Source organism: Hyla sarda, chromosome 9 (genome assembly GCF_029499605.1).
Source record: "Hyla sarda isolate aHylSar1 chromosome 9, aHylSar1.hap1, whole genome shotgun sequence".
In the NCBI taxonomy this organism is placed as follows: domain Eukaryota; kingdom Metazoa; phylum Chordata; class Amphibia; order Anura; family Hylidae; genus Hyla; species Hyla sarda.
Genome location: NC_079197.1, coordinates 21,573,685 through 21,716,192, shown reverse-complemented (window position 1 = coordinate 21,716,192; position 142,508 = coordinate 21,573,685). Strand labels below are relative to the sequence as shown.

The window sequence follows — 142,508 nt, the reverse complement described above, 5'->3', positions numbered from 1 at the left end:
TGTAACACCCCTCCCTATTAGTAATTACCCCATTAACATGACTCCAAAACTAAACATGAACAAAAAAAAGGAAAAAAGACCAAAGAGTCACTTGTACAAAATAAAAATAAATACATTTTATTGATATGCACTAAAATTAGATAGACACATATAGAGGAAAACAATGTATCACAAAAAGCGGAAAAGCTGGATACCCTGCAGCGAGGATGGCAGTATAAGGGTATAGTACATAAACCAGTAATCAAACAGCATATATAAATACAGACACCAATCTACATAACAGCAGCATAGTAATTATAAAGTGTAGAAAGTGCAACGTACAGATTAAATAAGGTGCTGTATACAGGTGTATATAGAGCTATACGCCAGCAATAAGGTGCATGATGTGGAAAAATAGATAATACATGATACCCACAACAGGATTCAAAAATCACAAGACAGCTGCAGGGACCGGGATGCCGCCACTCCAACGCGCATTTCGGCATGCTGACCTTCATCCGGACGAAACGTGCGGAGGGCTTACCTTTCTTCATTTGATTGAGTCTGGCTGAAGCAGGCTCAACCAAATGAGCACAGATCACACAGATCAATGGAGTTCTACAGTTCAATGGAGTTCAACGGAACTCCATTGATCTGTATGAGAAATCTAATGATTCCTCCTAAAAGTCCCCTCCTAAAATTTCCGCTGTAGTAGTCAGCAGCTAATAAGTACAGGAAGGATTAAAACATTTTAATAGAAGTAATTTACAAATCTCATAAACAAAGACAAGGAAGTGGGGAGAGCACACAAGGGGCTATATCACCTAGCAATATGCGCAGCAAGGTTCTCGGTGACCTCCGGTCAAAGTCTCCTGCGGGGTGCACGTACATAGATATGAAGCATCGAAATGAACCAAGCAAAAATCACGTAGGTGCACTCACCGCAAGGCATAGACAGTCTGGTCCAGGAGTCCGGTGACGGGTAGCCCGGTCACGGCATAGGCGCTGGTGAAGTGTGGCGCTCGGAGGCTCAGAGCGCCACACTTCACCAGCGCCTATGCCGTGACCCGGCTACCCGTCACCGGACTCCTGGACCCGACTGTCTATGCCTTGCGGTGAGTGCACCTACTTGTTTTTTGCTTGTTTAATTTACAAATCTGTTTAACTTTCTGGCACCAGTTGATTTAAAAGTTTTTCACCGGAGTACCCCTTTAATGCAGCGGTAATGGATTTATCATTAGCAAAGCCCAACAATTTGTCCCAAATCTACACCAGCCCAGACCTGCCTTACGAAACTGGCTGTGGAGGCTCCATACAAGGTGAAATAAAAAGTGTGCACCAACCCCATTATCACATGCGCTGCCCCATTGGGTGCCTAGGGTGAAAGAACCTGACCGGCCGCACAGAGCCCAAACCTGAACCCCATCAAACACCTCCGGGATGATCTAGAATGGAGATTGGGAGTCAGACACCCTTCAATATCAGTGTCTGATCTCACAAATGCTTCTGGATGAATGGACAGAAATTCCCACAGACAATGGAAGAATCATGAAGAAAGTCTTCCCAGAAGAATGGACGCTGTTAGACATGAATAATTCCTGTGCCTGTACTTCAATGTAGGACAAGGAGCACCTTCTGGAGTTTAAAGGGGTACTCCCATGGAAAAAGTTTTTTTTATTTTTAAATCAACTGGTGCCATAAAGTTAAAGGGGTACTCCGCCCCTAGACATCTTATCCCCTATCCAAAGGATAGGGGATAAGATGTCAGATCGCCGGGGTCCCGCTGCTGCAGCACCCCGCTATCATTACTGCGCAGAGCGAGATCGCTCTGCACGTAATGACGGGCAATACAGGGGCCGGAGCATCGTGACGTCACGGCTCCGCCCCTCGTGACATCACGGCCCGCCCCCGTCAATGCAAGTCTATGGCAGGGGGCGTGACGACCGCCACGCCCCCTGCCATAGACTTGCATTAAGGGAACGGGCCGTGATGTCATGAGGGGCGGAGCCATGACGTCACGCTGCTCCGGCCCCTGTATCGCCCGTCATTACGCACAGAGCGAACTTGCTCTGTGCAGTAATGATGGCGGGGTGCTGCAGCGGCGATCCCCGGGGTCCCCAGCAGCGGGGTTGGGGATAGGGGATAAGATGCCAGGGGCAGAGTACCCCTTTAAACAAATTACTTCTATTAAAAAAATCTTAATCCTTCCAGTACTTTTTAGGGGCTGTATACTACAGAGGAAATGCTTTACTTTTTAGATTTCTCTGATGTCATGACCACAGTGCTCTCTGCTGACCTCTGCTGTCCATTTTAGGAACTGTCCAGAGCAGGAGAAAATCCCCATAGCAAACATATGCTGCTCTGGACAGTTCCTAAAATGGACAGCAGAGGTCAGCAGAGAGCACTGTGGTCACAACATCATAGAAATCTAAAAAGTAAAGCCTTTGCTCTGTAGTATACAGCCCCTAAAAAGTACTGGAAGGATTAAGATTTTTTAATAGGAGTGATTTACAAATCTGTTTAACTTTCTGGCACCAGTTGATATTAAAAAAAAAAAAAAAAAGTTTTCCACAGGAGTACCCCTTTAACCTGCAATGTTTTTATACACAATGCTTTTTTGCACTGATGCCAAACATTTCCAACAGCTCGGGGCAGGTTTCCCGCTACGAGGAACGCCATTGACGGCGAGGCGCTGGACAATGAAGCCAGGTTCTCCTGCAACAGCTGCAGAGACTGCATCCCCGATACCACCTGGAATAAGGAGAGGGAGATCACATTAAAGGATTTAGCTATTGTTGTACATGAAGAACGCAACACGTGTGAATTACCAATGACCTCCTACAACATTCATTGCTTAGGATGTAAACATGCAAGGTGGGCCAGAGGACTGACAGCATAGAACAGTGGTCTTCAACCTGCGGACCTCCAGATGTTGCAAAACAACAACTCCCAGCATGCCCGGACAGCCAACGGCTGTCCGGGCATGCTGGGAGTTGTAGTTTTGCAACATCTGGAGGTCCGCAGGTTGAAGACCACTGGTAGAGAGGAGCGAACTTACAGTAAATTCGATTCGTCACAAACTTCTCGGCTCGGCAGTTGATTACTTATCCTGCGTAAATTAGTTCAGCTTTCCGGTGCTCCTGTGGGCTGGAAAAGGTGGATACATTCCTAGGAAAGAGTCTCCTAGGACTGTATCCACCTTTTCCAGCCCACCGGAGCACCTGAAAGCTGAACAAATTTATGCAGGAAAAGTCATCAACTGCCGAGCCGAGAAGTTCGTGACGAACCGAATTTACTGTAAGTTCGCTCATCTCTAACCACTGGCATAGAACATAAACGCCATAATTGGAAAAACAATTAACTAGATTTTGAAAGCTATGGCAATAGCGCCACCTACAGGCTGCAACTGTGAAGACCTTACAAGTTTTCTGGGAAGTGAATAGTCATAATAATAAGCCATCTGAAACTGCCATCTAAAGTGCTTCTTAAGTGTGATATCAAGAACTATACCAGAATTGAGCCAGAAGGGAACAAAAGGGAACTAACTCAACATTATAACTACAAAAGTAAGTCACTCTTTTCAGAAAAAACAAAAACCAAACATGCACACGCTTATTACTTACATCATTGCGATACATTTTCTCTTCTATCCCCCACCGATATACATCTGTCCATGCCTCCTTCCCTCACCTATGTATTGCTCGCATGCACTGCTCATCATCATAAACCATAGTCATGGCATATAGAACTTCTAAATTATATTAGTGGGGGCACCAATTTTATAAAGATGTGTTTCTTAACCAGTGTGCCTCCAGCTGTTGCAAAACTGCAACTCCTAGCATGCTTGGACACAGACCCAGGCATGCTGGAAATTGCAGTTTTGCAACAGCTGGAGGCACACTGGTTGGGAACCACTGTTAGAGATGTACTTATTTTTTTTTTTTTAATCAACTGGTGCCAGAAAGTTAAACTGATTTGTAAATTACTTCTATTAAAAAATCTTAATCCTTCCAGTACTTATTAGCTGCTGAATACAACAGAGGAAATTATTTTCCTTTTGGAACACAGAGCTCTCTGCTGACATCATGACCACAGTGCTCTCTGCTGACATCTCTGTCTATTTTAGGAACTGTCCAGAGCAGCATAGGTTTGCTATGGGGATTTTCTCCTACTCTGGACAGTTCTTAAAATGGACAGAGATGTCAGCAGAGAGCTCTGTGTTCCAAAAAGAAAAGAATTTCCTCTGTAGTTTATTCAGCAGCTAATAAGTACTGGAAGGATTAAGATTTTTTTTTTAATAGAAGTAATTTACAAATCTGTTTAACTTTCTGGCACCAGTTGATAAAAAAAAAAAAAAAAGGTTTCCACCGGAGTACCCCTTTAATTGAGCACTCAGCTCCCAGCCATTTCTTAACATCATGCCATCCATGGGTCCACCGCATACTACATGTGCAGGGTAAACGTTGGGCAGAGAGATTAGAACCTTAGCTGAGCATCTGCACTGGCTATTACCTTCTTTGTAGTGGTCCTCCACCGTGATGAATGGTCGCGGCATCCAGGGGTTTAATGGTAAATGGATCGACCACACAGATATTAATGCCTAAAGAAAAAAATTGAACAGGGCCAGTCAACAAAAAATAAATAAAATAAAAAAAACACACAACAACATCCAACAAAGACTACACAAGCGGCCCTCCAGCCATCCAGCTTTTTGAGGCTCTCATCGGCACATTAGGCTTCCTTTTAGACCAGATGTCACATGACCACCAATCAGCTGCCTCCAAGCACCGAATGTGACCGTATGACACATGACTGATTGAGCAAATTTCATGTGACAACTGCAACCAAAAGGATGACCGGAAAACTAACATGAGCCTGAACTTGGGATAATGCCCAGTTTGGATCTGGAGCAGTTGCTTTCTTTGCTTTAAATAAAACACTTTAAAGGGGTACTCCGGTGAAAACCTTTTTTCTTTTAAATCAACTGGTGGCAGAAAGTTAAACATATTTGTAAATTACTTCTATTAAAAAATCTTAATCCTTCCAGTACTTATTAGCTGCTGAACGCTACAGAGGGAATTCCTTTATTTTTGGAACACTGATGACATCACGACCACAGTGCTCTCTGCTGACATCTGTCCATTTTAGCAACTGTGCATAGCAGATGTATGCTAAGGGCAGCATGGAGGCTCAGTGGTTTGCAGTGCTGGGGACTTGGGTTCAAATCCCAGTAAGGACAACAATAAATAAAGCGTTATTATTATTATTATAATAACGTCAGCAGAGAGAACTGTGCTTGTGATGTCATCAGAGAACATTCCAAAAAGAAAAGAATTTCCTCTGTAGTATTCAGCAGCTTATAAGTACAGGAAGGATTAAGATTTTTTTAATAGAAGTAATTTACAAATATGTTTAACTTTCTGCCACCAGTTGATTTAAAAGAAAAAAGGTTTTCACCGGAGTACCCCTTTAAAACTCTTTTAGGGTCTTTAGGATGTATCATTACTGATCAGAACTCCTTGATAGGATTGTCTTACATATCCTGGAATAACAGGGACATTACAGATAAATTAGCTTTAGAATTAACACTGCTGTCTGGAGCAGATCAGACCCTAAACAGAATGGAGGAGGGGTAAAATTATTTATATATACATATATATATATATATTTATTATATTCATATACACACTATACGGCATGTGGTCCTTTTCTCAACACGTCCTTTAGACAGGTTGAGCGATGACCCCTTAGCAGAGTGTTAGTGTGAACCTATCCTTATTACTGAAGCAGACGTGTCAGGAGATCGTGCACGTCTGCCAAGTATCCTTACGACCAGTTACTTGCTCCAAGTAGTGAAATCTATACCGGATCTTACTAGAAGTCTCACAGCCTCACGTCAGTATAAAGTTCTAAGCAGTTTCACCTTGTTTTGCGAGTTCATCTGCTGCCGCCAGAGCCTCATGTAAAGTGACACCAGCACCAATAACCGTGACCCTGTCTGTATCACTTTGGCGTACGACCTGTATAGGAGAGGAAGAAGTTATTAAAGCTTCCAAACCAGATCGTGACCATGGAAGACGACACAAGGACTCGGGATTTTACCTTGGCTTGACCAATTTCAAACTTTTCTTCCGGAGAGTAGATTATTGCAGTGTCCGGCCGGCTGGTACGGATGAAGCAGATGCCCTACAATGTAAAGGGGTAAGAAGAGGTTAGCACAGTGGTCAATGTCCATGCATGATGGGAGTTAGTCTTTCCACAGCTGGAGAGCCACATGTGGGGGGGGGGGGGGGGCAAATAGCAGATTGATCTGCTCTTGAATATGGCACTGTCTGTACATGGTATGAAATTGGGAACAGAACAATATAGATTATATGGGATTCATCTAGAAGGTGTGGATGTGTAACACTTACTGGAGTATTAGCGGCTAGAGCGACTGCATATTCTGTGGATACACCATCACTGGGGTAGAAGATTGTACAAGATGGAATGGCACGGAACATGGCGAGATCTTCCAATGCCATCTGAGAGGGACCGTCCTCTCCTGAAACACAGAAAACAATGTAGAGGAGGTTAAAAAAACAAACAAAAAAAAACACTTTGAACCCCAAAATATAGGCTAAGGACACCACTACATTATTCAGAAAGGACTTTACTGAAATACTGAAGACAGATATAGAACAGACAATAAATTGCCTAGCAGTATAGAAATTGTATTCTTCATATCTGTAGCCTACCACTATTATTCATCTTAATGAATGAACTCACATATTCCCATAAAGTGTTAGGTCAGAATTATTCAGGCCCATGGACTATTTTAACATTGTCCACAATTTGATGTCTTATAAGATGGTGTGTGCTTTCTACTTATGGCCTGTATCACTACATGACTTAACCCATTAACCTCTCCAGACTATTGGAACTGGAGACATTTGTACAACTAACAATATACACTGCTCAAAAAAATAAAGGGAACACTAAGATAACACATCCTAGATCTGAATGAATGAACTAATCGTATGAAATACTTTCCTCTTTACATAGCTGAATGTGCTGACAACAAAATCACAAAAAAATTATCAATGTAAATCAAATTTATCAACCCATGGAGGTCTGGATATGGAGTCACACTCAAAATCAAAGTGGAAAACCCCACTACAGGCTGATCCAACTTTATGTAATGTCCTTAAAACAAGTCACAATGAGGCTCAGTAGTGTGTGTGGCCTCCACGTGCCCGTATGACCTCCCTACAACGACTGGGCATGCTCCTGATGAGGTGGGGGATGGTCTCCTGAGGGATGTCCTCCCAGACCTGGACTAAAGCATCCGCCAACTCCTGGACAGTCTGTAGTGCAACGTGGTGTTGGTGGATGGAGCGAGACATGATGTCCCAGATGTGCTCAATCAGATTCAAGTCTGGGGAACGGGCGGGCCAGTCCATAGCATCAATGCCTTCCTCTTGCAGGAACTGCTGACACACTCCAGCCACATGAGGTCTAGTATTGTCTTGCATTAGGAGGAACCCAGGGCCAACCGCACCAGCATATGGTCTCACAAGGGGTCTGAGGATCTCATCTCGGTACCTAATGACAGTCAGGCTACCTCTGGCAAGCATATGGAGGGCTGTGCGGCCCCCCAAAGAAATGCCACCCCACAACTTTACTGACCCACCACCAAACTAGTCGTGCTGGAGGATGTTGCAGGCAGCAGAACGTTCTCCATGGCATCTCCAGACTCTGTCACATCTGTCACATGTACTCAGTGTGAACCTGCTTTCATCTGTGAAGAGCATCGGGAGCCAGTGGCAAATTTGCCAATCTCGGTGTTCTCTGGCAAATGCCAAACGTCCTGCACGGTGTTTGGCTGAAAGCACAACCCCCACCTGTGGACGTCAGGCCCTCATACCACCCTCATGGAGTCTGTTTCTGATCGTTTGAGTGGACACATGCACATTTGTGACCTGCTGGAGGTCATTTTGCAGGGCTCTGGCAGTGCTCCTACTGCTCCTTCTTGCACAAAGGCGGAGGTAGCGGTCCTGCTGCTGGGTTGTTGCCCTCCTACGGCCTCCTCCACGTCTCCTGATGTCGGCTACGCCGACGCCCCTCATTACGGCCATGCCCCCTCAATGCAAGTCTAATGGAGGGGGTGTGATGTCTGTCATGACCCCTCCCTTAAACTTGCATTGAGGGGGCATGGCCATGATGTCACTAGGGGTGTGGCCGACCCCCACAGTGTAAACGCAACGTTCGGAGCATTTCGTTCCCAATGCTGGCCAGTGGAGTACCCCTTTAAGAGCATGAATACCCATAGGTGGAAATAGAGACAGTTTGTCCGTGCAGCACATGTTGAGGTTCACTTACCCATGGTGGCTCTAAGTCAAGTTCCCCTATAGGCTTATGCAGCTTTACCCAACCTGTTGCAATATTACAACTCCCCTCATGCCTGTCACAGGTTGGGAGACACTGGTCTAACGATTAAGTTCCCCCTAGGATTATGGTGCCCCCTAGAGACATGCTGACTATTATGGTGGTTGAATACAATAGACAGACGAGAGATCAAGGATAGAGTAAAACTGCACAATGCTTTAAGAGCAGGTGTCAGAACTAGCGATTAAAATGGATCATAGTCAGACCCGACTGATCAGGCATTGATAACCTATCCTAAGATACATTAAGACATTGATCAAGGGGCCTTACCATGTTCTGTTCCGCAATAAAGCATTCAATGAAGCGGTCAGGGTGCTCATTCTTAAAGATCACAGAGAAAGTAGAGTTTTTAGTATCACCATCTAGGGCGACAACTCTGTTACTCGCGTGGCCAAGTTTAGCGAGAGCCAGTCCGTATGCTTTACGTGTTGCTATCTGCAAGAAGAATAAAAGTCAAATGGCTGTTCTGTAAAAGAAAACTCAACTTATTTATGCTGCCTGAACCACAGTGAATATTGCTCCCCTTTTCTCTATAGCTCACCCTCAGAAGCAGCAGCAGCATGGAGGACATTATAGCGCAATACTGAAGAGTGTAAGCTGTGAAACCGGCACTGAGACGAGAACAAGCACTACATGCTGCAGCCCCTGGATCTGTTGTCGCTCCCCATCAACATATTTGCTATATTCCATCACTTATGATTAGTGGGAGTGCGATCTCTTGGACCCCCTATAATCAGCACTGCAGTGAATGGGGGACAGAAACAGTTGGCTAAGTTCATTGTGTAGTGGTGGACCGCAGCTCAGCTGTCGTAACCAGGCTCAGCCACTATGCAGAGAAAGAAGCGTGTATTGTGGGTGCTGTGGCTGTACGGGGCAGCTACAAGGTGGGGGCATATGCAGTCACTGCGCCCATTTCTAGCTTACACTACATCAGTGCGCTACATGTACGGGTATTTTAATACCCAAGCTTAAATGTTTTCCCACCCATAAGATTGTCTCCATCAGGAAGAACAGGATCCAGAGTCCTCTCCTATAGGACTGGTGGAGGGGGCACACAGACAAATCCCTTCCAATGGGAGAAATAAGACCCCCAGCATCGTACACACATCCATTATCCACTGAATGTAGGAGAAGTCTTATTGGGAGAAAAAATCATTCTAAAAAGTGGACCCGTTTCAGACCAGTGTTTCAAAACTACAATTCCCAGCATGCCTGGACAGGCTTTGGCCATCCACGCATGCTGGGAGTTGTAGTTTTGCAACAGCTGGAGGCACCCTTGTTGGGAAAAACTGTTATAGCAACTTTTTCTTGATGTCGTAGCCCGTCAGTCAGTAATATTCACCCAAGCTTAGCCTATGAGTCTCAATGAAAAAGATTATTTAAAATCCTAAGGTATAAAATTCGATCTGATGAAAGCTGTAATGGAAGCCAATCGGCAAAGCTGCTTAACTTTTAAGCCATTTTCTCCATTAATTTGCATAAAATGTATAGAGGCAGCGCTAAGGCATTTCAAAATGAGTATTATAACTTACAGTAATATCTGCAGCTTTCCTTGCGGAAAACCATAGGTTGGAATACTCACAGATTGTATATGAAGACAGTAAAGTGTAAGGGTCCATTCACACTGCGGATAGTTAGCCAACAGAATTCCACCTGCTAAATGCTTGCAGCGGGTCCCACCGAGGTCATTGGCGGTAGGACTGGGCTGTGGTGTATTGTCTCAGACGGCAATGCAGTCCGGGTCTATTCACACGGCAGAATTTCCACCTCAAATGAAAGCCCATAGACGTCTATGGGATTCCGCACTTCCATTCACACTTCTGAATTTCCGCTAGCGGAATTCCCCAAGTGAAAATTCAGAAGTGTGAATGGGAATGCGGAATCCCATAGAAGTCTATGGGCTTTAACCCCTTAAGGACGCAGCCCTTTTTCACCTTAAGGACTGAGCCCTTTTTCGCAATTCTGACCACCGTCGCTTTACGAATTAATAACTCGAAAACGCTTTTACCGAATATTCTGATTCTGAGATTGTTTTTTCGTGACATATTCTACTTTATTTTGGTGGTAAATTTTCGGCGTTACTTGCATCCTTTTTTGGGGAAAAATCCCAAAATTTCATGAAAATTTTTAAAATTTAGCATTTTTCTAACTTTGAAGCTGGATATTTCCAATAACTTTTATTTTTCTTCACAAATACAATATGTCCACTTTATGTTGGCATCATAAAATGGACATACTTTTGCTTCTTGAAAAAATTTGAGGGCTTCAAAGTAGAGCAGCAATTTTCAAAAATTTCATGAAAATTGCTAAATCTGAAGGGACAGATGTTACAGAACTACAACTCCCAGCATGCCTGGGCAGTCTAAGCATGCTGAGAGTTGTAGTTTGGCAACATCTGGAGGGCTACCGTTTGGGCACCACTGTAACAGTGGTCTCCAAACTGTGACCCTCCAGATGCTGGGAGTTGCAGTTTGGCCTTCCTAGTGGTTGCCACAGTAAAGATCACATTACTTTCACTTTCATTTAAGTTTGTTTAAAATGTAATAAAAAAACGGCCACTAGGTGAGTTTGGTCTCCTCCCGGCCTGACAGGAGTCCGAACTCAGGAACTGTTTCTCTGCACTGAGCTTAATTGACAGCTGCACAGAAAGTGAAAGCTCCAGAGATTCTCACAGAAAGCTGCACAGACTGAAAGCTACAGGAGAGCCTTACTGATAGCAACACAGACTGAAACATGCACAGAGCCTGAGGTCTTCTATTCATCCCAGCTCTGCGATCATGTGAGGGCGGAAGTGGTCCCCAAGCAGGCTTCAGTGATGTCATGCCTGCTGGGAAACAACCACTTTCTCCTGCGGGGAAATTGCCCTATGTGAGCAAGAAGAAAGATAAGATACAGAGCCTTTTAAAGCTCTGAATTATTTTTTTAAGGGATATAGGGGTGTTAGGAGTAGCTAGGGAACATAGCCTGAGTTAGTTTAGAACATTTTATTTGGTGACAGGTACTTTTTCATTTGAAACAGAAATTCCGCCATGTGAAGAGACCCTTAGGCAGAATTCTGCCCAAAGAATGAACATGTTTCAACGGCAAAATTCCAGTGTGAACAGAGTAATATAATCCTATTAAAAACAATAAGACTCTGCTGCAAACAGAATTCCGACATCTGCAGTGTGAACAAGCCCTTAGAGGACATGTCCAGTCTACAGGCAACTTTAGTTTTATGTGCCTGCTGCACTCGGGTAATATGTAATTCAACCAGCATCAGCAACATGACGATGGCAGCAGACAAGTATAGTCACAATTCTGAGTGCAGCATACCCCCATCCTAGGATAGTAGAATATATAAATCCAGATACATACGGGTGTAGGATGTCCTTCTAGGTCACAGTCTATCTTCCTTAAGTTGAGCAGCTCAGATTCCTTGATGTGACCGGCTTCTGCTCATGCAGCATACAAAGTGGGCGCAGCGTGACCCTGTTAATAGGGAAAACCACAAGTTTTTTTAAACAAAAGTCCATCAGATCACTGCAGGCACTTGTGCCACCTTCATTGTTTATGCAGGCACTGCAGCCAATCCATATGGGCCGCTGTACTTAAAGGGGTATTCTGGCCAAATACATCTTATCCCCTATCCTTTGGATAAGATGTCTGATAGCGGGGGGGGGGGGGGGGGGTCACAGCCCCATGATCTCTGCACAGCACCCGCATTCTATGTGGGGCTGCTTCTCCAGTCTCAGAAACCATTTCTTCATCACAGCCCACTGGCCCACTTGCATCCACCTTCCCTGATTGGCTGGACTTTCCATGATGGGGGAACGCCCCCTGGGCACATGAGCCTGTTTGTTGTTATGCAAATATCTTGGCACTGGAAAGGACTATAGAGATAAAGTTATGCCTGGAATCATGACTACTAGCCCCATCTAACCATGGGATTATTTACACCAGTTTTCCCCACTGAAGGGAGATTCCAAAAACTGGTAGCTGGGCCTTTGATCCCACACCTTTCCTTGTAACCAGACACGGCCGTCCTCACCTTTGACAGAACAAAACGGTCGTTGTTATAGTTGCCAGGGTCAGCCGCATCATATTTCATGGTGTTGAAGAAGAGAACAGACAATATTTCGGCGGCGCTGCAGCAGGATGTAGGATGCCTGTCACATGGAGCAGAACATTACACAGTTAATACGTGGACTATAGACTGTGCCCTATAACACAAAGCATATGATGGCAGAACATGGAAGAAATAGGAAGGAGAAAAGAATCTTCTGATGGTCGTGTATGGTGGGGTCACATTGGCACTACACAAAGGGTAGGGTGGGCACTAATGACCATGAAACTGTGAGGGGAGATGGGGAGGGGGACTCATTACCGAGACAAAGAGGAGATGAGGGGGGCACACTATTGACAGTGACAAGATGAGGGGGGCCACTTATGACATGGTGAGGAGATGAGATAGGGACACTTATGACCGTTACACAGTGTGTAGATGAGGGGAGGGGGACACTTATTACAGAGACATAGGGTGGAGATGGGGGGAGCCCCACATATGACCATGACAGTAAGGAGATGGGGGGGGGACACTTGACCGTGACAAGATGAGGGGGCCACTTATGAAAAGGTGGGAGATGAGGTGGGGACATGAATGACCATGACAACGTTATTAGATGAGGGAGGACACTATTGACTGACACAGTAAGATGATGAGGGGGCTCTATTGATCGTGACACTGTAAGGATATGAGGGAGGACAGATGAAGGACCCTCTTATGGATTTCACATGTTAGCGCTCATCCACCCTCCATGTCATAAGCCACATACCCCCAGACAATTATTTGGACAGACTGACATTTTGATGCCGCCTATAACCCACGAGCCAAGGCCAGAGGATAATATGTAACTCCATCCTGACCAGTGTACAACACACAATGCCTGCATGTACTTGTTAGTCTAACCTTGTAAACTACCCCCAATGGGAAGCCATCAGTGTTACAGACCCCTTTTTTGGGGTAGTCATGAAAATAGTGGGATCATCTTTCTCCAGTCTATTATATCTGACCAGTAGTAAGATTAGGATGATGGACAGCAGGCGGGGGAAGACACACGTGACTGGATTGGATGTATCTGAAGCCAAGCACATGGGGGCAGCATGCCACAAAGAGAGCACAGGTCAGTCTCCTCAGCCCTGCCCTTTGTCTGCATAGATCTAATCACTGACTGTTGCAATTCAGAGTACAGCAACTTTATATCTGGACTGGTTTTGATAAATCTCCTCATAGTGTGTGAGACTGACTGTTTACAACACAGCATGCACACAGCTAGTGAGAGTGAAAGCAATTGTCTGGCAGCCATTACAGAGCTGCACTGACTTCTGGGAGTTGTAGTCTGTGCAGCAAGCAAGGAGCGTCCAAAACCACATGGATAACTACGGGAGACACAGAACAGGTATTGTGGTGGCTTTGGGACATTTTCCTTTTTCTTAACTTCCCCGGAGTACCCCTTTAACCCAGTGTTCCCCAAGCTGTTGCAACACTACAACTCCCAGCATGCCCAGAGTGCTACAACTTGATCTATACATAATAGTCAATTATATACAGCCCTGTTTGATGTATATATAATACTGGTCAATTATATACAGCCCTGTTTGATCTATATATAATACTGGTCAATTATATACAGCCCTGTGTGTTGTATACAATATAACGGTAAATAATGGTGAATTATATAGAACTTAGAGAGATTTATCAAAACCTGTCCATAGGAAAAGTAGTGACATTTCTCATAGCAACCAATCAGATTCTATTTTCCAGAAGTCTTTTTGGAATCTGATTTGTTACTATGGGCAACTGCACCACTTTTCCTTTGCACCGGTTTCAGTAAATCTCCCTGGTGTAGACTTTGTGATGCCACTTCTTGCAGACACATTGTACATATTCCAAATCTTCCGTATTCTGGAATCTGATTAGTTGTCATTGGTCTCCGCACTAGTGATTGTACACCCACTTGTGATGTATATAGTATAGGTTTAGTATATGTTCCTGTATAGTATATGTATAGTATATGTTTAGTATATGTTTCTGTATAGTATATGTTTGGTATATGTTTCTGTATAGTATATGTATAGTATATGTTCCTGTATAGTATATGTATAGTATATGTTTCTGTATAGTATATGTATAGTATATGTTTCTGTATAGTATATGTATAGTATATGTTTGGTATATGTTTCTGTATAGTATATGTATAGTATATGTTTCTGTATAGTATATGTTTAGTATATGTTTCTGTATAGTATATGTATAGTATATGTTTCTGTATAGTATATGTATAGTTTATGTTTCTGTATAGTATATGTATAGTATATGTTTTTGTATAGTATATGTATAGTTTATGTTTCTGTATAGTATATGTATAGTATATGTTTCTGTATAGTATATGTATAGTATATGTTCCTGTATGGTATATGTTTAGTATATGTTTCTGTATAGTATATGTATAGTATATGTCTCTGTATAGTATATGTTTGGTATATGTTTCTGTATAGTATATGTTTGGTATATGTTTCTGTATAGTATATGTATAGTATATGTTTGGTATATGTTTCTGTATAGTATATGTTTCTGTATAGTATATGTTTAGTATGTTTCTGTATAGTATATGTATAGTATATGTTTCTGTTTAGTATATGTATAGTATATGTCTCTGTATAGTATATGTTTGGTATATGTTTCTGTATAGTATATGTTTGGTATATGTTTCTGTATAGTATAAGTATAGTATATGTTTGGTATATGTTTCTGTATAGTATATGTTTCTGTATAGTATATGTTTAGTATATGTTTCTGTATAGTATATGTTTAGTATATGTCTCTGTATAGTATATGTTTGGTATATGTTTCTGTATAGTATATGTTTGGTATATGTTTCTGTATAGTATATGTATAGTATATGTTTGGTATATGTTTCTGTATAGTATATGTTTCTGTATAGTATATGTTTAGTATATGTTTCTGTATAGTATATGTTTAGTATATGTTTCTGTATAGTATATGTATAGTATATGTTTCTGTATAGTATAGGTTTAGTATATTTTCTGTATAGTATATGTATAGTATATGTTTCTGTATAGTATATGTATAGTATATGTATAGTATATGTTTCTGTATAGTATAGGTTTAGTATATTTTCTGTATAGTATATGTATAGTATATGTTTCTGTATAGTATATGTATAGTATATGTTTCTGTATAGTATATGTATAGTATATGTATCTTTATAGTATATGTATAGTATATGTTTCTGTATAGTATATGTATAGTATATGTTTCTGTATAGTATATGTATAGTATATGTATAGTAAATGTTTCTGTATAGTATATGTATAGTATATGTTTCTGTATAGTATATGTTTGGTATATGTTTCTGTATAGTATATGTATAGTATATGTTTCTGTATAGTATATGTTTTTGTATAGTATAGTATATGTTTCTGTATAGTATATGTTTAGTATATGTTTCTGTATAGTATATGTTTAGTATAAGGTTTCTGTGTAGCATATGTTTTGGTATAATATATGCTTGGTATATGTTTCTATATAGTATATATTTGGTATATATTTCTGTATAGTGTATATTTGGTACATGCTTCTGTATAGTATGTGGGAAATTTATCTTACCTGAAATTTCCATTTCCTGGAGTCCGTAAGCAGCACACATATGGGATACATATCTCTGTAGACCCGAACGTAGAAGAGATTTGACTAGCAATAAACAGAAACATTGTTTTAAAGTACTAGAGGAAGATCCCAGGAAGGAATAGAGTGGTGAAAAAAAGGTCTGATTTTTCGAATAAGTTTAAAGAATCTGGATACCAAGGCTGAACCTGTGAAGATTCCATTCAGATGTGCAATAACTGCCTTGACTTGAACTTTCAGGGTGTTCAGCTTTAGACCCTTGTTAAATCCTTCCTGCAAGAATTGTAGAAGAGATGCCACTTCTTCAGGAATCACAAAATTCTTGGTGCACCAAGAAGCCTAAAGGTTCCATACACTAGCATAGACTTTTAGAGTTGCCGGCTTTCTTGAAGCAAGTAAAGTATTGACCAGTTCATTCGAAAGGCCTTGAGATATTAGCGTGGAGCTTTCAAGTTCCAGGCAGACAGGCGTAACCTGCTGAGATCGTGATGGAACAGCCCCGCTTGACATAGGAGGTCTTCGCGAAGAGGCAGCTCGCAAACTTCTACCTTCAAAAGACTCATCGTGAGAGGAAACCAGGCCCTCCGTGGCCAAAACGGGAGAATGGCAATGGCTCTTACCTGTTCATCCCTGATCTTTTTAAGGACTGCTGAAATCAACCGAACTGGAGGAAAGATGTATATGAAAAACTTCTTCCATCTGATCGACAGACCGTCCTATGCTACTGGTCGATCCCCTCTTGTGAGAGAGCAAAATTCTAGGAGCTTCGAATTTTTACAAGTCGCAATAACATCCAAAGCTGGGTTTCCCCACTTCATGGTCAGTTGCTGGAAAACTTCTGGGTTGAGTTTCCATTTGCCCAGAGAAACTTCGTTTCTGCTCAACCAGTCCGCCCTGGTATTGGATGTGCCCTTTATGTGAACTTCTGTCAAGGAAAGTAGGTGATTTTCTGCCCAATGCATTAACTGTGCACACTCCCTCTGAAGTGTTCTGCTTCTCGTACCCCCTTGTTTGTTCACATAAAATACCGATGGGAGGTTGTCAGAACTAATACCGGGTGCTACAGAAGTTTGTCCTGAAAAGGAATAAGAGCCTTCCTTATGGCCCTAAGCTCCTTCATATTAAAGGAGAAGGTTAGCTCTTTCTGTGTCCATTTGTTCTGTACCCATGAGGACCCTAAATGGGCACCCCAACCAGAGCCTGAGGCAACTGTTGTGAGAACTGTAGGAAGATGAGAAATAAGGGACTTGCCTTTCCAAAGACAGTCCTCTTTCAGCCAACACTTGAGATCCTGTTTCACTAAGACTGGAACTTGAATTTTGGAATCCAGAGTCTCTGGACATCTTTCGCAGTTCCCCAGAATGTGATCTTGTAGAACTCTGATATGAACTTTGGCCCATGGAATCGCCTGGATTGCCGAAGTCAGGAGCCCTAGAACCTTCATGGCAAATCTTATTGAACAGTGGTTTAGAGACTTGAGAAGCTGGATCTATTCTTTTATGTTTGAAGATTTTGCCTCTGAAAGATAAAGCTTAATTTCCTGAGTGTCTATCTTGAATCCCAGATAATTGATCCTCTGTGTAGGAGACAAGTGAGACTTTTTGAAGTTTACCAGGAAACCATGCTGATGGAGAAATTTGATCACTAACTTCCAATGTTTCTCGAGGAGGACTCTAGATTGAGCTTTCACCGGCCAGTCGTCCAGGTATGGCATGACACAGATGCCTTGGAGTTTGAGAGCTGCCGTCAGGACTATGATGACACTTGTAAAAACTCGAGGAGCAGACGTTATCCCGAAGGGAAGGCCGGTAAACTGAAGACGTTGAACTCATTCTGGATTCTCCACTGCTATCCTCAAAAACTACCTGTGGCTTTTCAAGATCGGGATGTGAAGGTAAGCATCTTGTAGGTCGATGGACCCCATGAAATCTCCTTTCTGGAGATTGAGAAAAGCTGATTGAATTGACTCCATTTTGAAGCTTTTCTTGTGACAGAACAGATTTAGGAAGGAGAGGTCGATGATGAGCCTCCAGTCTCCCCCGGGTTTGGGGACAGCAACCACCCTGGAATAATGACCTTTCTTCCTCTCCTGAAGAGGAACTTGTTCCAGAACATCCTTCTGGATAAATTGATACACCAAATTGGAGACTATAGGGCCGCTGTTTTTGCTGACGAGATACCTTTCCGGTGTTGTCTTTTTCCTAACTCTAGAGAATAACCTCTTCTTACGATGTCCCGAACCCAGGTGTCCGATGAAGTCCTGTACCATATGCTCTTAAAGAAACGTAATCTGGCACCTACTAGTGCATCTGGAATTGTAGTGTCATAACTCTGAGTTCTTTGAAGAATCTGGCTTCTTTTTCTGGTTACCCCTGAAGTTTTTTCTCCTGTTAGATTGATGAAAGGACACTTGCCTTTTAGGTGATCTCTTATAACTCCGAAATGGTCTCACCAGTTTCTTCTTTTGATAAGGAAAATGAATAACCATAAGGATATCTTTCATATAAGATAGGGCCAGGGAATATTGATAGGATTCAGATTATTGGGCAGACTAGATGGGCCAAATGGTTCTTATCTGCCGACACATTATATGTTTCTATGTTAAAAGACTCCCCTTTATCCTCATTCAGGTCCTTCAAAATGCCTTTAAAGTTGGGGACCAAACATTGATGATGGATCAAATAGTAGACACAAAGTGGCTTTTGGACAGGGTGTCACCTGACCATTGTTTGATCCATAAGGCTCTTCTGGTTGCATTGGATAGAGCCATGGACCTGGATGAGAATTTCAACATATCCAGAGGAGCGTCACACAAAAAATCTGCTGCAATTTTAATTCCCGAGATGTCTTTAAAGGGTTACTCTGGCGCTAAACATCTTATCCCCTATCAAAAGGATAGGAGATAAGATGTTAGATCGTGGGGATCCCGCCACTGGGGACCACCCACGATCTCTCCTGCAGCACCCCCATTTTTCAGTTGCACAGAGCGAGGATCACTCTGTGGCTGATGACGGGCAGTGCAGGGGACAGAGTATCGTGACATCACAGCTCCACCCCCTCGTGACTTCATGCACCGCCCGCTCAATGCAAGTCTGTGGGAGGAGGCATGACAGAGTTTAGCGCCAAAGTACCCTTTTAGCTCGATCCTCTCTAGAAACCCCATCCTTGATGTCCTGGGCCAAATGGCTTAACCAATAACCGCAAGGCCCTGACCACCGGAAGATGTAGCAATCTTTGCAGAGGCAGAAAAGAAAGATTTTTGATAGTACTGCCTATTATTCAGGGGTTTATATAGGATACGCCCTCTGGAGGGGGGCTTATTAATCTTTGTACTTGTTTAATTGCTAATCAAATCTCTTCTACGTATAGAATATGTTTCTTTCTGTTCAGGAGACAGGTGCTTTGGCAGAACATTACACACGGAGCCCATTAGGTGCCTATAAGACAAGAGGAGCACATTCTGGCACAGGAGGCTTGGCGTATGCCCAGCCTTCATAGTATCTCTCACCCCTTCATGTTAAAAAGTGCCAAGCGGGAACATGCTGCTGCTGCCTCCAATATTATATTTCATTTATGGCGTGCCAAAGCTGTCACTATGCGTTGGGAGTGCCTGGCATAGTTGGCAGAACGGTTGCTGAGCATTCCTGTGGGTACAACTACTGAGACCTTTGGCTGGTGTTCATTGGTGTCTTCCATGACACATACTACGCTGATAGAGCTGTCAGTCATGCTGGGCTACTAAGGGACTGTGTAAGAACAAAACTATGCAATTACACACATAGCTGGGGACATATTCTAAGTAAATGGCCACCTGATATTTGTTCTATGAATAAATAACAGCTCAGGGCCCGCCTCTATTCTCAAAGAAGAAAACCAGCTCTGGTGGCCTTAAAGGGCCACTGTCGGCACACCTCCTCGCTGGTCCTCACCTCTCAGCCTCTCCTTGACTGTCCTGTACATCAGTCATGAAGGCAAGGGCACCCCATAGTTGCAGACCACAGCGCTGCTTGGAGAGAGGGGGTCCTGCCCTAGTTCCTCACTCCAGAGAACTGCATGGTCAGAAACTAAATAAATGGTATTAACCAATGGGTCATGGAAAGCAAAATCTTAATCCTTCCAGTACTTAGCTGCGGTATACTAGAGGAAGTTGTATAGTTCTTTTCAGTATGATCACAGTGCTCTCTGCTGTCACCATATCAGGAACTGTCCAGAGCAGGATCAAATCCCCATAGCAAACCTCTCCTGCTCTGGACAGTTCCTGACATGGACAGATGTATTCCAGGAAAAAAACTTTATCAACTGGCTCTGGAAAATTCTTAATCCTTCCAGTAGCTATCTTCTGAAGTGGAGTTTTTTTTCTTTCCGACAACAGTGCTCGCTGCCGACACCTTTGTCTCAGGAACTGTCCGAAGCATTAGAGGTTTGCTATGGGGATTTGCTCCTACTCTGGACAGAGGTGTCAGCAGAGAGCACTGTTGTCAGACAGAAAAGGACAACTCAACTTCAGCAGCTAATACGTACTGGAAGGATTTTTTTTTTTTTTTAAAGTAATTTACAAATCATTTTAACTTTCTGGATCAAGTTGATATTATAAAAAATAAAGTTTTCCCTGTAATACCCCTTTAAAGGGAAGGATGTCCCCTCAACATAATGTCTGGCCTCACACCATGACACCACTGCCTCCATAATGGTACCATTCATGCACCTCCAAGGAAGGAGGGGAAAAAAAAAAAAAAAAAAAACACATTACCCCAGTTCCCCAACTGTGATTGGTTACAGGCCACCACAGAGGTGAATGCTTTATGATATGGCCAACATCTGTGCACTGGTGGAACAGGCTGCTCTGGAGGAGAAAGTAATATTAGGAAGATCTAAACATCTCCATCTCCCCACAGGATAGAGGGAACGCAAACTGATGGGGGTACAATTGCTGGGACACCCATCAGTCACGAGAACGGTCAGTTGTCCCCCAAGTGAATGGAGCTCAGTCCTTGGCAATGTTCAGATGCCCCATATAGTGCGATTGCTCTCTGTTCATTTAGGGTGACAATGTAGTCTTAGTGATTGGTTTGAATCCCGTTAATCACCTTCAGTCGCTCTGATAAAGCCCTTCTGTGCCAATCTTCCTGCTTCTGTGTGCACAGATCGTCAAACTATGATCAGCGTATCGTCAGCCGCAGCGATATCCCACCTCGGCCGGTGATAGGCTGAGCAAAGGAGCAGAGGCCCCGCCTTCTCCCTGCTGTCCAGGCCTGTTACATGCCACAGCACTCAACCTATCACAGCCAAGGTGGGAGGGAAATCACAATACACTGATCGCAGTGTGATGATCCATGCACATGGAAACAGGATGGGAAGAGTTTTTTTTTTTTTTTTTTAACACGGGAACATAAAAGTAACACTCCTCCTTTAATACAACGGAAAGAGATTTATCATTAGCAATTGTTGCAATGCCCAAGAATTTGGGCCAAATGAACAACAGCCCCGACTGATCTTACGGATGAGTGATGTTGGCACATGCTGTGTACAATTTAATTTGGAGACTTAAATTATTTTTTGTCCACTGGAGCCAACTAACACCCCAGGCACTGCCGAACAGTACCCCGGTTGGGAATCACTGCAATCAACTAAGACAATGCAATATTAGAAAGTCAAAAGCTCCTAGTAGTACAGCTGCTAAAAGCTTAGATGTTCTAATACTTAGAATTTAGATAGAAAATCATAAGATATAAAGCTTCTGGTTTCACATACTATGGTGATTGCTATACTGGCAAACCATGGAAACAGAAGAGGCATCATTTCCAATACTATGAATTTCTTTATGTAAAAAGTGGGAAATCTTCTACAAGCATCTCTATGCTGGAGGTTAAACTGGAAAGTCAAAAATTAAGCATCCACCTTTAGTGTGTATGGAACCCCTGGGCTTTACTGGGTAATCCGAGTATGGCCTGGGGATTATTAAAATCTAGCATTACAATGTATATTATATTGGAGGATCATATGTCATTACTACTATTGGTGATACATAGAGAACTACACATCTTATATGATATTGGCCTTTGTGTTTTTCCTACTGCCACAAAGCCTTCCAAATTGCCTAAATGGGCATTGTGATACCCCAAAACATAATGATGTTACTGATGAAAATTAAAGACCTTCTGTAACATGGTTGTTTAACATATATTTCACTTTTAAATGACTTACTGGGACATTAACCAGTCCTGCAGCAGTATCAGGTTTGTCCACGAGTCATGGACAATTCTGCATGAGCAGACACACTAATCACCTCCCACCACAAGAGAGGGACACACCCTGATATCTAACACTGAGTTAAAGAATTTTTTTTTTACTAAATATGGATGTTAAAACCATGAAAATTATATGTACATGGTTAGGATTAGGTACTGAGTACTTTTTTGGGGAGGAATCTGACCAGTATGCTTTAATATTCTAGCAACATAAAGACTGAAGTAGTACACTGCAGAATAAACTGAATTTAACTAGTAAAAAATAAAAATTACAAAAAAAACTAAAAAATAAGAGACTCCAGACACTTAATTTTAAAGAAAAAAATAATAGTGTCTGGGGCCTCTAAACAGTAATATGACAAGATTTTGATCGGTCTCCTCTTTATTAAGTGCTTGGCAGTGGAAAACAGGACAATGACAAATGGAATTACAGGCGAACTCTAGAAACCAGCTAGTGTCACATGACGGTATGGAAATGTCAGAATTGTTAAACATGTTCACACTGAGGTAGCAGACGCATTAAGGAGCTACACGCTAGTATCAGATGGCTGGACAGTGCTTTACACAGAAGGATGAGCTGCTCTATGGCAGACAGTTTGGTCTCCGATTAGTTGGCAAATGTAGACTTTACAGCTCCCACAATGCTTTTTGCACTGATGCCAAACAATTCCAGTAGCTCGGCAGGTTTCCCGCTACGAGGAACGCCATTGACGGCGAGGCGCTGGACAATGAAACCAGGTTCTCCTGCAACAGCTGCAGAGACTGCATCCCCGATACCACCTGGAATAAGGAGAGGGAGATCACATTAAAGGATTTAGCTATTGTTGTACATGAAGAACGCAACGTATGAATTACCAGTGGCCTCCTACAACATTCATTGCTTAGGATGTAAACATGCAAGGTGGGCCAGAGGACTGACAGCATAGAACAGTGGTCTTCAACCTGCGGACCTGCAGATGTTGCAAAACTACAACTCTCAGCATGCCCGGACAGCCAATGGCTGTCCGGGCATGCTGGGAGTTGTAGTTTTGAAACATCTGGAGATCCGAAGGTTGAAGACCACTGGCAGAACATAAATGCCATAATAAGCTTTCAAAATCTAGTTAATTTATTTTTTCTATGGCAATAGTGCCACCTACAGGCTGCAACTGTGAAGCCTAGAGATGAGCGAACTTACAGTAAATTCGATTCGTCACGAACTTCTCGGCTCGGCAGTTGCTGACTTTTCCTGCATAAATTAGTTCAGCTTTCAGGTGCTCCGGTGGGCTGGAAAAGGTGGATACAGACCTAGGAGACTTTCCTAGGACTGTAGCCACCTTTTCCAGCCGGCCGGAGCACCTGAAAGCTGAATTTATGCAGGATAAGTCATCAACTGCCGAGCAGTTCGCTCCTCTCTAGTGAAGCCCTTACAATTCTTCTGGGAAGTGACTAGTCATGGCATACCCCAAGTATAGAACTTCAAAATTCTATTAGTGGGGGCACTAATTTTATAAATATGTGTTTCTTAACCAGTGTGCCTCCAGCTGTTGCAAAACTGCAACTCCTAGCATGCTTGGACACAGACCCAGGCATGCTGGAAATTGCAGTTTTGCAACAGCTGGAGGCACCCTGGTTGGGAAACACTGTTAGAGAAGTACTTAACCAAACTCAGCTTCCAGCCATTTCTTATGCCATTCATGGGTCCACCGCATACTACATGTGCAGGGTTAACTTTGGGCAGTGAGATTAGGAACTTAGCTGAGCATCGGCACTGGTTGTTACCTTCTTTGTAGTGGTCCTCCACCGTGATGATATGTCCGCCAGTAGCTCTGGCACTTGATAGAATGGTCGCAGCATCCAGAGGTTTAATGGTAAATGGATCGACCACACGGATATTAATGCCTTAAGAAATGAACAGGGTCAGTCAGTCAACAGTAACACAACCACAACTACACGAGCAGCTCTCAAGGAGGGGAAAAAAAAATTATATAAAACAAATTAAAAAAATATATATATCCACTGCCACACAAGTGGCTCTCCAGTGAGTTTATTGAGGCTCCCATCGGCACATTAGGCTTCCTTATGGACCAGATGTCACATGACCACCAATCAGCTGCCTCCAAGCACCGAATGTGACCGTATGACACATGACTGATTTGGAGCAGATTTCATGTGCTGAATGCAACCAAGGAATTACCAGAAAGCTAACATGAGCCTGAATTTGGGATAATGCCCAGGGTTTGGATCTGGAGCAGTTTATTTTACTGAAATGTTTATATTTAAGTCAGGTCAAAACACAAATAATCACCATCCAAAGGGCCAAAACAGGGTAAACAACAAATTAGAATAGGGAGTAACCATCATATAAGGGTACAACGATAGCATAAGAAAGAGCAAAATATAAAACCAAGTGAGGTCAGGAAGGCACGAGTGGATCATTCCCCTGGTCTTTAGGATGTATCCTTACTGATCAGAACTCCATGCTAGTATTGTCTTACATCTCTTGGAACATTACAACTAAACATTGGCTGAGAAAAGCTGGGCAGGCACCACTGCTAAACTCTTGGGGGTTAATGAGAACACATAACATGTGGAATGGAGGGGGGGGGGGGGGGGGGGAGAAGAGATGTATGAATTAATGAACTCCTGGGGGTGCCAATCAATATCCAAAGATATCATATGCAGTGAAGCAGTAGAAGTAGATTGCACTCACCCGATGGAGATTAAAATGTCCTCTTTATTGGGTAATCACTTTAAAACATTCTGAAGTTAAGGTAGAGATGCGGTCAGCATAAGCTGACTGACCAGGTGGGGCAGCGCTCCTTTTCTCGGCTCAGCCCGCTTTCTCAAGCCTTATGCCAACCACATCTCTCTACCTTAACTTCAGAATGTTTTAAAGAGATTACTGAAAGGGGATGTTTTAATCTCCATCGGGTGAGTGCAATCTACTTTCTTCTACTACTGCACAACATTACAACTAAATTTGCTTCAGAATCAATATTCTATGGGATTAAAGGCTCCTTCACACTGTTTGGTGCAGAACAGACCCTAAACAGGTTGGAGTCAAACACATATATACGGCATGTGGTCCTTTTCTCAACACGTCCTTTAGACAGGTTGAGCGATGACCCTTTAGCAGAGTGTTAGTGTGAACCTATCCTTATTACTGAAGCAGACGTGTCAGGAGATCGTGCACGTCTGCCAAGTATCCTTACAGCCAGTTACTTGCTCCAAGTAGTGAAATCTATACCGGATCTTACTAGAAGTCTCACAGCCTCACGTCAGTATAAAGTTCTAAGCAGTTTCACCTTGTTTTGCGAGTTCATCTGCTGCCGCCAGAGCCTCATGTAAAGTGACACCAGCACCAATAACCGTGACCCTGTCTGTATCACTTTGGCGTACGACCTGTATAGGAGAGGAAGAAGTTATTAAAGCTTCCAAACCAGATCGTGACCATGGAAGACGACACAAGGACTCGGGATTTTACCTTGGCTTGACCAATTTCAAACTTTTCTTCCGGAGAGTAGATTATTGCAGTGTCCGGCCGGCTGGTACGGATGAAGCAGATGCCCTACAATGTAAAGGGGTAAGAAGAGGTTAGCACAGTGTTCAATGTCCATGCATGATGGGAGTTAGTCTTTCCACAGCTGGAGAGCCACATGTGGGGGGGAGACAAATAGCAGATTGATCTGCTCTTGAATATGGCACTGTCTGTACATGGTATGAAATTGGGAACAGAACAATATAGATTATATGGGATTCATCTAGAAGGTGTGGGTGTGTAACACTTACTGGAGTATTAGCGGCTAGAGCGACTGCATATTCTGTGGATACACCATCACTGGGGTAGAAGATTGTACAAGATGGAATGGCACGGAACATGGCGAGATCTTCCAATGCCATCTGAGAGGGACCGTCCTCTCCTGAAACACAGAAAACAATGTACAGGAGGTAAAAAAATAAAAAATAAAATTTTTAAATAAACTGCCCGATTTACAGGCTCTAGTAAAGAAAGACCGGTTCAAAAAAAAAAAAAAAAAAAAAAAGAAAAAAGCCACCAAATAGATGCCAAGGACACCATGACAGTTAGATAAGGACTAAACCGAAATACTGAAGAGATGTAGAACCACCAATTGCCTAGGAGTATAGAAATTATATTCTTGGCATCTGTAGCCTACCACTATTATTCATCTTAATTTCTAGAACAAACTCATACTCCCATTGCTATAAAGTGTTAGGTCAGAATTCAGGCCCATGGAAGCCTGTATCACTATATGCCTTAGCCCATTAACCCCTCCAGACTATTGGAACTGGAGACATTTGTACATCTAAAAATCACACTGGGGGAGCTCAAAAACCGGCCACAGGAAAAAGTTGCCCATAGCAAACAAACAGATCTTTCATTTCTGAAAAATGAAAGAAGCGATCTGATTGGTTGATATGGGCAACTTCACAACTTTCCCTCTGGACAGGTTTTTATAAATCTCCCTATAAACGTCTCCAGTCAAAAAATAAAAAAAAGAACACAGCCACTCACCGATAGAAACTCCACAGTGGGAGCCACAGAGGTTCACATTGGATTGAGAAATGGCCCCCATGCGAATCTGATCATAAGCTCTACTGAAGAAAGCTGCAAAAGTGCTGGCAAAAGCCACGGTGCGGTTGCGGGTGGCACAGCCCATAGCTACACTGACCTGTAACATTAAACACAAGATGGAATAAACCAATAGACAGACTAGGTATTTACAGCTATTGGGATCCCGACTGAGATCCATGTGTAATGAGACAATGCTTGATGGGAAAGTATGCAAATGAGCTCTACCGCCACCTATAGGGAGTTACTTAAACACCGCCTTGTCACTGGAGGAGAGCAGATCTGCATACATTAGCGTTCCAGATGAGCGAACTTACGGTAAATTCGATTCGTCACGAACTTCTCGGCTCAGCAGTTGATGACTTTTCCTGCATAAATTAGTTCAGCTTTCCGGTGCTCCCGTGGGCTGGAAAAGGTGGATACAGTCCTAGGAGACTCTTTCCTGGGACTGTCTCCACCTTTTCCAGCCCACCGGAGCACTGGAAAGCTGAACTAATTTATGCTGGAAAAGTCATCAACTGCCGAGCCGAGAAGTTTGTGACGAATCGAATTTACCGCAAGTTCGCTCATCTCTAATTAACCTCACTCAAGACTCTATACACCAGCTAGGTCTTCTAAATATGAGCCAGTATTCCTTGGAGCTTTCAACCGCCCCCCAATAAGTGGGAATAGAGACTGTCTGTGCAGCACATGTTGAGGTTCACTTACCCATGTGGATGTAAGTCAAGTTCCCCTATAGCAGTGGTCTCCAGATGATGCAAAACTACAACTCCCAGCATGCCCGGACAGCCATTGGCTGTCCGGGCATGCTAGGAGTTGTAGTTTTTGCAACATCTGGAGGTCCGCAGGCTGGAGACCACTGCCCTATAGGCTTATGCAGCTTTACCCAACCTGTTGCAATATTACAACTCCCATCATGCCCTGAAAGCTAGAGGCTGGTAAGTCACGGGTTGGGAGGCACTGGTCTAACGATTAAGTTCCCCCTAGGATTATGGTGCCCCCTAGAGACATGCCGACTATCATTAGGGTTGTTGAATACAATAGACAGACGAGAGGTCACGGATAGAGTAAAACTGAAGGGGCACAATGCTTTAAGAGCAGGTGTCAGAACTACCGATTAAAATGGATCATAGTCAGACCCGACTGATCAGGCATAGATAACCAATGTCTTAAAGTATCTTAGGATAGGTTAAGGGCCTTACCATGTTCTGTTCCGCAATAAAGCATTCAATGAAGCGGTCAGGGTGCTCATTCTTAAAGATCTCAGAGAAAGTAGAGTTTTTAGTATCACCATCTAGGGCGACAACTCTGTTGTTCGCGTGGCCAAGTTTAGCGAGAGCCAGTCCGTATGCTTTACGTGTTGCTATCTGCAAGAATAAATATAAGTAGTAATACATCAAATTTGATATAATGGTACAGAATTTGCATCCATTATAAACACCGGTTTCTCTTACCTTGTCACCCACTTTGTAGCTTGGTGGGGTCGGCATCTTTATATCAGCAATGCTGACTTCTGGGGCGTCTCTTACAGGAGCTGCAGGGGTCAGGGTCTTGTTGGCCTTGATTTGGCCCTGAATCTCACTAATGATGGACTCCACCTTATCCTTAGGCATTGGCTTTCCATGCCAGTTATCTTGATTTTCAACACCTTCAAAATAGAGATATTTTCCAGTTAGCCAAGGCTTACACAGTCCACACGGTAATGTCTACGCGCAAAGAAATAAATTCTGAACCCAACAGTGATCTTCAACCTGCGGACCCCCAGATGTTGCTAAACTACAACTCCCAGCATGTCCGGGCATGCTGGGAGTAGTAGTTTTGCAACATCTGGAGGTCCGCAGGTTGAAGACAACTGGTCTAGGAGGTAGTACCCACGTGTCCCCGCTGCTCCGGTCCAGTCACCGCTGCCCTGGATGTCGCTCCATCACTGTTGCTGCGTCTCTGTGGTGTCCCCGACACCTTCTTCCCCGGGATCCACGCTCTGTCGCTCTCATCTCGTCGCTACGCGCACCGCTCATATTGGATGATGGGACAGCGTGCGCGACAACGTCGGAGAGCGCCAGAGAGTGGGATCCCGGTACGGAGCAGACACTGAGGAGGCGGGTTAGGTCCCTCCTGGTGTCCTGTAAGCTGTTCGGGACGCTGCGATTTCACAGCGGCGGTCCCGAACAGCCCGACTGAGCTCGGGTTAGTGTCACTTTCCCTTCAGACGCAGCAGTCAGCTTTGATCACCGCATCTGAAGGGTTAATACAGGGCATCCCCGTGATCGGTGATGTCCTGTATTAGCCGCGGGTCTCGGCCGTTGATCTCCGCAGGGACCACTGCGACAGGTGTGTGTATTCGCTGTATAAGACACACCAACTCCCCCCCCCCCCCCCCAGTTTTGGGGAAGAAAAAGTGAGTCTTATACGGTAAATAGCCTCTGTACTGCCACCTAATGGAGGCCGCAGGAGCAACTGGTCCTTACCTGAAATGCCTTTTCCCTTGTATGTTTTTGCGATAATTGCGGTGGGTTTATCCTTTACGTTGGCAGCCTGCCATAGGGCACAGCACAACTCCTCCACATCATGACCATCTACAATATAAGTGTTCCACCTGTGGATGAATTACAGATTATAGAGAGGCCTGAAGCCATGATACTCAAACACCTTCCTGTACACTATATCGTAACTTACCCGAAGGCTTCACATCTCTTCCGGTAGATATCTGTCTGATGCTGAAGAGGAGCCGCCTCGCTCTGCCCCAGGCGATTGACATCAAATATGGCTACCAGATTATCCAGCTTGTAATAAGACCCAAAAGCCAAGGCTTCCCATACAGCTCCTTCAGAGGATTCTCCGTCACCCAGCAGACAGTACACCCGGTAACTGAGGGGGAAACATTCACAACAACAATAAGAGATCAGACTGGGATTTCCTTAGGCCAACATGTTCTCCTTCACACAATTCTTACCTGGCTTTGTCAAAGTACTTCCCGGTATAAGCCATGCCACAAGATGCCCCCAGGCCTTGTCCCAGGGAGCCGGTGGCCACATCCACAAAAGGCAGTTTCTGATAAAAGAACGTTTGAGGGTCAGTTTATAAATTAAAAAAAAAAAAAAAAAAAAAAAAAAATTCTGACTGCTGGGACCCCCCTTCCCCCCCCAAAGGGGGCATGTTGACCAATGCACAAATCAGGTGACATCATGTGATGGGGAGTGTCGGCCTCCACATGCTATCTGGCCGGAGAGCCGGTGTTTTGCCGTACAACGTGTTACATTGTGGGGGGGGAGCCCCCCCGCAGTCGGACCCCGTGATCTGAAACTTATCCCCTATCCTCAGGACTACTCCTTTAAAGGGGTACTCGGCTCCTAGACATCTCATCCCCTATCCGAAGGATAGGGGATAAGTTGACAGATCACCAGGGTCCCGCTGCTGGAGCCCCCCTGGATCTACCATGCAGCACCCACCTGTAACGGCTTCCGGAAGCGCTGGAGGTCCTCAGGCTGAGTCCATCTCGACCACCGGGACGGAAGATCGTGACGTCACGACTCCGCCCACATGTGACGTCACACCCCACTCCTCAATGCAAGTCTATGGCAGGGGGCATCACAGCTGTCACGCCCCCTCCCATAGACTTGCATTGATGGGCGGGGTGTGACTTCACACAGGGGCGGAGTACCCCTTTAAAGGCTAATGACACAGATTTGGATTTCATTCATCCAAATGTGCTGACAATTACTTTTACATACTTCAGAACCACCATTCACAAATGGGAAGGCTTTTCAGTCACAGAACGAGTGACCCTAAGGTTATGTTCCTCCAGCAGAATTTCACATGGAAATTTAACTGCAGCAGAGTACCATTGGATTTCCCTGCACACTGCAGATTGGAATTTCCGCACCACAAAAGCCATCGTGTGAACACTTTGTTATCGGCTAGAGACAGGCAGCTATGTTAAAGTTTGTCTTCTGAAGTCCCTAGCCATCCTCTATTTAGAGGGAAAGTTGTGGCAGCAAAATGGCTGTTCTGAAAAGAAAACCTCAACTCGTTTAGGAATTTTGCTCCCCTTTTCTCTATAACCCACCCTCAGAAGCAGCATGGAGGACATAGCGCAATACTGAAGAGTTTAAGCTGTGAAACCAGCACCGAGGCGAGAACACGCTCCACAAGACTTCTGCCATTACTTACGATTAGTGGGAGTGTGACCTCTTGGACCCCCTACAATCAGCAATGCAGTAAATAGGGGGGGCTCTAGAAGGAGTTGGCTCTGTTCATCGTGTAGTGGTGGACCACAGCTCAGCTGCTGTAACCAGGCTCAGCCACTATGCAGTGAGAAGAACCAACGGCTTGCGGCCCTGGTTACTCTGTACTGTGGCTGTACCGGGCTGCTACAAGGTGGAGGTGTCAAGTGTAAGCACCCTGCCAATCACCAATTTATGATCACTAACATTTAATACCTGTAGCATTAAACCAGGTCAGATTCCCGATTATAACGTGATAAGAAACCTCTAAGCATTTGGGACTAAGTTTGGTGAAATGCATCAAAACCTGTGTAGAAGAAAATTGGAGCAGTTGCTACATTCACGTCTGAATTTCTGCTTGCGGAATTCCACAAAGAAGTGATTCAGAAGTGTGAAATCCCATAGGAGTCCATTGGGCTTTAATCTGAAGCAGAATTCCGCCATGTGAATAGACCCTTAGGCAGAATACTGTCCAGAGAATGAACATGTTCCAAAGGCAAAATTCCAGTGTGCACAGAGCAGTATATTCCTATTAAAAACAATAAGACTCTGCTGCAAACAGAATTCCAACATCTGCAGAGTTAACAAGCCCTTAGAGGACATGTCCAGTCTACAGGCAACTTTAGTTTATGTGCCTGCTGCGCCCGGGTAATATGTAATACAACCAGCGTCAGCAACATTACAATGTCAGTAAGGGCCGCAGCCAGCAGACAAATAGTCACAATCCTGAGTGCAGCATACCCCCATCCTAGGATAGTAGAATATATAAATCCAGATACATACGGGTGTAGGATGTCCTTCTAGGTCACAGTCTATCTTCCTTAAGTTGAGCAGCTCAGATTCCTTGATGTGACCGGCTTCTGCCCATGCAGCATACAATATGGGCGCAGCGTGACCCTGTTAATAGGCAAAACCACAAGTTTTTATGAATAAGAGTCCATCAGATCACTGCAGGCGCTTGTGACACCTAAAGCATAAAAGTCACCTTCATTGTTTATACAGACCCTGCAGCTTATCCATATGGGCCGCTGTACTTAAATGGACACTATTATGTTTTTTTATGGTTTCTTTGTGTTTAAAAAAGCTGCCACAAGGTGTCTTCCTACATGTCCAGAGCACAGTCTCTCTCTCCTAAGACTTGGACTCCTGCTGGCCTGGCAGAAGTCCAAAATCAGGAAATGCAGTTTGGCGTACCGACGGTGATGTGTGCAGCCTTATCCAATCATAGCTCATCTAACACTGAACTGCTCTGGGCCGTTTCCCTGTATGACTTCTCATGATGTCACGCCTGCCGGGGGGGGGGGGGGGAACAGACTGAGCAATATCAAGGTAGAAAACTAAAAAAAAAATAAAGGCAGGGGGTGGTTTCTCATGATGGGGGCAGGGAACTGGGAGAATTATAAAATGTAACACGATCTATGCCTGTGCCATACAAGTAAATTGGGCCAAGCTGCAGTACCAGGCACCACCACCACACTACAGAGCCCTATGACCCAATTTCATTCTGCTGAATGTTCAATCTGCTGATAAAAATCCCTATAGTAAGGTAATTGCTAAAGTTGCTGTTAGTTACCATTTTCTTAAGGGACAAGCACGACCCAGGAGGTCAATATTTCCGCTCAACCCTGCCCCCAGACTGAATGGAGCACCAATGGGTATGCAAAGCCGAAACTCTTCACCCTCTATGGGACTTCTAAACTGAGTGGAAATATTTGTGAGTCCTATAGACCGTGACTAGAGTTGTGGCAAAGCATGCGTTCTGCTGCACAATTCCATTAAGGTGGCAACTGACCTCAGGGCCAGCAGTCAGACCCCCATTAAAGTAGAAAAACAGGGGTGTAAGTAAGAACATGGGTAAAGACTAGGATTTATTTTTTTTTTATCTCGAGTGCTGAGGTGTTAGCCTCTTATTCAAATAAATCCCAGGGGCGTTCCCTAGCATTGCAAGAGCACAGACCATTTCTTCATCACAGCCCACTGGCCCGCTTGCATCCACCTTCCCTGATTGGCTGGACTTTCCATGATGGGGGAACGCCCCCTGGGCACATGAGCCCGTTTGTTGTTATGCAAATATCTTGGCACTGGAAAGGACTATAGAGATAAAGTTATGCCTGGAATCATGACTACTAGCCCAATCTAACCATGGGATTATTTACACCAGTTTTCCCCACTGAAGGGACATTCCAAAAACTGGTAGCTGGGCCTTTGATCCCACACCTTTCCTTGTAACCAGACACGGCCGTCCTCACCTTTGACAGAACAAAACGGTCGTTGTTATAGTTGCCAGGGTCAGCCGCATCATATTTCATGGTGTTGAAGAAGAGAACAGACAATATTTCGGCGGCGCTGCAGCAGGATGTAGGATGCCTGTCACATGGAGCAGAACATTACACAGTTAATACGTGGACTATAGACTGTGCCCTATAATACAAAGCATATGATGGCAGAACATGGAAGAAATAGGAAGGAGAAAAGAATCTTCTGATGGTCGTGTATGGTGGGGTCACATTGGCACTACACAAAGATTGAGGGTGGGGGCCACACTAATGACCATGACAGTGAGATGAGGGGGGCATCTAATGACCATGAAGAGATGGGGAGGGGGCACTTCGTGCTGGGCAATATACCGGTTCATGCCAAATACCGGTGTGTTCTGTACAGTATGAATTTTTCCATATACCGCAATACCAGTCGGGCCCCTCAAGTTATCAGCTGCAGTGCACTGGGGGAACTAATCTATACAACCCATGGGCGCTGTCCTGCTTTCCCTATGCCCCCCACACCGGTGAATGAATCAGCCGCAGCGTTGTACTCTTCCTGTGAGCCACGGCACTGGAAATGAGTGAGTTGTGAGCCGCGGGCGCAGGACAGAGAACGAAAGCCGTCACCTCCCCCTGCAAGCGCTGAAAGCCAGTGGGTGCTGCAGAACTTCTGATCAGTACGGTGATATGGGGGGGTGAATAAAAAAAATTTAAAAAAATGTCAGATACTGTAGAACCGGCATAAGTTTGAAAAATACCTTGACACACATTTTGGGTCAATCCTGCCCAGCACAAGGCACTAATGACTGACCATAAGGAGATATTTGGGGGGCCACACTAATGACCAAGACATTACTGAGACAGAAAGGAGATGATGGGGGCCCACTTATGACCAAGACTTAGGAGATGGGGACACTAATGACCGTTACACAGTGAGGAGATGAGTGAGAACACTTGATCGTGAGTAGTTTGGGGGGGGGGGGGGCACAACACTAATGACCATGAAATCATGAGGAGATGGGGGGGGGGGGAACAATACACAGGCCCAGATTTATAAAAAAAAAAAAGGGAGGGATTTTCCCACAACAACCAATCACAGTTCAGCTTTCACTTTACCAGAGCTCATTAGCTGCGCTGTGATTGGTTGCTGTGGTAAAATCCCATTAATGTTCTCACAAATTATGTTAAATCTGGAACATAGGGAGGAGATGAGGGGCCCCACAAATGACCATGATAGTGATGAGATTGGGGGGGGGGGGGTGGGATTGGCAACAGTTGACTGACAAGATGGAGGGTGCCCCCACTTATGAAATGGTGAGAAGATAAGGGAGGGCACAATTAACCCTGACTATGAGGGGGGCAGAGAACCGGACACTAGTGACCACGACAGTTAGGAGATGAGGGGGGCACTATTAACCCTGACTATGATGGGGGCGGAGGACTGGACACTAGTGACCACAACAGTTCGGCGATGAGGGGGGCACTATTAACCGTGACACAGTAAGGATATGAGGGAGGACAGCTGAGGGACCCTCTTACGGATTTCCCATGTTAGCGCTCATCCACCCTCCATGTCATAAGCCACATACCCCCAGACAATTATTTGGACAGACTGACATTCCGATGCCGCCTATAACCCGCAAGCCAAGGCCAGAGGATAATATTTAACTCCATCCTGACCAGGGTACACCACACACCATGCCTGCATGTACTTGTTAGTAACCTTGTAATCTACCCCCAATGGGCGGCCATCAGCGTTACAGCCACCCCCCCCCCCCCCTTTCTGGGGCAGTCATGCAGATAGTGGGATCATCTTTCTCCAGCCTATTATATGTGACCCATAGTAAGATTAGGGTGATGGACAGCAGGCGGGGAAGACACCCGTGACTGGATTGGATGTATCTGAAGCACATGGGGGCAGCATGCCACAAAGAGTGCAGCATTAATGGAGCTCATTTAAGCAATTTACTATAGCATTGCTTCCCAACCAGTAAAAATAAAAATTAAATTTAAAAAAATAAATAAACAAAAAACACAGCCAGGAGTTCTGCTTTTGCAACATCTGGAACTATACTAATTGGAAACCACTGATTTAAAGTAACAAGTGGTGCACCAAGTTCATTGCCGCAGCATGCTCTCCACTGGCAGAATCAATGACAGGGTAAAATTGTGGACTTGCCCTTTAAGAAGGAGTAGCAGAGCTGTAGAGCCTGCGCCATCCTCCTCTCACTACTTCCTACAGACATCACAATGGACAAATCTCACATATTAACCCAGTGCGCCCCCAGCTGTTGCAACACTACAACTCCCAGCATGCCCAGACAGCCAAAGGCTGTCTGGGCATGCTGGGAGTTGTAGTGTTGCAACAGCTGGAGGCACAATTTGGAGGGGGGGGGGGGGGGGGGGAGGCACACTACGTTAACGCTTCTAGAAATACAGGGAGGCTACAAAAAAAAATTATTATTATTATCAGGGTCGCTTAACCCTTGTGTATCCTGCCACAGCCAAGGTGCAGGAAGAACGGGACCACCACGTGCTGAGTAGGCAGGTCACATGGTGCAGGGGGGCTTTAACCGCCCCACGTGGTGCAGCCATCGATGCAGGGTGGGCTATGCCAGGGAACACGTGTGGGGATAGGGGGAATACGGAGTGAGAACATAGAAGACCCCCCCACCCTCCCCCTAAAAAATAAAGGGGGCGCTCACCCGGAGTTGGAGGCACATGTTGCCCGGATGGAGTGGATCCTGAGGCGGTTGGCGGCGTCTCTGAGGGCCTGCAGGTCCTTGTCCTCGGGTTTCTGATAGGTGTCCATGCTAATGCGGCTTCTCCTACAACCTGTGCAGTGCTCGAGGAAAAGACCACGGGGCCGGGCTTATAAGGGGAGGTGGGTGATGGGGTGAGGACACGCCCCCCATGGAGGAAATGAGCTCAGCCAAAGGGAAAGGGGGCAGGGGGCGTGTCCTCACCCCATCAGCTCACACACTGGCCAGGCCTCTGTATATGTGATCATCCACTATAATGGTTACTTATATACAGCCCTGTGTGATGTATACATAATAATGGTCACTTATATACAGCCCTGTGTGATGTATACATAATAATGGTCAGTAATATACAGCCCTGTGTGATGTATACATAATAATGGTCACTTATCTACAGCCCTGTGTGATGTATACATAATAATGGTCACTTATCTACAGCCCTGTGTGATGTATACATAATAATGGTCAGTTATACAGCCCTGTGTGATGTATACATAATAATGGTCAGTTATATACAGCCCTGTGTGATGTATACATAATAATGGTCAATTATATACAGCCCTGTGTGATGTATACATAATAGTCAGTTATATACAGCCCTGTGTGATGTATACATAATAATGGTCAGTAATATACAGCCCTGTGTGATGTATACATAATAGTCAGTAATATACAGCCCTGTGTGATGTATACATAATAAAGGTCAGTTATATACAGCCCTGTGTGATGTATACATAATAATGGTCAGTAATATACAGCCCTGTGGGATGTATACATAATAATGGTCAGTTATATACAGCCCTGTGGGATGTATACATAATAGTCAGTTATATACAGCCCTGTGTGATGTATACATAATAATGGTCAGTTATATACAGTCCTGTGTGATGTATACATAATAATGGTCAGTTATATACAGCCCTGTGTGATGTATACATAATAATGGTCAGTTATATACAGCCCCCTGTGATGTATACATAATAATGGTCACTTATCTACAGTCCTGTGTGATGTATACATAATAATGGTCAGTTATATACAGCCCTGTGTGATGTATACATAATACTGGTCAATTATATACAGCCCTGTGTGATGTATACATAATAATGGTCACTTATCTACAGCCCTGTGTGATGTATACATAATAATGGTCAGTTATATACAGCCCTGTGGGATGTATACATAATAATGGTCAGTTATATACAGCCCTGTGTGATGCATACATAATAATGGTCAATTATATACAGCCCTCTGGAATGTATACATAATAATGGTCAGTTATATACAGCCCTGTGGGATGTATACATAATAATGGTCAGTAATATACAGCCCTGTGTGATGTATACATAATAGTCAGTAATATACAGCCCTGTGTGATGTATACATAATAAAGGTCAGTTATATACAGCCCTGTGTGATGTATACATAATAATGGTCAGTAATATACAGCCCTGTGGGATGTATACATAATAATGGTCAATTATATACAGCCCTGTGGGATGTATACATAATAGTCAGTTATATACAGCCCTGTGTGATGTATGCATAATAATGGTCAGTAATATACAGCCCTGTGTAATGTATACATAATAGTCAGTAATATACAGCCCTGTGTGATGTATACATAATAAAGGTCAGTTATATACAGCCCTGTGTGATGTATACATAATAATGGTCAGTAATATACAGCCCTGTGGGATGTATACATAATAATGGTCAGTTATATACAGCCCTGTGGGATGTATACATAATAGTCAGTTATATACAGCCCTGTGTGATGTATACATAATAATGGTCAGTTATATACAGTCCTGTGTGATGTATACATAATAATGGTCAGTTATATACAGCCCTGTGTGATGTATACATAATAATGGTCAGTTATATACAGCCCCCTGTGATGTATACATAATAATGGTCACTTATCTACAGTCCTGTGTGATGTATACATAATAATGGTCAGTTATATACAGCCCTGTGTGATGTATACATAATACTGGTCAATTATATACAGCCCTGTGTGATGTATACATAATAATGGTCAATTATATACAGCCCTGTGTGATGTATACATAATAATGGTCAGTAATATACAGCCCTGTGTGATGTATACATAATAATGGTCAATTATATACAGCCCTGTGTGATGTATACATAATAATGGTCAATTATATACAGCCCTGTGTGATGTATACATAATAATGGTCAGTAATATACAGCCCTGTGTGATGTATACATAATAATGGTCACTTATCTACAGCCCTGTGTGATGTATACATAATAATGGTCAGTTATATACAGCCCTGTGTGATGTATACATAATACTGGTCAATTATATACAGCCCTGTGTGATGTATACATAATAATGGTCAATTATATACAGCCCTGTGTGATGTATACATAATAATGGTCAGTAATATACAGCCCTGTGTGATGTATACATAATAATGGTCAGTAATATACAGCCCTGTGTGATGTATACATAATAATGGTCAGTTATATACAGTCCTGTGTGATGTATACATAATAATGGTCAGTTATATACAGCCCTGTGGGATGTATACATAATAATGGTCACTTATCTACAGTCCTGTGTGATGTATACATAATAATGGTCAGTTATATACAGTCCTGTGTGATGTATACATAATAATGGTCAGTTATATACAGCCCTGTGTGATGTATACATAATAATGGTCAGTTATATACAGCCCCCTGTGATGTATACATAATAATGGTCACTTATCTACAGTCCTGTGTGATGTATACATAATAATGGTCAGTTATATACAGCCCTGTGTGATGTATACATAATACTGGTCAATTATATACAGCCCTGTGTGATGTATACATAATAATGGTCACTTATCTACAGCCCTGTGTGATGTATACATAATAATGGTCAGTTATATACAGCCCTGTGGGATGTATACATAATAATGGTCAGTTATATACAGCCCTGTGTGATGCATACATAATAATGGTCAATTATATACAGCCCTCTGGGATGTATACATAATAATGGTCAGTTATACACAGCCCTGTGTGATATATACATAATAATGGTCAGTTATATACAGCCCTGTGTGATGTATACATAATAATGGTCAGTTATATACAGCCACGTGTGATATATACATAATAATGGTCACTTATATACAGTTCTGTGTCAGGTATACATAATAATAATAGAAGATTATGTACAGCCCTGTGAGATGCATACATAATAATGATCACTTATATACAGTACTGTGCCATGCATACATAATAATGATCACTTATATACAGTACTGTGCCATGTATACATAATAATGGCTAATTATATATAGCCCTGTGTGATGTATACATAATAGTCAATTATATACGGCCCTGTGTGATGTATACATAATGGTCAAATGTTTCTGTATAGTATATGTATAGTATATGTTTCTGTATAGTATATGTATAGTATATGTTTCTGTATAGTATATGTATAGTATATGTATCTTTATAGTATATGTATAGTATATGTTTCTGTGTAGTATATGTATAGTATATGTTTCTGTATAGTATATGTATAGTATATGTTTCTGTATAGTATATGTTTAGTACATTATATGTTTCTGTATAGTATATGTTTAGTACATTATATGTTTCTGTATAGTATATGTATAGTATATGTTTAGTACATTATATGTTTCTGTATAGTATATGTATAGTATATGTTTCTGTATAGTATATGTATAGTATATGTTTCTGTGTAGTATATGTATAGTATATGTTTCTGTATAGTATATGTTTAGTATATTTTCTGTATAGTATATGTTTAGTATATGTTTCTGTATAGTATATGTATAGTATATGTTTCTGTATAGTATATGTATAGTATATGTTTCTGTGTAGTATATGTATAGTATATGTATCTGTATAGTATATGTATAGTATATGTTTCTGTATAGTATATGTTTAGTATATGTATCTTTATAGTATATGTATAGTATATGTTTCTGTATAGTATATGTATAGTATATGTTTCTGTATAGTATATGTATAGTATATGTTTCTGTATAGTATATGTTTAGTATATTTTCTGTATAGTATATGTTTAGTATATATTTCTGTGTAGTATATGTTTAGTATATGTTTCTGTATAGTATATGTTTGGTATATGTTTCTGTATAGTATATGTATAGTATATGTTTCTGTATAGTATATGTATAGTATATGTTTCTGTATAGTATATGTATAGTATATGTTTCTGTATAGTATATGTATAGTATATGTTTCTGTATAGTATATGTATAGTATATGTTTCTGTATAGTATATGTTTCTGTGTAGTATATGTATAGTATATGTTTCTGTATAGTATATGTATAGTATATGTTTCTGTATAGTATATGTTTCTATATAGTATATGTTTGGTATATGTTTCTGTATAGTATATGTTTGGTATATGTTTCTGTATAGTATATGTTTGATATATGTTTCTGTATAGTATATGTTTAGTATATGTTTCTGTATAGTATATGTTTGGTACATGTTTCTGTATAGTATATGTTTCTGTATAGAATATGTTTAGTATATGTTTCTGTATAGTATATGTTTAGTATATGTTTCTGTATAGTATATGTATAGTATTTGTTTCTGAATAGTATATGTTTTTGTATAGTATAGTATATGTCTCTGTATAGTATATGTATAGTATATGTTTCTGTATTGAATATGTTTAGTATATGTTTCTGTATAGTATGTTTATGTATAGTATATGTATAGTATATGTTTCTGTATAGTATATGTATAGTATATGTTTCTGTATAGTATATGTATAGTATTTGTTTCTGAATAGTATATGTTTTTGTATAGTATAGTATATGTTTCTGTATAGTATATGTTTAGTATATGTTTCTGTATAGTATATGTATAGTATTTGTTTCTGTATAGTATATGTTTTTGTATAGTATAGTATATGTTTCTGTATAGTATATGTTTCTGTATAGAATATGTTTGGTATATGTTTCTGTATAGAATATGTATAGTATATGTTTCTGTATAGTATATGTATAGTATATGTTTCTGTATAGTATATGTATATTATATGTTTCTGTATAGAATGTTTAGTATATGTTTCTGTATAGTATATGTATAGTATATGTTTCTGTATAGTATATGTATAGTATATGTTTCTGTATAGTATATGTATAGTATATGTTTTTGTATAGTATATGTATAGTATATGTATATTATAAGTTTCTGTATAGAATATGTTTAGTATATGTTTCTGTATAGTATAGTATATGTTTAGTATATGTTTCTGTATAGTATAGTATATGTTTAGTATATGTTTCTGTATAGTATATGTTTCTGTATAGTATATGTATAGGATATGTTTCTGTATAGTATATGTATAGTATATGTTTCTGTATAGTATATGTATAGTATATGTTTCTGTATAGTATATGTATAGTATATGTATAGTATATGTTTCTGTATAGTATATGTATAGTATATGTTTCTGTATAGTATATGTATAGTATATGTTTCTGTATAGTATATGTATAGTATATGTTTCTGTATAGAATATGTTTAGTATATGTTTCTGTATAGTATATGTATAGTATATGTTTCTGTATAGTATATGTATAGTATATGTTTCTGTATAGTATATGTTTGGTATATGTTTCTGTATAGTATAGTATATGTATGGTATATGTTTCTGTATAGTATATGTATAGTATATGTTTCTGTATAGTATATGTATAGTATATGTTTCTGTATAGTATATGTATAGTATTTGTTTCTGAATAGTATATGTTTTTGTATAGTATAGTATATGTCTGTATAGTATATGTATAGTATATGTTTCTGTATTGAATATGTTTAGTATATGTTTCTGTATAGTATGTTTATGTATAGTATATGTATAGTATATGTTTCTGTATAGTATATGTATAGTATATGTTTCTGTATAGTATATGTATAGTATTTGTTTCTGAATAGTATATGTTTTTGTATAGTATAGTATATGTTTCTGTATAGTATATGTTTAGTATATGTTTCTGTATAGTATATGTATAGTATTTGTTTCTGTATAGTATATGTTTTTGTATAGTATAGTATATGTTTCTGTATAGTATATGTTTCTGTATAGAATATGTTTGGTATATGTTTCTGTATAGAATATGTATAGTATATGTTTCTGTATAGTATATGTATAGTATATGTTTCTGTATAGTATATGTATATTATATGTTTCTGTATAGAATGTTTAGTATATGTTTCTGTATAGTATATGTATAGTATATGTTTCTGTATAGTATATGTATAGTATATGTTTCTGTATAGTATATGTATAGTATATGTTTTTGTATAGTATATGTATAGTATATGTATATTATAAGTTTCTGTATAGAATATGTTTAGTATATGTTTCTGTATAGTATAGTATATGTTTAGTATATGTTTCTGTATAGTATAGTATATGTTTAGTATATGTTTCTGTATAGTATATGTTTCTGTATAGTATATGTATAGGATATGTTTCTGTATAGTATATGTATAGTATATGTTTCTGTATAGTATATGTATAGTATATGTTTCTGTATAGTATATGTATAGTATATGTATAGTATATGTTTCTGTATAGTATATGTATAGTATATGTTTCTGTATAGTATATGTATAGTATATGTTTCTGTATAGTATATGTATAGTATATGTTTCTGTATAGAATATGTTTAGTATATGTTTCTGTATAGTATATGTATAGTATATGTTTCTGTATAGTATATGTATAGTATATGTTTCTGTATAGTATATGTTTGGTATATGTTTCTGTATAGTATAGTATATGTATGGTATATGTTTCTGTATAGTATATGTATAGTATATGTTTCTGTATAGTATATGTATAGTATATGTTTCTGTATAGTATATGTTTCTGTATAGTATAGTATATGTATGGTATATGTTTCTGTATAGTATATGTATAGTATATGTTTCTGTATAGAATATGTTTCTTTCTGTTCAGAAGACAGGTGCTTTGGCAGAACATTACACACGGAGCCCATTAGGTGCCTATAACACAAGAGGAGCACATGCTGGCACAGGAGGCTTGGCGTATGCCCAGCCTTCATAGTATCTCTCACCCCTTCATGTTAAAAAGTGCCAAGCGGGAACGTGCTGCTGCTGCCTCCAATATTATATTTCATTTATGGCGTGCCAAAGCTGTCACTATGCGTTGGGAGTGCCTGGCATAGTTGGCAGAACGGTTGCTGAGCATTCCTGTGGGTACAACTGAGACCTTTGGCTGGTGTTCATTGGTGTCTTCCATGACACATACTATGCTGATAGAGCTGTCAGTCATGCTGGGCTACTAAGGGACTGTGTAACAAAACTATGCAATTACACATGTGGTGTCCCGGTACCGTATTGCATACCGTACCTAGTTTGGTGGTCCCCAAAGTCAGAGTAACTACGCTTAGGTAGGGTCCCCCAGGTGGGACAGCCCCTAGTCGCCTCTTCTCTACTATAATTCTATAATGTTAGTACATGTATATAATTCGTAATAATGTATATTTAATATAATGTATAATACTTACCTTGTTTAGCGTTGCAGGACCTTCGGTCATGTGACCATGTTAATATCCTCTATCATATGTTAACATGATCCTTTGTTATAGTGATTTGTAATGGTGATTGACACAAGTATTGGACCAATTAGCTCTAGTCCAGCCCCTGCCCATATAAGGGAGCTGTAGCCAATTATCGCTCTCTTGGGTTGCTTCTCTCGTGGATGCCGGACTAGCAGGACGGATCTGCGCAACTTTCAAAGACATGTTAGGCCTGAAAACCTGCCGGCCTCAGCCTAAACTAAACCGTGAGTTCTAAACTACCCCGCTAAAGCTAGCGTGACTACTGGACCACAACTAAATCCCCTAAATCCAATGGAACAGTGCATATTACCTTAAAGACTCTAAATTGCTAAAGTCCCAACCTTTGTCCATCTCCAAGAAAACTTGCATGTATAGCAACTGTTCCGGTTATGAAGCTTGCATAAAATCTACAGTAAAAGTTACAACTGTTTCAGTAAACTCTCCGGTTGTAGACATTCCATTATTATTTATCTACCTCCCTATCGCTCTTGGGAAGGGTGGCGGTAGGACAAGCATTACTGAGGAGCCCTCACCCTGGCGTCACGAATAGCAAGGGTTAAAGGGGTACTCCGGTGAAAAACTTTTTTTTTTTTTTAAATCAACTGGTGCCAGAAAGTTAATGTCCCTGCTCCTCCCCGGAGCGCTCGCGGCATTCACCTCCATGCAGCGCCCCGGTCAGACCTGCTGTCCGGGAGCGCTGCATTAGTCTCACCGGCGGGGATGCGACCTGCGTAGCGGGACGCGCCCGATCGCGGCTCGCATCCCAATCCCCTCACCTGTCCCATCCTCCGTCGGCTCAGTCCCTAGGGTGTGCGCCCACCGGCTCTCTGAGATTTAAAGGGCCAGTGCGCCATTGATTGGCGCCTGGCCCAATCAGTACTCACACCTGTGCCCTCATTATAAAAACCTACTTCCCCTTCCTAGCATTGCCGGATCTTGTTGCCTTGTGCCAGTGAAAGCGTTTCTTGTGTATGTTTCAAGCCAGTGTTCCAGACCTCCTGCCGTTGCCCCTGACTACGATCCTTGCTGCCTGCCCTGACCTTCTGCTACGTCCGACCTTGCTCTTGCCTAATCCCTTGTACCGCGCCTGTCTCAGCCGTCAGTTGGGGTTGAGTCGCTATCGGGTGGAACGACCTGGGGGTTACCTGCCGCTGCAAGTCCATCCCGCTTTGCGGCGGGCTCTGGTGAAAACCAATAACCCCTTAGACTCCGTTCCCCTGGTACGGCCCACGCCATCACCTCACTGACACAGAGGATCCACCTCCAGTATCCTCACAGTATACCCATCCGGATCCTGACAGTTAAACAGATTTGTAAATTACTTCTAATAAAAAATCTTAATCCTTACTGTACTTATTAGCTGCTGAATACTACAGTGGAAATTCTTTTCCGGTTGAAACACAGAGCTGTCTGCTGACATCATGAGCACAGTGCTCTCTGCTGACATCTCTGTCCATTTTAGGAACTGTCCAGGGTAAAAGGAAATCCCCATAGCAAACATATGCTGTTCTGGACAGTTCCTAAAATGGACAAAGATGTCAGTAGAGAGCACTGTGCTCGTGATGTCAGCAGAGAGCACTGTGTTTCAAAAATAAAAGAATTTCCTCTGTAGTATTCAGCAGCTAATAAGTACAGGAAGGATTAAGATTTTTTAATAGAAGTAATTTACAAATCTGTTTAACTTTCTGGCACCAGTTGGTTAAAAAAAAAAAGCTTTTCAACAGAGTATCCCTTTAACAAGCACCCTTTAGTCACCGCACAGCTACACTCCCCATACCCTACTCACCCAGGCTATCACACACATATAGCTGGGGACATATTTTAAGTAAATGGCCACCTGATATTTGTTCCATGAATAAATAACAGCTCAGGGCTAGGGTCGCCACCTTTCTTGTAAAATTTCATGTAAAAAAAATATATCGGGCATGCTAATTTGCATAATTAATTATATATGCGTGACATCACAGGATACACATATGTGCGGGAAATTTTGTTTTATCTTGACCCCTATAACTTTTTTATTTCTCCTTATACGGGGATGTATAAGGCTCATTTTTTTTGCACCCAGTCTGTAGTTTTTGACAGAACCATTTTTGTTTTGATGTGATTTTTTGATCGCTTTTCTTATTAAATTCGGGAGTTGCAGTTAGTTACTAACTACAACTCCCAGCATGCCCTGATATAGCCTGTGGCTCATCAGCTGCCCCAAACGAAAACTACAATGCCCAGCATGTTGGAATATATAGTAGTATATAGTATAGGTCAAGGTTTCCCAACCAGGGGTGCCTCCAGCTGTTGCAAAACTACAAGAGGGAAACCGAAGCATTAGAGGTTTGCTATGGGGATTTGCTCCTACTCTGGACAGTTCCTGAGACAGCCAGAGGTGTCAGCAGAGAGCACTGTTGTCAGACAGAAAAGAACAACTCAACTTCAGCAGCTGATAACTACTGGAAGGATTAAGATTCTTTAATAGAAGTAATTTACAAATCTGTTTAACTTTCCGGAGCCAGTTGATATATAAAAATGTTTTTTTTTCCCCTGGAATACCTGCTCTGGACAGTTCCTGACATGAACAGAGGTGTCACAAAGATAATTTAAGGGAAGGATGACCCCAACATAATGTCTGGCCCCACACCATGACACCACTAGTGATGAGCGGCAGGGGTTTTATTCAAATTCACAATATTTCGTGAATATATAGACGATATTTGTCCTATGTTCACAAGGTTCGCATATTCGCTATATTCTTTCTCTTTTTTTTTTTTCATGCAACAATTCGGAACGAAATTTGCATAGTGCGCAATTATATCACCTATAAGAAGGTAGGGATCAGTGTCCAGTCTGGAAGTGCCGATATTCGCGTTAATATTTGCATAAATATTTGCATAAATTTGCATAAAAAATATATCACTATATTGTAAATATTCTCAAAATCGCGAAGTGTCGGTAAAAATTGGCATTTTGAATATTCGCTCTCAACACGAGACACCACTGACTCCATAATGGTACCGTTCATGGACCTCCAGATCTGGTAACCTCCAAGAAGAAAAACAGATTACCCCTGTTCCACAACGGTGATTGGTTACAGACCACCACAGAGCTGAATCCTTTATGATACGGCCAACATCTGGGCACTGGTGGAACAGGATGCTCGGGAGGAGAAAGGGTTATATTAGGAAGAAATACTTATATATATCTCCATCTCCCCACAGGATAGGGGAAAACAGACTGGGGTGGGGGTACAATTGCTGGGACCCCCATCAGTCACGAGAATGGAGGTGAGTTGTCCCCCAAATGAATGGAGTCCTCGGTTCTTGGCAATGTTCAGATGCCCCATATACAGTTATCCCTCAACTTACAATGGCCTCAACATACAATAGTTTCAACATACAATGGTCTTTTCTGGACTATTGTAACTTGAAACCAGACTCAACATACAATGTACAGACAGTCCAGATCTGTGAAACGTGTCACAACTGGAGTAACTGACCCATCAGAATGGGCATTCACTGGTAAATCACCTGTATTACTGAAGTGCATGCACTGACTGGCTATCTGGTAGCGCCCCCTACAGTACAGGGAGGAACTACATGTTCTGTACTACTCCTTACCTGTGCCAGTTAGCTGCTCGTTTTGGACGCCAAATAAGGGCGGCTCCATTTGGGACACTGTGTACTGTATAGGACCCTGAAGAAGCTCCTGTCCTCTACATAAACCATTGTTTCCCAACCAGGGTGCCTCCAGCTGTTGCAAAACTACAACTCCCAGCATGCCCGGACAGCCAACGGCTGTCCGGGCATGCTGGGAGTTGTAGTTTTGCAACAGCTGGAGGCACCCTGGTGTGGAAACACTGACATAGACAGTGATTACCGCTCCCAGCAGCTCTTTCTTACTTTCATATGTAAGGATTTGCTTTATCTATATTAGTTATCTACTTATTTTTCTTTAATCCTCACTTTTTTTCTTCCTATTTTTGGACGCTTTATGCAGCAGGGAAATTCAGGGGCCTGTTCTGGAGACCGCGGGGTGTTTCAGAGGTGAGATTACCCATGGTCAGACACCTATCCCCTATACCAGTGGTCTCCAACCTGCTGACCTCCAGATGTTTCAAAACTACGACTCCCAGCATGCCCGGACAGCCGTTGGCTGTCCGGGTATGCTGGGAGTTGTAGTTTTGCAACATCTGGAGGTCCACAGGTTGAAGACCACTGCCCTATACTGTGGTTAGGGGAAAATTTGTTAATGACTGGAGCACCCCTTTAAATGGGCACTGTCAGTATAAAAAACTTTTCATATGTTGTACATTTGGGCAAAACATTAACCTTTCTAATATACATGGGTTATTAAAAAAAAGACCACTAGGGGTCCTCATACCATCCAGAACATAATCCTGTCCGGATGCAGAATCATTTTTGTCCCAGCTGAAGCACAGGAAGGAACAAAGTCAGGGCGGGACTAGCATTCCTCTGTGCTCACTCCTGTCCTGTCTCTCAGACTTCTGTGTGCAAACAGAAAGGATGGGGGTTACAGAGCAGCCTGCAGGGATTGGATAAAGTGACCCAGCACAGCACAGTAGACTCAGGGAGGAAGTGAATGCATGGTGAGTGAGGGCGGGCTCAGTGAGTGCCTCAGACATGCCCCTTCCTGAGCAGTGGATCTCAGAATGTGTGAGCAACAGAACGGAGGGATTTGTTAGCCAAATACAGAAGCTAGATATGTAAAGCATCTGCATGACCTAGTGAGTAACATATAGAAGCTAATTATTTTTCTGTGATATGACAGGTACATTTTAAAGGGGTACTCCGGTGGAAAACTTTTTTTTTTTTTTTTAAATCGACTGGTGCCAGAAAGTTAAACAGATTGGTAAATTATTTCTATTAAAAAAATCTTAATCCTTCCAGTACTTATTAGCTGCTGAATACTACAGAGGAAATGATTTTCTTTTTGGAACACAGTGCTCTCTGCTGACATCACGAGCACAGTGCTCTCTAATCTCTGTCCATTTTAGGAACCGTCCAGAGCAGCATATGTTTGCTATGGGGATTTTCTCCTACTCTGGACAGTTCTTAAAATGGACAGGGGTGTCAGCAGAGAGCACTGTGGTCATGATGTCAGCTGAGAGCACTGTGGTCATGATGTCAGCAGAGAGCACTGTGGTCATGATGTCAGCAGAGAGCTCTGTGTTCCAAAAAGAAAATAATTTCCTCTGTAGTATTCAACAGCTAATAAGTACTGGAAGGATTAAGATTTTTTTTGATTTTTTTTTTTATAGAAGTAATGTACAAATCTGTTTATCTTTCTGGCACGAAATTATGTTTTCCTCCGGAGTACCCTTTTAAGGTCTATGCCACCAACGGACATGTGTAAACACTGCCGGTCGCTTCTGCCCACTTGTTTTTCCCAGGTGCCCATTATAGTCCATGTGGCCTTGGTGGTCTTTGTCAGCATGCTATAAAAAAAAGTAGATAAACAGAGTTTTTTTTTTTCCTGAATTCAATTTTATTTGAGCAGCCAAGAAAATATTCAGATACAGGATTTTCATGTTATTAGAACTATGACATGAAATCTAAAGATATCACCATTTACACCACTATTTATAAACCTTGGTTAGTTCATGCCGAAGAGGATTGTAAAAAACTTAGATGCACTTTTTAATTGTTCTTTACGGTTGGATATAGTATAAAGGCAGTGTTTCCCAACCAGGGTGCCTCCAGCTGTTGCAAAACTACAACTCCCAACATGCCCGGACAGCCAAAGGCTGTCCGGGCATGTTGGGAGTTGTAGTTTTGCAACAGCTGGAGGCACCCTGGTTGGGAAACACTGGTATAAGGCCTCATACACAAAGCCGTATTATGGATCCGTGTTAGGGTGGTTTCACACCCCGTTTTGTACTTACGGTTCCCGTATACGGCTGGGAGGAGGGGGCGGGGCTTAATCGCGGCGCCCGCACTCAGCCGTATTCGGGGACCGTATTTAATGCATGTATATGAGCCGACCGGAGTGAACCGCAGCCTCCGGTCGGCTTCGTTTTCAACCGTATGCGGTTTCCCGACCGCAGGCAAAAACGTGGTCGACCGCGTTTTTGCCTACGGTCGGAAAACCGCATACGGCCAAAAACGCAGCCGACCTAGAGGCTGCGGTTCACTCCGGCCGGCTCATATACATGCATTAAATACGGTCCCCGAATACGGCTGAGTGCGGGCGCCGCGATTAAGCCCCGCCCCCTCCTCCCAGCCGTATACGGGAACCGTAAGTACAAAGCGTGGTGTGAAACCACCCTTACTGATCTGTAATACCGCCACGACATTATAGAAAAGCACGTGGGGGATCTTTTCTCTTGGATTCTGTATAAGGATGAATTCACACATGCAGTAATTGTGGAAGTTTTTTGGTGCAACTGTTCATTTTTGACACAGCCAGGAGTGGATTCAAAAGGAATGGGAAATAAAAAGAAAAAGTTCTACTTTTCCTTCCTTCTGGATCCACTGCTGGATTTTACTCCAGCAACAAAACAAAAAAAATAAAAAATACCTGTGTGATTCCAGGATTAGGACGGTTTTCCCCTTTCCTTGCTTCTAGGGGAGTACATGGTGTATCACAGCAGCACCATATGGCAGCACACAGACCCATACGGACCCTATTTGTTGCATGTACACAGCAATGCATCGACAAGTGCTAAATAACATTTTTGTGCGTAAAGTCTTTGTGCGTATAAGGCTGGGGTCACACCACGTTTTGTTAAATACAGTTCCCGTATACGGTTGGGAGGAGGGGGGGCGGGGCTTAATCGCGGCGCCCGCACTCAGCCGTATTCGGGAACCGTATTTAATGTATGTCTATGAGCCGACCGGAGTGAACCACAGCCTCCGGTCGGCTTCGTTTTCGTCCGTATGCGGTTTCCCGACCGCAGGCAAAAACGTGGTCGACCGCGCCCCCGCCCCCCCCTCCTCCCAACCGTATACGGGAGCCGTATTTAACAAAACGTGGTGTGAACCCTAACAGAGCTCCAGAACAGAACTCCAGGGGCCATTGTACATAGTATGTACACCACCTCCAGTCCTCAGTCAGTGGCGCACTAGTACCAGATGGCAGGGGAGGAGACAGCTGCAGTCCTCAGTCTGTGGCGCACTAGTACCAGATGGCAGGGGAGGAGACAGCTGCAGTCCTCAGTCAGTGGCACACTAGTACCAGATGACAGGGGGAGGAGACAGCTGCAGTCCTCAGTCAGTGTCGCACTAGTACCAGATGGCAGGGGAGGAGATAGCTGCAGTCCTCAGTCAGTGCCGCACTAGTACCAGATGGCAGGGGAGAAGACAGCTGCAGTCCTCAGTCAGTGTCGCACTAGTACCAGATGGCGGGGAGGAGATAGCTGCAGTCCTCAGTCAGTGTCGCACTAGTACCAGATGGCGGGGAGGAGATAGCTGCAGTCCTCAGTCAGTGCCGCACTAGTACCAGATGGCAGGGGAGAAGACAGCTGCAGTCCTCAGTCAGTGGCACACTAGTACCAGATGGCAGGGGAGAAGACAGCTGCAGTCCTCAGTCAGTGTCACACTAGTACCAGATGGCAGGGGAGAAGACAGCTGCAGTCCTCAGTCAGTGGGGCACTAGTACCAGATGGCAGGGGAGGAGACAGCTGTAGTCCTCAGTCAGTGGCGCACTAGGACCAGATGGCGGGGAGGAGACAGCTGCAGTCCTCAGTCAGTGGTGCACTAGTACCAGATGGCGGGGAGGAGACGGCTGCAGTCCTCAGTCAGTGGTGCACTAGTACCAGATGGCAGGGGAGGAGACAGCTGCAGTCCTCAGTCAGTGCTGCACTAGTGCCAGATGGCAGGGGAGGAGACAGCTGCAGTCCTCAGTCAGTGGCACACTAGTACCAGATGGCAGGGGAGGAGACAGCTGCAGTCTTCAGTCAGTGGCGCACTAGTACCAGATGGCAGGGGGAGAAGACAGCTGCAGTCCTCAGTTAGTGACGCTCTAGTACCAGATGGCAGGGGGAGGAGACAGCTGCAGTCCTCAGTCAGTGGCGCACTAGTACCAGATGGCAGGGGAGGAGAAACCTGCAGTCCTCAGTCGGTGGCGCACTAGTACCAGACGGCAGGGGAGGAGACAGCTGCAGTCCCAGTCAGTACTGCACTAGTACCAGATGGCAGGGGAGGAGACAGCTGCAGTTCTCAGTCAGTGGCGCACTAGTGCCAGATGGCAGGGGAGGAGACAGCTGCAGTCCTCAGTCAGTGGCGCACTAGTACCAGATGGCAGGGGAAGAGACAGCTGCAGTCCTCAGTCAGTGCTGCACTAGTACCAGACGGCAGGGGAGGAGATAGCTGAAGTCCTCAGTCAGTGGCGCACTAGTACCAGATGGCAGGGGAAGAGACAGCTGCAGTCCTCAGTCAGTGCCGCACTAGTACCAGATGGCAGGGGAGGAAACAGCTGCAGTCCTCAGTCAGTGGCGCACTAGTACCAGATGGCAGGTGGAGGAGACAGCTGCAGTCCTCAGTCAGTGGCACACTAGTACCAGATGGCAGGGGAGGAGACAGCTGTAGTCTTCAGTCAGTGGCGCACTAGTACCAGATGGCAGGGGAGGAGACAGCTGCAGTCCTCAGTCAGTGGCGCGCTAGTACCAGAGGGCAGGGGAGGAGACACCTGCAGTCCTCAGTCAGTGGCGCACTAGTACCAGATGGCAGGGGAGGGACAGCTGCAGTCCTCAGTCAGTGGCGCACTAGTACCAGATGGCAGGGGAGGAGACAGCTGCAGTTCTCAGTCAGTGGCGCACTAGTGCCAGATGGCAGGGGAGGAGACAGCTGCAGTCCTCAGTTAGTGGCGCACTAGTACCAGATGGCAGGGGAGGGACAGCTGCAGTCCTCAGTCAGTGCTGCGCTAGTACCAGATGACAGGGGGAGGAGACAGCTACAGTCCTCAGTCAGTGGCACACTATTACCAGATGGCAGGGGTGGAGACAGCTGCAGTCCTCAGTTAGTGGCGCACTAGTACCAGATGGCAGGGGGAGGAGACAGCTGCAGTCCTCAGTCAGTGGCGCACTAGTACCAGATGGCAGGGGAGGAGAAACCTGCAGTCCTCAGTCGGTGGCGCACTAGTACCAGACGGCAGGGGAGGAGACAGCTGCAGTCCCAGTCAGTACCGCACTAGTACCAGATGGCAGGGGAGGAGACAGCTGCAGTTCTCAGTCAGTGGCGCACTAGTACCAGATGGCAGGGGAAGAGACAGCTGCAGTCCTCAGTCAGTGCTGCACTAGTACCAGACGGCAGGGGAGGAGATAGCTGCAGTCCTCAGTCAGTGGCGCACTAGTACCAGATGGCAGGGGAAGAGACAGCTGCAGTCCTCAGTCAGTGCCGCACTAGTACCAGATGGCAGGGGAGGAAACAGCTGCAGTCCTCAGTCAGTGGCGCACTAGTACCAGATGGCAGGTGGAGGAGACAGCTGCAGTCCTCAGTCAGTGGCACACTAGTACCAGATGGCAGGGGAGGAGACAGCTGTAGTCTTCAGTCAGTGGCGCACTAGTACCAGATGGCAGGGGAGGAGACAGCTGCAGTCCTCAGTCAGTGGCGCGCTAGTACCAGAGGGCAAGGGAGGAGACACCTGCAGTCCTCAGTCAGTGGCGCACTAGTACCAGATGGCAGGGGAGGGACAGCTGCAGTCCTCAGTCAGTGGCGCACTAGTACCAGATGGCAGGGGAGGAGACAGCTGCAGTTCTCAGTCAGTGGCGCACTAGTGCCAGATGGCACGGGAGGAGACAGCTGCAGTTCTCAGTTAGTGGCGCACTAGTACCAGATGGCAGGGGAGGGACAGCTGCAGTCCTCAGTCAGTGCTGCGCTAGTACCAGATGACAGGGGGAGGAGACAGCTACAGTCCTCAGTCAGTGGCACACTATTACCAGATGGCAGGGGAGGAGACAGCTGCAGTCCTCAGTCAGTGGCGCACTAGTACCAGATGGCAGGGGGAGGGGACAGCTGCAGTTCTCAGTCAGTGCCGCACTAGTACCATATGTTTTGTACTAAGTTTTGTATTGGGTCCCACAGGATGCAGGGCTGCACTGTGCAGAATCTTCTATCGTTGCATATCCCTATTCTGTCCGGGCATCCTGGGAGATGTAGTTTTGCAATAGCTGGAGGCATCCTGATTGGTAAATATTGCCCTGTGGTGTACCATATAATGCCCAAATTGCACAGTCATACAGATAACACTGACTAGTCAAGCAGCGGTCTGTGCAGCTGTCTTTGCATAGTGTTGAACAAAAAATTGATGCATCAGTTTAACCCTTTAAATAAGGGTATAAATAGTCATGCACATATCTAATTCTGTACACTACACCAATTATAAACACACATCAACAATTATATACATGCACATCTATAAGGTTGACTAAAAAAATGTTATAGGGTCTACAGGTTATGATCAGACCCCCCAGATCCGATGTAATAACCTTATATAATGCGTATCGTGTCCTCCAGTTTAGGCTATGGATAAATCATGCAAAGCAAATATCCTCATTGGAATGAGGCCTGTACCTGTGAGCGAAAGCTTGATATAATCTGTATATCATGGTTCATGTCACATGATGAACCCGTTACATTTAGTTCTACAGGTAGACAAGCATATTCAGTAAAATGATAATCTATACAAACAACAATATTTTTTCGCCCCTAGGGGGCAAGACTAAAATATCCAGAATTTCTGTTTAAAAAAAAATGTTTAAAGGGGTACTCCAAATGAAAAAATATGTTTTCAAATCAACTTGTGCCATAAAGTTATACAGATTTGTAAATGACTTCCATTAAAAAAAATCTTAATCCTTCCAGTACTAATCAGCTGCTGTATGCTTCTGAGGAAGTTGTGTAGTTCTTTCCAGTCTGACCACAGTGCTCTCTGCTGCCACCTCTGATTGTGTCAGGAACTGTCCAAAATCCCCATAGCAAACCTCTCCTGCTCTGGACAGTTCCAGACACAGACAGAGGTGTCAGCAGAGGGCACTGTGGTCAGATTGGAAAGAAATACACAACTTCCTCTGGAGCATACAGCAGCTGATAAGTTCTGGAAGGATTAAGATTTTTATATAGAAGCAATTTACAAATCTGTTTAAATTTCTGGCACCAGTTGAAATAAAAAAGAACAAAATAATTCCTCCCGAGTACCCCTCTATAAGAAGTACTGATCTTTGAAGTACGTCAGAAAGGACTGTGTAACCCATTAAGAGACAAAAGCACTAAAATAATACAATTGTGGAGTAAGAACATAAAACTATATTTCATGTAAAATAATAGTGCTCTATCAGCAGTAAATATAAGTGCTTGAATTGTCCTCCTTAGTCATATTGTTATATGGCAGCCACTACAGCTCCCTAAAAAGCTTATCCCAAGGCTAAAAGTTATTCCTTACGCACAGGAAACGGCATAACCAGATTATTGGTGGGGGTCCAACCTATGGGATTTGTCTCTCAGAGTGAATGAAACAGAAGCGCGAACACTCGCCCACCATCCATTCTCTTTTGGACTTCTGAACATTGCCAAACCCTGTATTTCACTCTGTAAAGACTATTCCAAAAACTTTGTATGGAATGATGGCTCCATTCATTGGGGGGGGGGGGGGGGGGCATCTGACTTCTGTTCTCATAATCTGTGGTGGTCCCCGACAGATCAGATGGTTATTGCCTTATCCTGTGGATAGGTGATAACTTTTAATCTTGGGATATCCCCTTAAAGGGGTACTCCGGCCCTAATAAATCTTATCCCCTATCCAAAGGGGACCCCCGAAATCTGTCATTGCGCACCCACCTTTGTGAGCTCTCCGCAGCGCTGGAGGCCCCGAGTGTGAAGCGTGATGATCATGGGGCCAAAGTATCACACAACTCCACCCCGTATGATGCCACGCTCCGCCCCCTCAATGCAAGTCTATGGAAGGGGGCGTGACGGCCTTCACGCCCCCTCCCATAGACTTGCATTGAGGGGGCAAGGCGTGATGTCACACGGGGGCGGGGGCGTGACGTCACGATACTCTAGCCCCGTGGTTGTCACGCTACACACTCAGGGCCTCCAGCGCTGCTGAGAGCACAAAGGTGGGTGCGCAATGACATACATCAAGGTGGGTCCCCAATCATACATCTTATCCCCTATCCCTTGGATAGGGGATAAGATATATTAGGGCAGGAGTACCCCTTAAGGGCAGTGATGTACATCAATAATGGATGCCTTCCCCCTATGATCATATAGTTATCCCCACTACCTTGTATTCATAGGTAAACCCCATTAATGGTAAGTACACCTTTGCCCTGGTGTTCCTAGATACGTCACTGCTAATGAATTGTAGTAAGGCTCAGTGTGGATGGCAAAGCCATTCTACAAACAATGTGAGAGCTGTAATGGTGGCCTTAATGGCTGTCAACACCCAGATGAGCAGAGTTTGGGGTTATATAGGACTTCTCCATAGGTCCACATTCTATTTCAACTCGATTTCATTTATTTAAATAAAGCTGAGTTGCAATACCCGATACAGCCAATAGATAGGTTTGACATTGTTTATAGAAGGAAGCAGGCATACAGGGGACAACCCTGTAAGAGAGTGACAGTAGGACAACTCAAGGACATATTTACTCCCCAATGTTTTGGTGGCAGGCTTATTCGGTCACCTGGCCATTGCTAGGTATCTCCTGTTCTGATATTTGCTCTCCTTCAGTAGGTTCTACATTGAGGATGGTGTCATCTGGACTGCGGGGAAGGCGATGTCTCTTCAGAAGTTCAGCAGCATAAATGTCCTTAAGGTTGTCCATGATTCTTCTCTGCGGTGAAGGCCTTGGTGGTGAAGACAGAAGGTCATACAGGCTGCTCACAATGTGCTCCTTCTCTTCTTCTGGACCTGGTCTGTTCCCTGTTATTGGACGCTTTCCGTAAGCCATTCTTCCTTCACTCCCTCCAAAATTTTCTTCTTCCCTCTTATGAGACAGAAACCTTTTGCTCATGCCCAACTCTTTCATTGTCGGCCATCGATCTTGCTCTCCTGAGTCATAATCTGAAAATGTTGAATAAAATTAGGGAGATTATCCCATGTGACCTAGTAATTCAATGTTTCATATGGCTCAGAGGTCCCCAACCTTTTGTTCAATAAATGGGAAACTAGTATTATACCATTTGAATTGGCACCAAGAATAACCCAAAATTTCTATGGCAGCCACATAGCCCGCGAGCCACATGTAAGTCCTGAGCAACTAGGTTAGGAACCACTAGCATACATGAATGCCTATAAGAGAACAAAACCAAGTGTCCAACTACCGTATATACTCAAGTATAAGCCGAGTTTTTCAGCACGCCCCCCCGCCTGTCAATCCCTTCTCAGTGGACTTCAACGTCACTAGTCCGGGGCAGGCCCGGAGCGCGGAGAAGAGGGGCCCCCGGTGAAAATGGACAGCCCTGAACGACTAACCCTCCCCACCAGAAGGTCCCTGCAGCACAGATGGCCCGGACCAGCTCAACCTTCCCACCGAGGGGAGGTGAGTAGAAAACTAAAGGGGATGGGGGTCTGGATGATGACAAAGGCCACAGCGGTCTTCAACCTGCAGACCTCCAGAGGTTTCAAAACTACGATTCCCAGCATGCCCGGACAGCCGATGGCTGTCCGGGCATGCTGGGAGTTGTAGTTTTGCAACATCTGGAGGTCCGCAGGTTGAAGACCACTGAAAGGGATTGACAGGCGGTGATGATGAAGGGGGGGGGTGATGACGGGGGTCTGGATGATGACGGGGGTCTGGATGATGACGGGGGGTCTGGATGATGACATGGGGGGGATGATGTATTTCCCACCCTAGGCTTATAGTCGAGTCAATAACTTTTCCTTGGTTTTGGGGGGGAAATTAGGGGCCTCGGCTTATATTCCGGTCGGCTTATACTCGAGTATATACGGTAATTATGGATTATTTCAACAAATTATATATATGGCATATACACCCCATCCTGATTCTAACTCTATTCAAGGGCTTCTGCTATTATGACCATGTAGAAAATATCGGATAAATGCACCATCATTGTATTTGTATGCATATCATACCCAACCAACGGAAAATGGAGATGAAGGTAACTAAAAAGGAGGGGGGGGGGGGCGCGGTTAGGTGCCCACTACACCTAATAGTTCATATGTATACAAAAAAGAAGGTTGCAGCAGCACTCTTGGTCAAAAAATGGAGGCTCTTAGCGCACTTTTTGATCAAAACATGTCCCCCATCCACCAAGCGGAGGTGGCCTCATTTCGGATGGGACCCTAACACTCATTTCACTCACCTCTGCTGGGCATACGGCCTCTTACTGGGTGACATGCTGGATCCACTATCAATTATTTTTATTTTTGCAAATAGTTCATATGGATATTACTCAAGGAGGAACGCTATTAGAGCTCCCGCTATTAGTCAGAGCAGCTACAGGGGCTACAACAGGTCTTATTATGGAGGTTGCCAAGGCCATGTATCACCCGTTCACTTCAGCGGACACTATGTAATTCTAAATTCATTTATGGTGATACCAGCTTATCAACAGAGGGTTGAGAACAGCAGGTGGGTCTTAAAGGTCAGCTGACCAGCAGGGGCTGTCTTAGGTGGACAAACCCTTTAATATAAATAAAAAGATCCCCTAGTGAAGGTTTTTGTTAAAGGGGTTGTCCCAAGGTTAAAGGGGTATTCTGGTGGAAAGCTAATTTTGTTAAATCAACTGGTGCCAGTAGGTTAAACAGATTTGTAAATTACTTCTCTTTAAAAATCTTCATCCTTCTAGCACTTATCAGCTGCTGTATGCTCCACAGGAAGTTGTATTTCTTTCTAGAGTTCTTTCCAGTCTGACCACAGTGCTCTCTGCTGACACCTTTGTCCATAACAGGAACTGTCCAGTTCAGGAGAGGTTTGCTATGAGGATTTGCTGGACAGTTCCTGACATGGACAGAGGTGTCAGCAGAGAGCACTGAAGTCAGAATGAAAAGAATTCAAGAAAGAAATACAACTGTGGAGCATACAGCAGCTGATAAGCACTGAAAGGATTAACATTTTTAAATAGAAGCAATTTACAAATCTGTTTAACTTTCTGGCACCAGTTGATTTAAAAAAAAAAAAAATTTCCACCTTTCCACCGGAGTACCCCTTTAAGTCTGAGCTATACTCAGAATTATCCCCTATCTACGGTACTGGATAGGGTATAAGTTTAAAGGTGACAAGGTGTCCGAGTGTAGGGACCCACTGAGATCTCAAGACCAGGGTCCTGAGTCTCCTAGACTCCCAGACACCAGTCAGTGCATGCACTTTAGGAAGACACACGTTTTACAAGTGAAATATCCATTCTGATTGGTCGGTTCTTCCAGCCATTGACAATGATTCCATAGCATTGTATGTTGAGTCTGGTTTCAAGTTAAAATGGTCCAGAAAAGACCGTTGTATGTTGAAACTATTGTATGTTGAGGCCATTGTAAGTTGAGGGATCACTGTATATATAGGTGTGGCAATAGGAGCTGTAGAGGTTTCAATTATGTATTTATATTTAATCCCCTTGCTTCATAAAGAATAGCAGCGCTGTAAGTGGGTGAAGTCAGTAGACAAAGCAACCTTCCTATTAATGAATACTTTATATCTGATGGCACAAATACATTGTTTGCGACGTGATGTCATCAAATATGACAAGATGTTGGTGATATGACTATAATATACAGGTATTGATGCTTTACCTGGGTATTGAGGTTCTTCATCCCTTTCTTGCAGTACCAGTTGATCTGAAATTGGAAGAGCATTCTCTAAAACATTGGCACCGTGTGAGGAATCCATCCCATTGAAGGTGACCAGCAGCATTGCTAAGCTCAACATCAAAAATGTCCTCATCCTGGAAAATCTGTATAAAAGATAAAATCTGTATTATAACATCCCAGTGGCCATTCATACTAGGAACGTCAGGCTACTGAATTGAACAATCCAATATGGAGGATCAAATTTACATTGTGAAGGATTCGGTCAGAACTGTCCACTTTGTCCAATAATTATGTTGTCTATGGACATGTACAGTGACCCCCCCCCCCCGACCTATGCATGCCCCGACATACGATCATTTCGAGATACGATGGCCTCTCAGAAGCCATCACATGTTGAAGGCAGCATCACATACGATGCTTTTGTATGTCGGGGCCATCGCATAATCGGCTATCCGGCAGCGTAGACCGCTTCAGGTGCTGCCGGATAGCCGTTTACGTGCCCCCTGTGCTCCGGTAACGATCACTCACCTGTCCTCGGGGCTCCGGAGGTCCTTTTCGGGGTCCCCTGCTACGCCGGTGCTCTCCTTCAACGTCATCACGTCGTCGCGCACGCCGTCCCCTCATCCAATAGGAGCGGTGTGCGTAGCAACGTGATGGCGGCGACAGAGAGCGAGGATCCCGGGCAGCAGAGATGTTCTGGAGTGACGGGGACACCCCGGGGACGCGGCGACAGCGATAGAGGGCAACATCCAGGGCAGAGGTGACGGTCCGGAGCGGCGGGGACACGCGAGTATTACCTCCTAAACTTTACATTGCTCGGATCCCTCAACATACAATGGTTTCAACAAATGATGGTTCATTTGGAACGGATTACCATCGTATGTTGAGGGACCACTGTACTTTATACCTCAACGCGTGGCGCTTAGTTTCCATCAACAAACTTTGAGAGGTCACAATGAAGTTCAATCTGACCAGACATATAAGCTTGGAAGACGCTTACAGTAAAAGGTACAGGCGGGGACGGCCATATAAATTGTCTGATATGACAGTAAATGAAGCTGGTGAGCTGATAACGTGGCCGCTCGCGGGGATATCTTTCCACCACGGAAATAACTGGATGTCTTGCTGCTCGTTCAGCTTGAGTAATACGATGTGAATCTCCCGTTCCGTTCTCATGCTTTTAGCTTGTATTTAAATCAAATCTTTTTCGGATGAACAGCTTTGCTCACAACAGTAAGAGGCGCAAGATATTTAATGGAAAGTGTCAAACTTGGCTGTGACTGGAGAAAGATATGAGTCCCTGCCGACATCCAGAAATCTCACCTGACAGAACTCATTGGTTCCATGCAGGTTAAATAGACATTTAATTTGGATTACTATAACTCAATACTAATCTATCTAGAATCTCACCTTTCCAATCTATTCTAAATGCAGGAGCAGACAACAGCGGTCACAACTTTATATCTTGTCCCTCTTCCCTGTCTACCACCCTACCCCGGCTCTACATTGTGCCAATGATCTAAGATTATCATCTTAAATGCACTGTATTTTAACCCCTGGGTGATGATATTTACAGCAGACATAAGGCTGAGCCCGTTCCATACACGGCAAGTGTATTAAGCCTTCTAGATGCTGCAGTCAATAGCAATTATGGCATTCAGGCAGTTATTTGACAGGTTCCGATCCTGTCAGCTCTCCAATCGGCACCCCTGCAACATAATCATGTGGTGCCGATAAGTTGTCATAGCAGTCAGGGGCCTTCTAAAAACTTCCATGGATGTCATGGTGGATCTGCTATTACAGTCTGCCATAGGCAGGCTGTATTAGTAGATTGCAGAAATGACAGGTCACTGCACTAGAAATGCATTGCAGTAAACTGTTCACGTAATCAAACCATCTCTTAGGGGACTTTAAAGGTGTTAAAAAATAGAAAAGGTTAAAAAATATATATATTAAAAAATCTGAACAATAAAAATTTTAATCACATTCCTTTTCTAAAATAAAAATCTACATATTGTTATGGCCGCATGTCTGAACGATTGATATATAATATTAATCTCACATGGTCAATAGTGGTCATTGCCCATATTCGAATTCGCAATATTTTGCGAATATATAGATGAATATTCCTCTTATATTCGCGAATTTCAAGTATTCGTTATATTCGCATATTCGAGGAAGAAAACAGTGAGGGGGTGGGCAACTTTACTATGGGTTGCTAGGGATGTTGTTGATAACCTCTGACAAGTGTATTTGCATCATTCTAATTGGCCCACAAGTGAAACGAAGGAATATGTGAATATGCGGAAAAAAGTGAATGTTCGTAATAGCGAATATATAGCAAATATATTCGCAATATTCGCGATTTTGCGATATTCATGATAAAAATTCGAAATGCGAATATTCGCGCTCAACACTAATGGTCAACATAGAAAAAGAAAAATAAATAAATAAAATAAAAAGCAATGAAAAAGTCCTGTCTACCAATGAAATATTACAGATCACTGCACAATAAACAAGCCCTCACACAGCTCCACAGAAGGAAAATAAAGTTATATTGGTCAGAATATGGCCATGTAAAGCTTTTTTTTTTTAAGGTTTCACTTTTTCAAGGAAGTAAAACATTACAAAAACTATAATAATATAATATATACATGAGGAATTGCTGTATTCTTATATGTCAATTTTACCGTATGGTAAGCAGCGTAAAAACAAAAAAAAAATAGCAGAACTGCATTTATGTAAAAATGTATTTATTTATTTTGCAGTCGATTTTATGATAATAAAGGAGACCATTAAAAGTACAATGAGTCCCATAAGCCCCCCTATGGCTCTTTAAATTGAAAAATAAGAGTTATGTCTTCTAGGAGGCAGGGGTGAAAAAATGTTACCGCAAAAATGAAATTTGTCCGTGCTTTTAAGGGGTTAAGAATGATATGTTTTGCGCACATAAACCAGCTGACCGGACGACATCACCGCTGAACCATATAAAAGAATTGGATCTCCATGGCGTTTCATTGCAGCTGTTGTCACTACATGTATTTCTGTGAGAAGGAGATGATATGTGATCTTTACGCGTTCAGCTGCTGTTATTCTGCAATTTTTCTCGCTCAGCAATAGTTGAAAAGGTAACAGAGAGGACGCGTGAAACATTCAATACAGATCATATAGATATTATACTGTATACAGTTCTAAAGGCAATTTTTTTCCTGCCTATATACACTGCTCAAAACAATAATGGGAACACTTAAACAACACAATGTAACTCCCAGTCAATCACTCAGGAAGCAACACTGATTGACAATCAATTTCACATGATGTTGTGCAAATGGAACAGACAACAGGTGGAAATTACAGGCAATTAACAAGACACCCCCAATAAAGAAGTGGTTCTTCAGGTGGTGACCACAGACCACTTCTCAGTTCCTATGGCTGATGTTTTGGTCACTTTTGAATGCTGGTGGTGCTTTCACTTTAGTGGTAGCATGAGACGGAGTCTACAACCCACACAAGTGGCTCAGGTAGTGCAGCTCATCCAGGATGGCCCATCAATGCGAGCTGTGGCAAGAAGGTTTGCTGTGTCTGTCAGCGTAGTGTCCAGAGCATGGAGGCGCTACCAGGAGACAGGCCAGTACATCAGGAGACGTGGAGGAGGCCGTAGGAGGGCAACAACCCAGCAGCAGGACCGCTACCTCTGCCTTTGTGCAAGGAGGAGCAGGAGGAGCACTGCCAGAGCCCTGCAAAATGACCTCCAGCAGGCCACAGATGTGCATGTGTCCACTCAAATGGTCAGAAACAGAGTCCACAAGGGGGGTATGAGTGCCCCGACAGATACAGGTGGGGTGGGGATGTGCTTACAGCCCAACACTGTGCAGGACATTTGCCATTTGCCAGAGAACACCAAGACTGGCAAATTAACCACTGAGGACCCAACTTGTAACTGGAAATTTTGAAATGAATGTACTTGGAGGGTAACCATACTTTATCACTGGGAGAAAAAGACGGAGGAGATCTTTTTTTATCGGCTTGGGTTTTGATGCGAGAGGAGGCTAGGGGCCAAAATTTCCGAGTCTGTTGCCAGATGGACAAGAAGTCACAGATCATGACATCAACAGCTGGCACACCAATGGAAACAGAGACTGGGAAAGGAGGACGGTGATGATGTCCAAAGAACTAAGAACGGAGAAGTCCTCGTGGATTCAGAATCCTTATGGTTGTAGGAAACTTCGGCCCAAGGAAGAAGATCAACCCAATCATCCTGACGAGCTGAGACAAAATGACGTAAATAAGTCTAAGTCTCCAGAATTTGGTAAACCCTCTCCACCTGGCCATTGGACTGAGGGTGATAGGCAGAGGAGAAGTCCAGGTTGATGTCAAGACAGGAACAGAGAGCTCGCCAAAACTTAGAAATGAACTGAACTCCTCGATCCGAGACGATATGATTTGGTAGACCATGTAAACGAAAGATATGTTGCAGGAAGTGCTGTGGAGAAGCTGCTAGCTGTGGAGAAGATGGGTGACCAGGTAGAGGAATAGAGTGAGCCATCTTTGAAAACCGATCAACCACCACCCAAATGACTGTGGTATTACGAGATAGAGGCAGATCGGTAATAAAGTCCATAGCGATGTGAGACCAGGGAGTCTCCGGAATGGGCAGAGGCTGTAAGAGTCCTGCAGGTCTCTGCCGAGGAGTTTTGTCACTGGCACAGGTTACACAGGAACAGAAAAAATATGAAACATCACGTTCAAGTTGCGGCCACCAGTAGTGCCGGGAGATTAAAAGTATGGTCTTGCAAAGTCAGGGGTGACCTGCCAACAAAGAAGAATTACCCCATTTCAGAACCTTGCATCTCAATCTGGCAGGAAAAAAGTTTTTCCTGGAGGAACTTGCTGAAGAACGGCTGGAGAGACAGGAATCAAACCATCCGGAGGAATAATATGCCTAGGCGAGGAGTCCAAACCCACAACGTCAGAGGACCTGGAAGGAGCATCAACTCTGATGTTCTTGTCAGCAGGGCGGAAATGAATGAAGAAATAAAATCTGGAGAAGAATGAAGACCACCTTGCTTGGAGGGGATTCAAACGTTGAGCAGACTGAAGTTATAGAAGGTTCTTGTGGTCAAAGTAGATACTGACCGGATGTGAAGACCCTTCTAACAAATGACGCCATTCCTCCAAGGCAAATTTTATAGCAAGTAATTCTCGATCTCTGATGGAGTAGTTTCTCTCTGCTGGCGAGAAATTCTTAGAGAAGAAACCACATGTCACAGTCTTACCCTTGAAGTTTCTCTGGGTAAGAATGGCACTGGGTCAAACAGAAGAGGCATCAACTTCCAAAGCAAAAGGTTTCTCGGGGTCAGGTCTACAAAGCACGGGAGCGGAAGCAAATGCAGTTTTTAGGCGTGTGAAGGCCTCTTCAGCTTCAGGAGTTCTTTCTTGTGAGAGCCACAATAGTAGCAACCAGGGAAGAGAAGTGTGGGATGAACTGACAATAATAGTTGGCAAATCCCAGAAAGCTTTGAATAGACCGAAATCCTGTAGGGTGAGGCCAACCCAAAACCGCAGTCAGTTTATCAGGATACATCTGCAGAGCTTGATGAGAAACAATGTAACCAAGGAACGGTAGACTTGATTTCTCGAAAAGGCATTTCTCCAGTTTGGCGTATAGATGATTCCTCCGGAGGTATTGCAGAACCAGACAAACATGTGTGCGATGCTCCTCTAGGTTAGATGAGAAGATCAGGATATCATCAAGATATACGATAACACAGGTGTAGAGAAGATCTCGGAAGATATCATTGATGAACGTCTGAAAAACGGCTGGAGCATCGCAAAGACCAAAAGGCATCACCAGATACTCAAAATGTCCATCACGGGTGTTAAAGGCTGTTTTTCATTCGCCACCCTCACGGATACGAACCAGATTGTAAGCTCCCGCAAATCCAATTTTGTGAAGACCTTGGCACCACGTAGATGGTCAAAAAGCTCAGAGAGAGAGGAAGTGTATAATGATTTTTGACCATGATCTTGTTAAGTCCCCTATAATCAATACATGGACGGAGAGAACCATCCTTCTTCCCCACGAAGAAGAAACCTGCACCGGCAGGAGAGGAGGATTTTCGGATAAATCCCTTTTGGAGGTTCATCTCTGGATATACTTTGGCCAAGGCTTGAGTCTCAGAAACAGACAATGGATAGATTCTTTCACATGGTGGCGTAGTCCCAGGCTGTAAATCAATGGGGCAATCGTAAGGACGATGTGGAGGAAGAGTCTCGGCCTGCTTTTCACAGAAGACATCCGAGTAATCTTGATACAAAAGAGGTAGACCTGGCAGAGGAGGATGAGAATAAACAAGTTTAGGCTGGATTGGCCTGAGACAATGATTTTGACAGAACTGTCCCCAGCGAGTAATCTCTCCAGATCTCCAATCAAGCTGCGGAGAATGACATTGGAGCCAACGGATGCAGAACACCCACTTGCATAATGAGAGGTTCTGTGCGGAATAGCACCTTGCAGTCCAGACATTGTCCATTAACAGAGGAGATGAACAAAGGCTTGGCAAGCCAAGTAACAGGAAGATATTTGTGGACCAAGGAGGCATAAATAAAGTGGAACAAGAGTCCAAAAATGCAGAAGTAGTGAATGATGACTTGATTGAAGTTTGGATTTGTACAGAAATGGTCAAGAGTAGAGAGGTAGTATTCACACCTAGGGACGCCTCTCCCACATACCCTAGGAGCGAGCGTTTCCCAGATGCTGAGGGAGAACTGTACAGTCCTTGAGAAAGTGCTCCGGGCTAGCACAATACAGACACAAATTCTCACTGTGTCGTCGAGATCTCTCCAGTTGCGCCAAGCGAGAACGATCTACTTGCATAGCCTCTTCAGCAAGAGGCACAGGAGTTTGTAGAGATGAGCGTTGAAACACAGGAGCCAAAGAGGAAATCTCCGGGTACGAGCTGCTTCCCTCTCCAAGCATAGTTCCTCCTGCCTTTTGGCAAAACGCACATCAATACGTGTAGCAAGAAGGATTAATTCACTTAAGGAAGATGGAGGATCTCGGGCAGTGAGGACATCTATTATTCTGCAAGACAATCCTTTTATGAAAATGGCACGCCAGCTCAGAGGCCAGAGTGCAGAATTGGACCACGTAGTCACCAATGGAGGAATTCCCCTGGCAGAGATTCAGAAGAGCCGTCTCGGCAGAAGAAGCATGTGCAGGTCACCGTGGTCCCAAAGAGGTGTAGCCCAGGCCAAGGCTTTTCCGGACAGAAGACTGACTACAAAGGCCACCTTAGCTCATTCCTTTGGAAATTGTTCTGACATGAGCTTCAGATGCATAGAGCACTGTGTAACAAAGCCTCTACACAGCTTAGGATCACCATCATACTTTGAAGGTAAAGGTAAACGCAACTTGGAACCAGAAGATGCTGCAGGAACTGGTGAAGACACTGGAGCAGGTTGTGGCTGCTGTTGCTGCTTCATGGCTAGGAGTTATTGCATCATAGCAGACAGTTGTGTAAGTTGCTGCACTTGTCGGGCCAACTGCTGAGACTGGCGCACCACAACGTAAGGAAGATCTGAGACTTCTGGCCGAGGTACCTCAGAGGGATCAATGGCCGAATCGTACTGTAACACTCACGGTTCAGTAGACAGGAACACTTGTGGTAGTGGATCCGCTGGACCTGTGTGGCAGATGACATGGGCCATACCAGGGAGCGTGATCTAAGGTGCCGCTGGTTTTCACCAGAGCCCGCCACATAGCGGGATGGACTTGCAGCGGTAGGCGGCACCCAGGTCGCTACCCCTGGCACGACTCGACCACACAGGTGGCTGAGGAGGTTCGAGACACAGAAGGGATACGGCAACTGGTGGTCAGGATAGCAGAAGGTCAGGGTAGGCGGCACAGCAGTGTAGTCAGGAATGTAGCAGGGGGTCAGTAGGCAGGCGGCAAAGGAGCAAGGTCAGGTCACGGAACGAAGAGGTCAGAAGACATCAAGGCAACTCACAGGAACGCTTTCTCTCAGGCACTAGGGCAACAAAGATCCGGCAGGGGTATGTGGGAGGTGCAAAAACTTATAACAGTGTGACAGGTGCAACGGATAATTATGGGCGCACTGGCCCTTTAAATCTTAGAGCTCCGGCGCGCACGTGCCCTAGGAGGCGGGGGCACGCACGCCGGAGCTGAGAGGAAGCAGCAGAGGGCAGAGGTGAGTGACTGGCTGGGAGTCGCATATGGGCGTGTCCCGCGATGCAAATCCCAGCCCTGCCGGCTGGAGAAGAGAAGGGGACAATGCGCTCACGGCCAGAGTGAGTGGCCAGAGCGCAAGTTGTCACAACAGTGACCCGAGTGACCTGCAGGTGAGGGGCATTCATCGCATTTTTGTGGGCATTAGGGGTGGAAATTGGAAAACAAAACTTGCGCAACTTGAAACCAAGTGGATCTACAGGCTAAAAACTTTACAACCAAATGGGCTGAACGACCACCCCAGCTTTGTGCCCTTTCTTTAATCTTGAGTGTCTAACGTCTGGTATCTTATTTATATATTACGGCTAAACTTCACGCTCTTGATCTTGTGTTTACAACCGTTCTTGGGGTGGGTTTATTTGTTTTTAACATTTAAGTTATTTTTATTACTTACCTCTCTTTCTTTTTCTTTTCTTTTTTTTTCCTTTCTTTTTCTTCATTTTTAGATACTTCAGCGGTCTTCAGCATTTGAGGATTCCAATGATGCCACTTTGAGAACGCTGTGGTGACGGCGAAACATGTAGAGGCAGGCAATTGAGTGAAATTTGAACACACCAGAACGGAATACAGTATTGTGGCTTCTGGAGGGCCACACTATTCTACAAGATGAAGTGTTAACTCCTTATATTATCACACCTCAGATATAATGCCCCCATCATGCGCCCCTCACATATAATGGTCCCATCATGCCCTCATCGTGCTCTGAATTTAACCCTGCCACACACTGCATCCAATAAATATAATAATACCACACACTGCATCCTATGAATATAATACTGTCACACAATGCGCCCTCTGAATTTATACACAATACAATGCTTCACGCCTTTACCCCCTTCCCCTCCATTACTGTTCCTCATGCCTGCACCCCCTCTTCCCCTCCATTACTGTGCCTCCTGCCTGCACCTCCTTTATAACTGTGCCTCATGCCTGCATCCCCCTTTCCCCTCCATTACAGTTCCTCAATCTTGCACTGCCCTCACACCCTTTCACTGTGCCTTATTCCTGCACTCCCTCACCCCCTTCTCTATATTACTGTTCCCCATGCCCCATCCACCTTAAAACAACCACTATGTAATGTACTGAGCAGGCTCCTGTCGCTCCACTGCTGCTGTGTTTGCTAACGCTTCCTTCCGGACGTCGGCACCATCCTTAGCGCAGCACAGCAAGACTCTGCCCACCGACGTTGAAGCATACAAGCTCTATGTCCGATGTGCGGCAGCGGTCACACCACTACAAGTTCTATTAACACCACTCGCGACCGCAGTCAGTGTTCTGTAACCGCGGTCGTAAAGGCAGACAAAGTGCCTCCTCCTTACTATGTAGTAGATTTCTCTTGTATTCTGTACAGCCTCCTCTTCACTATGTAGTAGATTTCTCTTGTATTCTGTACATCCTCCTCCTCACTATGTTGATTTCTCTTGTATTCTGTACATCCTCCTCTTCACTATGTAGTAGATTTCTCTTGTATCCTGTACATCCTCCTCCTCACTATGTAGTAGATTTCTCTTGTATTCTGTACATCCTCCTCTTCACTATGTAGTAGATTTCTCCTGTATTCTATACATCCTCCCCCTCACTATGTAGTAGATTTCTCCTGTATTCTGTACATCCTCCTCCTCACTATGTAGTAGATTTCTCTTGTATTCTGTACATAGTGAAGAGGGGATGCACAGAATAGAAGAGAAATGTACTACATAGTGAGGAGGAGGAGGATGTACAGAATAGAAGAGAAATGTACTACATAGTGAGGAGGAGGATGTACAGAATAGAAGAGAAATGTACTACATAGTGAGGATGAGGATGTACAGAATAGAGGAGAAATCTGCTACATAGTGAGGAGGATGTACAGAACACAAGAGAAATCTACTACATAGTGAGTGTTACGCCGAGCGCTCCGGGTCCCCGCTCCTCCCCGGAGCGCTCGCTTCTCTCTCGCTACCGCAGCGCTCCGGGCAGCTCCACTGACCCGGTGCGCTGCGATACCGTCTCCAGCCGGGATGCGATTCGCGATGCGGGTAGCGCCCGCTCGCGATGCGCATCCCGGCTCCCGTACCTGACTCGCTCTCCGTCTGTCCTGTCCCGGCGCGCGCGGCCCCGCTCCCTAGGGCGCGCGCGCCGGGTCTCTGCGATTTAAAGGGCCACTGCGCCGCTGATTGGCGCAGTGGTTCCAATTAGTGTGTTCACCTGTGCACTCCCTATTTATACCTCACTTCCCCTTCACTCCCTCGCCGGATCTTGTTGCCATTGTGCCAGTGAAAGCGTTTCCTTGTGTGTTCCTAGCCTGTGTTCCAGACCTCCTGCCGTTGCCCCTGACTACGATTCTTGCTGCCTGCCCCGACCTTCTGCTACGTCCGACCTTGCTTCTGTCTACTCCCTTGTACCGCGCCTATCTTCAGCAGTCAGAGAGGTTGAGCCGTTGCTAGTGGATACGACCTGGTCACTACCGCCGCAGCAAGACCATCCCGCTTTGCGGCGGGCTCTGGTGAAAACCAGTAGTGACTTAGAACCGATCCACTAGCACGGTCCACGCCAATCCCTCTCTGGCACAGAGGATCCACTACCTGCCAGCCGGCATCGTGACAGTAGATCCGGCCATGGATCCCGCTGAAGTTCCTCTGCCAGTTGTCGCCGACCTCACCACGGTGGTCGCCCAGCAGTCACAACAGATAGCGCAACAAGGCCAACAGCTGTCTCAACTGACCGTGATGCTACAGCAGCTACTACCACAGCTTCAGCAATCATCTCCTCCGCCAGCTCCTGCACCTCCTCCGCAGCGAGTGGCCGCTTCTGGTCTACGACTATCCTTGCCGGATAAATTTGATGGGGACTCTAAATTCTGCCGTGGCTTTCTTTCCCAATGTTCCCTGCACTTGGAGATGATGTCGGACCAGTTCCCTACTGAAAGGTCTAAGGTGGCTTTCGTAGTCAGCCTTCTGTCTGGAAAAGCTCTGTCATGGGCCACACCGCTCTGGGACCGCAATGACCCCGTCACTGCCTCTATACACTCCTTCTTCTCAGAAATTCGAAGTGTCTTTGAGGAACCTGCCTGAGCCTCTTCTGCTGAGACTGCCCTGTTGAACCTGGTCCAGGGTAATTCTTCCGTTGGCGAGTACGCCGTACAATTCCGTACTCTTGCTTCAGAATTATCCTGGAATAATGAGGCCCTCTGCGCGACCTTTAAAAAAGGCCTATCCAGCAACATTAAAGATGTTCTGGCCGCACGAGAAATCCCTGCTAACCTACATGAACTCATCCATCTTGCCACTCGCATTGACATGCGTTTTTCCGAAAGGCGTCAGGAGCTCCGCCAGGATATGGACTTTGTTCGCACAAGACGTTTTTTCTCCCCGGCTCCTCTCTCCTCTGGTCCCCTGCAATCCGTTTCTGTGCCTCCCGCCGTGGAGGCTATGCAGGTCGACCGGTCTCGCCTGACACCTCAAGAGAGGACACGACGCCGCATGGAGAATCTCTGTCTGTACTGTGCCAGTACCGAACACTTCCTGAAGGATTGTCCTATCCGTCCTCCCCGCCTGGAAAGACGTACGCTGACTCCGCACAAAGGTGAGACAGTCCTTGATGTCTACTCTGCTTCTCCACGTCTTACTGTGCCTGTGCGGATATCTGCCTCTGCCTTCTCCTTCTCTACTATGGCCTTCTTGGATTCCGGATCTGCAGGAAATTTTATTTTGGCCTCTCTCGTCAACAGGTTCAACATCCCAGTGACCAGTCTCGCCAGACCCCTCTACATCAATTGTGTAAACAATGAAAGATTGGATTGTACCATACGTTTCCGCACGGAGCCCCTTCTAATGTGCATCGGACCTCATCACGAGAAGATTGAATTTTTGGTCCTCCCCAATTGCACTTCCGAAATCCTCCTTGGACTACCCTGGCTTCAACTCCATTCCCCAACCCTGGATTGGTCCACTGGGGAGATCAAGAGTTGGGGGCCCTCTTGTTTCAAGGACTGCCTAAAACCGGTTCCCAGTACCCCTTGCCGTGACTCTGTGGTTCCCCCTGTAACCGGTCTCCCTAAGGCCTATATGGACTTTGCGGATGTTTTTTGCAAAAAACAAGCTGAGACTCTACCTCCTCACAGGCCTTATGATTGTCCTATTGACCTCCTCCCGGGCACTACTCCACCCCGGGGCAGAATCTATCCTCTGTCCGCCCCAGAGACTCTTGCTATGTCGGAGTACATCCAGGAAAATTTAAAAAAAGGCTTTATCCGTAAATCCTCCTCTCCTGCCGGAGCCGGATTTTTCTTTGTGTCCAAAAAAGATGGCTCTCTACGCCCTTGCATTGACTACCGCGGTCTTAATAAAATCACGATAAAGAACCGCTACCCTCTACCCCTCATCTCTGAACTCTTTGATCGCCTCCAAGGTGCCCACATCTTTACCAAACTGGACTTAAGAGGTGCTTATAATCTCATCCGCATCAGAGAGGGGGATGAATGGAAAACGGCATTTAACACTAGAGATGGACACTTTGAGTATCTGGTCATGCCCTTTGGCCTGTGCAACGCCCCTGCCGTCTTCCAAGACTTTGTTAATGAAATTTTTCGTGATCTCTTATACTCCTGTGTTGTTGTATATCTGGACGATATCCTGATTTTTTCTGCCAATCTAGAAGAACACCGCCAGCATGTCCGTATGGTTCTTCAGAGACTTCGTGACAATCAACTTTATGCCAAGATAGAGAAATGTCTGTTTGAATGCCAATCTCTTCCTTTCCTAGGATACTTGGTCTCTGGCCAGGGACTACAAATGGATCCAGACAAACTCTCTGCCGTCTTAGATTGGCCACGCCCCTCCGGACTCCGTGCTATCCAACGTTTTTTGGGGTTCGCCAATTATTACAGGCAATTTATTCCACATTTTTCTACCGTTGTGGCCCCTATCGTGGCTTTAACCAAAAAAAATGCCAATCCCAAGTCTTGGCCTCCTCAAGCGGAAGACGCCTTTAAACGGCTCAAGTCTGCCTTTTCTTCGGCTCCCGTGCTCTCCAGACCTGACCCATCTAAACCCTTCCTATTGGAGGTTGATGCCTCCTCTGTAGGAGCTGGAGCGGTCCTTCTACAAAAAAATTCTTCCGGGCATGCTGTTACTTGTGGTTTTTTTTTCTAGGACCTTCTCTCCGGCGGAGAGGAACTACTCCATCGGGGATCGAGAGCTTCTAGCCATTAAATTAGCACTTGAGGAATGGAGGCATCTGCTGGAGGGATCAAGATTTCCTGTTATTATTTACACCGATCACAAGAACCTCTCCTATCTCCAGTCTGCCCAACGGCTGAATCCTCGCCAGGCCAGGTGGTCTCTGTTCTTTGCCCGATTTAATTTTGAAATTCACTTTCGGCCTGCCGATAAGAACATTAGGGCCGATGCTCTCTCTCGTTCCTCGGATGCCTCGGAAGTCGAACTCTCTCCGCAACACATCATTCCTCCTGACTGCCTGATTTCCACTTCTCCAGCCTCCATCAGGCAAACTCCTCCAGGAAAGACCTTCGTCTCTCCACGCCAACGCCTCGGAATCCTCAAATGGGGTCACTCCTCCCATCTCGCAGGTCATACAGGCATCAAGAAATCTGTGCAACTCATCTCTCGCTTCTATTGGTGGCGGACTCTGGAGACGGATGTCGTGGACTTTGTGCGAGCCTGCACTGTCTGTGCTCGGGATAAGACTCCTCGCCAGAAGCCCGCTGGTTTTCTTCATCCTCTGCCTGTCCCCGAACAGCCTTGGTCTCTGATTGGTATGGATTTTATTACAGACCTACCCCCATCCCGTGGCAACACTGTTGTTTGGGTGGTCGTTGATCGATTCTCCAAGATGGCACATTTCATCCCTCTTCCTGGTCTTCCTTCAGCGCCTCAGTTGGCTAAACAATTTTTTGTACACATTTTTCGTCTTCACGGGTTGCCCACACAAATAGTCTCGGATAGAGGCGTCCAATTCGTGTCAAAATTCTGGAGGGCTCTCTGTAAACAACTCAAGATTAAATTAAACTTTTCTTCTGCATATCATCCTCAATCCAATGGACAAGTAGAAAGAATTAACCAGGTCTTGGGTGATTATTTACGACATTTTGTTTCCTCCCGCCAGGATGATTGGGCAGATCTTCTACCATGGGCCGAATTCTCGTATAACTTTAGAGTCTCTGAATCTTCCTCCAAATCCCCATTTTTCGTGGTGTACGGCCGTCACCCTCTTCCCCCCCTCCCTACTCCCTTGCCCTCTGGTTTGCCCGCGGTAGATGAAGTGACTCGTGATCTTTCCACCATATGGAAAGAGACCCAAGTTTCTCTTTTACAGGCTTCATCTCGCATGAAAAAGTTTGCCGATAAGAAAAGAAGAGCTCCCCCCATTTTTGCTCCCGGAGACAAGGTATGGCTCTCCGCTAAATATGTCCGCTTTCGTGTCCCCAGTTACAAACTGGGTCCACGCTATCTTGGTCCCTTCAAAGTCTTGTGCCAAATTAATCCTGTCTCTTACAAACTTCTTCTTCCTCCTTCTCTCCGTATTCCTAATGCCTTTCATGTCTCTCTTCTTAAACCACTCGTCATCAACCGTTTCTCTCCCAAATTAGTTTCTCCCACTCCTGTCTCCGGTTCTTCTGACGTCTTCTCAGTGAAAGAGATACTGGCCTCCAAGACGGTCAGAGGAAAAAAGTTCTTTTTGGTGGATTGGGAGGGCTGTGGACTTGAAGAGAGATCCTGGGAACCTGAGGACAACATCCTAGACAAAAGTCTGCTCCTCAGGTTCTCAGGCTCTAAGAAGAGGGAGAGACCCAAGGGGGGGGTACTGTTACGCCGAGCGCTCCGGGTCCCCGCTCCTCCCCGGAGCGCTCGCTTCTCTCTCGCTACCGCAGCGCTCCGGGCAGCTCCACTGACCCGGTGCGCTGCGATACCGTCTCCAGCCGGGATGCGATTCGCGATGCGGGTAGCGCCCGCTCGCGATGCGCATCCCGGCTCCCGTACCTGACTCGCTCTCCGTCTGTCCTGTCCCGGCGCGCGCGGCCCCGCTCCCTAGGGCGCGCGCGCGCCGGGTCTCTGCGATTTAAAGGGCCACTGCGCCGCTGATTGGCGCAGTGGTTCCAATTAGTGTGTTCACCTGTGCACTCCCTATTTATACCTCACTTCCCCTTCACTCCCTCGCCGGATCTTGTTGCCATTGTGCCAGTGAAAGCGTTTCCTTGTGTGTTCCTAGCCTGTGTTCCAGACCTCCTGCCGTTGCCCCTGACTACGATTCTTGCTGCCTGCCCCGACCTTCTGCTACGTCCGACCTTGCTTCTGTCTACTCCCTTGTACCGCGCCTATCTTCAGCAGTCAGAGAGGTTGAGCCGTTGCTAGTGGATACGACCTGGTCACTACCGCCGCAGCAAGACCATCCCGCTTTGCGGCGGGCTCTGGTGAAAACCAGTAGTGACTTAGAACCGATCCACTAGCACGGTCCACGCCAATCCCTCTCTGGCACAGAGGATCCACTACCTGCCAGCCGGCATCGTGACAGTGAGGAGGAGGATGTACAGAATACAGGAGAAATCGACTACATAGTGAGGAGGATGTACACAATAGAGGAGAAATCTGCTACATAGTGAAGAGGAGGATGTACAGAATACAGGAGAAATCTACTACATAGTGAAGAGGAGGATGTACAGAATACAAGAGAAATCTACTACATAGTGAGGAGGAGGATGTACAGAATACAGGAGAGATCTACTACATAGTGAGAAGGAGGATGTACAGAATACAGGAGAAATCGACTACATAGTGAGGAGGAGGATGTACAGAATAGAGGAGAAATCTACTACATAGTGAGGAGGAGGATGTACAGAATAGAGGAGATATCTACTACATAGTGAGGAGGAGGATGTACAGAATACAGGAGAAATCTACTACATAGGGAAGAGGAGGATGTACAGAATGGAGGAGAAATCTGCTACATAGTGAAGAGGAGGATGTACAGAATATAGGAGAAATCTACTACATAGTGAAGAGGAGGATGTACAGAATACAAGAGAAATCTACTACATAGTGAGGAGGAGGATGTACAGAATACAAGAGAAATCTACTACATAGTGAGGAGGAGGATGTACAGAATACAAGAGAAATCTACTACATAGTGAAGAGGTGGATGTACAGAATACAAGAGAAATCTACTACATAGTGAAGAGGAGGATGTACAGAATACAGGAGAAATCTACTACATAATGAGGAGGAAGATGTACAGAATACAGGAGAAATCTACTACATAGTGAGGAGGAGGATGTACAGAATACAAGAGAAATCTACTACATAGTGAGGAGGAGGATGTACAGAACACAAGATAAATCTACTACATAGTGAGGAGGAGGATGTAGTAGATTTCTCCTGTATTCTGTCCATCCTCCTCATCACTATGTAGTAGATTTCTTGTGTATTGTGTACATCCTCCTCCTCACTATGTAGTAGATTTCTCCTGTATTCTGTACATCCTCCTCATCACTATGTAGTAGATTTCTTGTGTATTGTGTACATCCTCCTCCTCACTATGTATAAAATACAAGAGAAATCTACTACATAGTGAGGAGGAGGATGTACAGAATACAAGAGAAATCTACTACATAGTGAGGAGGAGGATGTACAGAATACAGGAGAAATCTACTACATAGTGAAGAGGAGGATGTACAGAATACAAGAGAAATCTACTACATAGTGAGGAGGAGGATGTACAGAATACAGGAGAAATCTACTACATAGTGAGGAGGAGGATGTACAGAATACAAGAGAAATCTACTACATAGTGAGGAGGAGGATGTACAGAATACAAGAGAAATCTACTACATAGTGAGAAGGAGGATGTACAGAATACAAGAGAAATCTACAACATAGTGAAGAGGAGGATGTACAGAATACAGGAGAAATCTACTACATAGTGAGGAGGAGGATGTACAGAATACAAGAGAAATCTACAACATAGTGAAGAGGAGGATGTACAGAAGACAGGAGAAATCTACTACATAATGAGGAGGAGGATGTGCAGAATTCAGGAGAAATCTACTACATAGTGAGGAGGATGTACAGAATACAAGAGAAATCTACTACATAGTGATGAGGAGGATGTACAGAATAGAAGAGAAATGTACTACATAGTGAGGAGGAGGATGTACAGAATACAAGATAAATCTACTACATAGTGAGGAGGAGGATGTAGTAGATTTCTCCTGTATTCTGTCCATCCCCCTCCTCACTATGTAGTAGATTTCTCCTGTATTCTGTACATCCTCCTCATCACTATGTAGTAGATTTCTCGTGTATTGTGTACATCCTCCTCCTCACTATGTACAAAATACAAGAGAAATCTACTACATAGTGAGGAGGAGGATGTACAGAATACAGGAGAAATCTACTACTTAGTGAGGAGGAGGATGTACAGAATACAGGAGAAATCTACTACATAGTGAAGAGGAGTATGTACAGAATACAGGAGAAATCTACTACATAGTGAAGAGGAGGATGTACAGAATACAAGAGAAATCTACTACATAGTGAGGAGGAGGATGTACAGAACACAAGAGAAATCTACTACATAGTGAGGAGGAGGATGTACAGAATACAAGAGAAATCTACAACATAGTGAAGAGGAGGATGTACAGAATACAGGAGAAATTTACTACATAGTGAGGAGGAGGATGTACAGAATACAAGAGAAATCTACAACATAGTGAAGAGGAGGATGTACAGAATACAGGAGAAATCTACTACATAATGAGGAGGACGATGTACAGAATACAGGAGAAATCTACAACATAGTGAAGAGGAGGATGCACAGAATACAGGAGAAATCTACTACATAGTGAAGAGGAGGATGTACAGAATACAGGAGAAATCTACTACATAGTGAAGAGGAGGATGTACAGAATACAAGAGAAATCTACTACACAGTGAGGAGGAGGATGTACAGAATACAAGAGAAATCTACAACATAGTGAAGAGGAGGAAGTACAGAATACAGGAGAAATCTACTAGATTGTGAGGAGGAGGATGTACAGAATACAAGAGAAATCTACTACATAGTGAAGAGGGGGATGTACAGAATACAGGAGAAATCTACAACATAGTGAGGAGGAGGATGTACAGAATACAGGAGAAATCTACTACATAATGAGGAGGAGGATGTGCAGAATACAGGAGAACTTTACTACATAGTGAGGAGGAGGATGTACAGAATACAAGAGAAATCTACTACATAGTGATGAGGAGGATGTACAGAATACAGGAGAAATCTACTACATAGTGAAGAGGAGGATGTACAGAATACAAGAGAAATCTACTACACAGTGAGGAGGAGGATGTACAGAATACAAGAGAAATCTACAACATAGTGAAGAGGAGGATGTACAGAATACAGGAGAAATCTACTAGATTGTGAGGAGGAGGATGTACAGAATACAAGAGAAATCTACTACATAGTGAAGAGGGGGATGTACAGAATACAGGAGAAATCTACTACATAATGAGGAGGAGGATGTACAGAATACAGGAGAACTTTACTACATAGTGAGGAGGAGGATGTACAGAATACAAGAGAAATCTACTACATAGTGATGAGGAGGATGTACAGAATACAGGAGAAATCTATTACATAGTGAGGAGGAGGATGTAGTAGATTTCTCCTGTATTCTGTACATCCTCCTCCTCACTATGTAGTAGATTTCTCCTGTATTCTGTCCATCCTCCTCCTCACTATGTAGTAGATTTCTCCTGTATTCTGTCCATCCTCCTCCTCACTATGTAGTAGATTTCTCCTGTATTCTGTACATCCTCCTCATCACTATGTAGTAGATTTCTCCTGTATTCTGTACATCCTCTTCATCACTATGTAGTAGATTTCTCGTGTATTGTGTACATCCTCCTCCTCACTATGTAGTAGATTTCTCCTGTATTCTGTACATCCTTCTCCTCACTATGTAGTAGATTTCTCCTGTATTCTGTACATCCTCCTCTTCACTATGTAGTAGATTTCTCGTGTATTGTGTACATCCTCCTCCTCACTATGTAGTAGATTTCTCCTGTATTCTATACATCCTCCTCCTCACTATGTAGTAGATTTCTCCTGTATTCTGTACATCCTCCTCTTCACTATGTTGTAGATTTCTCTTGTATTCTGTACATCCTCCTCCTCACTATGTAGTAAATTGTATGTGCTAAGTGTTAAGACAAACAATAACCACAGATGGAAGTGAACTGTAAGATCTCCGGACAAAGAGACTGGTGCATAGACCCTGCACGGTGACACATAAAGGGAATAATATGCAGTGATGTAGCAATATGGGTGGCAGCTATTACCAGACTTCTACGCCTTAGGGTACCCAGAGTGCCCCTCCAACATCACTCTAAAGAGAGACCTCTATTCTCATGATCGGTGCGATCCCAGCAGTTGGACCCCTCTGATCTGCTTGTTATCACATTTCAGGTGGATCTTGGGATAACCCCTTTAACCATTTCACTGCCCTCTTATAGCACCCTTTACTTTAACCCCCTCACCGTCCTAGACCACAAGGGATCATACATTAACCCCTTCACTTACAAGGATTCCCACATTAACCACTTCACTACACTAGACCACTAGGGTTCTATACATTAACCCCTTCACTGTCATAAACCACCAGGGAAACCCTCCTACTTCCAGGGAATACCAGGGATTCTGAAATTAACCACTTTAATGCCCTCGATCACCAGTCTACATTAACCCACTGTCTAAAGTAGACCACTAAGAATCCTTACATTACCTGTCCTTGACCTCCAAGTATGCTGACCTTAACCCCTACAATGCTATAGACCATCAACGATCCTTACTTTAACACTGTCCCAGGTATATTAACATTAACCCCTTAAATGCATAAGCCACCAGGGAGGGATTCTGACATCATTCCCTTTACATCCAGGGACCACCAGGACTTCTGAAATTAACCCTCTCACTGCACTAGACTACCAGGGATCCTTACATTATCCCCTTCTCTAGGGAACCTGAAAATAACCCCCCTCACTTCCAAAGATTCTGACATTAACCTCTTCACTATTCTGGACCATTAGGGATTATGTTAGTAACCTTTTCACTGCCCTCTACCATGACCCTTACATTAACCTACTCACTGCCCTAGACCACTTAGGACCTTACATTAACCCTCTCAATGTCATGGACCTCCAAGTATGCTGACATTATGCTCTACACTGCTTTTGATCACCAAGGATCCTTGCATTAACCCTCTCAGTATCCTAGACCACTGAGTATGCTGACATTAACCCCTACACTGCTTTTTGACCACCAAGGATGCTTACGTTAATCCTCTTACTGTCCTAGACCTCCGGATATACTGGCATTAACCCCCTCACTGCTGAAGACCACCAAATATCCTTACATTAACTCCCCAACATCCTCCATGACCAGGGATTCTGACTTTAACCCCTCACTGTCCCAGACAACCAGGTATACGGACATTACCCCTTTTCTGCCGTAGACCACCAGGGATACTGCAATTAACCTCTTTACTTCCAGGGATGACCAGGGATTCTGACATTAACCCTCTCTCTGCCCTAGACCACTAGGGATTCTGACAGTAACCTCTGCACTACCCTACATCACAATGAATATTGATATTAGCCCCTCTAGTGCCCTGAACCATCCAAGACAAGGTATATAGAAATTAACCTTGTCCCTGCTCTAAGCCACCAGTGATATAGACGACAACCTTCAATGCACAAAATTTGGTCCAGTTTGTGAGCAAAGAGGAGACAGATCTCAGGTCCATAACTCACAACTAGAGATGAGCGAACTTACAGTAAATTTGATTCGTCACGAACTTCTCGACTCGGCAGTTGATGACTTTTCCTGCATAAATTAGTTCAGCTTTCCGGTGCTCCGGTGGGCTGGAAAAGGTGGATACATTCCTAGGAAAGAGTCTCCTAGGAATGTATCCACCTTTTTCAGCCCACGGGAGCACCTGAAAGCTGAACTAATTTATGCAGGATAAGTCATCAACTGCCGAGCCGAGAAGTTCGTGACGAATCAAATTTACTGTAAGTTCGCTCATCTCTACTCACAACCTACAAAAGCTTTGAGGGAACAATGTCTGGTGGGTCAGGGAAAGAGGGGTCCGATGATAAACGTCTGGTGCAGAAGCCCTTAGCTCTTTGTTTTCCAAACAGTGTACCACCAGCTATTGCAAAACTACAACTCCCAGTATGCCTGGACAGCCAAAGGCTGTCCAGGCATGCTGGGAGTTGTAGTTTAGCAACAGCTGGAGGCACACTGTTCGGAAAACACTGCCTTAGCTAGATCTTTGATAATATTCTACCTCTCCCCAGCCCCATATTATGGACACTTTGGAATCATGGGTTTAAAACCAACCACAGCAATATTTTCAGCCCACGGGAGCACCTGAAAGCTGAACTAATTTATGCAGGATAAGTCATCAACTGCCGAGCCGAGAAGTTCGTGACGAATCAAATTTACTGTAAGTTCGCTCATCTCTACTCACAACCTACAAAAGCTTTGAGGGAACAATGTCTGGTGGGTCAGGGAAAGAGGGGTCCGATGATAAACGTCTGGTGCAGAAGCCCTTAGCTCTTTGTTTTCCAAACAGTGTACCACCAGCTATTGCAAAACTACAACTCCCAGTATGCCTGAACAGCCAAAGGCTGTCCAGGCATGCTGGGAGTTGTAGTTTAGCAACAGCTGGAGGCACACTGTTCGGAAAACACTGCCTTAGCTAGATCTTTGATAATATTCTACCTCTCCCCAGCCCCATATTATGGACACTTTGGAATCATGGGTTTAAAACCAACCACAGCAATATTTGCCCCCCCCCCCCCCCCCCCCTTATGTACGTTGGTTACATTGGCCATTAAAAAGCATTAGAACTAGAGATAAAAATGTAGGTGCTGATTTCTAATAGGGATGGGAGCATCACAGTAACCTGGGCATCACAGCGCCATGTGCAATAGTTAAAGGGGTACTCCGGTGAAAAACTTACTTTTTTTAAAAAATCAACTGGTGCCAGAAAGTTAAACCGATTTGTAAATTGCTTCTATTAAAAATCTTAATCCTTCCAGTACTTATTAGCTGCTGAATACTACAGAGTACATCATTTTCTTTTTGGAACACAGAGCTCTCTGCTGAATCACAAGCCCAGTGCTCTCTGCTGACATCTCTGTCCATTTTAAGAACTGTCCAAATTAGGAGAAAATCCCCATAGCAAACACAAGCTGCTCTGGACAGTTCCTAAAATGGATGTCAGCAGAGAGCACTGTGGTCATGATGTCAGCAGAGAGCTCTGTGTTCCAAAAATAAAATAATTTTCTCTGTAGTATTCAGCAGCTAATAAGTACTGGAAGGATTAAGATTTTTTCAATAGAAGTCATTTACAAATCTGTTTAACTTTCTGGCACCAGTTGATTAAAAAAAAAAAGTTTTCCACCGGAGTACCCCTTTAAGTAATAAGTGACAAGACATTTGTACTGATCAACAGAGTGTGCAAATAGGAACTCAGGGGTGCTGCACGCTAATTTACAGCCAGCCAAATCTGACTGCTGGGAGTTGTAGTATGAGTTGCTATCACAGGTGCATGATGGAAACAATTCATATAACCATTTTAAAGATCTCTGCTTGCTGTCAGTGAATGGGGGGATTAATGTTTCCATCCAGAGGCCATGTTCACATGGCCGAAAATGCGCCGAATGTCGAACCGCTCAGCAATGCGCCGCCTCATAGATGGCAATGTATTTCCATGCGGATTCCGCCGAAAGAATAGACATGTCCATTCTTTCTGCGGACGCCATAATCAGGATATCAGCGGCGGAAACATCTGCCGTGGAAATTCAGCCGTGTGCCCAGTGCAGCAGAATAAATGGGACTCTGCTGCAGCAGAATTTCCCATTTCCTGTTCCGAAATTCCGCCGTGTGAGCTAGACCTAATACTAATACAGACCCAGACCTAATACAGCTGAGAATTTGTTACAGTTGCAACCACCCTAAGCAATTTTCTGTGAACTTAACCGCCAGAAATCCAAGGGCAGACGCCAGATTCGTGCTGCCGATTTAATTTGCCTGAACTGTATACAGCAATTTCACTGCTGGAAGAAATATAAGAAATGGCGCGGAATCAAGCCCCAAAATATATTAAGAAAGTGATTACATTTTTTTTTTTAACTATTATTATTATTATTACTATTATTGGTTTGTGCAATATATCCCACAATTTCCCTCTTAAAATTAATATCCCATCACTGTTCCTAGGACAATTTGATCATTTTCCAATGATGTCAGCTGAATGGAACTTATAGCGACTATTCATTATAATAGAACGTCACCGGTACCCAAGTGTATAATGGCTCTGTATACAGTACGATGTAGCAGAGCCGCATACGGAATTGGTCCTGTGAAATCAGGAAAACCTTTCACGACGTTAACCTTAATATCTCTAGGTCAGTGTCCTAAAAACCTATTTTATAATCCAAAATATACAGTACCTTGTACCCCGGTAATTGTCGTTTGCCTGGTGATCAGAGGATGCTTCTCTTCTCTCTCACTATTCCGCAGTGATCTCGCTCGGTCGCTGACTGCTCTGTAATAGAACCTGCTGAGCACAGAAACGGAAATGTTTTATTCAGTCTGGAATTGCATGATGGGAGAGGAATAATCATCGCACATAACATCGTCCGTCATTCATGTTTTATCCAACCACTGAAGCGTCCAATGAATAACGCCGCTCATCCTGACAGGTGCACAGAGAACATTTAATGGGATATCAATGCAAATTACGGGGTTTGTATGAAATGGTTTCAATGGTCCCAAAAAAAAAAAAAAATGGAATTTTAACGTAGCGTTCAATGATAAAAGGAGCGACAGAGATGAGAAAATACTGTCGGCATTATTCTGCGGCAATAGCGGCACTTTTGTGCATGGGCTGGCTCTGGCATTGCACAAAAATTAACTTGAAGCAGTGGTCTCAAACTGTGGCCCTCCAGCTGTTGCAAAACTTCAACTCCCAGCATGCCCGGACCGCCGTTGGTTGGGTCTGGTATTGCACAAAACTTTACCTAAAGCAGTGGTCTCAAACTGTGGACCTCCAGCTGTTGCAAAACTTCCACTCCCAGCATGCCCGGACCGCGATTGTTTGGGTCTGGTATTGCAAAATCTTTTACCTAAAGCAGTGGTTTCAAATTGTGGCACTCCAGCTGTTGCAAAAGTTCAACTCCCAGCATGCCCGGACCGCCGTTGGTTGGGTCAGGTATTGCACAAAAATTTACCTAAAGCAGTGGTCTCAAACTGTGGCCCTCCAGCTGTTGCAAAACTTCAACTCCCAGCATGCCCGGACCGCCGTTGGTTGGGTCTGGTATTGCACAAAAATTTACCTAAAGGAGTGGTCTCAAACTGTGGCCCTCCAGCTGTTGCAAAACTTCCACTCCCAGCATGCCCGGACCGCCGTTGGCGGTCCGGGTATGCTGGGAGTTGAAGTTTTACAACAGCTGGAGGGCCACCAGTTCGAGACCACTAACTTAAATGGAAGCTGTCACATTGAAAATACAGGTCGGTCTATAGGCATCATGTCATTGAACAGGAGGAGCTGAGAAGATTGATATATAGGTTTGTGGGAAAAGATTGAGCAGAACTTGTATTTATTTATTTTTTTCCATCTAAACCTCTGCTCGTTCTGGGTTTAGGAGTCCAGTGGGTGGTCCTAATCAGTCCAACAAAAATGTGCAAAAACTCCAGCTCCCCCAAAAAATACGAATAAAAGTCCAATGTTTAATTCCACATAATTAAAATGAAAAAATCCAAGGTGAGTGGGCTAAATACATAGGTAAAACATAGACACATTTCGAACCGTTCGGTTCTTAACCATGGTCATCGTGCCATGACTAAGAACTGGACGTTTGAAATGCGTCGGCGTTTCAGCTTTGCTTTTAACCCACTCACCTTGGATTTTTTTCAGTCTAATCATGTGGAATTAAACTTTGTACGATGTAGAAGAGATGTAGATGTTCCTCCTATAAGTGCCCATGGCTGGCATCATTATGTGGGCATTTATATAAATAATGATAAGAAGTGCCCTTTTTTTTTTTTTTTAGCTCAGCCCCTGCCCCCCAGAATGTCTGTGCACGTCCCTGGTAGGTATGACCCCCAGTAGGTATGACCTTAGGCTGGTAGCTCCCCATTAGGTAGACAGCCTCACCAGTAGGTAGGTAGCCTCTCCCAGTAGGTGGGTTTGTCCTTAGGTAGATAGCCCTCATAGTAGGTAGGTATGTCCTTAGGTAGGTAGTCCCCAGTAGGTAGACACCCCCCAGTAGGTAGGTATGTCCTTAGGTAGGTAGCTCCCCAGTAGGAAGTCAGCCTGCCGCTGTAGCCAGATATGTGCTTAGGTAGGTAGTCTTCCAGACTCAATAGCCTGGTATGTCCATAATAGGTAGTCCCCCCGCCCCACAGTAGCCATGTATGTCCTTAGGTAGGCAGTCCCCCCACCCCACCCACCCAGTAGCCAGGTAGGAACTTAATAGGTAGTCCCCCCTTGGTAGCCATGTATATCCTTATGTAGGAAGTTTCCCCCACCCCCGGTAGTCAGGTATGTTTTTAGGTAAGTAGCCCCCACCTCAAGTAAACAGAAGTGTTCTGCACAGTAGCAGTAGGCAAGCAGTCACCCCTTTGTGCCAGAAAAAAGAAAACTAAAAAATAACACCTCTCCTCTCTCTCCCAGAGATCTCCCACACAGAGCAGCCCAATAACCTCCTCCGCATAAACAAATAAACATAGCCAGCTCTTGACTCACTTATCAACGTCTGTTTGATAAGGAGCACGAGCCATGATTATAGGGTTGTTGTGACGCCCAAAACATGTTGGTGTAAACTCCTGCGTGACTTCGTGCATCTTGGATGTTTCTAATGAAGCGAGATAAAAGTCAAGTCTTCATCTAGCGCTAGAGAAAACTTTTAATTCATCTGGAATAACTTCTCTGCAGTGCAGGCATCATTAATTGAAAACATCATTGGCCCCTGCACAGTGTTGGGGGGAAGGTCACAGTCTGCTCTCAGTGTAGGCTGCAGGTCTGATGCTGCCTGCGGTCTACACTGAAAGCGGCACTCACTCACCTGGGGATCCAGGGTACATGTCCTGAATTCCCTGTATGGGTGCATTCACACCACGTTTTGTACATACGGGTGCCGGATCCGGCGGGGGGAGGGGCAAACCGGGCGCTCCCGTACCCCGGCCGGATCAGCCCGTGACTCCATTTACTTTAATGATCCGACCGGAGTCAAACGGTGACTGCGGTCAGCTCAGTTTTGACCCGTATGCGGTTTCCTGACCGGACCTAGTATACTACAGTTTTAGGTCCGGTCCAAAACCGCATACGGGTCAAAACTGAGCCGACCGCAGTCACCGTTTTACTCCGGTAGGATCATTAAAGTAAATGGAGTCACGGGCTGATCCGGCCGGGGTACGGGAGTGCCCTGTTTGCCCCTCCCCCTGCCGGAGCTGGCACCCGTATGTACAAAACGTGGTGTGAATGCACCCTTAGCGAGTGTCAAAGCGGCATATAATAGCAGACCAGGTAGGAGGCACGAGGTAACTCTCGAAAATGGGACATCAGACGGGCGCAGACTTCTCAGGGAGGTGAAGGTAAAATTTATTTTATTCCAAGGAGAATGCAACGCAACAGTACAAGCGTTTCAAGCCCGGACCGGGCTCTTCGTCAGGCATATGGACACCTAGTGGTGACCGTCCTGTAAAGATCCCTGCAAGAACACAACCAAAGAGGTGCCGGAGAACCCGAGAGGAACAGCAAGAACCCACAGGAGGCTCTGTGGGTTCTTGCTGTTCCTCTTGGGTTCTCCCGCACCTCTTTGGTACGCACCTTTTTTTTTTTCTCTTTCCTTGTCTAGAGCGTCATATAATGGGCATCCCGATTATAATCGCCCCGGCTTGTGCTGCCCCCTTCTAATGTTAGGTGCCTCAACTCAACTAATCACACCGCAGCCATTGTGCAGAAAGAGCTTAAAGCTGCCCAGGGCCAACCGATCACCAAAAATAGCGGGCGCAGGCAGAAAATGCCAGTGCCAGGACTGCTCAGAAATGCGCGGTCTCCATAGACATGTCAATTCTTTCGCCGATGGCCAGAATCAAGATTTCCACGTCAGATGTTTCTGCTGCGGAAATTCCGTCGTGTGCAGCAGAATCCCTTTGAAAACAATGGCACTCGAAATTTCCGAGCTGAATTTTTCCACCGGATTCCATTCGGAAAGTCTGTCGTGTGAACATGGCCTACGTTATATCTGAAATTATATAGTATCAGGCTATGTTCACACGGCATGTGGATTTTGCCACAGAAATTCTCTTGTAATACGCATCCCATTGCTTTCAATGCAAATTTGTACCATGGTTCATTGGCCGCAAATTTTTTATTTTTTTGCCATGAATAAAAATTGGCATAGTATAGGGTCTGCCTTGGATTATCTTTTAAATCTGCAGTGGGTTTTATTGGTAGTAAATCCGTGGTGTGAACATAAGCCTGGAGGACACGGCAATGTGGAGGTCAACCAAACCAAGTAATGTCAACCAAACTGTCATGGAAGTAGGGAATTAGCCCCACTCACATCTCCATGGCAACTCAGCAGGGTTTTTTTTTTTTTTAACGGAAAATGTATACTGGTTAAGTACAAGCTCATCCCCACCATACGTGACTAGTACATATAGAGATTACAGGTATATATGGATGACGGACATCTTATATTTTGGGTCTGTGCTCAGCAAGTAGGTGGGCAGTGCCAGTGAAGGGGGTGCCAATAAAGTGGTATCTCTAGGACAGTGTTTCCAAACCAGGGTGCTTACAACGGTTGCAAAACTACAACTCCCAGCATGTCCGGACAGCCAACGGCTGTCCGGGCATGCTGGGAGTTGTAGTTTTGCAACAGTGATATGGGCGATAAAATGCGAACATATAACAGCCATGTGGGACCGCTTTCTTAGGGCGGGATTTATCCAAACCTGCCCATAGGAAAAGTTGCCCAGTTGCCCATAGCAACCAATCAGATCGCTTCTTTCATTTTGCAGAGGCCTTTTCAAAAATAAAAGAAGCGATCTCCCCCTTAGTGCACATTCACACAGGAAGATAATGGTGCGACAAGAAGCGCATCAATTACTGTACTATAAAACTATGGCAAATAATGCGCCCGTCACACGGCCAAAAACTCTGTGTTTTTTTCAAATGCAAAAATGATGCCAATTCCTGCCTTAAAAACCATGCAGCTCCAAAAACAACAAAAATAAAACTATAAAATGCCACAAAAAATTAACCCTCTCATTTTCCACTTTTTTTTTTTAAATAATAGTGGGTTTTAGTCTTTTTGGGGGGCATTTCCGCACACACACCCCCCTCCTCCCCCTCCATTTTTAGGTGATTCTTTTATGAATAGACTCAAGGATTTTATTATAGAATTATTATTGAATTATTTATAATAAGAAATGGGGGTAAAAAAAAAAAACGCTAGAAGAAACACCAATGCTGGACCCACATGGCAGAAAAATGGTAAAAAGGAGTAAACAAAAATGCCAAAGGAATAGCGCTAAGTGGGTTAGTCGGTTCATAAATCCCTGTTGACTTTCAGCTAGCACATTTTTGGGGAAAAAACACTTTAGCAGTTGTGGCGTTTTTTTGGGGGCGTTTTGCAATAAAAAAAAAAATGGAAACTTAGTCTAAATTTAACATTGCATGCCAAAAATGCACCATAATGTTAGCACATCATTCTGGTGTACAGTAAGCCGATTGGCGGAGTACCACATAGAATTGTATTGCCGTCAATGGGAACAGCGCAATTTCCATGCGGTCATAGCGCCAATTTATTACAGCCGCGCCTGCTGAACACAGAGGGGGAGATTTATCAAAACCTGTCCAGAGGAAAAGTTGTGAGTTGCCCATAGCAACCAATCAGATCACTTCTTTCATTTTTCAGAGGCTTCTTCAAAAATGAAAGAAGCGATCTGATTGGTTGCTATGGGGCCACTCGGCAACTTTTTGATAAGACTCCCGCTGAATGTCCACCTGAAACTTCTACAGGCAGATATTTTGCAGTGCGCATGGGTCCCAAGTCTTATCCAAAAATATATTTTTATGGAAGGGTCACACGTAGCGTACTTGATACTGTGGATGTGTTACTGCCCGTCCTTAGAGTGTGTCTCCAGCTGTGCCCGTGTGTCCTGCTTGCAGCAGCAATCCGCCGCTACAAGCAGACACAGAGGGAGCTGCAAGTCATGTGCGCGCATGCGCAGTGTACTCCAGGCATCACGGTTGCTCTCTTCCTAGCTCAGGGAGCAGGGGGTGCGGCCGTGATGTCTAGAGAGCTGCGCATTCATGCGCGACTCGCAGCTCTTTCTGTGTCTGCCCCCAGTGGCGGATTGATGCTACGAGCAGGACACATGGGCACAGCTGGAGGCATGCTCCAGGGACCGGCAGTAGCGCATCCGCAGCATCCAATGCGCAGCGGATGCGATACGTGTGACCCTACCCTTAATATTAATGCTTCCTATAAACTGCACAGCATGTATAAACCAACAGGCTTTCTTTCAGAAAAAACAAGCATGCCCCGAAACAATAAATTACATTTGGTGGCATCAGTGTTACCGCCATTTTGAATCTTGAACCCACGACTATGGACATGCTGAAGAAAAGTAGAAGCTGGGACAGTATAACAACTGTATTGGCCCATGAAGATCCGACTCAAAAGAACACGTCAAGTATTAGTAAAAACGCAAGAAATATGACTCTACAGGTGCCAGAAACTACGGAGATCATAACTTCCTGTGAGAAGAAAGATGGCGATATGACCAATTGTGGCAACTCCGAAGATAGAACATCTGAGACAGTCAGTCTTCTTTCAGGGCACGAAGATGATGTTGATGATGATGAAACATCTACTGGAGTCAAGTGGCCTCCGCACAAGAAGCACAAAAAAATAATCTTCTACCAGTGGACGGGGCTGTCCAAGAAGCCGAGCTTTTTCAAAAAAATATCAAAGGCCAGCAAAGAAGAGAAGGAGCCTCTGGTAATAACCAACAAAAAGGCTAAAATTCATCAAAACAAGGTTAGATTAGACAGCAAGACGTCATCTGTCCATCTCAGTTGTGATTATTTATAAATTGTCCATTGTCTGTTACGCCATCTGATGTGTATGGGGACCTTAAAGGGCTACTCTGCCTCTAGACATCTTATCCCCTATCCAAAGGATAGGGGATAAGGTGTCGGATCGCGGGGGTACCCCTGCGATCTCGGCTGCTGCACCTCAGACATCCGGTGCACGGAGCGAATTTCGCTCTATGCCAGATGACTGGCGATGCGGGGCGGAGGCTTGTGACATCACATCCACGCCCCAATAGTGACGTCACAGCCACGTCCCCTCAATGCAAGTCTATAGGAGGGGGCGTGGCCGTGATATCACGAGCGTGGCGTGGCTGTGACGTCACAAGCCTCCGCATCGCCAGTCATCCAGCATGGAGCACAGTGTTCATGGTTCAAAGATGACTGTATCTGGTAAAAGTAAAAAATGTCCTCAGCTTTATAGGGAACCTGTCATTGTCTGAAACAAAAGTCTTCAGGGCAGTCCCCGACAACTTCACTCCGCTCTGCCAGCCTTGATTGATGGATCTCTCTTTCTAGAAATGATAGAGTAAAGACAACGGATCAGACCGGCAGACTCACCACGTTTCTCTTCTTCTTTATTTGCGTAAGCAAAGCATAGACAGATACTCACAAACTTGGGGGATAGGACGTGCAGTGGGGGGACAAACTGGCAACAGACTCCGTTTCGCACGGACCACCGTGCTTCCTCCGGCCATGGCCGGAGGAAGCACGGTGGTCCGTGCGAAACGGAGTCTGTTGCCAGTTTGTCCCCCCACTGCACGTCCTATCCCCCAAGTTTGTGAGTATCTGTCTATGCTTTGCTTACGCAAATAAAGAAGAAGAGAAACGTGGTGAGTCTGCCGGTCTGATCCGTTGTCTTTACTCTATCATGAGTGCAAACTATTACCAGTTAAGGGAGCTTTTTCATGTCTCATTCATTGGATATCCATCTGTAGAAGATTTATTTTTTATCTTCTCCCTTTTTTATTTCCTATTTAGAAAGGCATGTGCGCTTGTTGCAGCTGCAAAATACAATTACTATGACTCCTTGAATACAGCCCCTATTCCAGAGACCAGGGAGAGTTGCATACATAGTATTATATGTTAATTGTTGTCTATTTAAAGGTAATCTGTCAGCTCTATATGTTGCTCAGAATTCAAGTGTCCTCCCCAAACCCTCTCTTCCTTGGCAGATTAATGTTCAAGGCTCAGTACTCTACATAAATCATGCAGAGCAGGCTGGGGTAAGAAAGGCTGGAGATGTGCACGCTGAGGCTTGGTGCTTTCTCCTTGAGCTCTGAGCCTGATGCAAAGCTGACAGACTCCCTTTAAATCCCCCTGTTGACCCAGTCTATAATGCAAACTGAGCTGTCAAGCCTAGAATGTCCAGCCTATTGTGTATTCTGCAGTGACCAACACCCAGACCCCCTTGGAACCATTGATGCAGGTATAGGGCTCTAAAGTGATCTAAATGGGAATTTGTTATTTTTGGCCATTTGCTGCTTAGAGCTGCAGACACTGTTGAATAGCTGTTAGGGTATAAAAGTAAACTATACCTCTCCTGGAGCTGATGGTGGGTGCCAAATATTAACTGCCTTGGGCCAAGCTGCTCAAGTGCCACAGCCTAGCACACCTCCTTGTTTCCCCTAACCTACCAGCGCCACCTTGACTGATGTACAGGACTCTGTATGTCAATCAAGTATGGACTGGGTGGTGAGGACAAATGAGGAGGTGTGCAAGCATAGCCCCTCCTTCTTGACACTTGGCTGAGAAATAAGAAGGCAACCATTATCATTTCTAGTAAAGGTACAGTTTGCTTTCATGCCGTAACAGCTATCCGACAGTGTCTTCTGCTCATAGCAGAAAATTTAGCTGAGAAATTCCCTTAAAGGGTTACTCTGCCCCTAGACATTTTATCCCTTATCCAAAGGATAGGGGATAAGATGTCTGATCGTGGGGGTCCCGCCGATGGGACCCCTGCGATCTATGTGCAGCAACTGGTGTTCGTTTAGAATGCTGGGTGCGGGCGGCGGGGGTTGTGACATCACAGCCACGCCCCCTTGTGACATCACACCACACCCCCTCAATGCAAGTCACGCCCCTCCCATCGACTTGCATTGAGGGGGCGTGGTGTGACATCACGAGGGGCTTGGCCTTGACATCATGACCCCCACCTCCTGCACCCAGCGTTCGGAACAAAATGTTCCGAACGCTGGGGCAGCGGAGTACCCCTTTAAACCTCTCTCTTCCCTTTCATCCTATTTAGTCTCTTATTGCAAATATAATTGATAAACATATCATATCTGTAGGTGTTCCAGGAGATCAGCCACGTCTTGTTTCTGGCTGTAGAACAGCTGGCTGCAGCAGGAGCCTCCCCCCTTTGCCCTGCATGCAGTAGGTCACCATGAATATTGTAAAGATTGCTGATCCCCACTCCTCAGTAACTCACCAGCTAGAAAAGGAACAGATGACCTAGAAATTAACCCTTTTGTTCTCTGTAAGAATCCTACAAAACTTTTTCAGGATCATGCAGAAAATCATGTTAGCTTTCAAGCTTTTGGGGCAGGATTTTCTCCTGTTTACTTTTGCCTTTCACCTCTAGGTTTAGTGTCTCTGTAATCATAAGACCTGTGTAGCTTTGCCTTTATTTTTTATTTCACTGTAGTGCAGTAAAGTAAATGTTGTCTACTAATCTTAGATGGAATCCTTTAGGCGTAGAAGCAGCAAAACAGCAGTCAAGGAGGTTGTTTCATGCCCTGTAGTAGGCAATTTAGCAAATATCGAGAAAGGTCCAGAATGGGCAAAGGAGGCCTCTGCGAAGTCATATTTCATGCAGCAGATTGTAGAGCTATCCGAACAGTTACCAATGGAAGAGATCAGTCCATTGAAAAACAAAAGTGTGTATTTGCATTTGTTGCCGAAAGCTGACCAGCGACAGGCTGCTCAGGTCGAGATAGAACTAGAAAAAGAATATAAGGCATATCTGCAACTTTGCCAGAAGAACCTTTTGGAACCAGAACAAAGTCAAGCAAGCAATCGGGAATATTTGACTTATGAAGAGGAAGAGAAGGTTGGCCTCCAAAACCCGTCAACCCATCTCAACTCCAGTCAAGAGTTTGCATCATATGCTTATACAGTGCAAGACATGGCTCCCTATTCTTATGAAAAAGACCCATTACTGGCAACGATTCCATCCTCGGCATCTATAGGAACATCTAACCAAATAGGAGAAATACCAATAACAGGGTTATTAGATAGGAAGTGCTGCAATTCCGAACCCTTCATGATAGAAATCACTGCATTGAAAACCAGACAGGATCTCCTAGAACAAGAATTCCTGCTACTGAATAGTAGATACCATTCTGACAATAATATTGTTATGGAGTGTCTGCGACAACAACATCTCAGGTAGGTGGAACTAATGTAAAAAAAGGACAATCACAAAAAAAGTTGGCCCTGCGGTTTAAAGGACATATGTCATACAAAAAAGGTATCCTCTAGGTTTTAGATTGCGGTGGGTCCAAACGCTGGGGCCCCCCTGCAATCTCCTGTATGAAGCCTCAGCTTGACCCTGGAGTGGTGTGTCATGACCCCCGCCTGAAGCGGGGGCCGCCACGCCACCTCCATATATCTCTATGGGAGAGCTATCTTCAGCTCTCCCATAGAGATATATGGGGGGGGGGGGCATGGCGGCCCCTGCTTTGGGCAGGGGTCATGATGCGCCACTTCAGGGGGGAGCCAGGGATCCGTACAGCAGATCTCGGGGAACCCCAGCGCTTGCACCCCCCCTGATCTGAAACTTAAGTTTTTTTGTATGAGACTTCTCCTTTAAACCAAATCGATACACAAACCCCCTTGGGGCTTACACCCTAAGGGTATATTCACATGTACAGCATTCTGCGCATAATTGATGAAGCTGCAGATTTGAAACTGTGTTCAGTCATTTAGTTTACATTGAAATATGCAGCATAAAATCTGCAGCTTCAAATCCTACACATCAAATATGCACAGAATACTGTAACCTCAGAGCCCTGATTATGGTGGTATATGCTGACAGTCTGATATCTAAACCACATTGACTATCATGTCTGTGACCGACTACAGTCATTGCTTTTTTTGAAGTTAGGTTTTGCCCAAAGCTAGTTACAAAGTCGCTGTAACCAAATGGGAAAATAGCGCCACCTGGTGACACTCAGGAGAAAATACATATTTTTTAATCATGAAAATTATTGGAAAATATTGCTAATGGTGGCTTTTTATTAACATAATCATACTACTATTATAGCTTATCTATAAGCATGCAGCTTCCTAAACATATTATCTATACCAGGGGTCTCAAACTCAAATTATTTGGAGGCCACTGGAGGTAGAAGCTGGGTGAGGCTGGGCACCATGCGTCCCTTACATATAATGCCCCCATCATGCGCCCCTTACATATAATGCCCCCACCATGCACCCCTTATATATAATGCCCCCATCATGCGCCCCTCATCATCCACCAGCAAAATCCCCCCATTCCCCCTACCCCCGTGTGGTAATAGCATGAGCTGACGGATGATGCGGGTGCTACTTCTGGGGGTTCCCAATATTAGGTAGTAACAGGTTCCCCACATTAGGTAGAAGCAGGTTCCCCACATTAGGTATCATTGTCGTGTCCCCCCCCCCCCCCCCTGACTCTCACACACACAGACAGACACACACACAGACAGACACCAACACACACACATAGACACACTTACCTGTCCTGCGCTGCACTTCTCCTCTCCGCTGGCGGCCTGACGAGTGACGTCACTGCGAGTGACATCAAATGCGCGACGTCCCTCATCAGACTCGGGCCGGCCGGCCAACCGGAGACCGGGAGGAGGAGGGCGGGGGTAAGTGAAGCCTTCCGGCATTTAGCGCTTCTTGCCCAAAGCAGGGCTAAATGCCTGAAGAAGTTACCTGCCCGGCGCGTTGGGCAATATAAATTACACATACCTGGTGCGGGCCACAAACTTTCTTTCCGCGGGCCGGGAGTTTGAGACCCCTGATCTATACAGTGTTATATGTGATAGATCCTTCCCTCATCATTTTTATACCCTCTAACATTTTACTATTGGAATGACACAAACAACTTCCTCTACCCCTTCCATTAGAATAGTATATCATCTTTCTATCTTTCTATCTATCTCATATCTATCTATCTAGAAAATCAGGATAAATCCGCAGCATACAAGTCCATTAAAGGTGAAAAAAAGGAAATTTTATTCCATAAATTTGTTAATGTCAGACAGCGACGTTTCAATCAGCTCTCCTGGTCTTTCTCAAGCCCCTTCTCAAGCCCCTTGAGAAAGACCAGGAGAGCTGATTGAAACGTCGCTGTCTGACATGAACAAATTTCCTTTTTTTCACCTTTAATGGACTTGTATGCTACGGATTTATCCTGATTTTCTGCCTTCAAATGGACCCTTGACCAAGGTCTGGTTCTGCGTGCTCCTTTTGAATGGGATTTTGATAGGGTGCTGTTTCCCCTTATTTTGTATCTATATATCTATATTAGTATCTTGTTATAGATACTGTAGTTGGGTCAGATATCATAGTTTGGCCAGGAAAAACTTGGCTGAGATTAGTTTTCTATTTGTTTAATACAAGATGCAGTCAGCTGCTGTTACGCCGAGCGCTCCGGGTCCCCGCTCCTCCCCGGAGCGCTCGCTTCACTCCCTCCGCTGCAGCGCTCCGGTCACGTCCTCTGACCCGGGGCGCTGCGATCCTGCTGCCAGCCGGGATGCGATTCGCGATGCGGGTAGCGCCCGCTCGCGATGCGCACCCCGGCTCCCCTACCTGACTCGCTCCCCGTCTGTTCTGTCCCGGCGCGCGCGGCCCCGCTCCCTAGGGCGCGCGCGCGCCGGGTCTCTGCGATTTAAAGGGCCACTGCGCCGCTGATTGGCGCAGTGGTTCCAATTAGGGTTTTCACCTGTGCACTTCCCTATATTACCTCACTCCCCTTGCACTCCCTTGCCGGATCTTGTTGCCTTAGTGCCAGTGAAAGCGTTCCTTGTGTGTTCCTTGCCTGTGTTTCCAGACCTTCTGCCGTTGCCCCTGACTACGATCCTTGCTGCCTGCCCCGACCTTCTGCTACGTCCGACCTTGCTTCTGCCTACTCCCTTGTACCGCGCCTATCTTCAGCAGCCAGAGAGGTGAGCCGTTGCTAGTGGATACGACCTGGTCACTACCGCCGCAGCAAGACCATCCCGCTTTGCGGCGGGCTCTGGTGAAAACCAGTAGTGGCTTAGAACCGGTCCACTAGCACGGTCCACGCCAATCCCTCTCTGGCACAGAGGGTCCACTACCTGCCAGCCGGCATCGTGACAGTAGATCCGGCCATGGATCCCGCTGAAGTTCCTCTGCCAGTTGTCGCTGACCTCACCACGGTGGTCGCCCAGCAGTCACAACAGATAGCGCAACAAGGCCAACAGCTGTCTCAACTGACCGTTATGCTACAACAGTTGCTACCACAGCTTCAGCAGTCATCTCCTCCGCCAGCTCCTGCACCTCCTCCGCAGCGAGTGGCCGCTCCTGGGATACGCTTATCCTTGCCGGATAAATTTGATGGGGACTCTAAGTTTTGCCGTGGCTTTCTTTCCCAATGTTCCCTGCATCTGGAGATGATGTCGGACCTGTTTCCCACTGAAAGGTCTAAGGTGGCTTTCGTAGTCAGTCTTCTGTCCGGAAAAGCCCTGTCATGGGCCACACCGCTCTGGGACCGCAATGACCCCGTCACTGCCTCTGTACACTCCTTCTTCTCGGAAATCCGAAGTGTCTTTGAGGAACCTGCCCGAGCCTCTTCTGCTGAGACTGCCCTGTTGAACCTGGTCCAGGGTAATTCTTCCGTTGGCGAGTATGCCGTACAATTCCGTACACTTGCTTCAGAATTGTCCTGGAATAATGAGGCCCTCTGCGCGACCTTCAAAAAAGGCCTATCCAGCAACATTAAAGATGTTCTGGCCGCACGAGAAATTCCTGCTAATCTACATGAACTTATTCACCTAGCCACTCGCATTGACATGCGTTTTTCTGAAAGGCGTCAGGAACTCCGCCAAGATATGGACTCTGTTCGCACGAGGCGTTTCGTCTCCTCGGCTCCTCTCTCCTCTGGTCCCCTGCAATCTGTTCCTGTGCCTCCCGCCGTGGAGGCTATGCAGGTCGACCGGTCTCGCCTGACACCTCAAGAGAGGACACGACGCCGTATGGAGAACCTCTGCCTGTACTGTGCTAGTACCGAACACTTCCTGAGGGATTGTCCTATCCGTCCTCCCCGCCTGGAAAGACGTACGCTGACTCCGCACAAAGGTGAGACAGTCCTTGATGTCTACTCTGCTTCTCCACGTCTTACTGTGCCTGTGCGGATGTCTGCCTCTGCCTTCTCCTTCTCTACAGTGGCCTTCTTGGACTCTGGATCTGCAGGAAATTTTATTTTGGCCTCGCTCGTCAACAGGTTCAACATCCCAGTGACCAGTCTCGCCAGACCCCTCTACATCAATTGTGTAAATAATGAAAGATTGGACTGTACCATACGTTTCCGCACGGAGCCCCTTCTTATGAGCATCGGATCTCATCATGAGAGGATTGAACTTTTGGTCCTCCCCAATTGCACCTCGGAGATTCTCCTTGGACTTCCCTGGCTTCAACTTCATTCCCCAACCCTGGATTGGTCCACTGGGGAGATCAAGAGTTGGGGGTCCTCTTGTTCCAAGAACTGTCTAAAACCGGTTCCCAGTAACCCTTGCCGTAACTCTGTGGTTCCTCCAGTAACCGGTCTCCCTAAGGCCTATATGGACTTCGCGGATGTTTTCTGCAAAAAACAAGCTGAGACTCTACCTCCTCACAGGCCTTATGATTGCCCTATCGACCTCCTCCCGGGTACTACTCCACCCCGGGGCAGAATTTATCCTCTCTCTGCCCCAGAGACTCTTGCCATGTCCGAATACGTCCAGGAGAATCTAAAAAAGGGCTTTATCCGTAAATCCTCCTCTCCTGCCGGAGCCGGATTTTTCTTTGTGTCCAAAAAAGATGGCTCCCTACGTCCTTGCATTGACTACCGCGGTCTTAATAAAATCACGGTTAAGAACCGCTACCCCTTACCCCTCATCTCTGAACTCTTTGATCGCCTCCAAGGTGCCCACATCTTCACTAAATTGGACTTAAGAGGCGCCTATAACCTCATCCGCATCAGAGAGGGGGACGAGTGGAAAACGGCATTTAACACCAGAGATGGACACTTTGAGTATCTGGTCATGCCCTTTGGACTGTGCAATGCCCCTGCCGTCTTCCAAGACTTTGTCAATGAAATTTTTCGTGATCTGTTATACTCCTGTGTTGTGGTATATCTGGACGATATCCTAATTTTTTCTGCCAATCTAGAAGAACACCGCCAGCATGTCCGTATGGTTCTTCAGAGACTTCGTGACAACCAACTCTATGCCAAAATTGAGAAATGTCTGTTTGAATGCCAATCTCTTCCTTTTCTAGGATATTTGGTCTCTGGCCAGGGACTACAGATGGATCCAGACAAACTCTCTGCCGTCTTAAATTGGCCACGCCCCTCCGGACTCCGTGCTATCCAACGCTTTTTGGGGTTCGCCAATTATTACAGGCAATTTATTCCACATTTTTCTACCATTGTGGCTCCTATCGTGGCTTTAACCAAGAAAAATGCTGATCCCAAGTCCTGGCCTCCTCAAGCAGAAGACTCCTTTAAACGACTCAAGTCTGCCTTTTCTTCGGCTCCCGTGCTCTCCAGACCTGACCCTTCCAAACCCTTCCTATTGGAGGTTGATGCCTCCTCAGTAGGAGCTGGAGCTGTTCTTCTACAAAAAAATCCTTCCGGGCATGCTGTCACTTGTGGTTTTTTCTCTAGGACCTTCTCTCCAGCGGAGAGGAACTACTCCATCGGGGATCGAGAGCTTCTAGCCATTAAATTAGCACTTGAGGAATGGAGGCATCTGCTGGAGGGATCAAGATTTCCTGTTATTATCTACACCGACCACAAGAACCTCTCCTACCTCCAGTCAGCCCAACGGCTGAATCCTCGCCAGGCCCGGTGGTCTCTGTTCTTTGCCCGATTTAATTTTGAGATTCACTTTCGTCCTGCCGATAAGAACATTAGGGCCGATGCTCTCTCTCGTTCCTCGGATGCCTCAGAAGTTGATCTCCCTCCGCAACACATCATTCCACCTGACTGCCTGATCTCCACTTCTCCTGCCTCCATCAGGCAGACTCCTCCAGGAAAGACCTTTGTTTCTCCACGCCAACGCCTCGGAATCCTCAAATGGGGTCACTCCTCCCATCTCGCAGGTCATGCGGGCATCAAGAAATCTGTGCAACTCATCTCCCGCTTCTATTGGTGGCCGACTCTGGAGACGGATGTTGGGGACTTTGTGCGAGCCTGCACTATCTGTGCCCGGGATAAGACTCCTCGCCAGAAGCCCGCTGGTTTTCTTCATCCTCTGCCTGTCCCCGAACAGCCTTGGTCTCTGATTGGTATGGATTTTATTACTGATTTACCCCCTTCCCGTGGCAACACCGTTATTTGGGTGGTCGTTGATCGATTCTCCAAAATGGCACATTTCATCCCTCTTCCTGGTCTTCCTTCTGCGCCTCAGTTGGCTAAACAATTTTTTGTACACATTTTTCGTCTTCACGGGTTGCCTACGCAGATTGTCTCGGATAGAGGGGTCCAATTCGTGTCTAAATTCTGGAGGGCTCTCTGTAAACAACTCAAGATTAAATTAAATTTTTCCTCTGCATATCATCCCCAGTCCAATGGACAAGTAGAAAGAATTAACCAGATCCTGGGTGATTATTTGCGACATTTTGTTTCCTCCCGCCAGGATGACTGGGCAGATCTCCTTCCATGGGCCGAATTTTCGTATAACTTCAGGGTCTCTGAATCTTCCTCCAAATCCCCATTTTTCGTGGTGTACGGCCGTCACCCTCTTCCCCCCCTCCCTACCCCCTTGCCCTCTGGTCTGCCCGCTGTGGATGAAATTTCTCGTGACCTTTCCATTATATGGAGAGAGACCCAAAATTCTCTCTTACAGGCTTCTTCACGCATGAAGAGGTTCGCGGATAAGAAAAGAAGAGCTCCCCCCGTTTTTTCCCCTGGAGACAAGGTATGGCTCTCCGCTAAATATGTCCGCTTCCGTGTCCCTAGCTACAAGTTGGGACCACGCTATCTTGGTCCTTTCAAAATTTTGTGTCAAATTAATCCTGTCTCTTATAAACTCCTTCTTCCTCCTTCTCTTCGTATCCCTAATGCCTTTCACGTCTCTCTTCTCAAACCACTCATCCTCAACCGTTTTTCTCCCAAATCTGTTCCTCCCACTCCTGTTTCCGGCTCCTCGGACGTCTTCTCGGTCAAGGAAATTTTGGCTGCCAAAAAGGTCAGAGGGAAAAATTTTTTTTTAGTAGACTGGGAGGGTTGTGGTCCTGAAGAGAGATCCTGGGAACCTGAGGACAACATCCTTGACAAAAGTCTGCTCCTCAGGTTCTCAGGCTCCAAGAAGAGGGGGAGACCCAAGGGGGGGGGTACTGTTACGCCGAGCGCTCCGGGTCCCCGCTCCTCCCCGGAGCGCTCGCTTCACTCCCTCCGCTGCAGCGCTCCGGTCACGTCCTCTGACCCGGGGCGCTGCGATCCTGCTGCCAGCCGGGATGCGATTCGCGATGCGGGTAGCGCCCGCTCGCGATGCGCACCCCGGCTCCCCTACCTGACTCGCTCCCCGTCTGTTCTGTCCCGGCGCGCGCGGCCCCGCTCCCTAGGGCGCGCGCGCGCCGGGTCTCTGCGATTTAAAGGGCCACTGCGCCGCTGATTGGCGCAGTGGTTCCAATTAGGGTTTTCACCTGTGCACTTCCCTATATTACCTCACTCCCCTTGCACTCCCTTGCCGGATCTTGTTGCCTTAGTGCCAGTGAAAGCGTTCCTTGTGTGTTCCTTGCCTGTGTTTCCAGACCTTCTGCCGTTGCCCCTGACTACGATCCTTGCTGCCTGCCCCGACCTTCTGCTACGTCCGACCTTGCTTCTGCCTACTCCCTTGTACCGCGCCTATCTTCAGCAGCCAGAGAGGTGAGCCGTTGCTAGTGGATACGACCTGGTCACTACCGCCGCAGCAAGACCATCCCGCTTTGCGGCGGGCTCTGGTGAAAACCAGTAGTGGCTTAGAACCGGTCCACTAGCACGGTCCACGCCAATCCCTCTCTGGCACAGAGGGTCCACTACCTGCCAGCCGGCATCGTGACAGCTGCTAGTAAATATAAGTGACCTCCAGGAGCAACAACATGCAGAGATAGGAAGCATGAAGGAGATGATTCTCTACATGAAGGAGATGATGGCATACCAGTCCTGCGAGCAAGACAGGGACATCTGGGTGAGTGCACAGCTCTTACTATATATCATATTTATCACATAATGTCAACCAAACATGTGAACTATATCTGACATCAGCTTCGGCCTACTAGTACATGGACATAGAAACCCCTATCCACTCACCATCCATGCAAATTGCAGCAGAATAAAATAGTTCACTATCTTGCACCCAGGGGTGTAGCAATAGGGGATGCAGAGGTAGCAGTCGTATCAGGGCGCTGGTGCCCTTGGGGGCCCCAAAGCACACCTGCCCCATAAGAGACCAGTGGCACATGGCAGATTTTGCATCGGGGCCCAGAAGCTACTAGTTACACCTCTGCTTGCACTATTGTGAACAAGGGAGTGAGGGTGTCCAAGCGGTGCATATATCATCCTATTGTGATCAGTGATTATTCAGCAGCCTTTGTGTTTGCTTATCTCCAATACTATTGACCGGTGTTTGTCATTTGAGTACCCCTTTGAGACGTGGCATGTACCTCTGTGGTCTACATACCACAGGCTGAGAGCCCGGACTATACATTATGTTTATACAACTTTCTCTTTTTACAGGATAAGTTTGTATTATTCCAAAGTAATCTTTCCAAAATTGAGGCTGAACAGAAGAAGCGGAGCAATGCAGCATCATTGAACAAAGCCAACAGCATCCAACTATTATACAACAAAGTCATAAACCTCCTGCCAACCACCATGACCAACACCTGCCAAAAACTCTATGATAAATTCATGATGAACTGCTTACCAGTCATGGTGACCATCCTACTGATATGCTTCTCTGCGGTCTCCATACCGGACCACCCCTTGACTACAGCCCCCCTTTATGTCATACTGATCCTAGTGGTGTCTTTTTATGGGGACCTCCCTAACTGGAGCACAATGTCAGTCACTCTTCGGAGGTCTTGGGTGGTTACTCAGGGGAAGCGTCTTTTAAACAGGCTGAGGCTGAATGAATAAGGTTTGAGGTCTGTTATAGAAAAAGTCTAAGAACTCATTTTGGGGGGCTAAATAAGACCAGTAGAAATACCTTTATAAACATAAGCCTGTTCTCCTCCTCATACATGTCTGTTATTCCGCTATGTTTAAGTTTATTCTTTGTGTTGTATTAAAGCCCACTATTGTGCAGCAGAACATCTAAAGGAGTTTTTCTTACAGTTTCTGTGCAGAGAAAAGATCTTCAGGGTGATTCAATATCATGAAGTTAAAGCCTACATGTCATGTGCTTATACATATGTTACACGCCAGGCCATCAAGATTCTTTACGTCTTTTTTATGTGTCTAGCTTCTGTATTTAGCTCACAAATACCTCTGTTCTGCTGTTCACTCATTTTGACATCCTCTGCTCTGGAAAGGGCATGTACCAGGCAAGCACTGAGCCTGCCCTCACTCACCATGCATTTCGTTCCTCCATGAGTCTTCTGTGCTGTGCTGGGTCTCTTCATCCAATCATTGTAGGCTGCTCTGTAACTCCCTCCTCTCTGTTTTCAGACAGGAGTCTGATAGACGGGACAGGAGTGAGCATAGAGGAGTGCTAGTCCCACCCTCATTTCCTTGACTTTGTCCCAGCCTGTGCCTTAGGCTGGTGAGTGCCCTGTTGTTTCCTACTTTTGATCTAGCCAGGCTACATCATTGGATCTGCGGAAGGAGGCAGGTAAGGGGACCCTCCTCTGCCATTTTAGCTCACCGAATCACACCAATCCTGTTGCGGGGGTTCCGTGAGTCCCACTGAGCTACCCGCAACTTCCACTTTCACTTTAGATGCCGTGATCGGCATTGATACTAAACAATGAGTGTCTGGGTATTGATAGTAACCAACATTCACTGCTTCAAAGCCGCTTAATGACCATTACCTTAAAATGACACTTGAGTAAAAAAAACTAAAAACTCAGAGACAAATTATAAAAATTGTCACGATGCCGGCTGGCAGGTAGTGGATCCTCTGTGCCAGAGAGGGATTGGCATGGACCGTGCTAGTGGATCGGTTCTAAGTCACTACTGGTTTTCACCAGAGCCCGCCGCAAAGCGGGATGGTCTTGCTGCGGCGGTAGTGACCAGGTCGTATCCACTAGCAACGGCTCAACCTCTCTGGCTGCTGAAGATAGGCGCGGTACAAGGGAGTAGACAGAAGCAAGGTCGGACGTAGCAGAAGGTCGGGGCAGGCAGCAAGGATCGTAGTCAGGGGCAACGGCAGGAGGTCTGGAACACAGGCTAGGAACATACAAGGAAACGCTTTCACTGGCACGATGGCAACAAGATCCGGCAAGGAAGTGCAGGGGAAGTGAGGTGATATAGGGAAGTGCACAGGTGATAACACTAATTGGAACCACTGCGCCAATCAGCGGCGCAGTGGCCCTTTAAATCGCAAAGACCCGGCGCGCGCGCGCCCTAGGGAGCGGGGCCGCGCGCGCCGGGACAGGACTGACGGAGAGCGAGTCAGGTACGGGAGCCGGGGTACGCATCGCGAGCGGGCGCTACCCGCATCGCGAATCGCATCCCGGCTGGAGGCGGTATCGCAGCGCCCCGGGTCAGTGGATCTGACCGGAGCGCTGCAGTGAGGAGAGTGTAGCGAGCGCTCCGGGGAGGAGCGGGGACCCGGAGCGCTCGGCGTAACAGTACCCCCCCCCTTGGGTCTCCCCCTCTTCTTAGAGCCTGAGAACCTGAGGAGCAGACTTTTGTCTAGGATATTGTCCTCAGGTTCCCAGGATTTCTCTTCTGGACCACAACCCTCCCAATCCACTAAAAAAAAGGTTTTCCCTCTGACCTTTTTGGATGCCAGAATCTCTTTGACGGAGAAGATGTCCGAGGAGCCGGAAACAGGAGTGGGAGGAACAGATTTGGGAGAGAAACGGTTAATGATAAGTGGTTTAAGAAGAGAAACGTGAAAGGCATTAGGAATACGAAGAGAAGGAGGAAGAAGAAGTTTGTAAGAGACAGGATTAATCTGGCACAAAATTTTGAAAGGACCAAGATAGCGTGGTCCCAACTTATAGCTAGGGACACGGAAGCGGACATATTTAGCGGAGAGCCATACCTTGTCTCCAGGGGAAAAAATGGGAGGAGCTCTTCTTTTCTTATCCGCGAACTTCTTCATGCGTGATGAAGCCTGTAAGAGAGAATTTTGGGTCTCTCTCCATATGGTGGAAAGATCACGAGAAATTTCATCCACAGCGGGCAGACCAGAGGGCAAGGGGGTAGGGCGGGGGGGAAGAGGGTGACGGCCGTACACCACGAAAAATGGGGATTTGGAGGAAGATTCAGAGACTCTGAAGTTATACGAGAATTCGGCCCATGGTAGAAGATCTGCCCAGTCATCCTGGCGGGAGGAAACAAAATGTCGTAAATAATCACCCAAGACCTGGTTAATTCTTTCTACTTGTCCATTGGATTGAGGATGATATGCAGAAGAAAAATTTAATTTAATCTTGAGTTGTTTACAGAGAGCCCTCCAGAATTTAGACACGAATTGGACGCCTCTATCCGAGACGATCTGCGTGGGCAACCCGTGAAGACGAAAAATGTGTACAAAAAATTGTTTAGCCAACTGAGGCGCTGAAGGAAGACCAGGAAGAGGGATGAAATGTGCCATTTTGGAGAATCGATCAACGACCACCCAAATAACAGTGTTGCCATGGGATGGGGGTAAGTCAGTAATAAAATCCATACCAATCAGAGACCAAGGCTGTTCGGGGACAGGCAGAGGATGAAGAAAACCAGCGGGCTTCTGGCGAGGAGTCTTATCCCGGGCACAGATGGTGCAGGCTCGCACAAAGTCCACAACATCCGTCTCCAGAGTCGGCCACCAATAGAAGCGAGAGATGAGTTGCACAGATTTCTTGATGCCCGCATGACCTGCGAGATGGGAGGAGTGACCCCATTTGAGGATTCCGAGGCGTTGGCGTGGAGAAACAAAGGTCTTTCCTGGAGGAGTTTGCCTGATGGAGGCTGGAGAAGTGGAAATCAGGCAGTCAGGAGGAATGATGTGTTGCGGAGAGAGTTCAACTTCAGAAGCATCCGAGGAACGGGAGAGAGCATCGGCCCTAATGTTCTTATCGGCAGGCCGAAAGTGAATTTCAAAATTAAATCGGGCAAAGAACAGAGACCACCTGGCCTGGCGAAGATTCAGCCGTTGGGCAGACTGGAGGTAGGAGAGGTTCTTGTGATCGGTGTAAATAATAACTGGAAATCTTGATCCCTCCAGCAGATGCCTCCATTCCTCAAGTGCTAATTTAATGGCTAGAAGCTCTCGATCCCCGATGGAGTAGTTCCTCTCCGCCGGAGAGAAGGTCCTAGAAAAAAACCCACAAGTAACAGCATGCCCGGAAGAATTTTTTTGTAGAAGGACAGCTCCAGCTCCCACTGAGGAGGCATCAACCTCCAATAGGAAGGGTTTGGATGGGTCAGGTCTGGAGAGCACGGGGGCCGAAGAAAAGGCAGACTTGAGCCGTTTAAAGGCGTCTTCCGCTTGAGGAGGCCAAGACTTGGGATCGGCATTTTTTTTGGTTAAAGCCACGATAGGAGCCACAACGGTAGAAAAATGTGGAATAAATTGCCTGTAATAATTGGCGAACCCCAAAAAGCGTTGGATAGCACGGAGTCCGGAGGGGCGTGGCCAATCTAAGACGGCAGAGAGTTTGTCTGGATCCATTTGTAGTCCCTGGCCAGAGACCAAGTATCCTAGGAAAGGAAGAGATTGGCATTCAAACAGACATTTCTCTATTTTGGCATAGAGTTGATTGTCACGAAGTCTCTGAAGAACCATACGGACATGCTGGCGGTGTTCTTCTAGATTGGCAGAAAAAATCAGGATATCGTCCAGATATACAACAACACAGGAGTATAAAAGATCACGAAAAATTTCATTAACAAAGTCTTGGAAGACGGCAGGGGCGTTGCACAGGCCAAAGGGCATGACCAGATACTCAAAGTGTCCATCTCTGGTGTTAAATGCCGTTTTCCATTCATCCCCCTCTCTGATGCGGATGAGATTATAAGCACCTCTTAAGTCCAGTTTGGTAAAGATGTGGGCACCTTGGAGGCGATCAAAGAGTTCAGAGATGAGGGGTAGGGGGTAGCGGTTCTTAACCGTGATTTTATTAAGACCGCGGTAGTCAATGCAAGGACGTAGGGAGCCATCCTTTTTGGACACAAAGAAAAATCCGGCTCCGGCAGGAGAGGAGGATTTACGGATAAAGCCCTTTTTTAAATTTTCCTGGACGTATTCAGACATGGCAAGAGTCTCTGGGGCGGACAGAGGATAAATTCTGCCCCGGGGTGGAGTAGTGCCCGGGAGGAGGTCGATAGGACAATCATAAGGCCTGTGAGGAGGTAGAGTCTCAGCTTGTTTTTTGCAAAAAACATCCGCAAAGTCCATATAGGCCTTAGGGAGACCGGTTACAGGAGGAACCACAGAGTCACGGCAAGGGTTACTGGGAACCGGTTTTAGGCAGTACTTGGAACAAGAGGGCCCCCAACTCTTGATCTCCCCAGTGGACCAATCCAGGGTTGGGGAATGAAGTTGAAGCCAAGGAAGTCCAAGGAGAATTTCAGAAGTGCAATTGGGGAGGACCAAAAGTTCAATCCTCTCGTGATGAGGTCCGATGCACATTAGAAGGGGCTCCGTGCGGAAACGTATGGTACAGTCCAATCTTTCATTGTTTACACAATTGATGTAGAGGGGTCTGGCGAGACTGGTCACCGGGATGTTGAACCTGTTGACGAGAGAGGCCAAAATAAAATTTCCTGCAGATCCGGAGTCCAAGAAGGCCACAGCAGAGAAGGAGAAGGCAGAGGCAGACATCCGCACAGGCACAGTAAGACGTGGAGAAGCAGAGTAGACATCAAGGACTGTCTCACCTTTGTGCGGAGTCAGCGTACGTCTTTCCAGGCAGGGAGGACGGATAGGACAATCCTTCAGGAAGTGTTCGGTACTAGCACAGTACAGGCAGAGATTCTCCATGCGGCGTCGTGTCCTCTCTTGAGGTGTCAGGCGAGACCGGTCGACCTGCATAGCCTCCACGGCGGGAGGCACAGGAACAGATTGCAGGGGACCAGAGGAGAGAGGAGCCGGGGAGAAGAAACGCCTCGTGCGAACAGAGTCCATATCCTGGCGGAGCTCCTGACGCCTTTCGGAAAAACGCATGTCAATGCGAGTGGCTAGGTGAATGAGTTCATGTAGATTAGCAGGGATTTCTCGTGTGGCCAGAACATCTTTAATGTTGCTGGATAGGCCTTTTTTAAAGGTCGCGCAGAGGGCCTCATTATTCCAGGATAATTCTGAAGCAAGAGTACGGAATTGTACGGCATACTCGCCAACGGAAGAATTACCCTGGACCAGGTTCAACAGGGCAGTCTCAGCAGAAGAGGCTCGGGCAGGTTCCTCAAAGACACTTCGAATTTCCGAGAAGAAGGAGTGTACAGAGGCAGTGACGGGGTCATTGCGGTCCCAGAGCGGTGTGGCCCAAGACAGGGCTTTTCCAGACAGAAGGCTGACTACGAAAGCCACCTTAGACCTTTCAGTGGGAAACTGGTCCGACATCATCTCCAGGTGCAGGGAACATTGGGAAAGAAAGCCACGGCAAAACTTAGAGTCCCCATCAAATTTATCCGGCAAGGATAGTCGTAGACCAGAAGCGGCCACTCGCTGCGGAGGAGGTGCAGGAGCTGGCGGAGGAGATGATTGCTGAAGCTGTGGTAGTAACTGCTGAAGCATAACGGTCAGTTGAGACAGCTGTTGGCCTTGTTGCGCTATCTGTTGCGACTGCTGGGCGACCACCGTGGTGAGGTCAGCGACAACTGGCAGAGGAACTTCAGCGGGATCCATGGCCGGATCTACTGTCACGATGCCGGCTGGCAGGTAGTGGATCCTCTGTGCCAGAGAGGGATTGGCGTGGACCGTGCTAGTGGATCGGTTCTAAGTCACTACTGGTTTTCACCAGAGCCCGCCGCAAAGCGGGATGGTCTTGCTGCGGCGGTAGTGACCAGGTCGTATCCACTAGCAACGGCTCAACCTCTCTGGCTGCTGAAGATAGGCGCGGTACAAGGGAGTAGACAGAAGCAAGGTCGGACGTAGCAGAAGGTCGGGGTAGGCAGCAAGGATCGTAGTCAGGGGCAACGGCAGGAGGTCTGGAACACAGGCTAGGAACATACAAGGAAACGCTTTCACTGGCACGATGGCAACAAGATCCGGCAAGGAAGTGCAGTGGAAGTGAGGTGATATAGGGAAGTGCACAGGTGATAACACTAATTGGAACCACTGCGCCAATCAGCGGCGCAGTGGCCCTTTAAATCGCAAAGACCCGGCGCGCGCGCGCCCTAGGGAGCGGGGCCGCGCGCGCCGGGACAGGACTGACGGAGAGCGAGTCAGGTACGGGAGCCGGGGTACGCATCGCGAGCGGGCGCTACCCGCATCGCGAATCGCATCCCGGCTGGAGGCGGTATCGCAGCGCCCCGGGTCAGTGGATCTGACCGGAGCGCTGCAGTGAGGAGAGTGTAGCGAGCGCTCCGGGGAGGAGCGGGGACCCGGAGCGCTCGGCGTAACAAAAATATTCTCATTCATAAGAAAAGCGGCAAAAAGTTCAGCACCCGTTGGCAGGATGACGTGAATAATTAATAGGCGGCTCCTCATCAGTAGATCTTGTTTCTGAACATCCTGTTCTCTGATGTCTTACACAGAAGCATTTTCTTCTGCAGAATACATTATCATAGAAAATCTACTGCAGTTTATTCCTAAATTTATATTCATTCTTCATATGCTATATGTTCAACAGCTGAACCACAAAACAAGCACCCAGCTACATTTTACCTTATTCTGTTCAGTATGCCCCACATTCCCAGCCCCAACTGTACGGTCTAGCTTTGAAGAGAATGCAGTCCACCCTTTGTCTTTGAAATAGCATCAATAGCATCAATTGGTTTAGGTACACTTGCACACTGTCAGGGATTTTGTAAGATTATAGTCAGGTGTACGATTAACCAATTATACTAAACAAGTGATAATCATCATCATATTCATATGTAGGTTGAAACACAGTCATTAACTGAAACAGAAACAGCAGTGCAGGTGATTCACAACTGGGTGAAGAACAGCCAAACTCTTCTGCAAAGTAAGGTTGTGGTAACCGGGTACATCCATCTATTGTTCAGAGACATCTGTCCAGAAATGAGCTTTATGGAAGAATTGTGGCCAAAACGCCTTACCTTTGATGTGGAACAAGGCCAAGTGGCACAACTATGCACCAAAACATAGGATCTTGGGTTTAGAAAAATGGCAGCAGGTGCTCTTGACTAATGGACCAAAATGTAAAATATATTGTGCTCTAACAGAAGGCAGATTGATCATGGCAGTACTGGAGAATGGTACAATAATAGTATTTGCAGGCAACAGTTAAAAATGGTGGAGTTCCTTGAAAGTTCGGGGCCTCAGTATCAGAGATGGCAACCCTAGTGGATACTGGTCTCCCTAACAGCCGGGGGAACAGCTCAACTAGTAGTGTGGGGGATGGTAACGCAGGTAGGCCAAGACAGTTAGTTGTAGTAGGGGACTCTATAATCAGGAAGACGGATAGAATAATTTGTCGCCAAGACCACCTCAACCGAATGGTTTGCTGTCTCCCTGGTGCCAGGGTTCGGCATGTGGTGGAAAGGGTGGACAAATTACTAGGGGGGGCTGGGGATGACCCAGCTGTCGTGGTCCATGTGGGAACCAACGACAGAATACATGGTAGGTGGAGGTCCTTGAAGAATAATTACAAGGAACTAGGTGCCAAGCTGAAGGGAAGGACCTCTAAGGTTGTGTTCTCTGGAATACTTCCTGTGCCATGCGCATCGCAGGAAAGACAGCGGGAGCTTAGGGAGTTAAATGCATGGCTTAAGTCGTGGTGTGAGGGGGAAGGGTTTGGGTTTTTAGAGCACTGGGCTGACTTTTCATTGGGGTACAAACTCTATTCTACGGATAATTTGCACCTGAATGGAAGGGGGTCTGCTGTGCTGGGGGAGAGAATCCTGGAAGGGGTGGCTGAGTATTTAAACTAGGTGAGTGGGGGGAGGATAATAAAGCAAAGAAAGCAGACAGTGGGATGGATAGGTTAGAGAGGGGTCAGGACATAATGGCGGGTGGAGAGGAGTCCTGTGGGGGGAGGTTAAGAACAGTGGATAAGGAGATTCATGCGTTACAAACCAGCTGTAAAAATAAATGTAGCCCGAAAAATTGTAATCCCAATAATTCAAAAAATTCCATTAGCCCCAATAACTCAATAACTACAATAAGCCCCATTAACTCAAAAAATACCATTAGCCCCAATAACTTAAATAACAACGTTAGACGCAATAACGCAAAAAATCCCATTAGCCCCAATAACTTAAATAATAACGTTAGACCCAATAACTCAAAAAATCCCATTAGCCCCAATAACTTAAATAGTACAATTAGCCCTTATAACTCAAAAAATGACATTAACCCCAATAACTCTGAAAATCCCATTAGTGAGACTATATGTGTAAAACTTAATGGAAATGTAAAGTGTATGTTCACAAATGCCAGAAGCCTAGCAAATAAAATGGGGGAGCTTGAGGCCTTGATACTGGAGGAGCATATTGATATAGTTGGGGTCACTGAGACATGGCTGGACTCCTCGCATGACTGGGCTGTTAATCTGCAGGGGTTTACATTGTTTCGCAAGGATAGAATGAACAGAAAAGGTGGTGGAGTCTGTCTGTATGTAAGAAGTGGTATGAAAGTCAGTGTGAACGATGCCATAGTGTGTGATGATTCTGAGAAGGTGGAATTACTGTGGGTAGAATTACAAAAGGAGGGAAATACTGAAAAAATAATATTTGGTGTAATTTACAGACCCCCTAATATCACTGAAGAGATAGAAGGTCGGCTGTATAAACAAATAGAGAGGGCCGCCCGGGCAGGTACAGTGGTAATAATGGGAGATTTTAACTATCCAGATATAGATTGTGGCCGGGGGTTGGCTAAAACTACAAAGGGGAGAAAATTCCTAAATTTATTGCAGGATAATTTTATGGGCCAGTTTGTGGAGGACCCAACAAGAAGTGATGCCTTGTTGGATCTGATCATTTCCAACAACGCAGAGCTGGTTGGTAATGTAACTGTGCGGGAAAACCTTGGTAATAGCGACCACAATATAGTTACTTTTGACTTAAAATGTAGAAAACAAAGACAGACGGGGAAAGCAAAAACATATAACTTTAAAAAGGCAAATTTCCCTGGGCTGAGGGCTGCACTACAGGACATAGACTGGGGGGAGGTGTTCTCAAATACTGATACAGAAGGTAAATGGGACATCTTTAAATCAACTCTAAATAACTATACAGCTAAATATATACCAAAGGGGAACAAATATAAACGATTAAAACTAAATCCTACATGGCTGACAAATGAGGTTAAAAGAGCAATAAACAACAAAAAAATAGCCTTCAAAAAATACAAATCTGATGGGTCAGCTATAACATTTAAACAGTACAAGGAGCTTAATAAAATCTGTAAAAATGTAATAAAAACAGCAAAAATTCAAAATGAGAGACAGGTGGCCGAAGAAAGCAAAACTAATCCTAAATATTTTTTTAGATATATAAATACAAAAAAACCAAGGACAGAGCATGTAGGACCCCTTAATAATGATAATGGGGAGGTTGTCACGGGCGATCAAGAGAAGGCGGAGCTACTGAATGGGTTCTTTAGTTCTGTATATACTATGGAAGAAGGAGCTGACATTGGTCAGGTCAGTGCTGGTAACACATCATATAATGTATTGAACTGGCTTAATGTAGAGATGGTACAAGGTAAGTTAAGTAAAGTAAATGTAAGCAAATCTCCAGGGCCGGATGGACTACACCCAAGAGTTCTTAGAGAGGTAAGTTCAGTAATATCTGTACCCTTGTTCATGATATTTAGAGATTCTCTGGTGTCTGGTATTGTGCCAAGGGACTGGCGCAAGGCTAATGTGGTACCAATCTTCAAGAAGGGCTCTAGGTCTTCGCCAGGCAATTATAGACCGGTAAGTCTAACGTGCATTGTGGGTAAATTGTTTGAAGGACTTATAAGGGATTACATACAGGAATACATAGGGGATAATAGTATTATAAGTGATAGCCAGCATGGGTTTACTAAGGATAGAAGTTGTCAAACCAATCTAATTTGCTTTTATGAAGAGGTGAGTAGAAGCCTTGACAGAGGAATGGCTGTGGATATAGTGTTTCTGGATTTTGCCAAAGCATTTGATACTGTCCCTCACAGACATCTGACAGGTAAGTTAAGGTCCTTGGGCTTGGAAACTTTAGTTTGTAACTGGATTGAACACTGGCTCATAGATCGTACCCAGAGAGTGGTGGTAAATGATTCGTACTCTGATTGGTCCCCGGTTATTAGTGGTGTACCCCAAGGTTCAGTACTGGGCCCGCTGCTGTTTAATTTATTTATCAATGATATAGAGGATGGTATTAACAGCTCTGTTTCTATCTTTGCAGATGACGCCAAGCTTTGTAGCACAGTACAGTCTATAGAGGATGTGCATAAGTTACAAGATGACTTGGATAGACTAAGTGTCTGGGCATCCACTTGGCAAATGAGGTTCAATGTGGATAAATGTAAAGTTATGCATCTGGGTACTAATAACCTGCATGCGTCGTATGTCTTAGGGGGGATTAAACTGGCAGAGTCACTGGTAGAGAAGGATCTGGGTGTACTTGTAGATCACAGACTACAAAATAGCATGCAATGTCAGGCTGCTGCTTCCAAAGCCGGCAGGATATTGTCATGTATAAAAAGAGGCATGGACTCGAGGGGCAGGGACATAATACTCCCCCTTTATAAAGCATTGGTACGGCCTCACCTGGAATATGCTGTTCAGTTTTGGTCGCCTGTTCATAAAAGGGACACTGCGGAGTTGGAAAGGGTGCAGAGACGCGCGACTAAACTAATATGGGGCATGGAACATCTTAGCTATGAGGAGCGATTAAAGGAGTTACAATTGTTTAGTCTTGAGAAGAGACGTTTAAGGGGGGATATGATAAACGTATATAAGTATATAAATGGCCCATACAAAAAATATGGAGAAAAACTGTTCCAGGTTAAACCCCCCCAAAGGACGAGGGGGCACTCCCTCCGTCTGGAGAAGAAAAGGTTTAGTCTAAAGGGGCGGCACGCCTTCTTTACCGTGAGGACTGTGAATTTATGGAACGGTCTACCTCAGGAACTGGTCACAGCAGGAACAATTAACAGCTTTAAAGCAGGGTTAGATACATTCCTGGAACAAAATAACATTAATGCTTATGCAGAATTATAAAACTACATCCCTTTCCCTTATCCCCTTACATCCTTCCCTTCAATCCCCTGGTTGGACTTGATGGACGTATGTCTTTTTTCAACCATACTAACTATGTAACTATGTAACTATGTAACTATGCATTTTAGCAAACAGAGTTGGAGATTTGGTCAGGATTAATGGTGTCCTCAAAGAAAGCAAGAAATATAATACTAATCCATCATGTTATACTATCAGGAAGGCAGCAGATTGGCTCCATATTTATTCTTATTCTCAGGTGGGGCTTGCAGCTTGCCTCTCTCCTCCCATTGTATGTGTGTGCTTGTAGCCACGCTGGAGGGTACCTGGGAGGACGCTGTGAATCGACCGAATGCTGCCGTAATTGCCCACTGGCCCCTGATTTGCTTATCACGCACAGGTAGGTTTAGCGTTAGGTCCCGTGCCATTTGAGAAACCTTGGCGTTGGTGTGCGGGCTCTGGTGTGTCCTTCATATAAGGATATACTGGTGAATATCTCAATTTTAACATCAGTGTTGAGGGATAGCCAATGTCACTGTATACATCTACCACAGTAGTGCACCCATATTCCTGTATTGTATTATTCTAATTGTTACACATCCACACCATCTATCTGGTGTAGGATTCTATTGTGGCACTTGTAGTCCGCTGCAGGCATCCTCCATTGTATGCATTTTTATGCTGGGGATCGCCCCTAGCAACGGACTACAAGGGCAGGATCTGCTCCCCCAGTATAAATGCACAACCGCATTTGGGGTTGAGCACCTCCAGCCATTTGAGACCACGTTTTTTGTTGTTTGTTCCATTTTTATTCTGCAGCAGGACAACAGCCCCAAACATACATCCAAAGACAAGACCTACATAGGTATCTACAGCTTTAGGATAAGCAAGGAGTCCTGGACGTGATGATATGGCCCCATCAGAGCCGTGATTACACCATCATCAAGTCTGTCTGGAATTATTAACCTGTTTCCTTTTTGTCCTCAGGCAGTACACAAATAACATATGTGCTGCCTTCAGACTTGAGGAAAGCAAAATAAAATTTTGTCAATATACAGGTTAGTGCTGGCGATTCTGTTGTTATATTTTCTTTTAATATAAGACAAGAATTTTAAAATGTATTTGCCTGTTTTCCTATTTGGACAAATGGATGAGACTAGATAAATGGGAAAAAAGATAAGAAAGATGTGTTTATTAATCACCAGAAGGATATGTGTATGTTCTAGAGTGCCACACTAAGGTAAATTCACAACTTGCTGTAGTTCTCACTACTGTATAGATGTTGAACCACAGTCACATTGGTATCTAGATATACAATAGATCACCATATTTCCATTCTGTGTGTTATAACCACAATGTTTTCATGAGTGTCTAATTCCTATATAGGAATCTCACTTCCTAGCTTGACTTAAAGGGGTACTCTGTCCCAAAGGATAGAGGAAAAGATGTCTGATCGTGAGGAATCTGGCCACTGGGACCTCTTGTGATCTCTGGCCGGCACCTCAGTAATCCGCATGCATGGAGCAAACTCTGTTCTGTGCCAGATTACGAGCGACCACAGCAACCACTCCCCCTCCATAGACATCAATGGAGGTGGGTGTGACGACTACGGCCGCCTGAAGCCTAGTTCGGAAAAGTTACTGTCTCCTATCAGCTACACAGCCATCGGCTGTCAGTCATCATCTGGACTAAAATATGATTATTTGTTCAGGTCCATCAGTTGCTGCGGGGCCTTTATAACAACCCTACTCGTTGAGAGTAAGGGCTCATTCACACTGCAAAATTTCCACCCTAAGATATTGTGGGCGGAGATTCCATCTGGAGCAGGCACCGGCAAAACAAGCTGGCGCTAGGACCGCTTGGAATTGTGCTGTCTCAATAGACGGCAAAACATTTTAGAGCAAGTGCCGCCAAAAGAATGAACATATTCGGAGTCTGGGGTCTGGAATTTCAGAATTTTCGTAGTGGAAATTCTGTAGTGTGAATGGAGCAGCTGAATCCCACTGATAACAATAGAAGGCTACTGCATCGTATTTTCCACACATAATTTCGGAGCAGAATTCTTCTCAGAGTATGTATTGTGAATGGGCTCAAAGACAAACTTCCCATCGGCCAATCCTGTTCCTGCAGAGCCAGATACACTGCAGTAAGCTGCCTCTGGTTTTGGAGCCCTGGGTATGCTTTACAGGGGCAGCATTTTACATTTAATCTGTTTGTTCACAATCATTTCCCACAGCATAACGTGTAATGTTGTAGATCAAGTCAGTCATAACGTGATAACATTCATGTGGTGTGCATTTTGTAATGCACATATAAGGGTTACTCTCCCTTTCTCAATCCCACTCCATTAAACCAATCCCATTTCCTTCCCAAAAATTGGCTGCAAATAATGTGTTATTTAAAAAAAATATATAGTACAGGTTGTTGTATTTTTTTTTTTTTTATAAATAGAAATTGAAAATTAGTTTATTTCACATGGTCTGAACAAGATAACAGGAGATTTGGGCAGAAAACCACAAAAATCCAGGACATGTTGAAATAATGCAAACCACAAACACATTGGATGAAGAATATCAGATCTATTTGCAGGACCAAATTCTAACTTCCAAATCATAATTTATTGTTGGATATTTCACGATTCTCCTGTTCGCCTGGTGCGACCTGCACACCAACATCTCATAGGACCGAAAAATAGGTTAGAGCTATATTTTCTTTAAGGGTTTGTCCAGAGCTAAGGTAAAAGGTCAGCTGTTTTACCAGAAGCAGCACCACATCTGTCAAAGGCCATGTCTGGTATTGCAATTCAGGTCCTTTCACTTAAGTATGAGCTGCAATAACAGTCCTTAGACCAGTGTTTTCCAACCAGGATGTTCCCAGTTGCTGCAAAACTACAACTCCCGTCATGAACATTTCTGGGCGGACATTCTGCAAACAACAGGCGCTGTTAGAATATGCGGGCCCTTGGACCACTTGGAAATGTGCCATCTCTATAGACAGCAATGCATTTTTGAGCAGATTCCACAGAAAGATTTGACATATCATCTGAAACTGGAAATCCGCCATGGGCACAGTGCAGCGAAATCTCATTGAAAACAATGGGACTCGTTTTCAATGGGACTCCAGATTCTGCCCCGAAATTCTGTCGGGTGAACATAGCCTTACGCTCGAAAAGATGATTCATGAGGCAAGAAGTCTGAAGAACAACACCCCCCCCCCCCCCAATAAATAATCTCCCCAATCTCAATCTATTTTTCTCTTGTGTTTAGAAAATAAAAAAAATAATCAAAATGCAATATGTATTTAATTCTTATCGAGCAGACACAGATATGGCTTTGAGATTCAGATTTAGCCATAGGCTCAAGTACGAACCCATACATTGAACTGTTACCCATACATAAATTGTTCCATAGACTTCATAAAATTTAATCCTGTATATAATTCACAATAAATCAATAACATATAATCCATTATAATATTATAGAGAATATATTGCATAGTTTATGAACATCCCCTCTCTATAAATTCATCCCAAATCGGAATTACTGAATAATCCCACATGAATGGTCCGATTCTTGACCCATCCAGCTTGATGTTACATATGTCCAGTTCATAAATCATTGTATCTATAGCTGTAGAGTGTCAGGCTTTGTCTTCTACTGCCCCTTGGACCATTACACTATCCTCAACTGAGTTCAGCTGACCTTAGACAAGAGACTTAGTCAGCAAATCCCAACAATTTTGGTAGGATCCTTCAACAATAATAATGGTCTATGGTCAACAGTAGACTATCCCCAACAATATCGTGTCTATAGTCAGCAGCAGATCTATCTATCTGCCATAAAAAGGAATAGGATCAGACCGATTGACATTCAATCCACCCAATTTTATTGTTTCTATCTCCTTCATTGAGAGAAATCTCAAGTCTGTCAAGTCGAGTCAGGGAAGATGGCCGTCTATAGGCCACGATATGTGCTGCAACCTTCCGACAGGAAACCAAATCACCATGTCCTTCCATGCCACACACTTTACATTACCAGGGCCATTTTGTAGAATACTCTTATTTACCCTAATATTTCACGTTGATGAAGACTATACAATATCCCAGGACAACCCTCTGGGTGCAACCTACATTGGAGGCCATGCTTACTGTCAGATCCACTGCCTTCTCCTCTCTATCCACCTCACCCATTACGGTATTCACCTTGCACATTCAATTTCATAGACAACATAATTTGTTCAGGAAGCAGTAGCTCTAGATCGGATACCCCACTGAATATCCAAGAGTTGCCGAATTATAGGGACAGTCCTGTCCAATTTTATTGTTTCCATCTCTTTCATTGGTAGAAATCTCAAGTCTGTCCAGTCGAGTCAGGCAAGATGGCCATCTATAGGCCACGATATGTGCTGCTACCTTCCAACAGGGAACCAAATCACCATGTCCTTCCATGCCACACACTTTCCATTACCAGGGACATTTTGTAGAATACTCTTACTTACCCTAATATTTCACGTTGATGAAAACTACACAATATCCCAGGACAACCCTCTCGGTACAACCTACATTGGAGGCCATGCTTACTGTCAGAGCCGCTGCCTTCCACCTTCCACCTTTCTCCTCTCTATCCACCTCACCCATTCCGGTATTCACCTTGCACATTCGACTTCATAGACAACATCATTTGTTCAGGAAGCAGTAGCTCTAGATCGGATACCCCACTGAATATCCAAGAGTGGGCGAATTACAGGGACAGTCCTGCCGTCTGCAGAATATTTCATTGCATATTTTTAATAGGGGACGTTCAGGCTAGTTACAAGATTTCATAGTAATAGTGTGACAATATACAGTGAAAATGGGCAAACAATGCATGTGTCAATTGGAGAAAAAAAATCATAGCTGCTCCTGCAGATGAGTATGTACAATATGTGCAGACCATAGTAAGGATTTTAGAAGATATTTATGCAGGTGACACGGAGGAGTTGGATACCGATGAGACTTCTGTTCGAGATGTGCTGGACACTTCAGAGCCATCGTCAACCTTTTTCCCAAATAGCTGGTAGATACAGTTCCGGAACTATAGGAAAGAGAGAAAGAGAAAAAAAGAGAGTACAGTTTACCCAATTCAGGGTGAGCTACACATGTGCATGGACACTGTATGGCAGCACACATATTTACTATAGGTCTGTATGTGTACCCTTAGGTCAGTGTTTCCCAACCAGCGTGCCTCCAGCTGTTGCAAAACTACAACTCCCAGCATGCCCGGACAGCCGAAGGCTGTCCGGGCATGCTGGGAGTTGTTGTTTTTCAACAGCTGGAGGCACCCTGGTTGGGAATCACTGCCTTAGGTGTTCCATGTTCCATCATATCATTCCCCACTGAATTCCCCACTAGAAGCAATGTTACTAAGAGAGACACCTCCACCCCATAATAACCATGTAAACCACATGGACAATGTAGTGTTAGCCATTTGAGCTAGTTTTGTGGCACATATTTTAGGTGCAGGCAGTTTTGGTTACCTTTTCCAAACCCTTCATTTTATCCATCAATGAGACCTGTGTACAACCCTAAGGGTGTGTTCCCACCTGGCGTATTTTGCTGCGAATTTGCTGCGTATTTTGCTACGTATTTGCTGCGTATTTGCTGCTGCGTATTTTATTTCCCATTGAAGTCAATGGGTAAGAAAATACGCCGCAGTAAATACGCAACAAAATAGGTAAGGTGGGAACGCACCCTAAAACTGCACCATGTAACCGAGCAGCGCCGATTCAGTATAATGGACCAAACATTGTCTATTAGTGACTATGTTAAAAGGGGTTATCCAGGAAAAAACTTTTTTTTATATAAATAAACTGGCTCCAGAAAGTTAAACAGATTTGTAAAATACTTCTATAAAAAAAAATCTTAATCCTTTCTGTACTTATGAGCTGCTGAAGTTGAGTTGTTCTTTTCTGTCTAAGTGCTCTCTGATGACACCTGTCTCGGGAACTGTCCAGAGTAGAAGCAAATTCCCATAGCAAACCTCTTCTGCTCTATGCAGTTCCCGAGACAAGCAGAGATGTCAGCAGAGAGCACTGTTGCTAGACAGGAAAGAACAACTTTACTTCAGCAGCTGATAATTAGTATTTTTTTTTAATAGAAGTAACTTTATTTTTAATAGAAGTGTTTAACTTTCTGGAGCCAGATGATATAAAAAAATTATTTTTTTCCCGGAATACCCCTTAAAGTCAGTTTTCTAACATATGCTGTTACTTTGCGGGACTACAAAGTGCAAAGTTCTTTTAATAAGAGTATATGTTCAGAAATGTGGCAAACATAGCCACTAGTAAGCTACTTTCAGTTTGTTGAACTAAATGGGTATGGTTGGCAGCACAGGTATATACAAAGACATACCTTTTTGCCAGTATGCCCACCTATACCCCTAAGATGCACTTTTTAGGTGTGAAAAAGATAAATGATTGGTAGCCATTTGATGTGCGTGACCCACACATCTTCTGATCCAACCTTACACCAAGCAATTCGAATCTTACACCAGGCAATTTTGAGTCAAACAGGACACTATTGCTTTGTGTAATAGGCCCAGAAATCAGCCGACCAATGAGCTAATGTTCGTTCGTCAGCTGATCACATGTAAGAAAATCATCATTCGTTGGCCGCACATCTGCCTGTGCAATGTGCGGAAGAGGAATAATGGAAGTAAAGGGCCACACGAACGATCCATCAATCATTTGTGCAGCCATATAATAGGCTCCATAAACCAGCACCGATATACTTAATAATACCATCGTTAGGAATATTACTTTACAAACCATTTCAGATAACCTAGTGGTGGTATTAGTGCATGCACTAACCCCATTAATGGCTCAGAATGAAAAGTGAGAATTTGATGTATTTGACTTAAAGGGGTACTCCGCCCCTAGACATCTTATCCCCTATCCAAGGGATAGGGGATAAGATGTCTGATTGCGGGGGTCCCACCACTGGGGCCAGCTGTGATCTCCCTGCTACACCAGGTGTTTGTTTAGAGCATCAGATGCAGCACCGGAGGCTCGTGACATCACGGCCATGCCCCCCTCGTGACATCATGGCCATGCCCCCCTCGTGACATCACGGTCACGCCCTTCAATGCAAGTCCATAGACTTGCATTGAAGGGGGGTGACTGTATCGCCACGAGGGCCGTGGCTGTGACATCACGAGCCTTCAGCCCTGCATCTCCAGTCATCTGGCACATAGCAAAGTTTGCTCCGTGCACCGGATGACTGGGGTGCCGCAGCCGAGATCCTTTTATTAGGGGATAAGATGTCTAGGGGCGGTGTACCCCTTTAAGCTTTTTCTATAACAAAATACCAATTCGGAACATACAACAACATATTATCAATCATTGGACCAACCTGTCTGTTCATGAAGACATAAATGACTGGGTTGTAAATAGTGGCACTCTTAGCAAAATAAGCGGGCAAGGAAGCAGCCAAAGGATGGAAACTGTAACCTGGGTTGGCAGCCGCAAAACAAGCAAAAAATGTGTATGGTCCCCAGCAAAAGCAATAAGCCATGATCATCACAACCACCATTCTGGACACCTCACGCTCAGCTTTCTGAGTAGACTCCGACTCTTTCTGCTGCTGTGCAACCTAGAGAATAAGGAATATTCACATATTTAGTTACATCCAATTCTGTGCTGATCAGTTTCTTAATAGGTCTCCGTAGGTTCTTACTGTAACGTGACAACCCTATGTGTTCTCTAATAATCGTAGATAAACAATCTCACCTTACGAATGGCCCACCATACTGCTATGTAACAGAGGATGATAATAGACAAGGGTAGAAGGCAACAAGTGACCATGAGCACCATCATGTAAGACTGGATTCCGGGGTCAGTGCTTCCACTGAACACATCTGGACCACAAGAGGTCTTCAAGCCATGGGGCCAGTACCTATAGGTAGAAATTAGAATATTTGTGTAAGATTATGAGACCAGTCCTTCATAGGCTAGGTTTGTTTCTGGTTATATTTAATCCATGATAGTAGGCAATATTATGTTATAGAGAAAGAGGAGCAGAGAAGATTATTTCGGCTTTATGGGAAAAGATTTAGTATGGGGGCTTAGGAGTCCAGTGTACGGTCCTAATAACAGTTATCTCTATGCAGGGAAGGTTGCCAGTCATTGAGACCGCCCACTGGACTTCAGAATAAGCAGAGAAGTCAATATATAAAGTTTGCTGGAATCTTTTCCGGCAAAATTATATAATCTGCTAAGCATCTCCTGCTCTATAACATCCTGGTAGATTGAACAACATTTTCATGGAGTCAGGTTCTCTTTAAAGGGGTACTCCACCCCGAGACATCTTATCCCCTATCCAAAGGATAGGGGATAAAATGTCTGCTCACGGGGGTCCCGTGGCTGGGGACCCCCGCGATCTCGGCTGCGGCACCCCAGACATCCGGTGCACGGAGCAATCTTCGCTCCGCGTCGGATGACTGGCGATGCGGGGCGGAGGCTTGTGACGTCACGGTCATGCCCGCTCGTGATGTCACAGCCACGCCTCCTCAATGCAAGTATATGGCAGGGGGCGTGACTGCTGTCACGCCCCACCCACAGACTTGCATTGAGGGGGTGTGGCCTTGACGTCACGAGCCTCCAGCGCTGCACCCGATGCTCTAAACGAACGCCGGGTGCAGCAGGGAGATCATTCCTTTGGATAGGGGATAAGATGTCTAGGGGCAGAGTACCCCTTTAAGACAGAGCTCCACAGCTTCACAAGATTAAGCTTTAATATACTGGGTTATCTTATGATGAAATTACTATTCTGTATATGTGATAAAAACAGTGAATTTTATTAAACTTACCTGCTCCAGCCGAATATCGGTGGTGAACACCAGACAGCAGACCAAGTCCAGGCGAAGATGATGCCACCAGCAGCCAACTTTCCATCAAACTTGATGTTTCCAAAGGGTTTGCAGACCACAAACCATCGTTCCCAGGCAATTACAGTCAAGGACCAGAGACCGGTGATTCCTAAAGAAAACATTCATTTAACTTTAAGGTGATACATTTATAAATATATGGATCATGTTTAACTATTACATATGAGTAACCTGAAGCATGAAGAAGTTGTCATAGACCGGTATATGGATAGGAACATATAGACCCATGGACAGGAACATATAGACCCATGGACAGAAACATATTGCCACTATGTAAGGTCTGCCATGAAAAATGGACAAAATGTGGAGCATGGCAACCAAAAATTCGGAAAAGTATGCATCTCTCATTGAAATGGCTGTTTTTCCCTTTAAAGGGGTACTCCCCTGGAAAACTTTTTTTTTTTTTTTAATCAACTGGTGCCAGAAAGTTAAACAGATTTGTAAATCACTTCTATTAAAAAATCATAATCCTTCTAGTACTTTTTAGGGGCTGTGTACTGAAGAGAAATCCAAAAAAGAAATGCATTTCCTCTGATGTCATGACCACAGTGCTCTCTGCTGCCCTCTGCTGTCCATTTTAGGAACTGTCCAGAGCAGCATATGTTTGCTATGGAGATTTTCTCCTGCTCTGGACAGTTCCTAAAATGGACAACAGAGGTCGGCAGAGAGCACTGTGGTCATGACATCAGAGGAAATGCATTTCTTTTTTTGATTTCTCTTTAGTATACAGCCCCTAAAAAGTACTGGAAGGATTGAGATTTTTTAATAGAAGTGATTTACAAATCTGTTTAACTTTCTGGCACCAGTTGATTTAAAAAAAAAAAAAAGTTTTCCACGGGAGTTCCCCTTTAATGCGATTTTTATTGTTAACCTTAGATTATGATTTGACTCAATAATAGACATAATACAGTATGTAGTGGGATCCTTTGAACTGCCCCTTAAATAAATGCTTCTTGGTACACTATGATATATGCTACCGTAGTTTCACATGTATGTTCTAATTTAGCCTTGCAAGTCCTAGAATTAATAATAATGTACTTTTGTTATCAATTTGCATGTCCCTGAATACCCTAGCATGATTTCAATGTACTTCATGTAGTATACAGCAACCACACCGCACCATATGACAGTATATAACCCATATAGAGCAGTTGTCACTATAACTTACCGCACACTGAAACAGTATAACCTTCTAGCACACACATCGGGTGGCCAAGGATGAAATAACCAAAAATCTGGTTGAAGACACTAATGGTACTGGCAATAATTGTCTCCCCAAGATCAGCAATAGCCAGGTTGACCAGGATCCAGTTCAAGGGATGCCGAAGCTTTTTGAATTTTAACGTGGCTGCCAAGACCAGACCATTCGTAAAACAAGAGGCAAATACTACAAATATCATCCAGACGGTAGTGACGTTGTAAACCCATCGAGGCGCGATGTGGTAGTTTGGACCTTCAAAGGGACCTAGAAATAATTAAGAACAATAAATAGGAACAATTCACTTTAAATATAAATTCAACTAATTACATTCTTCTACCAACCTTGTATTCCATGCAAGGGTTTACTTGATGTGTCTTAAAGGTGATGTTTTGTTTTTTGTTTGTCTTAAATCATGAGATTACGAACACTATCTGTTATAGTTTGTTTGTTCTCCATTTTACATGCCCCTTTGTGAAGAAGGCAGCAGCTATAACTTATATATGAGTTCTCTATATTGTACAAGGGTTGATTGCATTGAGTCCATGAACTGGGATTATACAGGGGTTGACTACCCTGGGCCCTGGACTGGGATTAGTGACATTGCTGGGCGACGTGAAGCACTCAGCTAAACTAAAAGTGGCAAAAGCCATGAGCTGAGTGGAAGATAATCCGCTCTACTGACAGCTTCAAGGGCATCTCCGTCTTCACGAAGATTACCGCACGCTCATGATAAGATACCAATTTAGCAGCAGGGTGCCATACTATGTATTCAGGCCATGATCTTTGAAAAATCTTTGTTTGTTTAGAAGACAATTCCATTACATTTTGCATGGTCATCTCAAAGACATTTCACTGTAGATGGGACTTGAAGTAATATATTATAAAGTAATTGGGAAACAAATGGCATGAGAAAAGAGGAACACTAAATATATTAAAAAAGAAAAAAAAATATTTTACAATCCGCAACATGTCAAGGTTTCCATACTGAAAGCTCCACCCAAAGCTTTGAAATTAAGCTACCTAGCATCACACTATTCCCCAAGTCATGTTCATGGGAGCCAAGTATCCTACGGTTCCTTAGACCTCATTTACAGGGGCCAAGGTAAATTAGATATAGGAGGATGTTTGACCAAAAAAGCATATGGGGTGGATTTACCAAAGTTGTCTATTTCCCGCATCAATATAGACAAAACTACAGAGCATTAGGCTGGTCTATTGTGCGCCTAGTTTATCAAAAGTGGCACGGCTCTTGATAAATTCTGCGCACGGACTTCGGGATCTACGGTTTAGACTGTATTTAAACCTGCATCATGTATTAAAAATCCTCTAAAGAAAAAGTCACAAAAAAAGTCGCCAAAAAGTTGCACGTATTTAGACTGCGACTTTCTGTGCGACAATTTTAGATGGGAAAAAACAGTCTAAATCCTTCGATAAATCCCTTCCATGGTATCTATACATCAATAAAATGGTGGCACCATTTCGGACATCATTTTTAGTAATGGAAAGCAAATCATTAGTGCTCACAGCTCTTCTGTGGAAGGACCCTGCCAAACATATATGTCTATTATCTTCCCGAATCACTGTTAAGGGGTATCACATCTAACTACTTGAAAAAACACTTTAACTGGAGAACACATCTCTATGTTCAAGATGTTGTCTTGTAGAATGTTCAACCAAAGCTTTCGGTTCAACAATGTAAACGATTTATTAATGATTGTATCATGGATACTTGTGACCTGATATAGCTATATCCATGGGTGCTTATAAGCCTTTGTTAAGAAACTTAGTTGGTAAAAAATAACACTTTAAACTACCCAAATGGCTGCAGGTGCAAAACATTGCTAACCTTGACCAATCCATATTACTGTGTTTTCGCCTGTTGTATGGCTTTGGTAATGATTGTCCCTACCTTCAGCTTATTCTCTTTGTCTTTTCTTTTATATGTGAATGGGGGTACAAATCTAACTTCAAATCGACTTCTAAAACATAGACAAGATTAGGAATCTGAATGAGGATCTAATAAGGCTAGGTTCACAACGGTTAGGTTCACAACAATGTTGTCTTTTCCATTGTTCTGCTCCATCATTGCTGCACCACTGGAGCAGCTCCACATTAACACTAATAGAGCTTAATGGATACCATAAGGTAAGTTGGGTTTTACCATAATGTGTCCGATGCAAAATTGTGCAGTATGCTTAATATTTTTGATGGAACCTCAGACAGAGACACCCAACACGGCCTTCAAAGCAGAACCCAGCCTTACCTAATCCAATACATGCACTGCATACATCCAATTATAGTTTAGGTAAGATGGGTTGTGTTGACCTATTTTTAGGTTTCTTTCCATGTCTTGCTCATCATGCAGAATTATATCATATTTAAAGGAAAACATGGCAATATAATTGATGGTAACCTTACAGTCACCTCAACATTACTATATGATAATCCACAGTGATGCCAATCAGCTACAAAGCCTATAGGTGACTAATGTAACATATATCCCCATAACTTTAACTATGGATAGCAACTAGCTCATTACAAAGTTCATATGTAGCCAACATTAACTTTACGGTTTTAATGGGATGTGTTTAGTATCGAGTTACTGTTTGCTACATTTGTATGTATAAAAATTACACATTAGAGGTAAAAATGATAGTAGACTGTTATCGGAGGCCAATAGACGGTATGGACTTCTCACCTCGTGTGTTGTTGCTGTTAGTATATGTAAAAACACTACTCCTGGTGGTCTCTTCCTCGTCATGCTTTCTTCGGGCAGCATATACAGCTTCATTCCATGATACCGCCATGCCCTGTGTGTCCCTCCAACACCAGGTTCTCCTTTATCTTTGATCTAGCTTTGGCTCTTTCACTCTTTGCCTTCTCTTTACGTTCTCTCCTCTTTTGCTCTCTAAACCCGTCTGTCACTTGGTTGGGTGATTATGTGACCTCTCTCCAGTTATATACTGGGCTGAGATGGATTAGGCGAGACACTCACAGAACAGCTCAAGCCCCCTTAAACTTTTTATCTCTTAATTGGCATATGAGTTTTAACTTCACCCCCCCCCTCCCTTTCCACATTCAATCTTTCTGACTCTGTACCGTGGGTTACGTCACTTGAGCAGGTTAAGAATGACTTTTCTGGACACTTTGGGTGACAGGATAAGAGTTTGCTTAAATGAAAGAGAGAGAAGGAGGGGAATGGCTTGGACTTTCTTAGCAACCAAATCCTATCTCATCTTCTCCATGTCTGTCCATTTGCTAATACCCTTCACTTTGTGAAATTGGGGTCACTGTGTTAATTAGGGGAAGTGAAAATTGTCTATAAAATAGAAATCACTGTACAAGAGCTGATGACCCTTTATCTCTATGCCTAGATTCTTAGAAACCTTTCTTAAACACTGTTGTGTAATTGAGTAAAGTTGACATTACAAGACACCTTCAGGGTGAGTTTTAAAGGCCACATGTGTCCCATCCTACATACTACTATCCATAACCAAGATATACATGTAAGATACAACAGGTCAGCCAAGTACCGTCCAAATGTCAAGAGATGATTCAAATGAGGATTTTTGATACTTTAAAAAGAAAATCACTAAAACTTTCACCATTGCGAGGAGCTTCGAATTAAGACCAGACTACGGATTTACTTTTCCTGGAACAGTGGTGCCACTTTCTTGTCTGAAGATTATGTCTTTAAGATGAGCAGATATAATGTGAAGCCTAGTTAGATGCCCTACATATGCTGGAAATAGGATGATCCAGTCTAACTTGAAATCAACTATTTTTCCAGGAACAGTTCAACTAATTTTTTAAGAGTTTTAGAAGACAACCACACACATTATTAAATTTGTTCAGTTTTCAAGGTTTTCTGGATATTACCACAAATAAAGGTAACCTACTCATATCAGGGAAGGTTTTGATAATGATTGGGTACAAGCAGATTAGTAAAAAAACTGGTTTTGTGCTTGTGATGCTGTTATATATGTATATATATATATATATATATATATATATATATATATATATATATACAGTATATATGCAGTAGATTCATTGCCCTTTGCCAGCATGATTCATTGTATGTATTTTAAAAATTTTTTTTATGGGATTGGAATATTGTAGAACATGAATCAATAGAGAACATACAAAATTATTGCAACTGATTCATACTGAAATACTAACAGCAGCCATGTTCTTGTTTGATGTCATTCATTTTTTTTTTTTTTTTTTTTGGGGGGGGGGGACAGTATCTGTGCAGATATGAAGGAAGAAATGGGGGGTTGCCATCTGCTAGACCTTTGAAAACAATAATTATTTCTAGCCTAGTCCTAAAGAATGACCCTCTAGTTCTCTGGTGGGTAAATGATCCAGTCTACTTTAAATAGACAATGGGTTAAGATTATTAACCAAAAGAAGGACACTGTAACAAGTAAAGGTTTTACTAAAATCTTTATACAGACATTTAGAAAGATGTGGAATTACCTTAGGCTCTAATATATAGGAAGTGCTAAGTTTTTTGCCTTGAGTTCACGTTTTACACATTGGTTGTATGATAGACAATGCGTTCGTAAACTTTATCTACGAGGGAGGATCAAAAAAGTAAAGGCAAATAAAATTGTTGGCTTTGATTTGGCTACTGTATTCCTGCAGAAAAAGAAGTTTTTTTGACTGATACCAAAGCCAAGTAAGTACTGTGTCCTTTACTGAATCATCAGAGGTGAATCTGATCATTTACTTTATCATCAGAGGTGAAAGTTAATTTCCTGGGTACACCTATTTTTCCTCTATTTAAAGGGAACCAATCAGCATGTTTTAGCATATATAATGCTTGGCAATGCGTCATATATGCGGCTGGGGGAGACTTAATCTAACTATAACAGGGGGGGGGCTATAACCTAATATCTTCACCATTCCTAGAGGCACAAACATTCACCTGGGATGGTGAGGATAACGATTTTAGCATATATATAACACATTGCCAAACTTTTTTTTTTATATATATATATATCTATATATATATCTATATATATATATATATATATATATATATATATATATATGATAAAATATGCTGATTGGTTCCCTTTAAGGAGAACTTAAGGAGAATTTATCCCCTGTCCACAGGATAGGGGATACATAACTGATCGCGGGATGGTACCTGGCGCTCAGTAAGGAGCATGTGCTGCAGACGGCATGCTCTCCATTATTTTCTATGGGAGTGCCGAGAAGACCCGAGTCCAGCACTCGGACAACATTGGCACTCCCATAGAAATGAGTGCCTCACTGTGAGAGCTGGGGTCCTGTCTCAAAGATCGCGGGGGTCCCAGCAGTCAGACCCCCGCGATCAGCTACTTATCCCCATACTGAGCCAACATCCGACAGTGAATTCCCACAAGTTTCACTTCCTCTGTCTAAAGAAAGCGCACGATGACACATTGTTCTTGTTACGCCAAGCGCTCCGGGTCCCCGCTCCTCCCCGGAGCGCTCGCTACACTCTCCTCACTGCAGCGCTCCGGTCAGATCCACTGACCCGGGGCGCTGCGATACCGCCTCCAGCCGGGATGCGATTCGCGATGCGGGTAGCGCCCGCTCGCGATGCGCACCCCGGCTCCCGTACCTGACTCGCTCTCCGTCAGTCCTGTCCCGGCGCGCGCGGCCCCGCTCCCTAGGGCGCGCGCGCGCCGGGTCTTTGCGATTTAAAGGGCCACTGCGCCGCTGATTGGCGCAGTGGTTCCAATTAGTGTTATCACCTGTGCACTTCCCTATATCACCTCACTTCCCCTGCACTTCCTTGCCGGATCTTGTTGCCATCGTGCCAGTGAAAGCGTTTCCTTGTATGTTCCTAGCCTGTGTTCCAGACCTCCTGCCGTTGCCCCTGACTACGATCCTTGCTGCCTGCCCCGACCTTCTGCTACGTCCGACCTTGCTTCTGTCTACTCCCTTGTACCGCGCCTATCTTCAGCAGCCAGAGAGGTTGAGCCGTTGCTAGTGGATACGACCTGGTCACTACCGCCGCAGCAAGACCATCCCGCTTTGCGGCGGGCTCTGGTGAAAACCAGTAGTGACTTAGAACCGATCCACTAGCACGGTCCACGCCAATCCCTCTCTGGCACAGAGGATCCACTACCTGCCAGCCGGCATCGTGACAGTAGATCCGGCCATGGATCCCGCTGAAGTTCCTCTGCCAGTTGTCGCTGACCTCACCACGGTGGTCGCCCAGCAGTCGCAACAGATAGCGCAACAAGGCCAACAGCTGTCTCAACTGACCGTTATGCTTCAGCAGTTACTACCACAGCTTCAGCAATCATCTCCTCCGCCAGCTCCTGCATCTCCTCCGCAGCGAGTGGCCGCTTCTGGTCTACGACTATCCTTGCCGGATAAATTTGATGGGGACTCTAAGTTTTGCCGTGGCTTTCTTTCCCAATGTTCCCTGCACCTGGAGATGATGTCGGACCAGTTTCCCACTGAAAGGTCTAAGGTGGCTTTCGTAGTCAGCCTTCTGTCTGGAAAAGCCCTGTCTTGGGCCACACCGCTCTGGGACCGCAATGACCCCGTCACTGCCTCTGTACACTCCTTCTTCTCGGAAATTCGAAGTGTCTTTGAGGAACCTGCCCGAGCCTCTTCTGCTGAGACTGCCCTGTTGAACCTGGTCCAGGGTAATTCTTCCGTTGGCGAGTATGCCGTACAATTCCGTACTCTTGCTTCAGAATTATCCTGGAATAATGAGGCCCTCTGCGCGACCTTTAAAAAAGGCCTATCCAGCAACATTAAAGATGTTCTGGCCGCACGAGAAATCCCTGCTAATCTACATGAACTCATTCACCTAGCCACTCGCATTGACATGCGTTTTTCCGAAAGGCGTCAGGAGCTCCGCCAGGATATGGACTCTGTTCGCACGAGGCGTTTCTTCTCCCCGGCTCCTCTCTCCTCTGGTCCCCTGCAATCTGTTCCTGTGCCTCCCGCCGTGGAGGCTATGCAGGTCGACCGGTCTCGCCTGACACCTCAAGAGAGGACACGACGCCGCATGGAGAATCTCTGCCTGTACTGTGCTAGTACCGAACACTTCCTGAAGGATTGTCCTATCCGTCCTCCCCGCCTGGAAAGACGTACGCTGACTCCGCACAAAGGTGAGACAGTCCTTGATGTCTACTCTGCTTCTCCACGTCTTACTGTGCCTGTGCGGATGTCTGCATCTGCCTTCTCCTTCTCTGCTGTGGCCTTCTTGGACTCCGGATCTGCAGGAAATTTTATTTTGGCCTCTCTCGTCAACAGGTTCAACATCCCGGTGACCAGTCTCGCCAGACCCCTCTACATCAATTGTGTAAACAATGAAAGATTGGACTGTACCATACGTTTCCGCACGGAGCCCCTTCTAATGCACATCGGACCTCATCACGAGAGGATTGAACTTTTGGTCCTTCCCAATTGCACTTCTGAAATTCTCCTTGGACTTCCCTGGCTTCAACTTCACTCCCCAACCCTGGATTGGTCCACTGGGGAGATCAAGAGTTGGGGGCCCTCTTGTTCCAAGGACTGCCTAAAACCGGTTCCCAGTAACCCTTGCCGTGACTCTGTGGTTCCTCCCGTAACCGGTCTCCCTAAGGCCTATATGGACTTTGCGGATGTTTTTTGCAAAAAACAAGCTGAGACTCTACCTCCTCACAGGCCTTATGATTGTCCTATCGACCTCCTCCCGGGCACTACTCCACCCCGGGGCAGAATTTATCCTCTGTCCGCCCCAGAGACTCTTGCCATGTCTGAATACGTCCAGGAAAATTTAAAAAAGGGCTTTATCCGTAAATTCTCCTCTCCTGCCGGAGCCGGATTTTTCTTTGTGTCCAAAAAAGATGGCTCTCTACGCCCTTGCATTGACTACCGCGGTCTTAATAAAATCACGTTTAAGAACCGCTACCCCCTACCTCTCATCTCTGAACTCTTTGATCGCCTCCAAGGTGCCCACATCTTTACCAAACTGGACTTAAGAGGTGCTTATAATCTCATCCGCATCAGAGAGGGGGATGAATGGAAAACGGCATTTAACACCAGAGATGGACACTTTGAGTATCTGGTCATGCCCTTTGGCCTGTGCAACGCCCCTGCCGTCTTCCAAGACTTTGTTAATGAAATTTTTCGTGATCTTTTATACTCCTGTGTTGTTGTATATCTGGACGATATCCTGATTTTTTCTGCCAATCTAGAAGAACACCGCCAGCATGTCCGTATGGTTCTTCAGAGACTTCGTGACAATCAACTCTATGCCAAAATAGAGAAATGTCTGTTTGAATGCCAATCTCTTCCTTTCCTAGGATACTTGGTCTCTGGCCAGGGACTACAAATGGATCCAGACAAACTCTCTGCCGTCTTAGATTGGCCACGCCCCTCCGGACTCCGTGCTATCCAACGTTTTTTGGGGTTCGCCAATTATTACAGACAATTTATTCCACATTTTTCTACCGTTGTGGCTCCTATCGTGGCTTTAACCAAAAAAAATGCCGATCCCAAGTCTTGGCCTCCTCAAGCGGAAGACGCCTTTAAACGGCTCAAGTCTGCCTTTTCTTCGGCTCCCGTGCTCTCCAGACCTGACCCATCTAAACCCTTCCTATTGGAGGTTGATGCCTCCTCTGTGGGAGCTGGAGCTGTCCTTCTACAAAAAAATTCTTCCGGGCATGCTGTTACTTGTGGTTTTTTTTCTAGGACCTTCTCTCCGGCGGAGAGAAACTACTCCATCGGGGATCGAGAGCTTCTAGCCATTAAATTAGCACTTGAGGAATGGAGGCATCTGCTGGAGGGATCAAGATTTCCAGTTATTATTTACACCGATCACAAGAACCTCTCCTACCTCCAGTCTGCCCAACGGCTGAATCCTCGCCAGGCCAGGTGGTCTCTGTTCTTTGCCCGATTTAATTTTGAAATTCACTTTCGGCCTGCCGATAAGAACATTAGGGCCGATGCTCTCTCTCGTTCCTCGGATGCTTCTGAAGTTGAACTCTCTCCGCAACACATCATTCCTCCTGACTGCCTGATTTCCACTTCTCCAGCCTCCATCAGGCAAACTCCTCCAGGAAAGACCTTTGTTTCTCCACGCCAACGCCTCGGAATCCTCAAATGGGGCCACTCTTCCCATCTCGCAGGTCATGCGGGCATCAAGAAATCTGTGCAACTCATCTCTCGCTACTATTGGTGGCCGACTCTGGAGACGGATGTTGTGGACTTTGTGCGAGCCTGCACTATCTGTGCCCGGGATAAGACTCCTCGCCAGAAGCCCGCTGGTTTTCTTCATCCTCTGCCTGTCCCCGAACAGCCTTGGTCTCTGATTGGTATGGATTTTATTACTGACTTACCCCCATCCCATGGCAACACTGTTATTTGGGTGGTCGTTGATCGATTCTCCAAAATGGCACATTTCATCCCTCTTCCTGGTCTTCCTTCAGCGCCTCAGTTGGCTAAACAATTTTTTGTACACATTTTTCGTCTTCACGGGTTGCCCACGCAGATCGTCTCGGATAGAGGCGTCCAATTCGTGTCTAAATTCTGGAGGGCTCTCTGTAAACAACTCAAGATTAAATTAAATTTTTCTTCTGCATATCATCCTCAATCCAATGGACAAGTAGAAAGAATTAACCAGGTCTTGGGTGATTATTTACGACATTTTGTTTCCTCCCGCCAGGATGACTGGGCAGATCTTCTACCATGGGCCGAATTCTCGTATAACTTCAGAGTCTCTGAATCTTCCTCCAAATCCCCATTTTTCGTGGTGTACGGCCGTCACCCTCTTCCCCCCCTCCCTACCCCCTTGCCCTCTGGTCTGCCCGCTGTGGATGAAATTTCTTGTGATCTTTCCATCATATGGAGAGAGACCCAAAATTCTCTCTTACAGGCTTCATCACGCATGAAGAAGTTCGCGGATAAGAAAAGAAGAGCTCCTCCCATTTTTTCCCCTGGAGACAAGGTATGGCTCTCCGCTAAATATGTCCGCTTCCGTGTCCCTAGCTATAAGTTGGGACCACGCTATCTTGGTCCTTTCAAAATTTTGTGCCAGATTAATCCTGTCTCTTACAAACTTCTTCTTCCTCCTTCTCTTCGTATTCCTAATGCCTTTCACGTTTCTCTTCTTAAACCACTTATCATTAACCGTTTCTCTCCCAAATCTGTTCCTCCCACTCCTGTTTCCGGCTCCTCGGACATCTTCTCCGTCAAAGAGATTCTGGCATCTAAAAAGGTCAGAGGGAAAACCTTTTTTTTAGTGGATTGGGAGGGTTGTGGTCCAGAAGAGAGATCCTGGGAACCTGAGGACAACATCCTAGACAAAAGTCTGCTCCTCAGGTTCTCAGGCTCTAAGAAGAGGGGGAGACCCAAGGGGGGGGGTACTGTTACGCCAAGCGCTCCGGGTCCCCGCTCCTCCCCGGAGCGCTCGCTACACTCTCCTCACTGCAGCGCTCCGGTCAGATCCACTGACCCGGGGCGCTGCGATACCGCCTCCAGCCGGGATGCGATTCGCGATGCGGGTAGCGCCCGCTCGCGATGCGCACCCCGGCTCCCGTACCTGACTCGCTCTCCGTCAGTCCTGTCCCGGCGCGCGCGGCCCCGCTCCCTAGGGCGCGCGCGCGCCGGGTCTTTGCGATTTAAAGGGCCACTGCGCCGCTGATTGGCGCAGTGGTTCCAATTAGTGTTATCACCTGTGCACTTCCCTATATCACCTCACTTCCCCTGCACTTCCTTGCCGGATCTTGTTGCCATCGTGCCAGTGAAAGCGTTTCCTTGTATGTTCCTAGCCTGTGTTCCAGACCTCCTGCCGTTGCCCCTGACTACGATCCTTGCTGCCTGCCCCGACCTTCTGCTACGTCCGACCTTGCTTCTGTCTACTCCCTTGTACCGCGCCTATCTTCAGCAGCCAGAGAGGTTGAGCCGTTGCTAGTGGATACGACCTGGTCACTACCGCCGCAGCAAGACCATCCCGCTTTGCGGCGGGCTCTGGTGAAAACCAGTAGTGACTTAGAACCGATCCACTAGCACGGTCCACGCCAATCCCTCTCTGGCACAGAGGATCCACTACCTGCCAGCCGGCATCGTGACAGTTCTTCAATGGTACAATCTCACAATGAAAAGTCCATTCTTCTATCCTCCTGGCTTCCACTCGATTAAAGATAAAGCAATGGTCAGACTATCCAACAGGCAATCTACTTCTGTTTTTTATGTCTCCAGCTCAACTATGTTCCCATTATCATGTAATTGAAAAATTGCCTTTAGTTTAGTAAATTGCCTCTTGTATATAGCTTGTGTGTGTGTGAGTTGTGTTCGTGTGTGTTACCTATTTAAGACACTGGTGATGATGTAGTTGTAAAATCTTCAGATCATTGGTGCCATGTATACAACTAACCACTCATTTGGTGCCTGTGCATCACTCATCTGGAGATTTTATGTCTGGATTAGTCCCAGTGCCCATAATAGACTTCTATATAAAGCGATTTTATTCTCCCACTAAATTCTGTTCTGTGATACCTTGGATGCTATTTGTGGTGGACAACATGATGCAAATTTGCCTTTGGAAATTCATAATCTATTGATAGATATGGGATTGTTTATATTTATATCTGTTTAGTATAACATGGATAAAGGGAGGGGCACATGACCTTATTAGAGATCTACTGGTGATTGACTTTATTAATATAAACAATGCATAGTCACAGTGCCCCTAGTGGCTAAAACATCTCCAAACTATTTGGGAAGCAATGGAAAGAAATATCACAAAAAAAGGTTCTTAGGGACAACCCAAACTGAGCGAGATGATCCAATCAGAGTAAGTGTCCTTTTTTTTTCTAAAATATTGTCTGCACCAATTTCTACCTTGAGATCTCTGGGACCAAATTGGAACAGAAGATATTTTAGGAAAGGAGGGCACTTCCAGTGTTTGAATAATCTAGTTTTCTTTCTCTTGACCCAGAGACCCCTTTATGTCTGTCTACTATTTGTTGATGAAATAGTAAAAGTATATTATGCAATAGTAAAACTGGTGCAAGAATTTCACCTTGACTTAGAACTCTCATTTAATGGAGTAAATGAATTCAAAGACTTAGCAGATTCCTTTTGACAGATGCACCTGAGATTATCTCTGCTTTCTGCTCTGTACTGGGAACTAGTTAGTGCAAAGAACCCCAAATCTTATAAACGTGTCACACTTTCTGTAAGTGACTGATGGAGACTGACATCAAATGTCCATGAGTGTCACTAATCCCTCTAGGGATTCTTGGTTCAGGCCAGGGAAGGCAGATTAAGGAAATTTTTAATCTGCCATGCTGGGGAGATGTGGGCTCTGAAATTTAGGCTAAGTCATCAGAGGAAAGAAAAAGCAGAGGAAAATCATACAGCAAATGTGAATGAAGGATGAAGAGCAGCGAGTATGGACGAACCTTGTCGCATCTCAGATCAACAGGAGTGGAGGTGCCATGGAGCTACAGGAGCAAGGACCATAACTGGAGAGGTAACACACGCACAAGTAAATTAGAGAAAAAATAGAATACAGATTTAGGGATTGGTGGGAGAAAAATATTTAAATGGGAACTACAAAATGACCAGTTAGATAAGTTAGAAATTTTGTATAAGAAAATAGTTTTATATATTTTTTTAAATATTTTATGCACGAGTTGTTCTTCTTTTTTCTTATAAACTGAAGAATACAGTGTATATATTTTTATCTACCTTTAAGGAATAATGGATAGAAACTCAAATTGTATCTTTTTTTATATTATTTTTAAACACATGGCCTAATCTACAGATTAGTTACAGCACTTGGCCATAGAAAGATAATTATTATTATTATAAGTAATACAAAAAGAAAAGAAAAAAAACTAAATATTTTTAATGCAGTTTTTAGAATAGTTCATGTGATTTGAGGAAAAAAATATATACAGACAGATAGATAGATAAATAGATAGAAAGATAGATAGATAGATAGATAGATAAAAAATATTTTTTTATTACATTTTTTTAAATGGTTTATATCTAAGAATTGTCAGAAAATGAGAACTCTGTTTTTATATGCTTTTAAAGGGGTACTCCACCCCTAAGACATCCAAAGGATAGGGGATAAGATGCCTGATCGCGGGGGTCCCACTGCTGGGACCCCCGCAATCTTTCATGCAGCACCTCGCTATCATCATTCTCCGGAGCGAACATCGCTCGGGGTCTGATGAATGACAGCCGCCACTGGTGAAAAAATGCTGTCCCTGCAGCTATTGCCTATGTCTGTATGAGGAGTCCAAAAACAGGAAGTGAGGGCAGGACAAGAAGGGATCTGTGCAGGATCCTGGCTTGTCAATCATCCTGATGTGTGAGCTGGGACCGTGTCATAGAGCCTCAGTGCACACTGTCCTGCTTTTCCTTACTACACAGAGCCCTGCTTATCCACCCTCACTTCCTGTATTTGGACTCTTCATAGAGACACACAGGCAATAGCTGCAGGGACAAAAATATACACCTTTTTTTAATCAATGTATATTACAAATATACATAGAATGGTATTATCTACATTATATAAAAAGTTTTTGTTGATGACAGGTACACTTTAAGAATTGTGGTTTCTATAGGCAACAAACACTTGGGGAGATTTATCAAGTCCTCAGCAGAGACAAAGTTGACCAGTTGCCTATAACAACCACTCAGATCACTTCTTTCACTTTTTTTAAATGAAAGAAGCAATCTGATTGGTTGCTATGGGCAACTGGTCAAGTTTTCCTGGTCAAGTTTGCGCAGGTTATGGTAACTTTCCCCCGCTGTTTTTCTTCCAGACAGTTTTGATTATCTATCTCCTCAGAAGGGATTTTTAAAAATCTATTTATTATGCCTTATTATTTCTTCAGTCATAAGTTGTTAGATTGAATGTAGGATTCGAAAATGTATTTGTTTCCCATAGCAACCTATCTGAACTCAGCTATCATTTTACCACAGCAATTTCAGAAGTGAAAGCTTAACTCCAATTGGATGCTATGGGCAACAAAGACAGGCTTTGTAGGAGAATACGATCAAAGAGGAGCTGGCCTTCTCTACGGTTTTAGGTCCGGTCACAAAACGGGGCAGAAATGAGCCAGCCTAAGTCTAAGAACGATGTCATATAAAACATTTTTTGTGAAAAAATTTGAACATTTTTGTAACATTTTCCTTGTGAAACCAACCCCCCCCCCCCCGCCCGCTTGTGGAATTCTGCCTCAAATTCAAGCCCATAGACTTCTACGGGATTCCACACTCCCATTCACACTTCCGAATTTCCGCTTGCGGAAATAAACTAGCAATAGTTAAACAACAGAGACAAGTGATTAGTTAATTCAATCCACCTAAATAAGTTGTATAAGAAAGTACCAGTAACCACAACAGCCGTAAGGAAGGAAGAAGAGAGAGACAGGTGTTACCGCTATATCTGAAGTCTTTTGGGTTCCTGAGGTCCTAACAAGAGATTTGTTTGCAGCTGTATACCAGAGGTTTCTTTGGCTTTTCTGTTGGGTCCCCCTGTGTTCCATCTCAGCTGGGGGATTCCGACGGCAGTGGTGGATCGGCTGTCTTGTTTTAAGCAAGTCTCTTCAGTTTACGTTCTGCTGTTTTCTGACCAGTTTTGGATATGTTTAGCAAAGGATCCTTCTTGTGCTTACGACATGGTTACGGTGAGGGAATCCAAGATAGCCATGAGTCTCTTAGGGGCTCTGCCTATAGGCAAAATAGGCAGCTGCCTAGAGGAGAGGATTAGGGCGAGGAGTTGTCTCTTAGAGGAAGAATGTGAATAGCTGAAGGCATCGGCAGAGACCAATCTCAAGTCAATATCAGCAGTCCACAAAGACCTGGTGCAAGGATTTTTGCCACCCTAGGCAAAAGCTAATTTTGACCCCATCCTCCTGATGTATAGATGCACGCACAATGTCAGGATGTTGAATGGACTTGACCTTAGTGATTGCCCCTTTCTGCCTCAGAAGTGGCACTGCGCTCCTCCAGCAGGCTGAAAAAAGTACGGGTGTGCTGGGGGTAGCATGGCGGAGTTTTGTTTGATGGGTAGGTGCTTCAGATGGGCAGGTGCTTCAAATGCTGGCTAACTTTATTGCAGCAGGCAGAGCGGCACCCCATCAAGAGGGTGCTTTAAGCAGTTGCCTATTTTGCCTATAGGCAGAGCCGGCCCTGAGTCCACATCAGGGGCTCAGTCAATTACCAAATCAAGAAGTGGGGTCAGGAGTCAACTCCTTCAACTCCTTAGGTCTTGCTCCCTTTCTCCAGAGGATCTCCCGATGGCAGTGGACAGTCTATCCATCAGATGGACAAGAATGTTCATTTATGTCTTTCAACCATTCCTTCTTATACCAAAAATCGTGAGGAAAATTAGGGAGAAGAAAGTACGGGCCATTGCTATCCTGCCATATTGGCCTTGTCTGGCCTGGTTTCCTCAGTTCAAAGATCTTCTACTTCAGTCCAGATTTCAACATCCCAACCTGAACAGACTCAACCTGATGGCTTCGAACCTGACCGCAACCTGAGAAGTCAGGATTTGTCAGCCGAAGTCGTATCTAACTTTTTGCCATCTAGGAGGCCGAGCACAATAAAAACTTATTCCACACTGTGGCATCTTTATTCATCTTGGTGTTTGCCGAATAATAGAAATCCTGTCAAAGTCTTCACTTTACTCCTTTTCTACAAGAGACTACTTAAAAAAGGGCCAAAAACCAAACACTCTTAAAGTGCAGATAGCTGTGATTAATGCCCAACTTAATGGAATCTTCACGTTGGTACCACTCATCTCTCGATTCTTTAGGCTGTAAACAAGTTTCATCCAAGCTATCATAACCCTACTCCATCTTGGGATTTGCCAACACCTGTTTGAGCCATTGCCGTAAGCAGATTTAAAGTAGTTATCCCTGAAAACATTGCTCCTATCATCCACTAGACACGTTAGCGAACTGCAAGCTCTTTTCTGCAAGGAACCATACTTTAGGTTTTTGTCTGATACAGTGTTATTAAGGACTATAACAGGGTTTTTGCCAAAAGTGGCATCTACACTAAATGCAAAAAGGCAGCACGTCATCTCTAGCAAGGTGAAAATAGAGATACTATCAAATAAGATTAAGTCTCAGTGGACTGGCATTCACCCTACTCAAAGCCCATTGACCAGATCGGTGTCAATGTCATGAGATCAAAGGTACCCCATTCCGTTAGACCAAGAGCAGAGCCGCATCATGATCTTCTCCAACGAGATTTACTTGGTACTACATATTGGATCTTGCATCCTCTAAAGGATCAGCCTTTGGCTTAAATGTTATACAAGTTGCCACTAACCAGTAATTGAGTTCCCCTTAATGTGTGCTCCTTACCTTACCTAAAATTTTCATTTCCTGTAGTCCGAAGGCAGCACAAATATTCCCCTTTAATAAATTCTGATATTGCTTCATATATTACCACTGTTGTGGTTATTGGTCCTTTCTTATAAAGCATATTCAGGTCCATTGAAAGAACAAATTACTTGTCTCTGTTGTTTAACTATAGCTAGTTTACATACTTCTACTTCCAGGTCAACGAGAAATGATTAACTCCTTAGTTTGCTGCCTTCGGACTTGAGGAAATGAAACTTTCAGGTAATTCAAGTATTCTTCAGATTTAGCAGATGCGTTTCTGTCACTTCATTGAGAGTGGAGGCAAATTTACTAGAATTTTTTATACACGAAAGATGAAATTCATGAATCTGATTGGGGACAAAAATCTATGTGAAAACGGAAATGATAGAGAACTGGGCCCTGGCACACTAAAGATCATGGTCTTTTTACCAACCACTCCTTACAACAGTGTGTTCCAAACAGCCTTCAGCTGTTGCAAAACTACAACGTCCAGCATGCCCGGACAGCCAAGGCTGTCCGGACATGCTGGGAGTTGTAGTTTTGCAACAGCAGGAGACACAATGTTGTCACATTTTACAAGCTTTGTATGCAGGTTTAAGAACAATCACCTCCTTACCCTCTCTCTCTGTGGGTCCTTGACAGGAATTCCGCTAGTTCTGAACTATTCAATATTACAAAACAAAAGTTCACTACTAGCAGAACTCGGTCATGTACCACACTGGCAGCCAGGGGGCAGTGCGAGGTAAAATGAATTCTTGGCAATATCTTGGGCATACTCTGACTTTAGCAGGAGGTTCAACCGCCAGGTCCTTGTGTCCTTAATCCAAGGCCCTGGCTGAACTGGCTGCTACTATGTAACTCCATCATCGGCTTAAGTCTGGGTGTCTTTGCAAGAATATATTAGTGGCTTTATTTTGTTTTCTTAACTTGAAGAAAAATGTTCCTAACTAAAGAAAAATGGTCTCCATCTTAAAGGGAAAGTAGCATCATAAAATGATCTATTGTGTAAATTTAGGAAGATATTTTTTAAGAATTTTGAGTGACATTTATTTTTCATTTTTCTATCTATATTTTAAACTGATCCTGAATCTTCCAGTTTTCACTCTAGCCACAAAGCCTTATAATAAGCTGACACATCCTGCAGAGAAAACTTTTCAGCAGTTTTCTCCTTTTCATCACAGACATGATTATATTGAAATGTGATACCAGTATATTGATGGAATCAGGTCATTCACAATCAGAGATGGTCACAGCTCCCCTCCTCCCCCTCCCTGCACAATGCCCTTTGTACAGATCACAGGGCATCCCTAGAAAACTTTTCCATAAAAGTCAGTGGCGCCCCCTCCAGTCTCTTGCTTCCTATGGTCATGAGGCTTGCTGCATCTCTAAGTACTGTTTAGAAAGCGCAGGACTAATTGCTGCCCTCTATAAAACATATACTGTACTAAAAAATACAATCAAAAATTAAACAAACGTTTAAGGAAAAAAACATGTTTTAGCCAAAAAAAATTATAATCCAGGTGACCTATTCCCTTTAAAGCAGATATAGCAAGCTGAAAAACGTATCCCTTATTCAAAGTTTTAGATCGGGGCCCCATAGAGGAGATTGCGGGGGTCCCAGCAGTCAGACCCCACACAATCTAAAACATATCCCCTTGGATAGGGGATACGTTTTTCAGCGTGAAATTTCTTCTTTAAATGTTGGTAGACAAACAACAAAAAACGTGGTCTCACATGGCTGGATGTTCTCAACCCCAAATACGGTTGTGCATTTATACTGGGGGAGCAGATCCTGCCCTTTTAGTCCGTTGCTAGGGGCGATCCCCAGCATAAAAATGCATACAATGGAGGATGCCTGCAGCGGACTACAAGTGCCACAATAGAATCCTACACCAGATAGACGGTGTGGATGTGTAACAATTAGAATAATACAATACAGGAATATGGGTGCACTACTGTGGTAGATGTATACAATGACATAGGCTAATCCCTCAACACTGATGTTAAAATTGAGACATTCGCCAGTATATTCTCATATGAAGGACATACCAGAGCCTGCACACCAACGCCAAGGTTTCTCAAAATGGCGCGGGACCTAACGCTAATCCTACCTGTGCGTGAATGTTGATAGACTAATTTCCTCTTACATAAAAAAAATATATATCACTAAATAGTAAAAATGAATGCTTTTTAATTATTTAATCATATTGTTATTTTTCATTGTTGGTTTCTAATGTCGACCAATAAAGGGTGTTATTTCAGCTCCTATATTAGTTGTCATATTCGCAAATGACAAATTGTAATAATGTATTAAAAAAGGGATAGGGCTCAGTGGTTAGCACTGTTGTCTTTTAGTGCTGAGGCCCTGGGTTCAAATCCCACCAAGGACAACATCTGTAAAGAGTTTGTATGTTC

The 142,508-nt window shown here is 44.7% G+C and overlaps 4 protein-coding genes and 1 long non-coding RNA gene across 7 annotated transcripts; 1 reads left to right on the top strand and 4 right to left on the bottom strand.

Moving 5' to 3' along the window:
* Positions 1 to 2,563: 2,563 nt before the first annotated feature.
* On the bottom strand, positions 2,564 to 36,293 carry LOC130290346 (transketolase-like protein 2). 2 transcript variants are annotated; one of them, XM_056537845.1, is made up of 14 exons: positions 36,104 to 36,293; positions 33,387 to 33,504; positions 31,921 to 32,034; positions 29,868 to 29,965; positions 29,591 to 29,782; positions 29,383 to 29,510; positions 28,369 to 28,562; positions 28,117 to 28,281; positions 26,858 to 27,014; positions 26,113 to 26,243; positions 25,808 to 25,891; positions 25,629 to 25,725; positions 24,103 to 24,222; positions 2,564 to 2,730 (listed from the first exon to the last, which is right to left on the bottom strand). In XM_056537845.1, exons 1-14 carry the CDS (start codon positions 36,208 to 36,210, stop codon positions 2,564 to 2,566), a joined length of 1,872 nt encoding a protein of 623 aa, XP_056393820.1. In that variant the 5' UTR covers positions 36,211 to 36,293. The 2 variants fall into 2 exon arrangements, with proteins under 2 accessions (XP_056393820.1, XP_056393819.1); XM_056537844.1 differs by lacking the exon at positions 2,564 to 2,730 and adding an exon at positions 22,706 to 23,121 and having other exon boundaries at positions 36,104 to 36,291.
* Positions 5,832 to 6,518, bottom strand: LOC130290347 (transketolase-like protein 1). Its single transcript, XM_056537847.1, has 3 exons — positions 6,393 to 6,518; positions 6,082 to 6,165; positions 5,832 to 5,999 (listed from the first exon to the last, which is right to left on the bottom strand). The coding sequence occupies exons 1-3, from the start codon at positions 6,501 to 6,503 to the stop codon at positions 5,889 to 5,891; spliced, it is 306 nt and encodes a 101-aa protein (XP_056393822.1). The 5' UTR covers positions 6,504 to 6,518; the 3' UTR covers positions 5,832 to 5,888.
* LOC130290348 (uncharacterized) lies at positions 8,649 to 12,674 on the bottom strand. Its single transcript, XR_008847580.1, has 3 exons — positions 12,437 to 12,674; positions 11,764 to 11,877; positions 8,649 to 8,841 (listed from the first exon to the last, which is right to left on the bottom strand). It is a non-coding gene; the product is annotated as an uncharacterized LOC130290348 (long non-coding RNA).
* A 51,105-nt stretch (positions 36,294 to 87,398) lies between the features above and the next one.
* On the top strand, positions 87,399 to 102,431 carry LOC130290345 (uncharacterized). Of its 2 annotated transcripts, none has more exons than XM_056537842.1 (6): positions 87,399 to 87,500; positions 89,362 to 89,875; positions 92,609 to 93,318; positions 95,542 to 95,557; positions 101,193 to 101,312; positions 101,861 to 102,431. In XM_056537842.1, exons 2-6 carry the CDS (start codon positions 89,444 to 89,446, stop codon positions 102,260 to 102,262), a joined length of 1,680 nt encoding a protein of 559 aa, XP_056393817.1. In that variant the 5' UTR covers positions 87,399 to 87,500; positions 89,362 to 89,443; the 3' UTR covers positions 102,263 to 102,431. The 2 variants fall into 2 exon arrangements, with proteins under 2 accessions (XP_056393817.1, XP_056393818.1); XM_056537843.1 differs by lacking the exon at positions 87,399 to 87,500 and adding an exon at positions 87,524 to 87,548.
* Positions 102,432 to 117,589: 15,158 nt separating this feature from the next.
* LOC130290899 (red-sensitive opsin) lies at positions 117,590 to 126,615 on the bottom strand. Its single transcript, XM_056539096.1, has 6 exons — positions 126,431 to 126,615; positions 123,700 to 123,996; positions 122,454 to 122,622; positions 121,375 to 121,540; positions 120,998 to 121,237; positions 117,590 to 118,682 (listed from the first exon to the last, which is right to left on the bottom strand). The coding sequence occupies exons 1-6, from the start codon at positions 126,537 to 126,539 to the stop codon at positions 118,566 to 118,568; spliced, it is 1,098 nt and encodes a 365-aa protein (XP_056395071.1). The 5' UTR covers positions 126,540 to 126,615; the 3' UTR covers positions 117,590 to 118,565.
* Between the last annotated feature and the right edge of the window lie 15,893 nt (positions 126,616 to 142,508).

Coding starts and splice junctions, on each gene's coding strand:
- LOC130290347 (XM_056537847.1), bottom strand. CDS start 6,503: ATGGCATTGGAAGATCTCGCCATGTTCCGTGCCATTCCATCTTGTACA. Junction 6,166..6,392: donor CTCTAGCCGCTAATACTCCA/GTAAGTGTTACA, acceptor TTTACATTGTAG/GGCATCTGCTTCATCCGTAC. Junction 6,000..6,081: donor TTGAAATTGGTCAAGCCAAG/GTAAAATCCCGA, acceptor TCTCCTATACAG/GTCGTACGCCAAAGTGATAC.
- LOC130290899 (XM_056539096.1), bottom strand. CDS start 126,539: ATGGCGGTATCATGGAATGAAGCTGTATATGCTGCCCGAAGAAAGCAT. Junction 123,997..126,430: donor TAACAGCAACAACACACGAG/GTGAGAAGTCCA, acceptor AATTATTTCTAG/GTCCCTTTGAAGGTCCAAAC. Junction 118,683..120,997: donor ATGTCTTCATGAACAGACAG/GTTGGTCCAATG, acceptor TCTTTCCTATAG/TTCCGGAACTGTATCTACCA.
- LOC130290346 (XM_056537844.1), bottom strand. CDS start 36,210: ATGGACACCTATCAGAAACCCGAGGACAAGGACCTGCAGGCCCTCAGA. Junction 25,892..26,112: donor CTCTAGCCGCTAATACTCCA/GTAAGTGTTACA, acceptor TTTACATTGTAG/GGCATCTGCTTCATCCGTAC. Junction 25,726..25,807: donor TTGAAATTGGTCAAGCCAAG/GTAAAATCCCGA, acceptor TCTCCTATACAG/GTCGTACGCCAAAGTGATAC.
- LOC130290345 (XM_056537842.1), top strand. CDS start 89,444: ATGGACATGCTGAAGAAAAGTAGAAGCTGGGACAGTATAACAACTGTA. Junction 89,876..92,608: donor CTAAAATTCATCAAAACAAG/GTTAGATTAGAC, acceptor TACTAATCTTAG/ATGGAATCCTTTAGGCGTAG. Junction 101,313..101,860: donor AGCAAGACAGGGACATCTGG/GTGAGTGCACAG, acceptor CTCTTTTTACAG/GATAAGTTTGTATTATTCCA.